This window comes from Helicoverpa zea, chromosome 12 (genome assembly GCF_022581195.2).
Source record: "Helicoverpa zea isolate HzStark_Cry1AcR chromosome 12, ilHelZeax1.1, whole genome shotgun sequence".
Taxonomy (NCBI): domain Eukaryota; kingdom Metazoa; phylum Arthropoda; class Insecta; order Lepidoptera; family Noctuidae; genus Helicoverpa; species Helicoverpa zea.
The window spans coordinates 7,371,995-7,502,630 of record NC_061463.1 but is presented as its reverse complement, the minus strand read 5'-3'; the positions used below and the strand labels follow the sequence as shown (position 1 = coordinate 7,502,630).

General features: G+C 37.6%; 9 protein-coding genes across 17 annotated transcripts; 4 read left to right on the top strand and 5 right to left on the bottom strand.

Moving 5' to 3' along the window:
- Positions 1 to 33,120: 33,120 nt before the first annotated feature.
- On the top strand, positions 33,121 to 64,367 carry LOC124635216. 3 transcript variants are annotated; one of them, XM_047171044.1, is made up of 5 exons: positions 33,121 to 33,199; positions 62,621 to 62,727; positions 62,849 to 62,965; positions 63,230 to 63,368; positions 63,591 to 64,367. In XM_047171044.1, coding segments are annotated over exons 1-5 (510 nt in total). In that variant the 5' UTR covers positions 33,121 to 33,197; the 3' UTR covers positions 63,736 to 64,367. The 3 variants fall into 3 exon arrangements, with proteins under 3 accessions (XP_047027000.1, XP_047027001.1, XP_047027002.1); XM_047171045.1 differs by having other exon boundaries at positions 33,133 to 33,307; XM_047171046.1 differs by lacking the exon at positions 33,121 to 33,199 and adding an exon at positions 61,173 to 62,218.
- LOC124635215 (U3 small nucleolar RNA-associated protein 4 homolog) lies at positions 64,136 to 69,472 on the bottom strand. Its single transcript, XM_047171043.1, has 11 exons — positions 69,268 to 69,472; positions 68,807 to 69,186; positions 68,449 to 68,630; positions 68,039 to 68,229; positions 67,709 to 67,864; positions 67,157 to 67,481; positions 66,725 to 66,914; positions 66,351 to 66,574; positions 65,709 to 65,882; positions 65,083 to 65,160; positions 64,136 to 64,280 (listed from the first exon to the last, which is right to left on the bottom strand). The coding sequence occupies exons 1-11, from the start codon at positions 69,366 to 69,368 to the stop codon at positions 64,161 to 64,163; spliced, it is 2,121 nt and encodes a 706-aa protein (XP_047026999.1). The 5' UTR covers positions 69,369 to 69,472; the 3' UTR covers positions 64,136 to 64,160.
- A 535-nt stretch (positions 69,473 to 70,007) lies between these two features.
- Positions 70,008 to 74,622, top strand: LOC124635448 (type 1 phosphatidylinositol 4,5-bisphosphate 4-phosphatase). Its single transcript, XM_047171328.1, has 4 exons — positions 70,008 to 70,186; positions 70,407 to 70,576; positions 70,770 to 70,979; positions 72,221 to 74,622. The coding sequence occupies exons 1-4, from the start codon at positions 70,144 to 70,146 to the stop codon at positions 72,503 to 72,505; spliced, it is 708 nt and encodes a 235-aa protein (XP_047027284.1). The 5' UTR covers positions 70,008 to 70,143; the 3' UTR covers positions 72,506 to 74,622.
- A 59-nt stretch (positions 74,623 to 74,681) lies between these two features.
- LOC124635449 (tubulin polymerization-promoting protein homolog) lies at positions 74,682 to 86,346 on the bottom strand. Its single transcript, XM_047171329.1, has 4 exons — positions 86,200 to 86,346; positions 76,640 to 76,790; positions 76,134 to 76,415; positions 74,682 to 75,739 (listed from the first exon to the last, which is right to left on the bottom strand). Exons 2-4 carry the CDS (start codon positions 76,775 to 76,777, stop codon positions 75,548 to 75,550), a joined length of 612 nt encoding a protein of 203 aa, XP_047027285.1. The 5' UTR covers positions 76,778 to 76,790; positions 86,200 to 86,346; the 3' UTR covers positions 74,682 to 75,547.
- A 472-nt stretch (positions 86,347 to 86,818) lies between these two features.
- LOC124635446 (glycerol-3-phosphate phosphatase-like) lies at positions 86,819 to 90,246 on the bottom strand. Its single transcript, XM_047171327.1, has 5 exons — positions 89,991 to 90,246; positions 89,581 to 89,741; positions 89,144 to 89,281; positions 88,715 to 89,058; positions 86,819 to 88,338 (listed from the first exon to the last, which is right to left on the bottom strand). Exons 1-5 carry the CDS (start codon positions 90,205 to 90,207, stop codon positions 88,167 to 88,169), a joined length of 1,032 nt encoding a protein of 343 aa, XP_047027283.1. The 5' UTR covers positions 90,208 to 90,246; the 3' UTR covers positions 86,819 to 88,166.
- A 978-nt stretch (positions 90,247 to 91,224) lies between these two features.
- LOC124634987 (enoyl-CoA delta isomerase 2) lies at positions 91,225 to 93,131 on the top strand. Of its 6 annotated transcripts, XR_006984949.1 has the most exons (5): positions 91,236 to 91,664; positions 91,755 to 92,136; positions 92,215 to 92,304; positions 92,378 to 92,747; positions 92,939 to 93,131. XR_006984949.1 is itself a non-coding variant. In XM_047170703.1 (4 exons), the coding sequence occupies exons 2-4, from the start codon at positions 91,765 to 91,767 to the stop codon at positions 92,642 to 92,644; spliced, it is 729 nt and encodes a 242-aa protein (XP_047026659.1). In that variant the 5' UTR covers positions 91,225 to 91,664; positions 91,755 to 91,764; the 3' UTR covers positions 92,645 to 93,131. The 6 variants fall into 6 exon arrangements, 5 of the variants coding, with proteins under 5 accessions (XP_047026659.1, XP_047026663.1, XP_047026660.1 ...); XM_047170703.1 differs by having other exon boundaries at positions 91,225 to 91,664; positions 92,378 to 93,131; XM_047170707.1 differs by having other exon boundaries at positions 91,262 to 91,664; positions 91,752 to 92,136; positions 92,378 to 93,131.
- Positions 93,132 to 93,278: 147 nt separating this feature from the next.
- Positions 93,279 to 101,406, top strand: LOC124634984 (sodium/potassium-transporting ATPase subunit alpha-like). The gene is made up of 18 exons (XM_047170700.1): positions 93,279 to 93,644; positions 93,865 to 94,014; positions 94,440 to 94,612; positions 95,012 to 95,182; positions 95,290 to 95,419; positions 95,689 to 95,925; positions 96,033 to 96,248; positions 96,723 to 96,743; positions 96,896 to 97,086; positions 97,314 to 97,485; positions 98,247 to 98,395; positions 98,473 to 98,674; positions 98,752 to 98,906; positions 98,986 to 99,172; positions 99,350 to 99,589; positions 100,013 to 100,201; positions 100,308 to 100,425; positions 100,501 to 101,406. Exons 1-18 carry the CDS (start codon positions 93,497 to 93,499, stop codon positions 100,613 to 100,615), a joined length of 2,964 nt encoding a protein of 987 aa, XP_047026656.1. The 5' UTR covers positions 93,279 to 93,496; the 3' UTR covers positions 100,616 to 101,406.
- LOC124634986 lies at positions 100,811 to 110,036 on the bottom strand. 2 transcript variants are annotated; one of them, XM_047170702.1, is made up of 6 exons: positions 109,828 to 110,036; positions 108,779 to 109,212; positions 108,548 to 108,703; positions 108,377 to 108,470; positions 103,832 to 103,916; positions 103,203 to 103,384 (listed from the first exon to the last, which is right to left on the bottom strand). In XM_047170702.1, the coding sequence occupies exons 2-6, from the start codon at positions 109,136 to 109,138 to the stop codon at positions 103,348 to 103,350; spliced, it is 732 nt and encodes a 243-aa protein (XP_047026658.1). In that variant the 5' UTR covers positions 109,139 to 109,212; positions 109,828 to 110,036; the 3' UTR covers positions 103,203 to 103,347. The 2 variants fall into 2 exon arrangements, with proteins under 2 accessions (XP_047026657.1, XP_047026658.1); XM_047170701.1 differs by lacking the exon at positions 103,832 to 103,916 and having other exon boundaries at positions 100,811 to 103,384.
- A 1,197-nt stretch (positions 110,037 to 111,233) lies between these two features.
- Positions 111,234 to 130,135, bottom strand: LOC124635043 (dipeptidase 1-like). The gene is made up of 2 exons (XM_047170808.1): positions 129,469 to 130,135; positions 111,234 to 112,927 (listed from the first exon to the last, which is right to left on the bottom strand). The coding sequence occupies exons 1-2, from the start codon at positions 129,625 to 129,627 to the stop codon at positions 111,584 to 111,586; spliced, it is 1,503 nt and encodes a 500-aa protein (XP_047026764.1). The 5' UTR covers positions 129,628 to 130,135; the 3' UTR covers positions 111,234 to 111,583.
- Positions 130,136 to 130,636: the final 501 nt, after the last annotated feature.

Below are 130,636 nucleotides of genomic sequence, written 5' to 3'. Positions count from 1 at the left end.
AGGGCGGATCCAGCTTCGGCGCCAGGGGGGGGTCACACAGTCGTGGTCAAGTCACAAAAAGTATTATATTGTAGCGTATGTTTCTTTTAATATTAAAAGTAGTAGTATAAACACAATAAGCGCGATCGTAGCGAGTTCGAAATTTTTACGAATGTTAAGAAAAGTGTTTTCATGTAGAAAATGGCCTGAGCAGAGTGAGCGCAATTTCTCGTATTAATACCACACAGACGTGCAAAAAAAAAAAGCGCGAGCTACGCGACCGCGAAAATTTTTGTTCAGGTCGAGGACTAAGGTTAAAAAAGTGTTTTTATGTAGAAAATGGTCCGAGCTAAGCGAACGCGATTTCTTGGACATAATCACAGATGGGAAATTGAAAAAAGCGCGAGCGAAGCGAGCGCGAAAATTTTTATTCAGTTCGAGGACTAAAAGTAGATAAAAACACTTTCTTGCTGTATAACAAATATACAGCACAAATACAAGAAAGCGCGATCATAGCAAGCGCGATCATAGCAAGCGCGAGAATTTTTTCAGGTTGAAGACTAAACGTTTGAAAAGTATTGTGTAGGTACGCAGAAAATGTGCGTACGTTTTTTATTGCAGCAACAGTAAAACATTTTCTGTGAAAACTTCAATTGTCTTACTTACTGGTAAGGATTCATGAGATCAGGGCCGTCTCTAGCTCATGTAGCGCCTGGGTGCAATCATCACCCAAGCGCCACCTATGTATCTATTGAAACACGTTGAGTAGTACATACTGATCGAAGTACTTTACAAGGAATATAAATAAGAACTAAAAACAGGACAACGTTATTGTAAAAATTAGCGCGCAAATTTTTAAATTTTGGGACACAAAAAGTTCATAAGTTTTAAAAAGCGCTGTAAAGTAACAAGCAGTCGGAAGCGCAAACTGTTTTGTTTTTGAGGACTCCATTAATATATTTTTTTGCTATATTTGACTTATGAAGTTATCAAGGCAAGGTATATACAAGCTGTTGATTTGCATCCGTGCCATATTCAAGGATGTAATTATGCTAAGGATTCTCAACCCAAATCAAAAAAAAAATTGGTACGTTTTTTTTTATTTTTTTTTTCGGAATTCCGTCAATGTCATCTAGCCGTATTTAAACTTGGCGCGTGTGTTACTGGCCTTAAAACCGTGCTGCGCCCTCACACAAAGCATACGCAGCGATTATTCATAAAATTGGATTACTTCTGAAATATTACGACATTACAATGACAAAAAAAGCAGTGCATATTAGATATTTCCCGCCTACTGCAATTCCAATCGATTATATACGTATTTTATGTCCTCCTCCTGACGTATGGCACAAATGCAAATCAACACCTTGTATAATATTGCGCGAGCGAAGCGAGCGCGAAATTTTTTGAGCCTACGACACAAAAGCACGTGATCAAGTACATTGTAAAGCAACAAGTAGCCGCGAGCGCAGCGAGCGCGAACTTTTTAAAATTATTTGTTTGAAGACTCACAAATCAGACTGGGAATTACGTAAAAATAAAAAGGAACCATGATTACAGCGAGTGCAAATTGCGTTCGTTGATTCAGTGCGTCAATAAAAATAATAAACAATCCGAAATACAGCACAGACATAGTCATTTACTCGCGAGCGTAGCGATATAGAATTTTTTCACTTAGTTTGAGGATGTTAAAGTTAAAAATAATCAATCCAACAAAGCGAAGGCGACTTTTTTGTCAGTATCATGATACAATGTGGAACTTCCTTATCGAACGGGTGTAATTTCTTCATAATTTCCAGATATCGAGGCGCCCAGGTTATTCGCACACCCTGCACCATAGGTTAAGACGGCCCTGCATGAGATACAGCATGTAATGTAGACGACCCGGACAGCGCATTCTTAGTAACAGGGTCCCGTTTCCTCCTTTTGGGCACGGATAAATAGTAAATAAAGAATAGAGAGCGAGCTTTGCGAGCACGAATTCTTCAGCAAAACTAGTCAACCTGTAACTATGTAGGTATCTACCTATTCACTCGGAATAAAAATTATCTTATAAGTACTTATAACAAAAATATAAAACATCGTGTTTAACCATTTCAATTATTGGTCCTATTAGGTCTTGAACCTGGCCCAGGGGGGGGTCATGACCTTGTGACCTACCCCCTGGATCCGCCGTTGTATACAATAATGTTGTTGTTATTAGAGATGGCTCGTAAACACGTCGTTACAAGCATTCCTGAAAGCTCTAAAGTTCACACATGCGTGACTGCAAGATATGCCGTCTTATCGCTCGGGGCTAAGCGGAACACGGTCGGCGGTACTGACGCTATTATCAGAAATTGAGTACTTAGAAACACAATAACAGGAGAAAATGTTATATTAGTCGATAATTTGTATTGTTATACAGAATAGTTTTTTTGCTAATGTAATTATGATTAATTACGCTGATAAATTAAGACTTACTATCACGAATTTATTTTTGTAACAAATACCTAAGACTACATTTGCTAGGCAAATTATCGAATCTTTCTCGTATAGAGCTTCCACTGCAGAAGCCTGAAGCTGTAGGGCCTAACTATATTGAAACACCGAATAGAGTATCTCCGTAATGTTTAAACTCAAATTGAAGTACACAGGTACTTTTGTGTGCTTAATCCTTTATTTGCAAGCTCGGCAGGGTGCAGACGGGCAAAAAGGTTGAAGTGAGCGTAGAATGAGATTAGTCTCGGGCCCTGGGGCCGGCTTTGCGAGTTGCAAGCTGCGCCGCCGCCCGGCACCCCGGTCCGAGCAACATAATAAATAAGAGGCGTCGATACAATGTTGCGGTGTTCTATGCCGACTATGTCTATGTGGTGGATAGCTATAAATAGACGGGCGTGTGGTGTGACCACCTGCCGGGGGCTGCCGCGCTGCAGACGGGACGTAACCGTCAATGTTCCATACTTACTGGATCATATTATGATTAATCAGTAATGAAACTCTTATTGGTAGTTTGGTCGTATTTCAGGATAATCATGGCTACATAAGTACCTACTTATACTAATAATCCAATTTTAATTAGCATACCTACCAGTTCCATATTTGCAGGTAGTACATTACATATCCTTATTTCTATTTATGTAAATCTGTATCATCATGGAGTTAGTTTGATATAACAATAATGAAATCGTTCGAATCGACTTTGAGATGCACTTAGGAATATTATTATGGTGTGGTATTATAAGTCTAGTTTCCAATCAGTCATAATTGCAATTGCGAAGGTCAGTCTTGTCTTTTTGCTCTGTCATAGAAAAACTGCTGAGCCGATAAAGATCAATTTTGCTGTAGAGATTGATTGCATTTAATGTTGTTCAATATCAAACCTGTCAATGAACTTATATAAGGTGCTTTAATATTACCTGCCAGGACTTCAATGGGGGGTAGTATTGCGTTTATAGATTACAATAGTAAAGATAAATAATTGATTATTTGTCATATTTTTTTTATACAATAAAAATACGTATAAATTTGACTTAATTTATTAGTTTAAAACCATCCAATAGAGTTGCGCGTTGCCACTCTTGCAGAACAGATAGAAAGAGATAGCTAGTTGTTTTCATTGACAAAGCGACACTACGCGCGTAATTTGTGAACCAAGTTTATTTATTTTCTTAGGAACAACAAACAGATATACAATATATTTTATATATGTAGTAACAATATATATATATAAAAATAACAATAGTATAGAATTATATGAAGCATTGATAACAAGGTTTAACAATTGTATATCCAACTACGTTATTCACAGAATATGTATACTGTAATCCTTAAAACTACGTCATGCAATGCGATACAAACAAAACAAATCAGTTAAAATAAAATGAAAACAGGCAAGTGAATGGAACAGTTACTAAAAGAGGAAATTGTAGGAACAGTTAACAAAATAAAAAAAATAAATAAGTTTATACATATTAATTAGATATGTAAAGGCACAAAATATTTATAACTAGAGAGATTCTAAGACACCTATTGTTGCAATAACATTCTTTCTAAATCTTCCAACAGAATCAGCAAATAAATCAAGAGTCTTAAAGTAAACATTGAAATTATTTGTGAGTCGGCGTAAGGGCGCACGTACCCCTGCATTGGTCTTACATGATGTTACGGCAAATACAGGTCGTTCACGTACACCACGTCTTAATGTGTTTCTTGGAACTACATAAAACAATCTATCGGTAATATCTGGACAATCGTAGGAATTATTACAAATATCATATAGAAACATTGCATCAAGCTGCAAGCGCCGGCCCTTCAACTCCATGAGCTTGTATTTTTTAAGTAAGCTTTTATAAGACAAGGAAGAACGAAAACATCGGTAGTGCACTGCCTTTAGATATTTCTTTTGCACTTTCTCAATACTCTCAGAGTATTTGTCATAAAGAGGGCTCCACACCGAAACTGCGTACTCAGTGCGTAAGTTATGCAGAGTAGAGCCAATGTTAATTTAACTTGTTTAATGTCTCAAATTGAATTGACTGTTCCGGGGAACGAAATTTCTTCACTATTGCAATCTATAAACGCAATGCTACCCCCAATTCAAGTCCTAGCAGGTAATATTAAAGCACCTTATATATTTCGGTATAAAATTGAATAAATCAGTGTTCTAATCTGCTGTTAGCAGGCTCGTGTTAGTCACCGGACGCAGACATGTTTGGCGTACTCATGTCAATCACTCATATCGCGGCGCAGAGATAACGTGCTCTTTGCTCATATTCCTAAGAATAAGGAAAATGGACGTCTATCAGACATATTATATCTGGTTGTTCTCGTTTGGCTAATGGTGAATATTTGCACAGACATAACCAAGTGGCCAAGATTATCCACCAGCAGCTTGCTCTGCAATACAACCTTGTAGACCTTGAGGTACCGTACTACAAGTATGCGCCCGACCCAGTTCTCGAAAAGGACCATATCACGTTGTACTGGGATCGATCTATCATCACTGACAGGACTATTGTAGCCAATAAGCCTGATATTGTGGTGATAGATCGATCAGCGCGCCGCGCGATGATAGTCGATGTCGCCGTTCCGCATGACGAGAACCTTGTGAAAGCTGAGAAAGAGAAACAAATAAAGTATCTCGACTTAGCGCACGAGGTTGTCGCCATGTGGAGTGTCGACACGGCTGTTGTTGTGCCGATTGTCGTTACGGCCAATGGTTTAATAGCCAAGAGCCTCGACGAACACCTCAGGAGGCTCTCGTTGGGCGGCTGGATCAAGGGACTGATTCAGAAGGCAGTACTCCTTGATACGGCACGTATTGTGAGGAGGTTTCTGTCTCTGGGACCCTAACCACCGGTACCTTGGACCCTGTGCCCGATATCGGTGGCAACCTATTTTTTATATTTTTAAATGTTTTTTATTTTTATATTTAATATTTAAAAATGTAAATTATATGCTGGAAAATAAATAAATACCAAAACAGGAAAATGGAACAAAGTTTTAAATGCTAGACAAAGGTAGGAGGAAAAGAATTGGTTTCTGAGCATTTCTAATTGTTTCGACGAAAACTGCTATCTAGAAGATATAGCTCCCAAAAAAGACCAACATCACGCATCATCTGACTAACTTCTGGGAATTTTAAAATTAAATCCACGTCAGCGTAGACCTCGCCAGACTACGTGAAATACCTGATGATTCAGTGAAAATAGTCACAGACGACTATTAATTCTAAATTACGTCACGTAATCGTCGATTGTGTCGGGAGCCCCGTTTCGGTGTCTGAATAAATATGTGAAAGCGGTCGGTTAGCTCACGACCTCCTGGAACAGACGTCTAGACACATACTCACAGTCTAGATACGTGCTGCTAAACGGGCGGGCTTTCCCCTCGCAGCAAAAACGGTGATGATCGGCCGCGTGCGTCATTGCACTGCAACATGTCATGAAACAACCTAGTTGTAACCATATCCAATTGGACTGATTGCGTAATCATTTCCGTGGATACACCACAATCCCGTCTAGACGCAACGCAATAATGTCGGAAAATACCAAATGATGCATCGAACACTGTGAAAATAAAGTGTTTTTATCATTAATTTCCCACCAAAAGATAGTAAACATTATCTTTATAAGTCCTTACTATCAAAACGTCTTGTTTACATTAGCATATCCCTAATCAAATATTGCTTAACGCATTTCAATCACAGCTCGTGCCTGAAGTCCGGGTCGCACTCTTGAACCTGTTTACCACGTCTACCTGAGTTGAATGCTGACACCAGTGACACATAGATTATGTATTATATTTGTTGAGTTCCCGGTGACTCAAAAAATGGCGCAACATTCGGATTTCATTTGTTATTTCAACTCCAATCAACGTAGCAAGAATGCGAACAATTCCATGTTCATAATGTTTTATTTATGAATATTATAAATGTAACAAGTTGACCGCGACCCCGATATGTTTCAGCAACGTAACCCATTGTTTTGGATTAGAGCTAAGTGGCGGGCTAATGATTGTCCTCCAGACGTAACGTAATCACGACCTTGGCCTGACGCGCACTTGTGTCCCCTATTACTAATACTTGTACATTTATTTTTGTCCTTTTCTTTTGATTTTACAACACCGATACGTGTGAGGACACGGTCAATGCCATGATTTTATTTTTTTGTTAGGGTTCCGTAATCGCTATTTAATGGTACCATATTCTGTTCAGGTTGTACCTATTATTTTCAGATCCAAATAGACATAGATATTTTATACATAGAGTCTGTAAAATTATTGTACACAAAATTATCTATGAACCTTTATAGAAAAATTGATTTGAATATTAGATGAGTTATTCTTTCAGTCTATGAGTTTACAATATAAGTACATACCTACCTATCTAAAAAATAAAAAAATTAAGCTGTGAAGTATCAAGCTACGGAACTATACGCCGCAAAATAAATCTATACTGAAGTAACTCTTTTTAAGACCGATCGTGGTATAAATTATTCGAACTTGAAATGACTTACGAAAGGATAACTCGCAAAAAATATCAGTGGGTTTTCAAATTATGTTTGACATTTTCATTTGTTGTCGACTGTCAAGAAGGTTATGTTTTTCATTTGGCACTGTATGAGTATAATTTGAAGTTAGAATGCAAATGCGCACAACAATTGTGAGTGGTTAGGTGGGTACCGCTGCAATAGAGGCGACCGAGCCGTGCCCCGCTCGACTCGTGCCTGTATTAAAAATTCGTCTGCGGCCCGTCTAGACGCGCTCCGTTTACATTGTGACGTCACCACGTGCCACCACAAACATCTACTTAACTTATGCATCTAGCTCGTATATTAGGGATTGATTTCGGCGTCTGAGAATAATGTCGGTACCTATGTATTATGTATCTAAACGGGTTATTATAAAGTCTGCTTAATACATGCCGAGTGGCCGGTGTCTAGACTTCAGACGGCTGTTTTGTGTACTATTGTAATTTTCGCCCGGTGCATGGATGATGAAATACAGTTCGAAGAAATTTTGTCTGTTACCTATACGCTAATCGAATTGAACAACGATAATTTCGATAACGATGAATTTCGTGATGACTCCTTAAACTTTTTTCAAAATTATAGCTGCATATTTTCGGTTTTTGTAAAATCGGGTACCTAGTAAATACACACAAACGTAAATAAATACATAAACGTTATAAAACTTTTTTTGGGAATTCAAAATTAATTGTAGGTTTATAAATAAAATTGGAGAAGCATAACTTTCTTTTAGTGGTTTTAATTAGATACATCCCGCTGCAGTGAAAATCAAAATGCATTGATTACATACCACGCTTCCATACAATAAAACCAGTCAATCTGATATACAGTTAAGACTTTATAGCCTACTCTTAAGACCCATAAAGCCCTTTAACGAGCATTAATTGAAAATGTACTTATTGTGATTTCCTCACACTTGCTAGAGATACAGCAGCAACTGAATATGACTACAGGTTGAAACTGACGTACCTATCTAAAATTTAAATGGGCAACAGACTGTCTGAAAAGGTGCGTAATAAAGTAGTATTTTGATTTGAATTCACGAACAAAGCACTTTGCTTGCATGATGAACATAGTTCTCGTATAAAATACAGCAATGTCTAGTTTACAAGTCGTGGTGAGTCGTTTGATAATTTAAACTCTGTAGACGCTCTCGTGTACGAGTCGACGCTCTCTCCTCGTCGAGTTGACTCCTCGGTGCACCTCTGCACAGTGCACTGTTTGCGAATACCTAGCATCTCTTGCTAGTGTTGTGTCAATACACCGCATTCGCCGTGTAGTCTCTAGAGCACGTACGACTTTAGAACAAGAAAAAAATGGGAAAACGAATGATTAATCGTAATCTCTACAGACACATAGTCTATAAGCGGCTACAATCTATAGCAAAGCTCCGACTGAAAAAATATACAGAACACATTTTTTACAAAAGAAATAATATAGAGTCTTAATAACAAACCGTCTCGTCTCACGCCCAATTTAATTGCCGTATTCCGTAACTAAATTCGTCTGATTGTATAAATCGACAAACTCACAAACATAAAAACGTTGGTACACAATAAGGAGACTGTACCTGAGCACGGAATTCGAGATGTGCCTGAATGTGTTCATTTTAAATTCCATTATCGTCGAAACATTCAAATATCCTATATGTAATTATTATATACCTACTGCTAACATTTCTGTTTATGTTATGATGACGTACCTTCATATGTTCACCGACGTAGATGCATTGGATCGCCTATTAAAATCTAATTTGAAATCGTTATGGCTTGTGTCTGATATGAATCTCCAGACATGATTACATTCATTTTTATTCATAGCGTCGTGCAGAGACGACGATTGTAAAAAGCCAATGGCATTTGGTGCAAAATATATGGTGTGTCAATCATTATAATATTCAATGCACATTTTGCTGTTCGCTTTTTGTGCGGTAGACAAATAGCAAGAGCATATGCGCGGCTTAGTCGACGCGGATGGCTTGTCTAGACTCTAGACATACAATTCATATTAGTCTATCCCCAGACTGATCTTGATCGCAGTTCGTAAAAAATACCAGTATTATAGTCTCATATAGCAGAAAACAGACGCGTCAATTAACAGCTGTAAATCATTCGACACTTTGCGCTCGGTCACACACAGGACAATTTATTTATTATATTACGTTCTTTGCACTATTTATTATTATATCTTTTTTTTTGATAATTTAAAATATTTTGGTGATGAAGTCACGGAACTCTGCAGACTGCCTGGATTAGCAAAGCTGATAGTAAACAAAATCTCTACTAGTGTACAGTTTAAGTCATCTATTATATTGATTGAATGCTTTGTTTTCGGTTTAACTATAGTAGTTGTCCTTTCGTTTGTCAAGTACAAGCATTTTCCTTCCTGCAAGTGTGTGTAATGAAATCCAAAAGGTTAAGTCAATAACAAAACGAACTGCAATGTCTTGCACGTCTGATGCCGCCCGCACTTACCAGCTTCAAAATGACCTTTAAAAACATGCATCCTTTTCCTTAAGTTTCATGTCGTCGCTAACCAATGACGAATTTTAAAACCTGAATTTTAAAATGCCTTAAGTTGAATCGTGTCCAGTTTTCCAGTTGATCTCGAAAGTGGACGTACGTAGTGTTCAGGTTGGTTCATTATGTTATACTTGCTTAGTGTCTGGCAGGTGGTAGGTATGTAGGGTTGGTCGGTTGGTCGCAGCGGCCGCTGCACCTTGTGGTGGAACTGGTCGGTGGGGGTGGCGCGGGGAGGGGCAGCTCGGGGCTCATCGACCTCGGTGCGAGCGCTTCCACGGCGGCGCCCGCGACCCGCAAAAAAGCGCCTAACCCAAATTTCGGTAGCCGTCTGGCACGAATGCACGATCTCTCCCGAGACGTCTGTCGCGCTGGGCGGGTCGCGGGCGCAGCAATTTGGCTGTATGTAATCAGCACGCGTGCGCGCCACTGCAGCGGGTTTAATCGAACGGTTAGTCACGCTCGCAGCTCGTGTCATACTTTTCTTTATCAAATATTGTTTTGGTACCAATGTATGACAAAACAGACAGGTTATCTGCACAAAAATGATTAATTAACCTGTTACCGTTTGGTGTTTGTTATAAAGATCCTACCTATAACGGATATCTACACTTTTGTTACGGCAATTGATGCTGGGTAGCTGAGCAGTATTGCGTTATGAACTAAGCGGGAACATCCGATCTCGTAAATACGATTTCCGCACTGAACCCTGATAACACCGATAACACCAATATAGTCTTTCTATTCCCTAAAAAAGGACCCTTCCTATCGAAAAACCCTAGGAAGGAAACGAGTGACAAGAAAATGAATCACATGAATATGTTTTAGTTTTGCTATAGGTAAGTACTCAATAAAATATTTGATTTATATCCGGTTTAATTTGTAATTCGCAATCAAGTAGGTATGTCATTTGCGGATTCTTTTTGTCAAAAAGAATCCGCAACTGTTTCCTCTTCAGTCAAGTATATCTCAACGTAATAGGCGTAATAATAATAGACTATGCTTGCACAGCGCCAAAACTACCCTCATGTGGAGAAGTTTATTCTGTATGGCTCCCAAAATTTATAACAAAGTACCCGATAGATATAAGTTATTAAATATTAACCTATTTAAAAATAAACTAAAAAAACTTTTGTGTAAAAGAGCGTACTATAAGATAGGTGATTTCTTAAAAGATAATATTTAAAATACTAAGTTTTGTTTAAAGTAAGTACTTATTTTGTTTAAATATAGATTTTAGATTTTAAGTTTAATAAATGTTTTGTACGCCTGACATGGCAAAACATATTGAAACTGTAAATAATATTGTAACACCTTTATAACATGTTTTTTAACAAATTAATTTAATCAAATATCTAGAATTGCCTCGATTGGAATTGCGTAATTACTTATTGGTATGATAAATGTCTTTAAACATTTTGACTCAGGTTGAACATAATACTTAAAATATTAAACACATTTTAGCAGAATTTAACAAAAAATACTTTTACATTACCAAATATGGAATCGTAATACGCGAGGAGAAAGCTTTTTACCTATCCGTCATTATGGATGGGAATGGAATGCCGAAATCTCAAACATGGAAATAGTACCTTATATATGCCTGTATGCATCTATGTGCGATAGAGTGACGCAAGGCGCCTTTATTTTTTAATTTTTTACTGTTTCATGTACCTAAGTTAATAATTTGGAGTCATGTCACTAGTTATTTATTTATTTATTTATTTATGAGCATGGAAGACTTACAGCTAAGTACATATAATAGGTAATTGTGTGACTAACTGACAGCCAATTACAAGTCTTCACTTCTAAAACTAGTTATCATTTACATACGTTACATTGTCTTATGATACCTTATGATGTATGTCATCCTCATCATTATTTTCCTTGGGAATGACCAATCTTATAGACACAGTTCTTCATCGTAGATTTCCTGTACTTCTATGCGTATACGTAGTCAGGTGGATTGCGATAGATCGGTAATTATTAAATAAGTGTTGGTTGTCTTATCAATGGCACGAAGGCCCTTGGATTCCGACATTCCGTTGTAGCGTGACGCTCACACTTTTGGCAGGCACTTCCTATGTGATACCGAGACTGATCATCGAGTCTGAACAAATCGATCGAACTGTTCAAGGAAGTGATGCGTTATCACAATTGTTTAAATAGCACATCTAGATATTTGTTATCGATAAATTAACTTATGTAGGTACCTAATATTACATTAAATCTTTTAAATGGTGAGCTCAATTTTTTTTTGTCTGCTAATAGGTATTATGTTAATCAGCCGAATGAATTGAATAACCATTTAAGTCGATAAAATTACTTACCTATTATTAATTAGTATTTCAGTAACATTTGATGTTTTGTGTTTATAATACATTGATTGATATATTTTATTTTGAATGTTTCTGCAGAGATGTCCGTTTACTAGAATCTAGAATAAGTATAAGTTACCAAGGAAGATTTGTTCTACTTACTTCTGTTAATAAAGTTTTCTTTCAGATTTTCTTAGTGGGAAAGTTTCATTTTGCTGTAACCTTCTATGTGTTTTCTTAATCATAGTTTTTCTCTGTGTTTAGGAATGTTAATCTTGATTAAGGAGGTGAGAGGTGAATGAACTCCATAGTAGTACATTGATAAGATATACTATGTAGTTGATACATCACTGGAATATTCCAATATTCTGATAATGGCATGTAATACACACTTAATAAAACCATAGCAAGTTACGTAAGTGTACGATAGCAGATGATTATTTTAACGTAAACAAATTATGCCCACTAACGCCTGGAGGGCAATTTTTTGCTGTTTATTAGAAAGAACTAAACTTGAGTGTGTTTTAAAGAATTAAAATTGTGTTATACTTAAACTTCCACCAAAGGGGAGCGGAGCAGAGAAGTTTTGAAACATCCAACAGAATTTCGTAGTTCAGACATATGGCTTTACCTCAGCTCGGCATCTTCCACTGAGCGGTGAAAATCTATTGGTTGTATAAAAACTTCTTTGCTACGCTTTGGTGGAGTCCGGGGCCTAAGCTAGTGATCATGATGTACCGTCATGATAATAACAGTACCAAATAAGGAAATTATGAACATTGAACATGTCTCTAAACGCAGATAAAATACCTTTGTACATCTGATTAAAGTTTACGAGAAAACATGAGTTAGGGAGATAGCTTATAGTGACAGAAACCATTGATAAAAGATACAGACATCGATTTGGGCAGGTTATTTACGTAAAAATATCAATATTCGGATAAATCTAGTTACGACTGGTAGCAATCCAATTTTACTTAGTTACGACAAACTACTACTTGCCTATGTGCATTTTTTTTCGATTAAAAGTTGAATATAATCATTATTCGTCAAAAATACAACTAATAATATATAACAGAATAATCATGAATTGCAAGGTTATGTGAAAACCTTAGGTAGTAGGTAGGTACCGATTTAGGTAATTCTAAGTCAGGTTTATCATTTCTTTAATGATTATCTATACCTACCTATATGGGCTGATATGGATGCACCTAAACAGGAAGGACGAAGTGCAGTCACACTTCATAATGCGCCCGACGCTATGATAAATATAATAAATTGAAAAAACTACAAAACACAAAATAAGAAGGATTTCAAATGATAAGTTTTGAATTGATTTATTATTTTTTAACACATATCTGTAAATCCAACATGAGTTGAATTATGATGTAATTAGTTTTCAAGTACTTTTGTTGATTTACAGTTTATCGATGCCCATGTCAAATGGCTGGTGAAACTTATTCAGCTCAGCACACACTTAGGTACTCTAAGACAGTATTTGCTAATAAATTGCACTTTATTGTTTTTTTTTGTTTTAAGTTCCATACATGAAATAGGGTTTCGGACATTCTCAATAGATTAGATATTCTTTTTCACTGTTCGAAAGCTACACGATCCCCGAATGACATAAGTTATGGCGTTAGCAAGTAGAGAAGAAAACATCTGAAAAGGAAACAGCTTGTAGGCACCTACCCAATAAACAGCGCGGTAAAGCGATCAGTCGATTTAGCAGGTAGACAGAGTTATTACGACGCATATGCAATTACATATCGCTTCTCTATTGGCTTACCATCACCTGAATGGACTTTGGACATTCGTCTAGTTTGTTGATGACGTCTGATTGCTCAACATGTGGAACACACTAATCTGAACTACATCCTTACTAAAAAGTGAGTTTGTTTGTTTTACTTTTATGGGAAAACTGCTGAACTGGTTCAGATGTGTGAACTCAACAGAATGTTGCAAAAACTTTCCTGGGGACACGGGTAAAAAGTCACGCAAAAGCTAGTATTAGTACCTATACCAAATTATTTACGCGTGCCTGTAACTGAAAAGAGGCTCTACCGGGGTGAGTGAAATCACGCTCAAATACATTGGCCTCTATTATCAATTTGATGTGCTTTACTTGGCGTATTGATTACGATAAGGTTGTCTTTCAGAATGAAGTTTGGAGATAACACTATCTTAGCGTAAGTAGTTGACTTGTCATATCTTTGTGTAATCTGATGTGGTACCTACCATTGTTGTGAAATTAATAAAACAAAACCTACTCGCTGTTTAATTTTGTTATTAAAATTACTGCACTATGATGTCATAATGTATTTAAACTATTTGCCCGTCTAATTAAAGCATAAGAATGAGTAATTTGATAAAACTGTATTGTTTCAAATAATGAAAATACTTCAGTGTGTTTTATTTCGCTTGGGTTTAAAACTGAGTACTTAAAACAAAATTATATGCATCTTTATACAGTAATAATGAATAATGGCGGGACACCTTTTCACACACGGTCGGTTAGCCCCATGGTAAGTTATTAATTAACTTGTGTTATGGGTGCTAACACAACTGATAAACTGCATATAGCTACATATATACATATTTATAAATACATATTGTAACACCCAGACCACGGCCAACAAGCATGCTCATCACACAAATGTCGACCGAACCGGGGATCGAACCCGGGACCTCAGGTTCGGCAGTCCGGCTTGGTGACCTTTGCGCCACAGAGGTCGTCACAGTAGGTATTGGTCATTAATTAAATCACATTATTCTACAGTGGCTGGGTTAAGGCTCGACAAATCGGAATCTGAAGGGCTGTCGACTGAAGTACAATTTACTATATTGCATAGCTCGAACTCCCGAATTTTATTAAAATATTGTCCCATTACTAGCTGGAACGAGTGAGACTGTATAAAGATCATAAAAGAAAAACCAATAACAACAGATCATAAGAGTATTCTGAGTTCATCCTGTGAATTTTCCGACAAAATTTCCATGCTATTGCATTTGGCTAAGCATCCATAACTCTTATTTAGAGTTTTACCTGTACTCGGTACTTGTTCGAGACAAAATCGATAATCCGACAACCGAGTGCAACGTATTCACAGGACTATAGTAACCGCACAATGTGCTGTACATCATTATTGTTTGAAACGAAATGAATTGAACATATACGTTGGTTCGCTTGTAGCGCCAATATCAAGAGTGTCATTCAATATTTTGCACTGTACCACTAAGTTTACAAATACCTAATTAGTACACTTTATAATAACGTGCTTGTTTTATTTAATTCATTAAAAAAACTATTTTTTCATATTTTAGGTTTATGACTGATTAATGTGGGTAATATTTTTCAGTCATACCTTTGAATCTATGAGATACATTCAAATATTGACATAAAAACCTTACGTCGTATTGGGTAGGCGCAGTTACAGAACCCTTGAAGTGTAGTAGGTAAGTAGGTGTGCACCCGATAAACTCACAATATTAATCACTTACCTTTTTTTAATTGTGTACCAAGTTGATGATTTCATAATGCATTTTTATATAACTTCAAAAAAATAAATTATATATTTTTTATTTAAAAATACATAACATACTTTCGTAACAATGTATCATAATCTAAATTCCTTTTACGTCTATGTGACACTAATGAGTTAGTTATTTTAATGGACTCTTATAAATATTAAATTATGACATTTATTAAAGCAGAAAGAAATATAAAATTATTATATTAACATTTAACATCCAATTTAGCGCATTTTTTTATAAAACTCCCAGTAGACAATTCGCGTCCAAATTATAGGTTACCTACTGCACAGCTATAATTAAATCTATTAACACGATAATACCTGTGGGTTTGTCCGTGCATTTAGCACAATTTATCATAAGTTATCTTAATAACAAGCAAGCGAATCGGAATTTCCCGCAGCGCAGCCGGTGGCGGCTCCAAGCGGTGGCTCCCGGAGTCAGCTCAGAATTAGCTAGGTACAGTTGGGTACAGTTTCATAGACAGAGTTTAATTACATAGCAGACAATTATGCGCCAGACAGACGTGATAACTCTGTCTAGGTCATTTCGTTTGTACAATGAGAGCTAAAATAATTTGAGCGTTGTAGGTACATGTACTTACGTGAGAATTGTTTTTATTGCACATACGCATTTGTGCGTGACTGAAAACTTATTCAGAGAAAATAGCTGGTGTCAGTGAGCTCTCATCCGAGCGAACATAATTTATTAATTATTTATTTCTTATAATACGAGGTACTTACAAGATTTTCATCTTCCTATAATGTTGAGATCTTTATCTATTCATATAACATGGAGCATAGAATCTTTGTACAACAACAAAAACTATGTAACCTTTCTACGAAGGTACTGAAACTCAGACGTTAAACCTTAGGGTGCGTCCACATCTGGCGAATGCGCCGCGAATGCGCAGCACGCGAGCCGATCGCGAGCTGTTCGCGAGCTGCGCGCGTGCATTTTTGTTCGTGCGCCGCTTCTGCGCCGCCCGCGCGCAGCTCGCGCGCGACCTAAGCGCCGCACGCGAGCGGCGCGCAGGCGGCGCGCGACGTCTGCCATCTTCGATAGTACTGAGCCAATATACGGAACTGTAAGGGCGAGAACTGATTGCGCGCAGATCGCGCGCCGCTCGCGCGCCGCTCGCGCGCTCTATACGAGCCTTGCGTGAGTTGCGCTAAAGAGGCGCACCGAACTATTGCAGTGACTGCACGCGCGCAGCTCGCGGACAGCTCGCGATCGGCTCGCGTGCTGCGCATTCGCGGCGCATTCGCCAGATGTGGACGCACCCTTACGTTACGATACAAAGATGAGCATCTTCGAGTCCTCTTGAAGAGGGTATACTGAGGACATTTTATTAAAATCCGTTGAAGGCGCATCAAAAATGATGAAGGCTTTAACTGTGCTAGCTTTTCTAAGCTAAAGTTATTGATAGCTGATGTTGCATGAAGTCTATCAACATTTTCAATGGATATTGGACTCAAATAAGTGTACTTTTCTCCTTCGTGTGTAGGAATCAAAGCCTTTGAAGGTCTTTTTTTTTTTTTTTTTATCGACGTAAAATCATCAAATGACCCCTCCCGCTGTGGGTTAGCAGCGGTGAGGGAGTGTCAGACTCTTACTGACTAAAATCGTCGTGTTCCGTCATAGGCCTTTTATGTACCAGGGCCGCGGTATCTCTTTCGAACAACCCGCAGCCCCGGCAGGCCTTGGCCCTGCTGGGCCCCGCTGGGGTTGCTGACATCTCTTTGAGGAGCGCGTGGAACAACGCGCGCCGTCGACACGGGTCTGTCGTCTAGAAAGACAGAGGGACGATGAGCCACCCGAACTCACCGCCCACAGACCCACGCCTACGGTGGCCGGGAGTCATCTCGCGACACCCGGCGCCCATGGTGTCTACCTGGTCCAGCGCGGCGGCCGGGATGAGAGGTGCGAACTCTCTGGCGTTCCGCCTCCTCCTTCTCGAGCATGACCGCTTCGCAGAAGGAGGCGACGGCATCCCATTCCCTCTCGCCCCGGACCATGGCCTGAACCAGGGCCGGACGCGAGAGGTCGCCGCCGCCCAAAGCCTCGACGAGGACCCGGCGGTGCCCCTCCCATGCGGGGCACACCTGGACTGTGTGGTTCACCGTGTCCTCGGGGCTGTCCGCACAATGGTGACACCCGGGCGCCTCCTCACGACCGATGCGGTGCAGGTACCTCCCGAAACAACCGTGTCCGGTGAGGACCTGCGTCATGCGGTACGTGAGGGCGCCGTGACTCCTCCCGAGCCACTCCTCAAAGAGGGGACTTACCGCCACGATGGTGGCGTGCCCTGCACTGGGTTGCGACAGTCGCTCCCTCCAGGCCACCATGAGATCGCGCCGGAGCTCCGCCCGCTGCGCGACAACTTGCCGCGGCAACGGGGTTTCTCCCCGGCGCTGAGCCTCCTCGCGCCAGTCGTACAGGCGCAAGAAGACCCTCGCCTCCAGATCCCACGGTGGCAGTCCAGCAAGTAGGCCAGCTGCTTCGCGGGAAATCGTGCGGTACCCCCGGATTAGCCTAATGGCTATCACCCTTTGGGGCACGTTCAGGTAGTGAGCCTTTGAAGGTCTTAGGCAAACCGTGTAAAAATCATTATCATTCAGGAATTTCTCAACTCAATGTATGTAGATATGTAGATCTATTCAGGTGACACAAGTTTGTGTGTTATCTTCTATCTAGGTACGTCCGTAGGAAGTGATAAAGCAAAGAATTCAGTTGTGATAAAATCGGTTCCATTGTATTACACCTGTTTTTACAATACGATCTAAGTATTTAGGTAACAGACATAATTTAAACGTTAGTTTTCAGGGTTTCCATTTTGTATAAAAAATATAACTTAGGAGACACTTGTGTGCTCGTATATCCTATGTACATTTATTCGCTTATATTACCCAAAAACATCCATCATGCGAGACAACTATGTCACAATTGACAAACTTATACATAAGCTGTGCTAAATACGAGCAAGCGTAGTATTTTTCAGAAAATTACGATTTGATTTGATTCTATGTTACATTTTCTGCGTTTTTCTATAACGTTGCCAATCTGCATGGATTTATACCTAGTTATTTAATTGTATTACTTTAATGCAACAACTGTAATTAAAATTGACGCTCAGACGCAGACTGGTAATCCATGATAATGATTACCGTGCACGTTGTGCACATTATGTAATAAATAGATTATATATTATCATCCACTTTGCTATGCACGTGGCCTGGTTCATTGACCGAAATGGCAGTTAATAAGAGGAGTCACAAATTTGTTACCCACCGAGACGATAATTTACTACCTACGTCGCCCGCTTGTGTGATGAAAGTAAATTTATTAGGGCGTAGGCAATATTCCTAGTTTAACGGCTATTGTGGATTATAATAGGAAACAACCTGGGATCACAATTCCAAGTTGTTTCTGTACAGGCTAATGTACAATGTTTATTAATCCTTAGATCTTTCATTAATCATTGACCAAGTGCGTGTTGAGACAATGAAGTGCCTGGAATATAGGTGTATAGCTTGGAGTGTCGTCTTAGACATTGCTTTAAGAAAAGTTCCATGAGCTGATCTCTGAGCTGGAAAATTGTTTTCACGCGCTCATAATAATTTTAAATTACATACTTATCTTATGTTATACAGAGTGAAAACGGGGAAGAATATTATTTATGCTTCGACTTCAAAAAATATACAAACTCGGATGTGCAGATCCCTGATATACTTATTTGAATTTTTCGTTAAATTAAATATCGGTCACAGTCCGTAGGGAAAAGCCATGTTACAGTCGGGGGTGATTGCTTTTGACATTTCGTGTCGGATGCAGAGGACAGCGAGAGCCAGCCAACATTTTTTAACGGTGTCAAAAAAATACCCGATGTATGGTAGAGCAAAATCAAGCTTTCAATAAAATGTCTAAAAAATAATTCGACTTTTACGTTTATTGCTACTGAATAACAATCAGTTAGGATCAGCACTTTATACTTAGCGAAAGCATTTCACACACTTTTCACTCTGATCGTGTATTGTTTTGTAAAAGTCTAGAAAGTTGCCAGTATCGCAAGATAACTTGACTTTTTTTGATTATTTTTTCATGTTAGTTAGTCTGACTAAATTCTTTCCACAGTGTTTGGATTAACATTAATAAACACTATAATATGTCCTTCTTGAATCATTGGAAGGTTAAATTGAGAGGTGGCTTTGAGTGGTGTTTTTCCACGTTATTTCAGGTCATATACCAACATAATCCTATACAATGTAAGCTAAGCTCTCCCTACACAGATTTATGTGGGTTCATTCTATAGGTCATATTACAATGTACCTAAAATTAGCTAAGCATATAATATTTTCGCGTCAAGAAAAGGCCAGTTAAGCCATATTAATTTTAAGAACGCCACTTTTTTGGTGAAGAATGAAAATATAAAAATATGTTAAACCTTTAAAAACTGTTCAACATTTTGACAAAGTCTGAACTCAAAGCATACAGTCGCTTGGAGTTTATTCAATTACATCGGTTGTCTATATCTTAGACTTTGTAACGTGTCTAGACTTCAAACATAGCATCTTGCCAGTTGCCGTCATAAAGATCAAAGACCTTAATTTAGACACGTTGGTGACTCCATGTCGTTGATGTGAAGTCGAGTGACTTCACATCAACGACATGGAGTCACCAATCAAAATTAAAAGATATACAGATTTCCACATGGTGTAGATACTCGTAAAGCAAAGAACAATTACCTACGTAACTTTAAGGGTCAGGGAAAGCGTTACAAAAACTAGAAAATCTGTTATTCAGAAAGCCCACAAATAAACATACATAGGACCATGGGAGGCGAGTCTTTTATCGGTCATTTACCGAGTATAATTCCAAACTGCTAACGGCTACTAAGAATTATCTAAGTGGAAAACCCAACAAAGCTTTGCCTCTTAATTGAAACCGCTGCGCTCGGCTCACAGAGATGCAAACATTGGTGAAATTCTTCTTGCTTTTATACTTATATTGATTTATAGCCCTAACATCAGACTACAATATGCTTATTAATGCCCTACGGATATTTTAGTTCCTACGGACACACCTTCATCAAAACATATGAAACTGTCTGGCTATATTGATTTTAATCTTCAATAATCACCTGCTTCCTCTTTATCTCACCGTGAATCAATTATAACTTTAAGGCGAGCGGTTATTTTTTGTACGTTTGAGTTGGATTCTAATCATTTGACTTGTTAATTGCTATGTTATATGTTATTTATACTATGTCCTGTAACACATGATACAGCGTCTGCTACTGTTTATAATAAAAACTCCGTCTGGTTTCTTTGCCTCTTTTTTATGATGAATCTACATATACATGCTTATATTACCACCTACGAGGATTTAATAAGAGATTCTTGCTGAATGCCATAGGTTATAAACTTTAATTCATATTACATTTTATTACAAGGAACTAAGATGCAAAACACCAAGACCATTATCGAAGGTTGCATACAGGGCACGCAGTCCTCTGATGGCAATTAGCGATGTCGATAAGGATAAACTGTCAAGGGAATTACCTTAAATTGTCTATACTTTATGCTACTTTGCGGTATGGTCTATTTCGTTAATCTGCTGCACATCAGATCAGCTCTTACTTGAAATGTCAAATGAAATCGAAACCGATTGTAATTGTAATGACATGATTTTGGCTGCTCAATCAACTTTGAAATATCATGTTTATAAATAGTTACCAATTATATGTATGTACTTCTTGGCCATAATTTATAGTTCACTAATTTTATCACTAGATGCGAAGTATTGCTTCCTTTATATTATGGGAAGACATGGATATGCGTCGTACCTATTTACAACCTGAGTGACGTATGTTGGCAACATTAAATGGGAATCATTACTGTAGGTGTCAGTAAGGCGACTGTCCATTGTTGTCGCTAATAGAACTTGCTTGAGTGACAGTAAACACTAAGTAAATATATTTAGGTTTCACACTTGACCTTTCATTGCATATACCTATTACCTTTCTATGTGTTGCTTGATGGTCCCGCCCGTGGCATTACTATCGCCACGCCACAACAGTGAGCGAGCCGCGGTGCAGGGGTGTCATGTGTCGCCTATGGTCACCGTCGATCGTTATCGTCGAGTGCATCGGTATAGTGCAGCATTACCGCTTGAAAAGATAAGCTGGTGATCGAAACAGTCAGTGCATAGCTGTCGGGTGGCAGACGCGGGGCGTGGAGGGCGGCGGTGCGGGGCGGGGGGCACGGGGCAGGCGCCCGTCTAGACGCTACGTCACGCGGCCTCGCGATACCGCGCCGGTAAACAACAATGTGCACTGACCGAATATGGCACCCGGCACGCCGGAGCGGTCACCGGTCACCCTGCTCGGCCCACTGCCGACGCCGCTGCACATCCCGTGCTGCCCAATGCACCGCATCGCCAGTAGAATGCACGTGCTTAGTGACACACCCCGCGGCACACATGTTCCCTCGTCTCACTCCAAAGCACGTGAAAGCATATGGTGGGTACCTGTAGTAAACAGCTGCTGTTCGAGAGCGCATACCAAAGTAAAAACCAAAACTATCAGTCATAAACATCTGCTACACCTGTATACCTAGGTACCTATCTATAGGTAGGTACTTTGAAAGTTCTACTCATTAACGTATGTCAAAATTGATAATGTATAAGGTTGATGTTTACCACGTTTTCTTTATACTTTGTAATGAGTCCTCGGTTACGTCTTTCAGCCAAACAAACAACAATTGGTGAACACACTTTGATGAATGAACCCGTGTGTACTGAAAGTCATTGTCATGTCAATAGACGAATTGCTAATGAGTAGTGTTTAACCGACTCGATTCATGTTGGAGCTCGTCGAATTGACCACCTGTATTTCAGGTGACCCGTGTAACATTACCGAATTCTTTTCTGTTCATTTATTATTTAAGTGGAAAATTCCGCAAATTCAGCATCATGTATAATTAATACATGGTGGCAATAATTTCCTGATGACACGTCTATTCGTTTCCCCAAATAGTATTGGCATCAAAGCGAGCAAAGATTACTGAGGTAGGAATTTTAATTTATGTGTGTGAAAGACTACGCATGATACACTTTATTGAGCATAAAACATGTAACACGGATGCATCATATTAGTACGCAATTCCTTTCATAGAATGCTCAATGAATTCGAATTTACATTGAGCAGGTAACGGGATGTAAATCCACTGAGCCGTTCATGTTCAAACGTTTTGTAAACATCTAAAGACTCTGCTTTATAGTTTGGCTGCAGTGGTATCGCTTTCAGTCCATATTGTTTTGGGTACGTGTATCTGCTACAACTATTTGAACAAAACAATGATAGGGTCGAGAAAACGTCTGCTGATACCTTTTATCTCTGACACACAAACCAACAAGCACATAGTCGCACGTACGCACGAGAAAAACAATGCGTATGAAATGGTGTCAAAATGCTAATTTTGTATTACAAAACACGAGGAAGTTTAGGATCGACGACAAGTTTCCAAATTAATTGCAATACATTATCCTTATGGATGTTAACATATAGGGCTTTACATTTAATTTTAGTACATATGTTATGGACCATGTGATTAATTCGGGCATTATTTATAATGCCCGAGCATTATGAATAATGTCTAGCTTTATCGGGCCAAGTGATTAATAACTATCTTAACTTCATTATTTATCACATTGTTCGGGCATTATTATATTGCTACATGATAGTTGGGCAATTTGATAATAAAGCTATATTTTATGCGGTGCGAGGGTGGCAGTTGTTCTAATAAATAAATCCTGTTACTTGCTACATATTTTATGATTATTATTTTAAATTATATGTTCTATTTTAATGGGAAATTATAAGTCTAGCCATAAAATTATTAATTGGACAATTGTCATCTAATTTACTAACTCGGCCTCGTTTTTCTTGATTCAATTTAATTTGGATTCAAAACATTGTATTAAAAACTGAACTTAGTGACGAAAACGAATCGCTGCAAAACCGACTCCACGTAGTCTTGTCTACCCTACCCCTAGAGTGCAATTCAAAACCGTGTAGGCACGGAGGGGCGAGGCGGCCTGCGAGCTGAGGCGCAGGTAGTTGAAGCGCTCGCCGCCGCGGCTGAGGCTGGCCGGCAGGGCCGGCCAGCAAGCCGAAGCTGCGGTGGTGAGCGTGAAAACCATCTGCGACGATAAGCTCGCATGGGACCGCCGGAGCCCCGTAGCGCCGGAGCCGTGACAGAAGCCATGCTTGCTGCATGTTGCATGCTTAGGTACTTCTATGCTCTGTCAATTGATATGGGATGTGTTATATTTAGTTTATTTTAAGTTAAATGTCAATAACAATAAAAAAAATGAAATTAAATATGTTTGTATTACTTTGCCCAAAAGGTCACGGGCAATATGTATAGTGCCCGGTCAATTTGATTGTTTGAATAATTATTATCAAATTGCACCCTCATATTGGGCATTATTCATAATGACCGGGCATTATGTATACTGCCCAATTTATCACTTGGTCCATAACACATACATGGAGAAACCCGTAATCATGGTATTTGTAGGCGGCGACACGACGCTTATGCACAGCCATTGCGTATGCGTATTATAAATTGTGCTGTTTACGTCCATGCGCACCTACATGGACTGATAATAACATTAATGGTGTCATCGTAACTCGTCCCCCATTGCGTAACCGTGATAAACATTTACATTACAACCAACATATGTATTTCGTAAAACATTTCTGAAAGCTGAAAAACTATCAGCACGTTCATTAATATTGTCAGCCTGATGATGTAACAACGTACAATTGTTAGCAAAACCAGCATACTTCCGAATGTAGGCCGCACTGATATAACATGCCTTCTGTGTGACAATGGAGTCATTTTGCTCTCCGGCTAAGGCACAACTCGTAAATTACTTTACAAATGAGGGCGACATAAGACGTGTACCAGATCTGGTTTAGAATAGTCCCCTTAGTTGTTCATTTATGGAATACTCCCCTAGTCTCCATAAACAAAGATTTGTCCTAAACCATAGATAGAGTTACATTTCTGAGATGAGCTTAAACCGACGTGTTTGTTTGGAAGATGTCTTGGCAGTATAAAAATGTCGTCACTGCTGTAAATAATTAAACCCCCTTTTTGTTTTCTAAGGTGCGTGTTTTCTAAGCGACCCTTTAACTAAGGCCTTATCTTGATGCACGTTCTGAAAATGTATGACTACTTGCATAGATATTGTACATACATATTTTATATTCAGAAATAAATACAATTCAAGTCCATTGTAATATTGTAATGCATATGCAATAAACTAACAAAGAGCTGCAAGTGACATCTGCATAAATGCAGATGTCACTTGCAGCTCTTTGTTAGTTAAGGTGAAGGCATTAAAGTGATCCTTACGGATCTATCAACTTTCACATTGTCTGGCAAACTGTTTTTCTAGTCGGTAACAACTGTCTGGCTCGCGTCTAGCCGTTAGCAGGAAGTACATCGCAATATTCAGCATGATGGTGCAAAATTACATTCCGACTCTTTGAGCAATCCTGCCTATTTCTGTGACTACAATATTTGTATCTGTCTTCGGTGAAGAGTTCTTTTTTGGTGTAAACCTTATTTGATTCAATTATTTTTCAGAAAATTCAGTATGTTTAATGTGAGTAGAACGTATTCGAAAAAGTCTTTGGGTAGATTCTACAGTAACTGAAATGATTACCCTTAATTTCTAAATTTACTTTCCAATTTATATAATTCGCAGGACAATTATGTCTGATACAAAAGCAAGACGCAGACCAAGCAGTAAACAACAGTTTGTTTTATTTAATAAAAATAAAAAAAGATCAAAAGACCCCTCCTTACGGTTGCTTGCAAGTAAAAATAGAGCACGCGCTCATAAATTGGGACAATGTTAATTAAGTAGGGTGGCTCCCTCCACTACAACCGGTTTGGCAGACGACTGCGGAAAAAATAAACGTAATTGAGGTGTCTGTAGGTAAGCCCTGCAGACGTTGCCCCTGGAAATAACAGGGCCCAGGTTAGGATTATTACCAAGGATATCTATTTTTAAGAAATCCTTTGTCCTGAGTAACTGATCTTTCCGTCCTGCGTGCTGACAGGTGGATGAACGAAATGAAACCACTTTGTATTGAAAATAAACGTCCATTCTCAAACAGGTAATTAGCAAATCCATACTTTCAATAACAAAACAAAGTCACATGTTTTTGTCAACAACAACATTATTGCAACAATCGCAGACACGTCAAATTATGCGAGCTGTTAATTTTAACCTACATTGAACTATAGACAACGATAGGACGTCTGTGTGCGTCTGTTAGTCACATAAACACTAAAGGTTATAATTTTCCACTGTTCAGTAAACATGCGAGTTATAAGCTAAATTGAGGAGCCGTTACTTCGTAAATATTATGGCAAATGTTCCTATTTATAGAGCACTTACAATCATGATAATATCCTGTTATGTCTTTCAACCTTTACGACTACGATCACGTGTATGTATTAGTCATTATACTACACGAATTAACTATCTACAATCAAACAGGAAATAAGACGTAAACGATAACATTATCATTGATGAAGATTAAAAAAATATATGGAACTTGATTAATATTACGTCAGTTTTTATATAGGCATATACTTATAGGTTTTTATATGCATCTTCAATGGCATCACATTATAAAAGAGTGTTGGTATTCGTTTTAGCATATCTGTACTCATATATTAGTCCTCAAATTATGTTTTCTGTTTTGTTTGAAGTTTCCTCTTTATTCTATAAATTAAAATAAATCTTTTTTGTACCCTAATGGCTCCGAAATTGCTCAACTAATTTGAAAAAATATTTCATTATTGGAAAGTGCACCCTTCCTGAATAACATAAGATATACTTTATTCCGGAACGGGTAGTAGTTCCAACAAGACGTGAGACGTAAAACCGCAGGAAAACAGCTAGTACTTACATTAATAGAAATGTTATGTATGTAAAAACATAGTATTCATGATATTGATACGAACAGTCTACATTGACGCAAGTCTGGCGAAGTTATTTGCTTATCATTCCAACTTATCCATGTTATGGCTAGCTACAGCAATTTGAAAACAGTCCATCAAACCGCGAAGTATTTTATCAGTCAGGTAAAACTGTTTTGCAAATGCTGCAAATATGAACATTTCATCATTTTGAATTTATGAAAATGAATATTCCATGACGCAAGTACATAATGTTTGCAATAGTTAAGTAATTTTTCCGTTATGATTTGTCACACATAATGGTTGTTCCATTTATTATCTTGTTTCAGCGTTTAGAAGTCAAAGATGTCAGGTAGGTACGCTATATTTGACAATTCCTCAATAAATTAGTGCGTAGCATAGTTTCAATATAATGATATATGTATCAATTTGATTCTTCGTATGGGTAAGACCCTTTTATATAGGTTAATGATTTAAGTACATTCTAAAATGATAATATTAATTATTGATCGTGATTCTAACAATAAGTAGGGCCCCAAAAGTCCTGTAGGCCATCGTGCATCAATGCAAAGTCCGGAACTGAGTTTCACCAAGGCCGCTTTGTAACTGTAGTATGTAGGTCGTCATCACAGTCACCTAATTATATTAAAGTCGTATAATTAGAATGATAGTCATATCATGCAATTAATTTTATGACTTAACCAAATGGTTTATCTACATACAACGATAACCAGTAACAACTATGCCAATGTAACATTACAAAACGCCTCGTAATGAAAACGATAGTAGAATTTCAAGAATATTGCATCAGAAAACATATAAAAAATCGACACATTCATGTGAGATCGTGTACATTACCCGTCGTTACGCTAACTTACTTTCATGTACTTACCATAACACATTTGTAGGCAGTTAGAATAAATGATTGCACAATTAGAGGCAAACGAGGCGCTCTTCACATTAATAATGCGTTGCGGTCAATTTAACATTCACATTACCTTGCGATACGACGGTGTCCAAAGAAACGAGCACACCTGTCTAGACGCGCACACTTCCACACATAGCTAATGATACGAGCTGATACAAGGCCCACTGTTACAATGCATCTTCAAACCCCACTGCACGTAAACACTGTCCAGATAACCAGCCGACTATGATATATTTTAGGAGTCTGCCATAAAAATATCATCTCGTTAGTCATGTTGATTTACATAATATTATGTATATGTGCTGTAATCTAGTTAATCGTGTGTCTATCTTAATTAATGTGACAGTTAAACTATGAAAATCAAACTATATTAATTCCTCCCAGTAGAATGAATGTCATAATATTAACTTGTCAAAAGTTTGAAACTGTTAAACGTAGTGTAATTACCAACACGCTTCCATGTTCTTACATAAAGTTAGAGCGTGAAGTCGTAACAATATTTTAGATGTCACATGTAATAAAACTTAGTCCGGAGTCTTGACAATCATTCGCCTGTGCTACCGACTTTAAGCCGACAATTATAACTTTAATCTTAATTTTGATAACCGACTTATGTGCTTATTCTTTGTTTATAAAATGATCTCTGAACACTAAAATTAGCAAGTTAATTATCGCCTGACATATTTTAGTGTCTGTATAAATTCTTAAATTAACTTAAGGACGTAAGGCTTAAATTAACTTAAGATACAAATATTCATAAAGCAAAAATAACAATGGCTAAACGCGTTTTGTTGTTAGGAACATTGTTTTAAAAATAGAACAGTGTATGCGCGAATGAATGCAAAGATTCACAAGAGTTAGTAACCGCCGCTGTTTCATAGTTTAGTGTCATGGTCACACTGTGACCAGGGCATACTTAAGGAAGCGGGAGCCGGCCCTGGCCGCGATACACTCGCATTCATTCATTCACATTCACTCACCAAAAAGAACAATCAATATAAAACGACGATACGTATCTCAGTGTGCTTCTGTTACCTGATAAAACGCATCCTTCATGCAATGACATACACGAACTACTTGACTTTTAAAAGATAAATAATTGATTTAACTGAAACGACTGCACTCTAATTAGAAACGGCGCTGAAATTTTCGTTTGTTCCTACTTAGGTATTTGGTTAAAAGTTTTCCAAGGAAATATTTTGCTTAAATAATAATGTTTTAAAAAAGCCAGCATAGTATAGTAAATTATGCAAAACATTTTCTCGTGAAAACTAAATAGGAACTGTTATCTTGAAGAGAAACTTCATGGCGATCATTGACATTTTGCTCACCGTAAACATTACTACACTTACTTTTATATCCATGCGAACTTACGGTTCGTTTAATGGAAAGTCGCAAATCTGCGCTGTCTACCGGGTATTGGTAGTGGAGTGCAATAAAACTGTAGTCTAGTCCCACCTTTGTCTAAATAATGTACTTCCTGTAGACTATCCGCTGCGTCCGCTTTCGCCCTCAGTGTATGGAATCTAGCCAGACCAGACGCCACGCTCCGCTGCCTGAGAAAAATGTGTCTACCAGCATAATAGTTTCAATAGAAATAGTTCTAGAAATCACATTCAGTTAATAGCTTAATGGCGAAATGAATTTGATAAATAATCACTTTTGATTGATGTCCATCCATTTGTCATTATGCAAAACTCGTGCGTAACATGTAATAAATTTTCTTTCATGCAAGTACCTATGTTATTTAATGATTTCGAATTCGAAACCTACGGTATTGTTGTAGTAGTTTATTTTTAGACATTCATACAGTTATTAGTTTTCTACTCATTTTCAGTTGTATTTGATATATCAGCTATCAAAACTAGGTAAGCAAGCGATATGATATCTACACAGGTAGAGTACCTACTTACTCAAATGAATTGCATCTGATACTATAGTAGCCCAGTCTTTCTTGTCTGTGCCAAGTGTGCCACCCTAAAACACATATGTATACATAGTTATCTCAAGATGATTATGTATGAGCCAATGTGTGAAGCACAAATTATAACAAAGATTGATTGAATGGGTACTGTAAGATGAAGACGAAGTTGTAATTATTTTCCAACTTCTTATGTAATAGATTCGTCTGATTGAGTGCAAATTAATTGCTCACTTAGTAGAAAACAGTTCAAAGATAATGATGTAATATATCACTCACTACTGTTCTCAGAATCTGTCTTAAAAAGAGAAGTAATTTAAAATGTGCTAGCAATTGGTTTAGTTTGTCACCAACTTTAAATGACTCTGTCCAGATGAAGCTAAACATAGTGTATGTAACCTGCTTCTGCTCTGTATATTAGTAATTCTAATTCCCCAAACGAACCCCGTCTCGTTCGGCATTGAATGCTGGCACAACATGTCTCGATCCGATTGTTTGTATTCGATTCGTTCGACATCAAGAGTGACGTGACAATTAAGTCACGTGAGCTGGGCTTGCGACACATGGTAGGCGCCAGACGTCTAGACGGCCCGTCGCGTCACCTGAAGGCTCTTCAGGAAGGCCGCCAAAATTCCTCTCCCCAGCGCCGCCCTCCCCCCGCGCCCCGCAGACGGCAGGCGGCCTCTACTTACCTATATACGGTACAGCTACAGTCCGCACACAAATGAACTAGGTACGCATTCTACAACATTACTGTAATCCGTGGCTTTAATGGTTTTTTGTTGATTGCTCAGACTACTTTTAATCCAGAAAGTAATTCGTGATGGTGTATTTAGGTTAAAACCTTGTAGGTTAGTAACCTACTACTGTAGTAATATAAAGCATTGTTTTCATTTAGAATAGTTTTTGTTACCTGTTATCTGACGAGTCTGTTTACGTATGAAAATGGAAAAACCAAAGCGCATGTAAAATAAAAATACGGAAGAATGTCGGTATGTTATCTGTAATCTGTAACCTATCTATGTTTCGATGAAAGTCATGTTACGTATTTAATTCCTTTGATAGGTATTACGAAGTACCTACGTACTAATTAAATCATAGACATGTCAAAATAAAGCAGCAAAGGTCGTGCATAACTGTGAAACAATAATTTAAATTACGTATTTAATTATGAGACCTTAAGAGCGAAGGTCCCTCCAAGGGTAAATGAAGGGCCTTTTTAATTCAGACTGAAAATTCGAGCATAAAAATGCTACGTTCTCTAAATTGTTAATAAAAGTTAATGCGTATGATGTAAGATTGGCGAACATTTAATGTGAATCGTAATAATTGAGTGTAATGTAATATATTGTCCAGAAATAAAACGACGCGGTCTGATTAAAATTGACCGCTGAGCTGACATTTTACAATGTTGCGTCATTAAACCTGTGAGAGTTGTCTCCTTCTGCTTTATTATATAAAACAAGGGCTTTTTAAGCATTCTATTTAATTCATCTTATAGGTAGCTACATGAGGCACAATTTTAGTGTCTTTATCAAAGAGAATGAGGCCACCTAACTCATGCATATTGGTCAATAAAATGTTTGATTGATATCAAACATGCTGAATTTTGGATCTATCATTATTTTAGTTACACCCAAAATATTCAAACTGACTCTCTAATTACTTTGACTTACAGACTCATAAGACAATAACAGGTATAATTGTTAGCGTTGCTCTCATTGCTGAAATATATCTTTCTAAATTGTGAACAGACTCTAGCATATTATTAATTTTGATTCGCAACTGACGTCAAGCACCCTTCACATTTAGAGAAATAATAAATTCTAATGAACCAATATTCCAGAAGAGGGACTTGAATCTATAATTTCGGTCGACTTTTCATCTCATTACTTTTAGTGACGAAAAAGCTGAAGTTTTATTTGATTTGGCAATGTTATATTTGTGGGTCTAGGTAGGTATACGTTATTGAAAATGCCGTTGTTTTAATAAGTTACGTCAATACAATACGTACGTAATATTTTTCTGTACATTACTTAAATATGTTTCGTGATATTCATATTTTAAGCATGAAATATTTTAAGCAGGAATTGCTCATTTATTAAACGTACATACAAATCTACTACTACTCGCTTTCTTTTGTTTACAGAAAATGTCAAAAACGATACTTTGAAGCACAATATCTGAATCACTAAGACCTAACTAATGGCATCATCAAGGAGGAAACAAGAGCTTCACAAAATGTTACAAGTGTATATTACTGCCACTTGATGACCCACCCACTTGATAAATAATCATCATAATGCTGAGTAGCCTTGACTAAACGAAAGCCACAACGATGACTAAACGTTTATCAGACAATTATGTAAACATCAAAGATACGTATTCCCCGTATGAATTTTTCCACTGGCAATTATAAGAGGTGATGTTGACCTCATTAGTGGGTAGACAGAGCGTAACGTGGCTAAACAAACATTAGCGCAGACAGATAGAGTGCAAACGTTGCGTATCTGTGGTATCAAGTGCTATCGACGCTGATAACAACCGGCCCGAAGATAATCGTCGGCCGACAAGTGTGACACTACATACACGCCCTATAAAGCATGTTATGTCTGCCCTGATTGCCTTTAAAGGAGTTTGCTCTTTGTGTTTGAAATTTGAAAGTCGAATTTCCCTTAAAATCTACTTTTCCGTGGAGGTCCATAAAAGTAAAGCTTTACATAATTATGGTAATAATGCCGTCGTTATTGAGAAAGGCACAACTAACATTTTACAAATGTTGAGAAAATCGAGTTTAAAATATTTTTTGAATTTTGTTAAAAAAAACATGTTTAAAATGTGTTTTTCGAAATTGTTAAAATGTAAAAAATTGTGTTTTTTTTGGTATGTACACAACGATAGCAATATTATATTTTAATTTAAATGGATATATTTAATAATTAGCATAATTCTTTTTAACTTAACATAAAAAATATCAAGAAAGGAGCAATATTATGTTGAAAAGGCACATGTAACCAAATATGCCTTTTCAATGTTAAATTTTTAGTAAAAATTACGATGAAAAGGCATATTTTCTTAATTGTGTCTTTTCATTGTAATTTTTTAAAATGAATATATAGGTGCAGAAAATATTACAATGAATTCATAACGCCGATGTGCCTTTTTATATAACATTTATTAGCGTAGGGGTAAATAGAAAGGGCATAACTGCCAGTTGTGACTTTTCTTTCTACATTAATTGCCAAAATGTTCGTTCCATTAAATATATCGATAGTAAAAAGGTAAAATAAAAGTCACATCATACAATATGCCTTTTTATTGTAATAAAACTTAAAAAGTGATGTAGTTGTGCCCTTTAAGCTTATGCTATCTCTGTTTATTTTGCAGCTAAAAATCCACAAAAAATCAGGCAGATAGGCCTTTTTTTCCTGATTCCGAATATGTATATAACTCATTTTGACAAAAAATGTTAGTTGTGCCCTTTTTCGGTAGCAGGGCAGAATAAAACTCATGAACTCACTATGTCTACAAACCAGCATTCGTGAAGACAGGTCAACTTGTAGACAACAAAATTAAAAATTATTTTGGATAAGATTATTAAACTAATTTGAATAACATTTGATTCATGTCCCATTAGATGCGCTCTACTTTTCCCTTATTCGATGGATGTCCTGCAGTTTTTTTTATCATTTTCTTAATGAAAAAACAATAGGTAAATAAGTTTGCCAATCGTTGGCTAAAGTTCATTTAAAGATACTACTCGTTTCGTGTTTTATGATATTCCGATGTCTCACACATTTATTTAAAGAAGATAAAATTTACTCAGAATGTTATTTTTAGACTGATAATAACCAGACGTAGGTAATTATATTTGCAGCAATAATCTGCGCTTGAAACGTTTTATTAGGCAAACACGACAGGTTGACGCGACGCGGATAGCTCGGAATATAACGCGAAACGAATTTTTACGCTCTTCAAATGTTAAATGTAAGTTTTTGCGGAACAGTAAATGTCAGCTTAGGCAAATAATTAGTATTAATATTATGTGAAGTATTTATTGAAAGTTTTAAAACGTCTAGCCAGATGATGATATACGTAAGTAACTTCTTTTATATCGAGTCTATTCATTCAGGCTTGCTTCAACCAAGTGCACTTGTAAGCGACCGTGTCCATTACATGCTTCATATACACCATAATACGATATTAAAGAACGCTGAAGAAGGTGACATTACCAAATGAATACCTACATAAAAAAATATTTCAGAATAAAACCTTGCAGCAAAATTGCAACAGTAAATATGCAGCACATTATGTATATGTCGTCACGCCCCAGACAACCTTACAGTGCTATCTGGAAATCGCGCCATAGTTCTGCCTCCTTTCCTATCCAATCTCGGCGGAGTCAGAACAGTGACAGACCTATTACTGTCACGAGCCTCGCTGATAAACATCCAGACGAACTACTTGATAGTCTTAACGAATTTTCGGATATCATTTACAATTCATGAAGACTAGTGAAGCATTAGAGGAGATCAATTGATAACAATAAACAGTCGACGGAGATACTAGACGCCTCTCTAAGATAGTTTGCTTTAGTAGTTGACGTTTTAGGGAGACGTGATGATATGAAAATTTTGGATTATGTCCTAAATACCTCAAACTGTTCTAAAGCAGCTTCGAGGAGATTCTAAGGGGTTTGTAGCAATATTACTGATGATTGTTACTTTACCAAAGCAACAATTAATTAAGTACCTACATTAGGTGATTGACTTCTAACAGCCTAACAGACTCAGTTGCGATTGTGCAAACTAAGTAACGAGGCGACCAGACAAAATCACCAGTGATAATAAATATGAGCAATCTGGAGCAAATAACTCGATGAACCATAAAAATAAGATATCACGAATTGTAGGAATACTTAATTCATCAAACAAGTATGAAACTTGTGAAATGGGTCGGTCCGAGTCCATCATTTTTATATTAAGATTCTAAACCTTGGAAAGGGAGGCATGTGCTTACTGCCTGTTGACTACTTATGTGTGTATTAGCAATTTAGACTACATATTTCAGACGTTATTTTATCAACGGTCTTTATGAAAGTTGTATTATCTACATTTGTGAATTAAGTAAGGCACTTCATTTAAGAGACAATCAATACTTTATCTAGTCACGGTTTATAAGATAATTTTGATCAAGGCTTATTCATTTAATCATCCCAGCTCTGTTAGTTTTGAATAAATATAAGTTGCCTGCAAAAGTCATTGAGACAGGTTCGCGTGATGCAAGGCTTGCTTCACAAGGCAACGAGATAAAAAATCACCCGTTTTGAGATGTTATCGACTGCAAACTGAAATTACCCACATGTAAATAAGACACTTTAGCCTCTTAAGATCTAATCTGTAACGCCAGAAGACAAAGTTTTGTTAACGATGAACAGTAGTACAATTATCCTGAAAATTGCAAGCTACGGCGTATACCTACACAATGGCTCTATCATTAAAACGTGTGTTCGCAGCCGATGTATTTAAAGTGTGACCGACATTAATTCCTCGCTTCATGCACACTGCGTTTTAATTATGTATGTTGGGTGGCGCTGTGGTGTGTAGTTGCAGTCAGGTGATTACGAGGTGTCATAGGCCACGTAAACTTGGCGGTGGTCAGCTGAGGCTGCGGCAGACGGTGGCGGCGCGGGCACGACGAGGCTGACTCACGCGCCCGCTGTCTGCCCGTTGTTTGGCGCTGCCGGCGGCGGCCGCGGCGCGAACTAGGCGCGCGCCCTCGCGCCGACCTTGCCTCGACACGGATTTATTGATGCGTCACTACGAGACACGACGCATGCCGCTTGACGGCTCGCCTCCACTTACGTGCCGGGTTACGTGCAGGTTTGTTCAGCGGAACCAATCCAACTAGCGGACCACCAATTTGTTCCACACAGGATTCCTAAATATTTTAGATTATTTAAATTGCACTAGGTATCTTGTTACAGACTAGACGTTTACCTCGCTGACAATAGACAACGCAATTTTAAGATAATTTATATAATGATGGATGATGATTATGTTGTAAAAATTGTTTTGACCCAAAATACTTGTGAGACGACGCTGGTACACCGAACAGTCGACGCGAGATTGTGTTGCTGAAATAAAACAAAAAATTCGCACGCTATTCATTCCAATAATCAGTACTGGGATTCTATAAAACTCGATCAACAACTCGCATTTCACTTCGATTCGTAATGTCATTTCATACTTTAGGGGAGGTAGGGGAGGGATGGGCACTTTTTCACAATTTATTGCATAAAAAATCAGATTTTACAGATCATTATCAACTTTTATTGCCATTTCTTATATTCGGCTAGATATAATGAAAGAGCTTTCCTAAAAATTACAATCAGTTTCAACATTACGAGATATTTAAACGGTTTTATTTAGCTCACCCCGTTTGTTTTATTATTTATTCTTGGATCAAATTTAGTAATTCAAATTTCACCCTCTTCCTGTCAACCGATTGGTCTGAAATTTTGTATACACCTTTAATTAAATCCAATATGGCCGCCGGCACAAAATGGCACAGCCCCCTCAATATGGGTATCAAATGAAAGGGCTACACAAGTAGAATACTGTCAGCAACCCCAGCGGGGCGCAACAGGGCCAAGGCCTGCCTGCACGTCGATTCTATAAAATTCGAACAACAACTCGCATTTCACTTCGCTATTCACTCTCACTTCGCATTCGATTCAGAACGACCTTGATTTTGCATTCTGTAAACATCACCTAATCACTTGCGAAGTGAAGTGAGCTCGACATCGACCAATGCTGTGCTAGTGACTTCCCCACTCGACAAAATGTCAACCGAGATTAATCAGTTTTTAATTTTATCAGTTTTGACATAGAATTTTAGCTAAATATGATGTTTTAGTTATAATTTGTTATTGTAAGGAATTTGAGGCAGCTTTTAAGTATAAAATAAACAGAAATCTCTAAATTCGTGCTGTGAATATAATCTATGCTTACCCTACGAAAAAAAATACTGACAGCGCCAATACCATTATTAATCTGTGGACAATATTTTCTTCTCTTCTGTCATAGAGGAAAGTAATATATCGGGTATCTTCTGTCTTCATATTGTGTTTAAGCTTGTTTGTTTTCGCCGGTTTTCGCCGTAATTGTGATAAAATCATGAAGTAATTTTATATTTCTTGTTATAAAATTAAAAATAATATTAATTAAAGAAGTGTTTATTTTATTAATCCAACAATAATTTCAGTCCAAATGACAGGTCGTCTCACCCTTCGTCGGCTCAGGTTGAAACTCTGGTTGAGTTTATGGAGCAAAACCCTGGCCTGGCGAAGGGTTTCGTGAGAACGCAAAATGCCAGAGAGCGAAGTCGAAGCCAGTGGGAGGAATTAGCCGTGCGCTTAAACAGTATAGGTGGCACCATCAAAACCCACAAACAGTGGACCAAGGTTAGCAGTATTTTTTTTTGCCTCGACGTTTTGTGGGCTTTATCAGGGGCAGTAAATCAGACTCCAGTTGGTCAATTAGCTCCTTTGACAATCTATATATGCTCACATAGTCATCATCGCGAGTTAATAAAGGTAAACTACGAATTCTAGCAGATTGTTGACGCTTTTCTAAATTATCTAAAGCATGAGCTTCTTCTAATAAAGATTTAAGCAAAAACATTCTAGCCATCGTTAAATGTAGGCACTTAATCACTTTAAAACACTTAGAACTTTATTTAAACACTATTTTAAATATAATAGTCTCTAGATCAAGTTGGCAACGGTACCTGAAACAAGATTCTATAAAGGATTTTTCGCGCAGATTTATAACCTCACAAATTTTCACTGACGAAGAAAAGCCTCCCTACCATAGAGAGCATTGGACACTTTTGACTTAGTTTATGAAAAAAAAATCGGTAAAAAAACTTTTAAGTTAAACGGTTTTATCTTATGTGCACTGAAAACTAGAAAATAAAAAATAGTTACTTACCTGTCAACCTACGTAGGTGGTCCCGGTCATATTAGACTAAAATAAAAACGTGGGGCCCATTAACTATTGCTGTAGTACTCTCTTCTAAAGGTATAATAGGTGTGGATTGCATCGACTTACTATAATTGTAACTGGAGATTTTGACAATCAATAATTAATAATAGAAAATACACATACCTTTCATTAGTTTTCTCTTTATAACGATCCGAAACCGCGACAAAATATTTAAGTACTTTTACGAGTGTTTGTTCTTGACAACTCACAGAAATGACAGATAGTCTATGGATGAACACCGTTACCAGTCGGTAACGTAAACTACCCAATTAAAAAAAAACAAAACTATGATCAGAAATCAGAATAAAAGGACCCCCCTTTTATTCTGATTTGATCATGTCTCCCAACTGCCCATCTCTCCCCTACCTCCCCTATAGATAGACAGATTTTGACAAATCTGTCAAAATCTCGACTTTGATTTAGTTCAACTTGTCAACACGCTCGATAGTGAAGCGCTAGTGTAGTTTGACAATGTCAATCACGAAACTTTAAGGTAGAATTCCGTGGGTCGCGATTGTCGCAGCCGCGCGCGACAAAAGTCAACCTATGAAAATGTATGGCACCGCTGCCGAGGGCTGCGACAGTCGCGCGCGGACGACGAATTTCGTGAGCCGCTCGCGGCCGTACGCTTCTCAACATGGTCTAGCGCTTAATAACATCTATAGAATTTTAGTAAAACCAGAATTAAATTTTTGACAATGCCGCGAGCAGCTTACGAAATTCGTCGGCCGCGCGCGACTGTCACGGGCCTCGACAACGGTGCCATACATTTTCAAAGGTTGACTATTGTCGCGTCCACGGAATTCTACCTTTAGATCGAAGTCGAAGTGAGAGTGATGTCGAAGTGAGTTGTGATATTTTATAGAATCGACATGCAGATAGGTATTATATTTGATTTGCATTTATAGATCAATAAAAACAACTCGTAATTAGATACATTTGCAACCAAAAACTGCAAATATCACATTGACATTTTAAAACCGGCCAAGTAAGACCTGAGACTCTTGCGCAGAATGCAGAAGGTTCCACATACTTAAACTAAGTATTGCTGTAGTTTTTGCAAACACTTTTGTGATTGCAATATTTTCAACCTTATTTTATTAGGTTGCCTGCTGTCAGGGGTCTTTCAGATAGTTGCTAATATTATTTAGTTTAAAGCACGGATTACTTAACAAATTACTCAAGTAACACTGAAACATGGATTTAAATATATATATATCAACTCCAATTACATTTTTTTTTATTACAGATCCTTCAGAAATTCCTTTATTAACTTACAAAAAAAATATATTATTGAATACAGAACTCGAAACCCTTTATGGAAAATAATAGTTGTACAGAATCGTCGGAACCCGTCCGTCAGTTGTGTGAGCGGGTGTGGAGTGACGTGATGATTGCAACAGCGCGCGCCCCACGTCGCCGTCGCGTCGCCATCCGTCGCGAGGATCCCGGTAGCCTGCAGGCTTTCACGGACATCGCTGTCTCTGAAAAACTGCGATACACTCGGCCATTCGGATTAAGCAAAAATAATAGCCTTAAATATAGTACTACTACTACTATTTATGGCACATTTTATTATAATAAACAAAAACAATAACGGTTGCTTACTATTATGTACTTTGAAGCTGGATCCGCTCCTGATTTCTCATCAGCCAAAACTGGGATCGATTTAATATCAAATCAGAGAATATTAGTCTAATAATCTGAAAACAAAGTGGCTGAAAACCTAGTTCTAGCTGATGAGAACTAGGATACAAATATACCCTGGCTTCGGATGCGTGGCTACACCTAGTTCTAGCCGATATAATGAAGACTACCTCTTACTCTATCTAATCGAAAATATGAGGATACAACCAACTTTAGGCATATGTGCCCGGCTATACCCTGCTTCAGCCGGCTAGAATTAGGTGTAACCGCACTTTCGGCTTGAAAGTCTTGATAAATACATGACGAAGAGTCTTTAGCAGTGTTACATACGATACACTGCAGTCTACGATACGCACTCACTGCTACTCGCAGATTTAATGGCCCATAACCACAGTGTCGGAACTCTAGTAGCCCGATGATATAATGGCTGAAAGCAGGAATAGGTACTTTATTTCCTATCTAAAGTTACATTACTTGTAGGGAGGAACGTTTTACGTTTGTAGATGATCGCCGGAAATACTTTTTATTGTTTTCCTATTGAAAGGCTATTTTACTCTATTTTACAATGCCTTTGGACTTTTGGACTATGAGTTAGGTGCATAGAATATAGACGGATTTTTTGTTTCTATTTGTTTTTGTTCAGTACTTAACTTCTCATTCAGGATGCGTTTGGATCCTGTAGGTATGAACTTGAGTAGTTTACTTAAAATCTAAAACCCTTTGACACCTTTATGCTGTCAACTAGTGCTAGTGAGCCCGAGTGAACCTGAAGTTTCAGTTACGTTATGGTGATCTTTACAATCTTAAGTAAGTAGGTGTGAGTAAGGTTAGTTACGTCAATTGAAACATTTTTTAATGAACTACTCATCAAATCATTTGAACTGGTCAGACCCTTCTGACTTGTCTGTCATTTGTATATTTAGGAATGTATCTAGTTATGTCTCGTCATTTCGTTTTAGAGCTCGTAAAATGTTTAAATGGGATGGTCAACGTTGGCTGCTCCGCGTGCATATTGCGACTGAGTGCACATTGCACGTCAATTTACAAACTTTGAGATTACGAGTGCGACGTCAATGCACGGATTATTCGAGAAGAGTGAATTGATGTACTTAAGTGTGGGGTGAGGGGTGCGGCGCGGGGCGGTGCACGTTGCATTCGATGCACCACGGTGTACAATGCACCCGGGGCGTCGCCCGGCGCCCCCGCTGGCCATTGCCACCGATTTCACCAGCACTTACGAACTCTTTACATTACGTTATCCGTTGGACATGTGAAGAGAAATCTGCAAACGAAGTCGTTTTAAATGTCTGCAATGCACCTTTTTTAAAGAAATACATACTTAATGCACACTTAAGAATAAATAAAAATCAGCACTCAATTTAAGGGCTTGCTGTTTTTCTAAAGGTATTGTCAGATTTCAAAGCAAATTAAGCATTCATATTCTACCTGTAACTCACAATCAATGTATAACAAATGATATATTAAGATTCAATAATTAAGAATGATTTGCATAATAAGTACTTAGGTGATAAAAACATTGATCAATGGCTAACCATACATATAGTTACATAGGAAACATAATTATTATTATCTGCAGCATTGTTGACAAATTTTATCTGTATAATTGGGAATAATGCATAGGTAGGTACCTATCATAAGTACGTACTACAGCTTATTAGATTTTTGCCAATAATATACAGAGCTCATTTACATAAATGAAAATAAGCAACATAGGATATATAGGAGGTTTATCTTTAACATCTCGTTGACTGACAAAACAACGACATTAATATTTTACGATCAACATTGAATGCAAAATGCATCACGTTTATAAGTTGTCTGTGCTACTTTGTAATAAAATGAGGGAAAGTCGTTAATTCGGTTCATTAAAACTTGCATATCGACATAAAAAGAACGTTAAAATTATTCCGAGGTCTGCTACTTTGTACAGGTTACAACACTTAGGTGCTACAGTAATATATCTGAAAGAAACGATCCTACTGGAGAACAATTTGCTAGACTAGGAGAGAAACCGAATAAAACTAGCTAACACACAAGTACCTGTAACGTTGCTGTCCGGTTGATTTATAGAGCACTTCTACTTGCAGGCCCTAATGCTGCTCTCCGCCAGTGGAGGCTTTAATTATCTATTGCGGTAATAGAATAACGTATATACGAACGTAGACTGTTATGTCCTTTGTCATGAAAATATTAATATCAGAGGCTTCTAGAATATCATATTACAAATAGTAAAATATTTCAGCTCGGTACCGTTTCTCGGTTACCGTATAGTCATTATTTTGTCATGTAGATAATATTATATGACAAGCTTATTATGTCTTCATTTCATGTCGGCGAATGGTATGGACATTTGTGAAACTCGAAGTCAACGACCCCGCGGCCAGGGCTCAGAAATTGGTTAAAGAGTCTTTTAAGGCATTTTTGTGCATATTTGACAAAGCTTACGAGTTGCCATGCTCGAATGTGTGCAATAAAAAGGCTCGATTTATCGTGCTCTGTCGTTATAGCCGACATATAAAATATTTGACGGTAAATAAATTACGTGTTTGCTGTCTCAGGCACACATAACATTTTATACTAAATTTATTGGCGAATGAATTAAGCAATCTTACAATGTATGGGACAGTATAATCCGCTTTACTGGCACATATATTTTTATATAAAAACAGGGCTTGGAAATAAAGTTTGAAACGATGTTGAAAATAAAACATTACTGCTGTACCAATATTATTTAACAGTTTATGGAATTATCACGGAGGAGAAAATTATACTCAAAAGTCCCAAAAGTTTTTAGACATTAGTTTCATATTGATTAGAATATGTGTAGAAGTAATTACCCATCTGAAATCATAAACTCTTTTAACGTATGGTATACCTACCTCATTAGCACTTTGGCTCATGTAAATATGTAAATTTAAAAAAGAACTAAGTAATTGTTTTAAACGAGCAGTAAGTACATTAGGACGGAAATGTGTCGTCGGAGCGTTAAGATGGAAGTCCTGTTCGGGCAGCGCCGCGTGAAAAGCCACGCGCTGCACCGGACGCGCGCTAAAACACCAAGCTTGTTGCACCTCCCTCCCCTCACCGGAGCACCACATCCCTCTTCACTCATCGAATTTGCACTTTACAATAAGTGATATTTTGAACAAAATTACTGCTTTCAAAAATTCAAGGTTTCAATAACTTATACGTTTTCGGATTGGTAAGGTCAGGAATATATTGTGTAGTACTTATTAATTACCAATCTCATAATCATACGGAAACAAGAAATACTCATTGGTTGTCTGATTTCACAGTTGCAATTGTTTATTTCCAATAGCACACGGATATATGGGTTACGATGACGCCATTTCATACCGAAAAACTTTCATGCCTAGGACTGCTATTTTAAGGATTCTGAATCGGTTTTTGATGGGCGTTACGAATAGCTGTAGCAGAGGTACCTAAAAATTGAGATAATCTGCGGTAATTAAGGACCCCCGAAGAGACTGGAAGCCAACTTCAAAGTATTTAGTTGGGAGAAGGCTTTATAATAAACATTTGATATTTTTTCTGCTAAATCATATTATCCGCTTTGAACAATGATGATGTGATATGCTTAGAAAGATGATGACATTTTACGCAATTTTAACGTAAACTTATCATTAATTACACACATACGACAAAGTTAGGTATTGATCAAATAATGATGTAAGTAAATCGCAGTTACCGTCAAGCACACCTAACTGATAAAAGATCATTTCCTCCTAATTTACATCAGATTTCTTGACTTGTAAGTATTTCATTAATTGCAGCACTTTTCAAATTATATAATTGTTAATGGACGCTAGGGCCGACTGCACCTCTCCAGGCCTCTCCTCTCATAAAGATGGAATGAACGTAATCACTGCGCGTTACAAGGTTGATTGAAGATTTCAGACAGTCCAGGGTTTCTCAACTTCTTTTTGTACTTACTTTACTAGAAGTTAAGTCATTGGTGTCCAAAATACGCTTGTAAATTAGGTACGTACATATAACTTATTATTAATTACTTTTTAAGAATCGGAATTAACTTATTTGTAAGTTTTTAATTACAATTTACCTTAAAACCATTGGTTTTTCTAACATTTTGAAGAGTAACGTTAAGAACTGGACGTTAAGTTAAATTCGTGACAAGTACTTTTTATTTATTCGATAACTTCCCGGCAAGGTTATCTAAGGGTTATCTTTACGGTCCAAACGACGGAATTTAATTACCTTAATTTATAATTAACTATGTTTATGCCCTGCGTTAGTACATTCTTAGTGCAAGACGAAAATTTCGCAGCTGAACGATTAAAAGTTTTGTCTACAACTACCATTTTTAGACTAGAAAATATAGACTTAATTTCTTCTTTTTGAAGTTGGTTAAAAAGTAAACTGATCGTCAACAAACCAGTGACATCGCAACGTCCTTCTCGCAGTATTGGTTAATTAGAGCGCCATCACATACACTAGGTCGCGTTTGCCCAGCGTTGGCGTAAGCTTCGAGGCAGTGCAAGACTAAAAATGCATACAGGTGCGCAATTCTAGCCCCAGTCGACCTTACCTATTTCTTCTATGTATAAGAGAAGAGAAGAGTAGAAGTATGAGGTTGCTCCTGCTGTTGATGGTCCTTCTACAGCAACTGATCTATTGATGCCCGCACAATTTCAGAAAAACTGATCGGAAAATCCACGAGTGACACGACATTGTACACGCGTCCTAGCAACATGTCATTGTACATGAAAGCCAAATATTACAATACTCTTTTGTGTGACGCTAACGTCTGCCGTAAATTGTATTTAAATGGATACCTACGTAAGATAATGATATTTTTATAGATCTGGTATCAACATATTAACTTTATTACCCATATTAAATAAGATATACGATAGCATTTTATTGTTTTAAGGCATTATTATTATGGGATTTTCAGATGCTCTAAATATTTAAGGAAGGCATAAGGGCCCAGCAAATCCATGAAGTGTTAATAAATGTAATATGAAACGCCTCTTTTGTAGTATCTGATGATCGACGAAACAGATGCTTCAGGCGACTGTCTTATCAAGCCCAAAACTATTCACGACGCCACCACTGCACAGAGCTGCGGGTTGGGTCGATAAACATAATTAAAAATTGAACGTCGGCTGCAGTCTGGCTGCAAAAAGTGGTCAATGATATTGAGTGCAGAGAGGTCGTGGTCACAATATGATGACGCGGCGCCAAGCCGAGACGACGACCGTTGTCCTTGCAATGACACCACCGCGCACTTGTCTCAAAACGATTAACAAGAAGACAATCGCTATCAGGTTTAGCCTTTTGATCATGGATAGCCTGTTTACCCGACTGCGTCTCGCAAAGGAAGGTAATATGTTTATCAGCTTACGAGGGCTAGTCTATACTTTTGTGGCAAGTTTAGACCAAACACGTGACTTGATAAACGGTACCTTGGATTGACTTGGAAAGCATAAAAACATGAAAAAATCAAAATAGCCACATAACATACAAGAAATTGACAGTTAAGCTTGCTATTGAAAGAAAATTTATATTAAAATCCTACCCATATATATACCTAACAATGTGACTTAGGTATACATAATTTCTTGTGCTAGGTATGCACCCCTTTTAACACTACATCTCGAATCAGCGAAGAGGTTAGGGGACTATACTCCCCGGGAAATTTATAGAGGCTCTATGGTTGGACTTTTTTTTTCTTCTTAAAAAAATGTCTTCTTAATTTTAAATTGTATTTCGAACATTTGTTTTATTCAGATTTTTTTATGTATCTGTGGACATAAAGGCATGGTTGTCAGCAAGAGCATCGGATTGCAGCGAGCAGGGGCGCGGAGGTCGCGCGGGTCGTTGCGGGCGAGGGCGCATCGCTTGCAGCGCCCTCTGTGCCCTTGCGGACGCACGGTGCATGCACCCTGGCTGCTACCAGTCAGGCAGTAAAAGAAAAACCATTCTGTGCTGCTGTGGAATTTGGGCGCTGATTGCGAGAATTTTGTAGATCGTGTGGACTTGTAGAATAGAAAATACTGCAAAGAACTGATTTGTTTTATGAACATAGTGCCGAAATCCTACCTTATAAGTTACTTGGAAAAGAAATTTTTATTAACTATTTTTAACACGGACACACATTATTTATACCATATTTTTATTTTTCAGGAACGTGAAATCAATAACTGATTCACCTATTGTAGTCTTCCTTCAGGTTATTTTCAGTTCACACTCAGGTACAACAGCGCTGAGTTAATCCTTCTGTTTGGCGAAAAAAGTAAATTTCCCGTCACGTTCCAGCAAAATTTCCTCTGTTCAGTGTAGTTTAACTTCTACGCATGCGACAATGATAATCTACTTAGCTTTCCTTTTGTTTCGCGTTTAAAGGCCATTTACCTTCACGTTGCAGATAAGAATGTTTAATAAAGAAATGTAGTTGTCTTACTAGTTTTCCTTGTCTGTGGGCCTGCATCGCCCCACCCCGCTGACGTACGCCCCTCCCCGGCCCCGGTACGCTCACATCGTCGTGATGCTGCATTTTAATAACGTTTTTGACTTACATGTCCAGCCAGGACGGGAAAACTGTTGTTTTTCTTATTTCATATCATTCTCTTTACATGAAGCTGCCCATTATAATATTGGGCGTGGCTTATGCTTTTGCACCGGATTATTCTTGCAGTATTTTTGTATTCAATTCTATGTGATATGCTTAGTTTATTATGTAGATACCAACTGCTGCAATGCACAAACAAACGTTGGAGGGAAGACTCGGATAACTTCCTCGCGAACTGGACACAAAAACCACGTAGCGATAGATGAAAAGCTATGGGGGAGGCCTTTGCCAAACAGTGGGACATCATAGGCTAAATAAAGATTTTTTTGAATTATTGTTTCACTGACCTAGTCAGGTAATACAATTGATATGCAGGTGATTCTAAATGGACTTCAAGTTTCAAGACACCTGCTACGAACTCTGTTAAAGAAATGTTACCAGACAGCCTGCCAGATGTTTGATAAATAAGTAACTACTTACTTAATAAGGAAAACTGTCTGTGTACTGCTCTAATCTGAGGTCTGTAACGATAGACGAAAGATATTGAATAAACTATTTTACTACTATAAGTTCTGTACCTACTACGCCAAAAAATAATGATTATACAAAAGTCATGGAGAGGTCTAATGCCTCTCCATAGAGTTTTTCATAGAGGCTTAGACCTGGAAGGGTATAAGTTTTCGCAAAAAAAACTTGGCACGCGTTATGGGGCTACACTCTGTTGTAAGGTTATCATAAGTACGTAACACGCTCTATAAATTGATGTCAACGCCTCTCTGTATGGCCGCTTAACAAATTTAATTCACAATAAGCACAAGACTTTTGTGCGTCCGCGCACAATACCTATTCAGATTTATTGAGGAGCTGAATCGGTAATCGACTATCTACCCGGTCGGTAACCCTTCATTATCAATGCAGCAAAAGGATGGTATTATGAAATCAACAAAAAACTCTTTGTTCTCTGCCTTTGTTACGTACTTAGGTATGTAAAAGATGTTTTGCATACTTTGACGCTTTTATGAATATTAGCAATGGAAGGTAAATTATAATTTACAGTTTGTAAAAAAAATATCCGTAGATGGTAGATACTTCAACAATTTATTAACCATTGGATCAACCGCGATACGGTTACCCAGTACTCTTAGGGCTTGTTGTTCCATTCCAATATCACCCAGAATTTAATTTTCAATGGTTTTATTTTTTTAAACATGCATCTATAATGCCAGGGCTATCGAAGCCTGAGATTCGAAGATTATCCAGATCGATAAATGTCTTAGTAATGTAACACTTTATCACACCTGCAATTTCTTCTATTTTAAGCATGGTTACTTGTCAGGTACTTATATCTACTTAGGCATTATGATAGGTCTTGAGTATTTTTTTAATAGCTTCTGTTACATAGTTGATGTTTACGAGTGTTGAGGTACTTGACGTTGTATGGTAGATATGTATAGTAGCTACTGAAGAGTGCCACTGGTAAACTCCTGTCCCTAAGCCATATTTAATAAAGTAAAAGCAAAGATCTCATGTTATTACATTTTAGCAATGTGTCAAATCAAATCTTGATCCACGGCACTCTTTTGAAATATTAGACCTGCCTATATGTAAAAGTATACACTATAATTTTGAAAACAATAGTCTAATGTCATAGACAATGACCCCTGAAAAAGGTTTGTTAATGAAACGCGAATGCATCGGCGGGCCGCGGTCAACGCGTCATTATGCCGAATAGTTCGGCGACGGTGTCAGGTGCAGCCGACCTCGCATGGTCGCCATGCCGTCTGCTGTCTAGAGGACACGCGGTCAGGTCGACCATCAATTCACATTAGACGTCACTGAATTCGACACTGAAAACTACAAGTCTCATAGCTGAGCCTCTACTTCAACAAATTGTTTGCAATCTAATAAGCTCTGACAGTTATATTTTTCTTTTTCAACAAGAGTTTACTTGCATTCATTCTGTTTATAAGTTTGTAAATTGACATCATTAATTTATATGACGAATATTATTTACTAGCTGTCCTCCGCGGTTTCACCAGCAAGAGTACCAGATAAAAAAAGCCTAAGTTACTCCTGATTACATCAGCTGTCTGTCAGTGAAAGTCCCAGAATCCCAAAGTTTCAAGATTTTCCGGAACAAACAGACAGTAAGACAATAATTTAAAACAATGTGGTAAATTTTGTCGTATGTCCCGTGTTTGCCACAAAGTCTTTCTTACTAGACTCTTCATCTTCCCAATCTGTTCCCAGTTTTTGGGGTCGGCCCAATATATGTGTTCCACTTCTATTCTTCTCTGCCACTCATATTAAGTCATATCAGACAAACATTACAAATTGCTTAGAAGAAATACTCATAATCATACTTTATTGCTGAAGATATAATGAGTATTACAGCGATAATGTTGGAAGCTATCCACCCGCAGTAACAAAGAGTCATTCTGTACAAACGAAGCAACAAATGTTACATTGAGATTGAAACATCTCATTGAGTGATTCTGTTTCAATGAACGGCTGGGAACGGCGGCTTGTAGACTAAATAAACATGAAAGCACGTAAATATTTCCTCGTCTGGTCTGTCTTAAGAAATCGAGACGCAGACAGTAAACACTACATTATTAAGTACTTACATAATACGAATGCTTTTGCAGCGCATCTTTTAGGCAATCTAAGAACGTTTTTCGTAATTGCTGATCAATTTGACTCTTCAGAAATTGAGTGTATTGTTACAAGCGACGTGATTTATGGGGAAGAAATTAATTTCATTTTTAAACAACATTACAGGTGCATTTTCCTGCATTTCGTGTGATTAACTTATCAGACGTAACGTGAATAATGTTTTGTCTTTGTTAAAAAAAAAAACCTCTGACAAAATGGTAGGTATTACAATCAATTTGTCATGAAAAGTGCAAAATTAAACTGAAGATCTTAAGAGAGTTATATCATAGAGTCTACGTGTGAATAACATAACTATCTAATTCAACATGAAACCAAATCACAAAGCAAATTGAAAATTGGAATAAAATAATTCAAGTTGTCTAATCAATACAGTATGACTAGACGTTATTGCGTGTATTTAACACGACTTTCAGCTTCATTTATCGAGTGTCGAGACGAGAAAGGAAGGGGTCGCGAGGGTGGCGGGTTGCGATGACGCCGCCTGGGGTCAGACGGCGGCGTTCAAGGTTAAGGCCGCCCCCCCCCCTCGCACGCACGCCCTAATGATACTTATACACAACCCACTGACGCACCTGCACCCTGCACCCAACCCTTTCAATAAGCTCCGTTTAAGTCTAAACTTGATATAATGTTTTTGCTGTTTCATCTTCAATTATGGTCATCTATATACTGTGCTGTTATTGTTTAATTAACCTGTTAGTATTTTACCGTTTGTTTTTAAATAAAATTAATCTTTTATTATGTTTGGCTAAATTAATTGTAATAAATAGAAACTAATTTTAAACATTAACCTGTCTATGTGAATTTTTGTAACCTGTATGTGTTAACGAATCATTGTCAATTAATTATTATTGTTGGTGTAGATGACGAGCAGTTTATTTCATACATTATGTCTTTCATGATAAATACTACTACATTGTAGTGACCTTAATGTAAACAATAATTTAGAATTAACTACTGTCTGTGACATCAGAATTGCTAAATGTCGTTGACGGCTGAGCGCTTACAATAGCATGGAAACTGTAATTTTCCCGACAAACAAAGTAACCACGTTGAAAAATATGCAAAACGTAAAACGCGTGCAACAATACGACATTAGTTTTCCTATTATCAATCATAGCAATCAAAACTTTTACCGACGTCGACTGCAACTGCTGTTCGCTCTCTCTCACCTGCATTGGCATCTATGAGTATGAAAAGGCACCATTATCGACTTTGTTTCTGCATATAGGAAGCGGTGTCGTGCCTACTGAGCGTGCATAACTTTGGTCTGGCAGACTGTCCGACGTCGCAGACGAAATGCTATTAAGTGACGTCACGGGCTACCTTGTATAAGGGGACGCGTAATCGCGCACTGCCGCCGCCGCTGTCATGCAACCGAGCTAATTGTGTAAACAGCACGCATTCAATAACAAATTCATTTTATCGTTAATGTCTGTATTGTGTCTATCTTCAATTACGTCTGCAGTTTTTACTGAAGACTATACAGGTTCCTGAAAATTTTCCGATGTAATTTTGAAACAACGGCGTTATCAAATACTTCGTACTTATTACCTTTTCCATGATTAAATGTCAAATACTAGCATAGTATGTTTACTGTAATAATGAGTCAGATTTTTTATTTCTATTCAATTATTCTAAACACTCAATACAAAAAAAATGATATAGATGTTATTATTTTTGTCTAATAGCCAAGTAGACTGAATCCTACAAACTATTATCATGTCATTACTTTTTCATGCAGCACTGAAATTCATAAAACTAGCAATTTTATTGTTACCTAATAAGTCTTCGAATTTCAGTAAATAATTAATAACATAGTTCCATTATAGGTTCATTATAAAGAAACTTTTGGTAACAGGTGTGTCAGAGTTGGAACACCAAAAAGAGGTTAGATAATAGAGTTTCTACGCACGCGCACAAAGCAACTTCACAATCTTTTGATAAACTAGTTTTCCACTAATCACTAAATTCTCTTTGTAATACCAAACATAATGAGTCAAACAGAAGTTGCCTTATAACAAAGAACTTTGTTATAAAATTTTATTTAACGAGGCACGTGTATGTTTAATATGATGATGATAAAAAATAAGGGATCGTTAAGATGGTGACATTTTTTAAATAACAATGACGAATCTATAATTAAATATTTCATCGTAATTGGATAGTTAATTACTATGTATTTATTTAGATAGATTAAACAAAAAACATCTCTCAAGCAATGGTGTAAGATTCATGTCAGAGTATTTGAGGAAATCCTAGTTAGTTGCTGTTGATAAATTAAAACCTGCTGTGTGCTTTCTGTTTAATCGGTAGTCCGCAAGAGTTTCGAAAAATGTGATGCGGTTTGTATGTCTATCATGAGTACTGGTATCAAAAACTTGTAGGCACACACTAATATACACGTTAGGTACGTGTGCATTAGTGTTTCCTTTTAATTATTAACATTAACATTCGTACTTCATAAATATATCCTATACTTGGAATCGATTAAATGTTTTTCAAAAGAAGATTTGCAACTCATAGATCCGCCATTAACGTAAACGTAGGTACATACGTTTACGGTAAAGAGGAACTGTTACATGATTTTAGAGTGATGAGTCAGTTGTGAACCGGTGGCCGACGGATATGAGTCCTTCCTCCGCGCTATCGGCCGGCACTTTTGTTAAATTAAAATGGATGAGGTTTAAAGTGGAGCGGTCGTAACTAACGGTTGGCGCGGCGACGTCTGTACGCGATTGCGACAATCTGCCACGCGGTAGGAAATAGGACGCGTCGCCGCCGCGCCGCCGCCGCGCGCCCGCCGCCGACCACGACGCGTGGGGTCGCGCTCCCTCGCCTCGTCACTCAACCTGACTCCAGACCAATAACGACTATCTGTAACGAAATCTCTTGTGGTCCACTTCGCCGCCAAAGCGCTCCTCTTGACGTTTCACACAAAGGTACACACAAACTACCCGCACTGCAAAGAAAGCGGATTCACAAAAGCTTTAAAGTTATTCCTGCGAACCCAAAAAGCTTTTAATTTTAATGTATGTGATCTAATTCTTTACTTCAATAAATTATGTGGGACGTATAAACAAGTCAATTTAAGTGAGATTGATACATTTTTTATTTTCACTGGTAGAGTTAGAGAGACTATAAACTCAGGAATACACGTACACCTGTGGCTACACGTTGTGCGTGCACGGTACTCTTGTCTCCATAGAGATTTACTGATTTGACCCAAATCCAACCTGAAAACGTAGTATGAAATAGATATAGCTAGCTACTATGGATAAAAATTCAAACGCTTTCTTGTCTTACCATTTAATTTATTTCGGTTTAGGTTTGTTAACATATTCATTAGAAGTCGTTAAAAATAAATTTTCGTTTTATAAGTTGCATGGATAGGCAGGTGCCTGTCTGAAAAATAAAAAGTTAATCGTGAATTCGATCTATAAGTGCACTAGTCAGAGGCACCTGGGCATAGAAACAATCGTTAAACAACAAACACCAAATAGAAATAAGTGGCAATAACAATCGTATTAGTGGAAAACACGTTCACGAAAACAATTGAGTGTTTTTAAAATGCCACGCACTTAGCTAGACACGGCAAAACATTTAGTAGTGGAGTTATCAATTACACCGTCTGGGTCGGCAGTCAGATTAGCAGGTCTAATTTTGCGGTTGTTTTCGCCGGATCCAAATTGTGTATCACGATGAATGAAATTAGTTAACAGTAAAAGTAAATGCCGTACCTACTATCAACATTAATTTATAGCCATAATAAAGATTAGATCGGAAAGCAATAAAACTCTCAATCTGTTAATTAGAAATTCAGGAACTGTCATCACTATTACATAGATAAGTATACTTATATATCAGGTAAGAGACATCGCGAAAACAAGATTTATGTTTTACGATGCCTTTTATATGTGAACCTCTGAGCAATGTCGATGAAAGTCAGGCGATTTGAGTCGATCTTATTTTGTGCGTCCTTATAATCATTAGCCAACTTCAAGCATTGGCTAGCCCACTTGTCTTTCCACTTGGAGTTCAGTGAGTTTCAGCTATCAGGCCCAAGTCGCCACCCCAAAATACAACATTTATTATTTTATTTACTAACCTTTTTCAGTGTCTAAAGTTACTTTTTTAAATGAAAAGAAATCGCATAGATACTAAGTTAAGCTGCAAAAGATGTAATAAGCAATTCATATGCTCAAATATGTGTATCGAAGCAATTGTACAGTAAAAGCATATAATGTTAAAGTCTTGAGAATAGGCGTCTAGATAGGTATATAAATTTCCATAATGCAATTCGTCTAGACTAGACGAAGTGCGCTCGCCACGCGCGTGCCGCAAGGAGACCGTCTGGAGGTGAAGCGAGTCGCAATGCACTGCTGTGCACTTAGTGAGAGAACGCATGCTGCCTCCACACCCACTTGACTCTTTGTACACGCACCAAAGTCAAAGTCATGCTCTTTTTGTGGTTATTACACCTAAAATAAAAGAGGGATTTCACAGAGCTTAAAATGATCTACTGATTATTATTAGATTGCAAGCACTTGAAGCTTGTGTCATTAGCTTTTCATTCATTAGCATAATAAGTTAGGAACTTAGGAGTTTAAACTAAACACAAATTATATAACTTGGATATCAATCGATAAGCTAGTTAAAAACTTTAATTTAAATGAAGAATACATACAAAGTGAATATTTCGTATATTTGTATTGTATTGTGAATAACTAAGTTTATCCTAATTGTAGGTACCTACCTACCTATATTAAAGGTATATTGATGGTGAGATTGGTTATCATCACACTAGTGTAAACTAGTTAACATTTACATACAAGATAAGGCACTGCATTGCAGATAACAGATAAAAGCTATAATTGGTTATCTCTAGGTAATAGTAGGCAAAGTTTAATATCCGTAAATGTGTTTGTATTTTTAGGTTTAGATTAGATGACGTCAAGTCAGTGTCGATAGGTGTTTGTCTAGTCTAGACGGTGGTGAGGACAACAGTCGAAGCGTGCCGACCGAGCGTCTGGAGGTGAGGCGAAGGCCTCTCATTGCCTTTTACGACTAAATGCATTCTGGACCGTCTAGCCGCCTAGATCCTAGACGAATGACAATTCAACTATCTTATATTTGCCATTCGTACTTATCGACATCTAGTTTATCTTTATACGATGTAGGATTTTATGAAGTCTGGATTTTTTCGTTTATTTTTAAGTCTTATTTACAGACTATGAGGCGTTTTTAGATGGGTAATAATATTTACAGTTTATTATTAAGGGATTTTATTTAAACTCATATTTATATGTTTGGTTGGACTAAGAATAGTAGGTAAAATCCATCCCGTAATTAATAGGACTACAGAAACTTTTACTCAGTTCCTACAATACAACCAATTAGAAAACTCCTCTCAGTTACCAGTTGGCTGTCTAACAACTTAGAGCGAAGCGTCATTTAAGTTAATCGAAGGCTTAAGGGCAATTAGCGAGCTGAGTACACACTCGTGCAACAGACGGACGGTAATATTAATTAGTGTCGTGTGCAGAGGGCGCGGGCGGCGCGGCCAGCGAGCGTCTAGACAGCCTACGCCCGCCTCCCGTGCCTAACTGCCTACGTGCACCGCAAACGCACCCCTTTGTCACAGACTTCAGTTAGCGCACCTACCTGATGCTACGAGCCTTAATTCAAATATACTCGTTAGGCTTGATAACCACGGTGACGCAAATACATATGGTTCTATGTCACCTTTATCTTTGCAATCGTCATTATTAGTCATGCGCCTTTATACCAATGTGTATTAGTCACAGACATACCAAGGTTGCAAACATCGTATCTTGAAACAAAAGTAATAAATAAGTTTACATAAAAGTATGCTCTACTCCCTAAATGTTTCTTGCCCGTTAAATAAATAGTCATGATAAAACCTTATTTATTTTTCCACATAAATAAATACAAATCTTCCGACAAAAGACTCTAACATCTCTGTGTTTACAGTTTTTTCCCGAGGTATTCATATTACCTACTAAGGTACACTTACCTACCATACTGCCATGTAAAGTGTCGAACAAAACTGTAGGCTTGCTACTTTAATGCAAAATATAAATATAGTTTTATATATCTAACTAATAGAATGCACCTTTACATAAAGTTGCATAGTACCTATATTCGCCAGACAACATAACTGTATCACCGACAGCGCCAAAAAAGTGGTTGCATTTAGCCAAACCACATCACAAAAACTGAATGCAAGCATTTATACCTAAGCATTAGACTGATATGTTTATCTATGACTCATGATATTATTAGGAAAATACGCTAGAAATAAAAATATTTTTCCTTTCTGCAAATACTGCACTGAAGGAAAAATATTAAGGAATTGTTTCGAATTCAAGTAATTAATATGATAAATCAATATCATGAATTATAAATAATAGCAATACATTAGTATTCAGAGTGATCAGTAAATTGCGTGCAGTTGATCCGAGCGATGTACGGCAGATGCCGTACAGAAGTCCGGTCCGCAGCGGGCACTACCACCAGCTTCAATGTAGGTGTTGGCTTACATCAGGGGTCGGCCCTCAGCCCGTATCTCTTCCTGCTTGTAATGGACGCGCTTACGGCAGATATACGGGAGGAGGCACCCTGGTGTATGCTTTTCGCCGATGACATTGTTCTGGTGGGGGAGAGTGGGCCAGAGGTCCAGAGTAGACTGGAGGCATGGCGGCTGAGACTGGAGACAGTGGGTTTAAAGGTGAGCAGGAGTAAAACCGAATACCTTCATTGTGATTTTGGCGGTATTTCGGGACCCATGACCATAACCCTAGCCGGCATGCCCCTACCAGTTTGCTCCGACTTCCGGTACCTTGGTTCACTCGTCCAAAGTGACGGTGAGGTGAACAGGGACGTTACGCATCGGATCAATACTGGATGGATGAAGTGGCGACAGGTAACTAGCGCTATTTGTGACCCGCGGATGCCCCTCAAACTGAAGGGCAAAATTTACAAATCCGTCATTAGACCTGTCGTCCTGTATGGATCGGAGTGTTGGGCATTGAAAAAGACGGACGAGAAGAGAGTGCATGTAACAGAAATGAGAATGCTGAGATGGATGTGTGGTGTTACAAGAATGGATAAAGTGAGGAATGATTACATTAGAGGAAGTCTGAAAGTAGCGCCAGTTACAGAAAAGATGAGAAGTAGAAGATTGTCGTGGTATGGACATGTAATGAGGAGGGATGATACGCATGCAACAAAGTGTGTGCTAAGTATGAATGTAGATGGATGGAGAGGAAGAGGAAGACCTAAGAAAAGATGGATGGATTGCCTGAAAGATGATATGAATAGGAAGGGAGTGAGTGTCAGTATGACGAGTGACAGGGGAAAATGGAAGAAAATGACATATTGCGCCGACCCCAAGTAATATTTGGGAACAGGGCAGGAGAAAGAAAAAGAAGAGTAAATTGCGTGCAGTTACTGTACTATACCTATGTTTGTGTTCTTATATTGAACTGGCGTCTAGACGCGGGGGCGGACGTGCCCAAAGGTTAGATAGGTACGACTCGGGCCCTTTCCTTTCACGACCCTTCAGTGCGGCTGTATGCGGAATTAGGTCACACACACAAACCCACATTTTTACTACAGAAACAAGCGTAAGACATCGTGGAAATACAAAGCCGTTCACAAAGACGAACGAAATATTCGTTTAGATTTATTGTACCAACCATTCTAATTTTAATCTATGACTGAATGGAAGCAATTAAAATAAATAATAAAAGTATAATGTTAATGTATGCGAATTGATGAATAAATAACAATAAATCCGGTGGCTGAAGATAAGTAGTACAATGAACAGACATCGTCTGACGCGTCTGGAGTCTGACCCGACAGCGCCGCAGACGGTTGTTTCCGCTTACGATTTTATTGACTTTAACTTTAACATACAACCTGGACAACTCGCTCGGGTCAAACACTCAGACCCATTGACTTATTTTATCAGTATAATAAAAGTGTCATAATACGAGAGCTTTTTACAGCCTAGTTATTTGCAAGATTCGAAGTTATGCTCTCTATACATCCTAGCAATTTTCTATTAACGTCTGAAAATCAATTATCTTTAGCGATACTTGCTGTTATAATACATCGGAATAAATTGCCCTAAAAGCTCTTACAAAAAAATCTTCCACTGTTCAGGCCCGCCGCTAGCTGTTTGTTCGCCCGCGTGCAAAACCGATTATGCCGCCCTACGACTACATATTATACTGGGTTTTGTCAAAAAATATATAAGGGGTGGGGTCCAGGGGGACCGGACCCCCCCCGCCCATTCATATCCATTTTACTTGTCCAACAGAAAAAAATATGTACATGCACCGCTCTGATTGCAAAAAACGCACTTCCTTTTGGATACATAAATATTGCAATAGGTACATAACATATTACACATAACTTTTTATTTACTTGAAATGCTCTAAGTCTTAGAGTAACCTAAGAAGTCCTGGGTTAGCCCATAAGCAGACTAAGCAATTGCTTAGGGCATCAATACAGTGCAATAATTACCCAAGTGGCCCCTATGTATTGAAAGATTGTGATTAATGGGTAGGTACCAACATAATGTATATCAAAGTGCTTAGAACAGATTATGGGTAACTTAAACTAACGAAATTAAATATCTATAGCAATGTTTAATTTCAGTAAAATATGTTATTAATGGTTTTTGGTGGGTTTCCCGTTGAAAAAGTCGACGCATGAGACACATTTCATATGTAAGGAAGCGCGAGCGAAGCGAGCGCGAAATTTTTTTAGTCTAAGGACACAAAACAAATAAAAACCACTGTAAATTAACAAAGCAAAGTCAAAAAGTAAGATATGCACAGAAATGAAGTGCTAATGTACATGAAGCCGCGAGCGAAGCGAGCGCGATTTTTTCCTTAGAGTTTTCATGAAGTAAACATATCATAAAAAGCCAAAGTGAACAAAAAGCTATAACGGACGTGCGCGAAAAATGATTTTTCGGAATAGAATGCCTCAACAATTAAACAAAGATAAATTGCGATCAGTGCCGGTTTTAACTCTACCAGCGCCCTGGGCGAGATTTCTACGGCGCCCTTCAACTGCAATTCAAACCCATACGAAAAACAGAGGTGTGTGTAGTTACCGATTGCGCGAGCGAAGCGAGCGCGAATAATTTTTTTTTATAGTTAACAAGTCGAAGCAAAAATTACGTAAAATGTAGCCCAGTCGTACATAAGTTATTGCTGGTTGGTGAATGCAAAAACACCGGAACATGTCTTCTGATTGCGCGAGCGAAGCGAGCGCGAATTTTTTTGTTATATTTTAGAACTCAAAACAAAAATTACTTAAAATTTTGCCCAAACGTACATAACTCTTTGTTGGTGTTGGCGCCTATGTATTATATTTTTGGGACTAAAAGTCCTAAACATATATAATAAAAAACGACTGTGAAGTGAAGAAGCCGCGAGCGAAGGGAGCGTGATTTTTTTTGAGTATTGGGACATTAAAAGTAGCTATATGTGATAAAAAATTGAACCGTAAAGTAAGGAAACCGCGAGCGGAGCGAGCGCGAAAATTTTTGAGTTTTGGGACATAAAAGTAGTGTTTGTTCGAGAATTTCTCAAATTTAACGCGGAATTAAACACAAATTCGCTTCGGCGCCCCTGAGCCCGCGGCGCCCGGGTTATTATTTTTTTTTTTTATTTTTTTTTTTTAATACTTCTTGCACATAGTACAATGGCGGACATAACGCCTAAGGCGTTCTCTACCAGTCTACCTTTGGGTGGCGGAGAGATAGTGTTGGTAGGTGCAAACAAAACCGAAAAACTAGTATGAGACATAAACCTACATATATTAAAATACACAAATAAGTTAATAATAATATATATGTGTATATATAACTATATAAATATGTACACTACATACAATACTAATAACATATCAAGAAAATTAATTTGAAACTGACTGTTTATGTTATTCGGTTATTCGCATACGCTGCACCATAAGTTAAGATGGCCCTGATGCTATCCATTCATTTGGATACAGTTCTTGTAAGTTGCAATCTTTGATGAAATTTAAAACAAAAATAGGAGTAACATTCTGATCAAGGATTGGTGGGGGCGCCTGCGGTGCCCCTTATATCCGGCGCCCTGGGCTGTCGCCCAACCGCGCCCTACCGCTACTAAGTGCGATATCTGACATGGAGGCGCGAGCGCAGCGAGCGCGAATTTTTTTGGGGATGCAAAGGGTGAACCCGTCAAAATTGATAGGGGACGACCAAAGCGAGGGCGGCTATTGCTGTGTTCGGAAATATTGAAATCAAATAATTGGTAAAAAGATATTGTATTTTTTTAATATTACGTGAAAAGTCACTCGATTTGCCGCCCCCTAGGACGTGCCGCCCGCGTGCGGTGCACGCCTTGCACGCCCGCTTACGGCGGGCCTGCCACTGTTGGGCAAGGCAGCTATACAATCTCCTTATATGGACTATATTTTAACCGGTTACGAAAAGTAGTTTCCAGTGGGCGCAGATGAAACCGCTTACAGAAGCTAGCATGAAAACAGATTGAGGTGAATACACGATAAGGCGTATTTAATTCAAATCGGTTCCGTTCATGCAGTGATTAATAAAGAACTAAATATTTTGTCTAGATAAAAATATTAACTTCTGTTTGTATGTACTTGCACTGCGAAACGTTAACTGAAAAATATGTGCAGACTGCGTCTATCACGTATCTGAAGTGTGTATAGGTCTAATATGTGTTACTAATAGCGTCTAGACTTCGTTTAACACGAGCTTGATTCTGTGGATATTAACACAGTACCTATGTATACGTACCACACACAGAGTGCTAACTTTGCTGTAAGGTCACTCAGGTCAGGCCGTCAAATCTGTTTTCGTACATTTTCTCCGATAAAAGTTTCGTCTTGTTATTGCAATTGATCTATTATTTTAAAATTTTGGTTTTCACTGTCTCTACGTGATTTTAATTTTATTGATCGCAACGTTATTATCCAATGGGGTCCTCCCTAGTATATTATGCAGTCGAACCCTTGAAGTTCAAAATGACGAAATTGAGATTTCGTGGTTAACCAGCTTCTGGATTTGTTTACATGCCTGATATCAAATATACTTAGGTAACCCTGTTAAACGCACCCACACAGAAGGTACCGTCTGGAGAAAATCCTTGTGTGCACTAGGTACATAATATTTGTACGACCTACAGACAGTTCCAGGTCAGGTTATGCGTCATATAGTAAGTTTGTAAACGCATCGTCAGACGCGATACCCGAGAAATATTATTAAAACCATTCTTCCAGCACAACCTAACAATGCATTGTTTGAATAACATCCATGACTTGGCTGATCTTATCAGTTCGTAGGCCAATGACTCAGTCTAGCACTTCATTAACAAGGAGTTTGTATGAACTACATAACATTCGAGCCAAACTTACGTAGATAAATGGCTCCTGCATACCTTCTCATCATTGTCATACTTGGATTGAAAACCATTCTGAATCAGCAGCAATCTGACTGAAGCGGTCACTGAAGCCTACATAAAAATAAAACAAATAGGTAGGTACTCATTGTCATTATCTTATCTAGATATCATTCTCTAGTTTGTTCATAAGACTTCCTTAACTACTGCATTGCACATAGGTATTTGATTATTGATACTTATGTATTTTTAAGAGTTTTTGACAAACAAATGTACGACACTACCTCTCTCCGCTTACAAACGCGACATTTAATTGGACTAGAAAATATATAGAAATATATTCTGAGATGCAGGTGTTCAATAGACTAATTAAACGTTAAGAAGTAATTACATATTTGTGCGTGATAATAACGTAAAATCGTTGAGAGCCGACGATAACATTATCATTGTGCGAGGCGTCTAGACTTTTGAAGTGCCTACTACGCAACAAGTCTACGACATTTACAACATAACTGACATAACATAGCTCAATATATAACTCTCTACATTTTGTAGTATAACCAAAAGCTTTTCATCTTTGGTATTCAACTATTAGATAGTTGTGTTCAAGTTACCTACATAAATTGTCACTTTTCAGTGACAATTTATGTAGGTAACTTGAAATCCAAATCTAAGCCCACCTACATTAATTTTCACTGTGTGGATTTTTTTATGTGTTATGAGTTAGGTACCAAACTTAAGTTTATTCTAGGTCCAACTTAGTTTTTCACAGCGAGCGACTCTATTTATTTATAAAGTTGAAAAAGTTAAATGATTATAAGAGGCGTATCTTGCGGTGTATCTTACAATATTGTTTATTTATTTTAAAAGGAAAGCGTTGAGAATAAAGTAAGTCGTTCGCATTGCAAACTGTCTGCCCTTCCGTCGCCCTTTGTCTGTCTGTCTAGGCTATCACGATATTCTAGGTATACGCACACTTGCACGCCGTTACACGGACCTTTTGAGTCCACAAACACACTGAACTAAATGTTTAACAAAGTAAATTGCGAATCCATAACATTAATATAAAATTAGGTTTAGTCTGCCACCTAAGTACCAATATTGTACCTACGCACATAAACTGTTAAATAAAATAAAAACCTGTATCAGATGATAAACTTCGTAACACCTATTGATAAACACTGAAATACTTCTCATGATCATGGAAAATTGGAACACGCCGTAAAATATAACGTTTCACTTTGACAAGTAAGTTTACAGGTTTTTTTCCAATTCGCCTAGCCTAGAGCATACTTTCAATCAATCAAGCATTGTTTGTAAACACAGGAGCATTATCAAACAAAAATCATGGTGGTGAAGATAACCATAATTTTTGTTTCAAGAGGTCAAAAAGGTTCAAATATTCTTATTATAAACTTATTGACTCAAACACATGCTTAATACAACACACGTGACAGGTCCTTAATTTTAGTAGATAAAATTAATTTGGGACAGGACGTTAAATTAAAGTCGACCAAGCATAACAATCAGGTTACTAAGCGTTAGTTTAGGGCACCGTAGGTCACATCTTTTGACCTTTTCAGAGCAGGCTTTTCCATTCGCGTAAATGCCGTAGGTAAATAAAAGTAATATGCTTGAGAAAGTTTATAGGCTGTCTGGTCTAGACGTCCCGCCTAACATCGTCTCGCTTGACACTACACAGAACACGTCGGTAGCAAAACTTTGAATTTTGTAATTGACGTCGCTCGCTCTAAAATAAAGCGCTGGAGACGTTCCATTACTTACAGTTTGATAACTATGAAATTTAGGTTCAGCATTTACATAAGACATTTTGAATTTCGTGTCCCTACGAAATATGGAGACGAAATAGGTAGTTAGGAACTTTTATATACCTAAATTCCTGCTGGAACTACTTTAAAAGTTTTGTTAGAACTGTAAGTTATCGGAAAACATCATAAGGAAACCTGGATTATTGGATTAGAGATGGTGATTTTATTCACATTTAAAAGTTTATGGGAGCATTGATAAGCTTGTGAAAACATGGTAAACACTATCATATTTTTTATCTATGATATATTTTGAAACAATGCCACCGAAGTATTGTTATATATATTTTGAACATTTCAACAAAAAATAAATGCGATGCTCCCCCTTTCCTGCTTGTAGGCACGAACACCAATGGCTGCATAGCGTTGTAGAGGTACCTACTGTGTACAAGTTGTTAGGCAAGAAGTTACCAACTGCCGGCTAACAATATCACAAACGTCAGAGCTTCTAAAACAGTTACCTAACTTACGTTTCCGATTGCATGACATCAAAGGATTGAATAAACTTCCTTCACCGTGACTTTTGATTATAAAATTGTTATTAATAATTCCTTTTTATTGCTTGATCGATTCCATTCATCACCAGAGCAACATTCTGCATAAGGAACTCGAAGGGTCGGAGTTTATCTAGTAGTTTCGAACTCTTGCAAGAATACAGTTGACAAAACGTCCCAAAACGTAGAATTATAAAGAGTTTAATTAAATATGGAGGCCCCAGCTCCCGCTCCGGCCAATATAGGTGGTCGCCGCGAGCCTTCTACTGATCCTGTTAAGGCTCAGGGAATATTGTAAGTTTTATCTAAAAACTTTCTTTGTGTTAGTCGGTAATCTGTCTGTGTGTAGATACTTAAAATGAATAGTAAGCCTATTCATTTTAAGTATCTACCTAAGACTGTATCTGTAATCTACCTGTAATTTCTGAAATCCCTGGGGACTTCGAAATGGACGCCTACGTGTAGGTACCTAATTCAAGTAACCAAGTTAACTATTGAGATGAGCTCCTGCTTGATATGAGTCTAAGGAGTTTCAGTTATATATTTTTAACTTGAGTTAATTTTGAACTAACACTTTCGATGCAACGAGATTCTTCATGCAGCTAAGTTCGTTAAAAGGTTGAGAAGACGAAATATCTAAAAATCAACGTTAACTTTTCGGTACATTTTAATAACGTTTTGTTTTGAATGTTTCAGGAATTCAGTTATGCGCAAATCGAAATCCGCTGCGAAGCTCTGGCCACAGAGGTGGTATTTTTATAGCAAAATAAGAGAAATACAAGAAGAAGAAGCTGAGAAAGTCGGTAAGTAGGGAAGCCTGTGATTTAAGGACTTAACTTTCTCCTTTGTTCATTCCTCGAGATATACCTGAACTAAATTAAACTTCTGATACATTATATAAGGTTTTTGTTTAAACTCTGACAGGCATGACTGTGGGAGAATATCGTGCGGCTCTGCAGTCACACAGCAGTCAACTTGAGCCCCAGCAGTACCCGGTGACAGTAGACCCATCGCCATCTCCTTTACCGCCCACCTCGGCAGGTAATTACTATCTTCAGAAAACATAGTTTTGCTTTTTCATCGAACAACATTACGATAACATCGCGCAGACATCATAAAATATAACTTAGGTAAAAGTTTACAAGTCCTTGGGCGCCACCAAAGGTGACCGAAACATTGTTACGCCAACGCAAAAAGTTAAAAAGACCACGAAATAGAAAGTCTGGAAATTATTTTAAAAAGAAGTGTTCAAATTGAAATATTTTTCTAAGGCCGTTCATGCAGTAGTTTGAAAACTTTTTCCAGCTATGATCGGGCGTCGCGCGCAGTGTCCTCTGGAGCGATTCGGACGTCTGGTGAAAACCGACCGAGATTATCCGCTACGCCCACCATTACGACCCGGACAAATTTACGATCCTTACAAGCAGACTGTTGTATTCTTAGGGTGCGTACCCATACAAATAGAGTTTTATTTTAACGGCTTTATGGCTAAACCATGGTACTCGTAAATAACACGTGCTATATGTAGGTACCACAGAGTTCTCTCATGCTTCTTGATTTGTCACTGTTGTAGTTTTTTTCTTTTTTATTATCTTCGTGTAGAATAAAAGTTTGTCGCTCGCTATTCTGCCTTAGATTACTCATTCATCGAATTGTTATCTCTCAGGAGCGTGGATGGTGACCCGATATCGTACAAGTTGCCGCCGTCCCGGTGCGAGATGACAGACGAGATGTGGGCGCGCCCGCAGCAGCTGACTGTGTCGCCGCTCGGGTGGGACAACTTGGAGCGAATCATGAATGAGACTGAATAACTTCCTTATCTTAATCACGAACACTTATTACACACTACGCTATTTTTATGAAAAAGTTTTTATACTAACGGTAACTTTTTACAAGCTTTTTTATAATGAATAACTTCCCACAAACATTTTTGTCTAAAATTATCGACCCCAAAATTAGTGCACATTTAAACCTTTAAGACACAACTTTGTATACGATAATTATGATATCTATAGTTCATAATCTTCTTAACCTATTTTCTTATGTAAACTTTTTCAAGAACTCTGCCCATTCACCATACCCTTTGATTATCATCGAATATTATTCATGACAGATATCGATAAAATATTACTTCTTTTCTACTTATAAACTAATGTACGCAGATCATAATTTAGTTATAAGCGATTAACAAATAAACGGAAACAAATTAAATATGATAAATGACATTTATTTCACATCATATGTGTCCATGTCGTTTAGTGGCGGCGATCGGCGGCAACTGTGAGACTATGTTCTCTGGTAACACTTCCAGCGTCACGGCTTCATCTGTGTCCAGCCAGTGGAAGTCAGCCAAATACTAGAACAAAAAGTCTTACATTAAGATTGTGTGAAAAAAGCAGGACTTCAGAAAATACTTTGAAATAAAAATATTAATCGCCTAATAGATTCGAGTCTTTTTTTTTCTTTTGCACTAATTATGATCTTATTTATTTAATCATTTATGTACACAGTAAACACATGAAAGATCTTATATCATAAAGGAAATATTTTAGTTCAGGTAGGTCCCCAGTGGGTTCCACTAGGACCAAAGCCTGCCGGGGCTGCGGGATTGTTCAACAGAGTTACCGCGGCCCTAGTATATAAAGGTACTTAGAAGGAACATGGTGAATTTTAGTCATGAAGTCTGACACACCCTCACGCTGCACCTACAGAGGGACGGGAGGGGTCATAAGTTAAGTCAAGATTCCACAAATATCGTCATGAACAAGTATTTCAATATAACTCTGGCTATACCTATAAATACATTTCACAAAACCTTTTACAAAACCTGGGATTAATATTTACATAATAGTAACTTGGCTTTGTTTACAGTATGAAAATTTCGTAATACTCCATAATGTGCATATCAATGCAATGTTATTATAGCGTGATGTAATGTACTTTTGCGTTCATTGACTCATTTCATGGAATCCATTAGCCTACATTATCATTATTCTATAACTTTCAAGAAATAGTTAATGGTAACGTATTATGTTAATTCATAAGGTGGGACCATTAATTGAGACTAATGATTCAAGTCTTCATGCCATAGTGACTAAAAGTAAAGACTGAGGTAGCCAAAATGATGACGCCACAAGTTGATTTATATTTTTGCTCACCTTAATGGGTACGATTCTTAGAGCAACGTTCTTACTGCCGGGTTTCGATTTTCTCTTAGCAACGGGTTCTGAAGCTTCCTGGAAATAAATAAATAGGTTAAATACTTTCATCACAATAAATAACTAACTTGGGACGAATTTGTGATTATGCTAATAAAACTTTAGATGTCACAAGTGATGGTCAGTTTAAAAATCATTCATGACAAAATATGAAAGTTTCCGACGAATTGAGAACCTCTTCCTATTTTGAAGTCAGTTAAAAAAGTATGTAGCCTTCATCGAGATCCAGTATTAAAGACTACGTGAGAACCTCTACTTCTTCCGCAAGGAGATGATCACCCTGAGAGTTTTGGATTTCTTCCAGTCACGTAAACTACCTACTTTGGCCGAATAAAAAATATCGGGCATAACAATGCAGTGGATGCGCAATGGATATCATCATATCGCATAGGCCCTAAGTTTCGTATTACCAATCACTTATTTTTACGAATGCTAGGTAACTAGTAATTGGCAACTATAAGTCCAAATCATATACATAAGCTAAATTGTACACAGCAGCTGCTGGTAAACCTTTTAAGTAAAGAAATAAACAAGTATAAATAAAAGAAGGTGTGTTATCAACTGACCTGTGCAGTTTTCTCCATGATCCACAGTGAGGTTTCGTCCTGGAAGACGACGGCGTCGCGCGAGGGATGCGCGGCGACGCACGACACGGCCGACTTGCGCGACAGCCACGCAGGCGGCAGCGCGGCGCCCGGCCAGCTTGAGAACCGCTTCTCTTGTAACTCGTATTCCACTATCTGCGAAATAACATTTTTGATTATGTATTTGATACAATATTTTTTAATCGACCTCAAAAACAGAGGTTATGGTTATACAGTCAAAATCTGTTATAACGACATTTATATATTTAGGATTGCCAACAGGATGAACATGAGTTAAATCATTTCAGATCTAGTGTGCACTCCCAGTTATAGGCGACCACATCCTTTACAGTCGTTACATTGAAGGGACTACTCATATTCAGTCGTCGAAACAGATAGTTGTAATAACCAGTGACAGGTTTGGCATATAGCATTCTGCCCGGATCTTTGATATTCGTCAATTTAACCAGTATGTTGTTCTAAACGATGTTGTCATAAATGGTTTTTACTGTATATGAGGACTTTGACAAAATCAAAATCTTTAATTTCGTTCTGTAGTTTACTATCTAGGTTCATGATCTTTTTTTTAGTACAATGAATGATCATAAAAATTTTATAACTTACCTTCTGATCAACATACGTCACGATGAGGTTTTCTTTTTGACTGTCCACAGTCAAAGCTGATGGCACACATTGATATTTCGGTAAACTGACGTAGAATTCAAACTTCTTAGCGTTTTGCGTCCAAACGGCTATGGAACCCTGAGTGTCCGCTACAACTAAATATACGACACCATTTGGACTTCGTTTAGAAATGAAGAGATGCAATAGTGTCTTTGCTTTCAGATCTGAAACGAAAACGTAAAAGATTAGAACATTATTATTTTAATCATATTCAGGGGATCATGTTGTGGCTGACTTGAGCATGAATGTGGATGTATATAAAGAAAGGGTTCTTCCAAAGAAGCACTGAATGGATTGTATAAACAATAGCTCACATTTATCTAAAGTAATAGTCTGCACAGGCGTAGCTCCAGCCTCCGTATCAACTTGCAAGACATGGAGGACGCCAGCGGAGTGCACAAGCAACATGTTGGAGTCTTCAGTGAAAGCCACACGTTCACATCCACCGGCCGGCAAGCCATTGATCAGAACTTTAGATAAAGATACGTTAGACTGCTCATCATCCTGTAAATATGGTATAATTTTTTGAGCTTTTAAAGGCAAATAAAAGAAGTTATGTATTCAGGTATTTTTGAAACACCTTTATATTTTATGACAGGGCATTTACTCATCATAAATGCAACTATATATTATCGTTAGAAGAGTCTATGTTTACTTGTTGAAAATTTGCTGCACCAATCTCAAATAACATTGGGATAAGGGCAGAAGGACAGTTGATGACTATTGACGATGGCTAGATTACTCACAGTTTCCAATTTAAACAGTCGGATATCAGTGGCTGTAGAATAAACAACTAGTTCCCCAGTAGGTGACAGCTGACAACAGCGTATCTGCTTCTTTCCTTTAGTTTGTACAGACAGAAGTTTCACAGGCTTGTCTGTTAGTCTCAAACTCTGTTTTTGTGTATTTTCCGCTTTTGCTTTGTTGATTATGTCAATTGTTGAGTCTTGTTCCAGGTCATTGTTTTCTGTTTGGCTGTCTAGTTGAGTGTTAATGTTCGTGACCAACACATTACCACTGTTGTTGGTTGCATAAGAACCAAGTTTCCATACTTCCAGATGATTGCTGTACCTGGAAAATTTTGAAAGTATATATTTCTCACCATTATTCTAAATCAATTTTTACTACTTTATTATAAAACATGGTTGTTCAGCAGTAGCTTTATTAACTTTGTTTGGGGTGGTGGTTTAAGGCTTTAGCTAAAGCTGGTACTTTGTTAAGACCATGTTTTAAAATAAGGTGGTTACAATCTAAATAAAATCAAACTCATTCAACAGGTCTTTGAAAATAAAAATTACCTTAAGAGGAGCAGTTTCTTTCGACTGCAAATTGAAGACCTTGGAGCTGGTATCATAGGTGGCAACCTCATTACCCATTTCGGAGGATAGCTTGAGAATGTGAGGTAGCCATCAACACCAATTGAGATTAATTTCTCACCATGAATGACAAGTCCTCTGTAATTATTATTATTAAGTTAGACATGATGTGACCACATTTCTGAATAGAGCAGTGTATAACATATTTTGCTTGCAATAGAAATGCATGCATTAAGAAACCTAGATTGAAAGCGAGGTGACTTCTTGACTAATTAATCTACATTTCATAATCATTCTACATTTCAAGTTTACCTGACATCATGTTCATGAATATTTCTCTGCACATTCTTGACCCACTGAGCCTCTGACTGTTTCCCAGAGTTCTTGTTAACTTTAATAAAGTTCATGATGACAGGGTCCACTCCACTGCAGAACAGACTCTTCTCATCGTCAGATACAGCTACTGATAGTATGTCTGCTTTGTGTGTTGAGTAGGATTCAATCTGGAATGTGGTAGGTGATGATGGTTACTGTGTATTATGCTAAGAAAATAATTTAATTTCATAAATAAACTTTAAATTTTCATCAAATTCTTAATCCTATTATGAGCTTTATTGCAGTGCAGTTCATACCACATAAATAGGTGAAAAACCATTTCAGTTTTTAGATGCCATTTTTTATTTACAACTATCTCATTCAACTTTAAAAAGTAAAGGTTTTACCTGATCTCCAAGAGTACCATCCCAAAAGATCAGTCTACCCAGACTGTCGCCAGACACAATGGTATTGTCTGAGAGTATGCCCAGACACCACACTATAACTTCTCTGCCTCTGCGAGTCACTGACATGCGGCTTATGGCATGCCCAGTTGCCACATTCCACACCCTTATTGTATTTATTGATCCTGAAATACATCAGTGGTCAGGAGATATGATATAGGGTGTAAAGTGTTGTATAAAAAGGAATATGAAAATATTTCTATTACACTTTCAAGGCGATATGCCAAACTGATTAGAAACCAATGATCCATGAGTTGGGTAAGGTTCAATTTAAGTGAGACCATTGACATTGTATTCTTACCTGTTACAAGCACATTTCCTGTGTTGTTGAATTTGCAACACAAGATCCTGCCTTCTTGTTTATCAAATAATTTGTTGTAAGTAATCTCGTCATTCTCTACACTGTACAGGTTCACATACCCTTGCTCAGTTCCCACGGCTACCAATGTATTATCTGGATTCACGTCTAGACACCAAGCTGCATAGCCAGTCAGTAACACTGTAGTCTTCAGGCATAGCTTATCTAGGTCCCACTCAATCAATGCTCCCCCGAGACCAGTCGATAACAATCTGTCATTTACCCAGCCAAGTGCTTCTACAGAACCATTCTCCACACCAGGAATGAACTTGATGAGATACGGCGCGTAACTCAAGTCCCATATCTCGAGAGAAGCATCTCCTCTAAAATAACAATATTAATCAATATATTAATTCAATATTTCGCATGGTAAACATTGTTTAATTTTGTTTACAAGAAGTTACCTTGCCACAGCGATGTGTTTACTTGTTTTATTGAATGATACACAATTTATAGGTTGCGGTTTTGCATTGTAGTAACGAACTCTATGTACTTTACTTGCCATCACGAGTTTTTTGTACTCAAAAAGTAGATAAAAGCTATTTTAAATCACATGTATTATAAGTACAACATAACCTCTGTGAAAATAACACATTGAGATGACAGAATTGACAGATGACAGTCAATGACAAGGTCAAAAAAATACTTGCCAATAAAAAAAGTGTATTACATGCTGTCTATAGTCTGTTTTTTAATCTCGTAGACTAAATTGACACTTGCAAAATGTCAAACTTTCTAATAATTTTGCTAGCTCTGTGGTGCAGTGTTGTACTTACGATACCGGTTCGTTGAATCGTAACTTTGCGCGTATCCGTATCTCTAGACATTGTTTATATTTATTAAAATAATGTTAATCAATAAACATCTATGATATAACGATGTATGCTACCAGAAACAGTAATTCAATAATATTTGCTCTGTTTTGTTTGTCAGGCATAGATCAAAAATATGAACCAAAATATTTACTATTGTTGTGACGCAAACCGTTGAGATTTCATTTTCACAGTAATTAAGTAAATAACAGCAAACATTGTCATAGTTAATTATTTTAAGCACAGTATATATTTATTTAGGTACACATTGTATTCTATGAAATAAAAAAAACATTTAGTGGACTAGTGCTGCAAATGCGGGTATCCAAAACTAACAAAGACCTCTTTATAAAAAAGTAAAAAATCAAGTTTCGAGGATTGCAGTACCGAGTACATATTTTCGTCTAAATCGTGATTTAATTATTGGGTATTTGCATATTACACTTTCCAAAGCTTATTTTTTATAAAATGGGGGACGATCAGAGTGAAACTAAATCCTTGCTAAGGGATGGTGAGTTTAAAATTGGTTTTATTGTTTTGACAGCTGATGATTCAACCAATACTTTTGTGATTTTTGTTGCTAAACAATGGAGCTAAAATGGTTCGTAGCAGCCGCTACGCAGTCAATCAAAATGCTGGTGTTGTGCAACCGATTTTCCAGTTATTACATGATTGGTTACGTATTTCTAAGTAGATATCTAACACGCCAATGTAATATTTTTGTGTGACAGAGGAGGTAAATGTCAGCACAATATCTCCTATCGGACCTGACGAGCTGCCTCCGCCTTACCAGCAAGCGGGAATGCCGATGGTAACATGTCGCGTGTGCCAGGCTATGATCGACATATCAGGCAAGAGGGAGCAGCATGTGGTCAAATGTTCAGAATGCAATGAAGCAACGGTAAGAACATCAAACCCATCTTGTTCATTTGAACTAGAAACCCTATTCCTACTTTATATTTTTGGGTTATTGATGACTAATGAAACTGATAAAATAAATGATAATATCTTAATTGTTTTCTTTGTTTATCAAAGTTTATTGCTTGTTCTTGTTATTGAAAGTTCACTGACTTGCCCTAATTTTTTAATTTCAGCCAATTAGGAATGCTCCTCCTGGCAAGAAATATGTGCGTTGCCCTTGCAACTGCCTGCTGATTTGCAAGTCATCATCACAGCGCATTGCCTGCCCCCGAGCAGACTGTAAGAGGATCATCAACTTGGCACCCTCGCCAGTCACTCCACCTGTGCCAACCTTGCCTGGCATGTGCAGGGTCATCTGTGCTCACTGTCAGGACACATTTCTGGTATGTAAACTTCACCTTTATGAATAAAAACTTGCTTAATATTTAGGTGGTAATGTTTATTCTACTTCTGTAAATAACATTTAGTTATAAAGTCAAATCAATACTTTCACCAATATCAGAGACTGATTAATGAAAGGCTCTTATATCTATGTGTGATAAACGGTAACACAACAGACAAATACTGTTAATATAAAGAGGTGACATCATCAAAGTTAATTTTATAAACTAAGGAAGGTGAATAGCAGCATTTATTGATTATAATCATAATAACTGATAAATGCGTTAATGGTAATCTCAACACAGACCTTGCATGTTAATATTTTCAACATCTGAATCTACTGAAATCTGTGTATTTGTGGACTATAAAGTTTAGAAATTTGAATGGAATATTATTCTGTTAAAACTGATGACTAATGAGTATGACTATTTTGGTTTCTGCTTATTTATTTTATCATACTAATATTAAATACACATTAATATTTTATTGTTGTTGTAAATAAACTTAGACCATTTTTACAACTGCCTACAGGTTAGTAGTTTGTTGTTTATATTATGTATGATAAGCATATTCAAAACAGTTGTTTGTATTGAATTTTATCATTGTTGAAAGGTAAATATTATGGTTTGATGTTCTTTGTCTCTGTCATTCCCTCAGTGCTGCATGTAAGGACTTCATTTTAACTTATTTACTGTTTAGTAAAAAAAGTAAAATCTTTAATAATCAACTAACAGTAATAATTTTCTTTCAGATAAATAAGAGAGACTGTGCAGGATGTGTATTTTGTATAATTTTACTGTTTTAATTTAAAACCTAAATTATTATGTGCAATTGTGCATCATATAAATGTGTATTGAAGTTGCACTAATTAATCTACTTTTTGGCTATTTATTTTAACAACAGATGTGCTACTTAATATCCTTAGCATTTCTATGGCATCATACAATTGGTTTAGAAATATAAAACCAACACCCTGTCTTGGTATACAAGATGAAACAGCATTCTACATTATTTTGTGTATGTAACTGTTTCTTGTTTTCTATTTATGTGTGTTTTAATTTGTATGAATATGTGTGCTGTTCCTTGTTAGATAATGGCAATATGTATCTATTATCACTGAAAGTACTACGTGTTTAGTATTATATTGGTTTTTATCTCCTTTATAGAGATGTACACAATTGCTGAGGCCAGTGACCTTAGATAACATCGATAGTGTAGTGATGTATTTGGCTGCATGTTTCAGTACCAGCTGCTGAAGAACGCGCCGGTGCGCTGCCCGCACTGCCGCAAGGTGTCGTCGGTGGGCGCGCGCATGGCGCGGCTGCGCGGCGCCACGTTCGCGGTGCTGGCGCTGGTGTTCCTGGCCATCGCGCTGGGCGTCACGCTGGGCACGCTGTCGGCCGCCAAGACGCACGGCGGCGGCATCTACGTCGCCTACGTCGGAGGCTTCCTCCTCGCCTTCATCCTGGGCAGTCGAGCAGTCTACTACTTCGCTATGAAAGTGAGCACGATTGAGGGCCCCATGTAATAGTCTTCGAGTCAAACGACTTTGTGATAAAATTTGTATGACTAGAAAATATATTATTATATAGAAAATTCTCAATTCCATATAGCATTGTTATAAGAGCTTGGTATGCCAAGTATATTTAAACCATCTCAATATAGAGCTCAGTATGTTCTAATTGATGATTAGTTTGCGTCGATATTGCGTAAAATATACCTAAAATAACCTTGGGAAGACAATTGTATAATTAAATCGAATAAAGTGTCGGTAAGTTTTGCCCTATGGTTAATGCAGTGGACGATTTATTGTATTTATATGTTTAATCAATCTTGTCAGATAAATAAATGACTAATCGAAAAGACAGATGGTATCTGGGATTCTAGTTCAGCTTTATCAGTTATCTCTTGTATAGTTTATTGTTATGAATATGCATGCTACAATAATTAAGAAGGAATCTCAAATCCTTATCAGCAGTTAATTGATCCGGAACTTGACTGTGAACACAACAATTAACTAATTACTCATTGTCTCAGCATTGTATGGCAATCATTTATACACAGCATACTGCTATGAGATTAATATATTTTTATTTAATGTTCAAAATTTAGCAGAGGGTATTATGTTAACAGGGTGAAAATAATATTTGCCTAAACTCTAGGTTATACATTTGCAGAAATTTTACTATTGGAGTTATTATGTTTTTCAGCTCACAATTATGTCTATAAATATGTACCTACATGTAGCAAATTGTAAATATTATATTTTCCAAAACAATTGACGTAATGAATTTAAATATGATATCATTATTAATGGGAGTCTTAATTGGTCACAAGAAGTAAAATTAACTTTGAACATAATAATTGAAACATAACCTTAATCATAGCGTGTGTGAAGTCATGTGGTATACAAACTCGTTTTTAATACTTCTATATTCATTGAAACGAGTTAAGTTAAAAAAGATTTAAATGACTTCCCAAGGCCATATTAGCCTATCAAGTACCGAAACGTTTAAAAAGTATGTCATATAAAATTAATGCAAATATATTGGCTAACCTTTAGATTTGTAGACTGACTTCAATGATGTTATATTAATTCAGAATAGCTATCGATTAAAATTCATCGTCACTCATTTATTGCCGATTTCATGTCACTATTACTTCGTAGCATGAGCGTACAAGTCAAATTGAAGTGAGGTCGGTACTAACAATATAACTCCTACTAATATAACAATAACTTGTCAATAAATTCACACATATAAATTAATAAGTAGTTATAAATACAATCCACATAATTCAATAAGTAGATACAAATAATTTGGTGCTGAATTTTATAAAGTATGTATGAGTGACGATGACGGTAAAGCCTTACATTTGCTACAGCATTCCTCGTCTTGTACATGGCGTGTGTTTTTAAATAAAAATGAGAGATATAAACGAAAGATTTGTGCTAACCCGACTTTACTGTGTCTATCGGTTAAGTTGCATTATCGTCATCACAAAAATAAAGGTAAATTTATGAATGAATTTGTGTAGTAAACCACCAACGAGACCAACTTAACATGCAATGAACGGCGTCAGATAATACTCAAAGAAATTTAGATGGAAATCCTTTACACAAGGTTTCCATACATTATATTTAAACGCATTTTCTACTCAAAAAAAAACCCCATATTTACGCCTATTCATGTGTCTGGTCTGTGTGCCCTATGTGTGCTAACTATAATGCAATAACTTTGTTACTTTCGCTGTCGTAGTTCTAAATGTAAATACTGAACACGATTGACAAGAGAGTCGGGAAATCGGCTGTATTATGATGTGCACAACAATCTGTACCTATTATTTAATCTTTTGCATTATATTCTTTGTTTAGTTATTTTTATTTAAACAATATATTATTATATCGGAAGGTAGTAAGGGCTAGCAGTCAATGTTTGTGTTATTATAATTATATTGTATAGTTTACTTATAATAATCGAACAATACGTGAGTTAAGTCTTAGATTTTTATTTGCTTTCAGTAAAGAAAATTAATAGTACCACCATATAATAATACCATGTATAATTCATTATTAATTATTTCATGAAATGTTAGTGCTTTACACATGTATTTGTAGTTATAAGTCAAATAAATTGTACCAATCGACATCTCACTTGATTTTCAATTTATACCTCAACTAACGTAAATAAATTAAAGGAACCAGATATAATTATGTATGTATTTTATTAATAATAATAACAAAATAAATTTAAGGTAAATACATTACAATAGATAAAATTAATGTCGGTGTATTTACCAGTTTTAATGAGAACCTATATATAATCTAAAAACTTATAAATAACCGTGCACTTAGTTTATATGACACATTTATATTTTTAAAAAGATGTAATTTAAAATTCTTAAAATAGGTACATTACGTAGGCTGCTACGTAGTTTGTACATTTTAATAGTATTAAGATGTGTTGTACTATTCATTACACAGTTTTAGTACTAATGTACAGATAAAATACAAGAGATACATTACAAAAAATACCATCATTTTATGACCATTTCATTGTTAAAATACATTGAATTTTAAATAGTTTGTAAAGAATCTAACTCTACACACGACTAGACGTACAGATTAGATAAAACATTACCCTTCTATTTAGCAGTCGGGTATAAACTTGCCAGTGACCCTTATCGGGGAAAACGTTCCAACTTACTATATTAATTTACTTTCTAAGGAAGGAATGTCTTTCGCACAACACACAAAGCATCAGATTGTTAAATGCATAAATACAGTAGTTATCATAATCAGTATCGTAGTTATTGCAAAAATTGATAATGGTAGAGAGGCTTCGGAGTGGTCTTTGGACAATCCCCTGATATAGAGTTGTACCTGGCCTAAAGGATCCTATTATATTGAAATATTCCGATTCCACAGAGAGAAAAAGACGGTGCTATTATGCATCATCCCTTTTGTAAGGAAATCGGTGTATATTGTCGTTACATAATAATTGTGGTCCGAAAGGCGGATCCGGGGGTAAATATAATGTTTAAAATGTAAGCCGTGTGAACATATTGATGGTTAATGGGTCTTGTTGTAAGAGTCCTTGTGCTGGTAGCCGGAGACGTAGCCAGAGGCGTCGACGAGGTCCTTTCTGCCAGCGATGCCCTTTCCTTTGCCTGTCTCATCGAAGCGCTGCCGATGGGAGCCCGTATATTTGCTGGTGTCCGTTAGACGGTCCACGGCCGCTGCAGCCGCTGGTGACTTTGTTACCTGCAATTGGTTATTCAAGATTTGAATAACGCTCGACTTAAATAGGTACCAGGTTTTCACTTCTAACAATGATAGATAAGTGATCATCCTAAAACCCCTACGGCAGTTAGCAGCATATAGCCATTGAAAAATATCCAACACTAAATATGCCACACTTGAGGCACAAAAATTATTCATCATTGTCATACGAGCTACCTATTATAGAATAAATAATTAATAAATAATATTTAAGTAGGACTAAATGGAATTTGTGACGTAAAGGAAAATAATTTATTTTGTACATTAAATATCTACAATAGTAAATACCTACCGTCCGTACGACGTGACCATTTGTTGATAAAACTCAAGGTAATTATGAAGAAGACAATGCATCAATTTGATGACTAAAACTCACGTGTGATGAGACGCCGGGCTGTCCACAGCTTGTAAGCTTCTTCTTTATTTCTTCCACTTCTATCTTCTTACTTTTAGCGAGATCCTCGAGGAATTTCTGATAATCATCAATGCCAAGTTTGAGGGTTTTCAGCTTCTTAAAGTGAATGGCTGTGTCGGTTGTAGTGATCTTCTTTCCATCGATTACCTTCGCCTGTTTCATCCATTTATCACTCTGTGACAGCGTTATCGTTTTGCCATCTGACTTTGGGTCTCCGAATTTAGAAAACGCTTTGAACGCATCCTGGGAAACGTGACATCGATTAGAACAAGGAATTTTAATAGGTACTCGAACTGAGTACACACATAAGGGTTCGTATTGGTAACCAGTGACCCTTATTTTGCCAACATCCCGCATCATCAGGTACCTTCCTACTTTAGCTATTAGTATAGCTATTTGGTACGCCCTTTTTTAGTTAAGAATCTTCAGCGTTAAAAGAGGTTTACCTATTTCTTGATATCGTTTACCTTTAGCGGGATAGTTCCTTCGCTTTTGTTGGCCGTTCCGTTGAGTGCTCCCGGAGCAGTTCCATTCTCCAGCTTGACGTCCTTGACCTCCTGTGTCACCTGCTCCACGGCAGCGTCTGCTTGTGCGCCCTCAGACATCTTGCTCTGATTACTGGAATTAACAAACAAATCTATCAGGAACTAGAAGTGATTGAGTCAAAACGTTATCATAACATTTTGAAAATATCTAAATGGTTAGTCTAGAACAGTGGCGTAGCGTGGGTATCTGCCGCCCGGGGCAGTTGTCGATTTTGCCGCCCCTTCCCGTGTATTTTTTTTAACAAGTGTTACTGGCCGTTTGTTATTTTTTACCGACTTCAAAAAAAGGGATTTTTTTTTGTATCGACGTTAAAAATCATGAAATGACCATTCCCGCTGTGGGTTAGCAGCGGTGAGGGAGTGTCAGACTCTTACTGACTAAAAACCGTCGTGTTCCGTCGAAGGCCTTTTATGTTCCAGAGCCGCGGTAATCTTTCGAACATCCCGCAGCCCCGGCAGAAGGGCAAGTAGACTATTTTATATCTTTGTTACTTGATTTCTTGAAGGTTTTAAAATTCTTTTAGGTACGCAGGCTAGCGAAGTAGGTACCTATAAGTATATATGAAATTGAAATAATTTAAAAGCGGGGCTACTTTAAACTGTTTAACTAATTAATTTAATTTACGGACTTAAACTAGTTTCCATGGAACTATACCTAAGCGTGAAATTTGGCCTGTATCTAGGTAGGTATTGCTTACCTATAGCATTCAAGTTTATCTAAACCAGTGGTTCTTAACCTTTTAGTCATGAGGGACCACCTCATTGGTTTACCTAAATTAGCACTCTGCTAAACGCATGTCGGCAGTTGTGTAGGTAAGCAAATGCAATAAAGAAAAACTTGCCTATGTAGTTTCCAAATGCGCGAGCGAAGCGAGCGCGAAATTTTTATCGGACTTAAACCAAATATTACGTAAAATGTAGCCCAAACGTACTTAACTTTTTGTTTGTTGACAGATGCAAAAATAAGGGCATATCGTTTTTAAATAGGCGAGCGAAGCGAGCGCGAAATTTTAATCGGACTTAAAACAAAAATTACGTAAAATTTAGCCCAAACGTACTTAACTTTTTGTTTGTTGACAAATGCAAACATAAGTGCATATCGTTTTTGAATACGCGAGCGAAGCGAGCGCGAAATTTTTATCGGACTTAAAACAAAAATTACGTAAAATTTAGCCCAAACGTACTTAACTTTTTGTTTGTTGACAGATGCAAAAATAAGCGTACACTGTTTCTGAATACGCGAGCGAAGCGAGCGCGAAATTTTAATTATTTTTTATTTAAGGCTCAAAACCAAAATTACGTAAAATGTAGTGTCACGTTTGTTTTAAGTACCAAATTTTAACAATAATTAATTTTAAGTTTAAAAAGTTTCAACTTTCTTGTTTAATGTTTTGTTATTGTTAGACAGTTTTATGTAGCGGCGCAGATACTAGTTGCGAACAATTTTTTTTTAATTGGTTAAATTTTGCCGCCCCCTAAAAGCTGCCGCCCGGGGAATTTGCCCCCCCTGCCCCCCCCACGCTACGCCACTGGTCTAGAATATATATAGTCTAGAATTTTTCAGTTTGAGATACATAGCACTTGCAGATTTATTCAAAAAACAATAATAAATCTAGATGGTCAAGTCTCTGATGACGAGCCAGTGCCTTGTTTTTCTATTCGTTAGGATTTTTATGGCTGCCTGTCTGAGCTTTTAAATATCATAGTAAGATGACACCTAAGCAGCTGGAGAAATGTGGATCAGAGGGAATTTCGTCCTTTATACCGAACCACTTCAGCACCTATATAGCCCCTGCAACAGATAGAGGGTAGCTGCCAGTACCAAGGAGAATAAGAGCGTGATGAATATCTGTAGGTATGCAAACATGAATAATATTGCCATTACTTGTGCTATGTTTTTGCCGCCATGAGTGCCTAGTGGTTTACTGGAAATATAACCATGCTATGCTGTAATTACCTAGCTACATATAGCTTAATACCTAGGTAAGTACTTACTTAATTATTACGATAAGCTGTGCTAATTGTATTTTTTATACTTTCTGCATATATTTCAATGGTACTTAGGTACAGATCTGACTATTAATATAGTAAATGTAAATATCGTTAAGCACCTTCAAACGTAGCCACACTACCGCAACAATTAATTTTACGGAATAAAACATTAATTCAATCTTCGAATCAATTATCTTCATTGTGGTTTTGACATTTAATGTACAGGGGTGATGTCATATACAAACATCCGAATCTTCTTTCTCCTGCCCTGTTCCCAAATATTACTTGGGGTCGGCGCAATATGTCATTTTCTTCCATTTTCCCCTGTCACTCGTCATACTGACACTCACTCCCTTCCTATTCATATCATCTTTCAGGCAATCCATCCATCTTTTCTTAGGTCTTCCTCTTCCTCTCCATCCATCTACATTCATACTTAGCACACACTTTGTTGCATGCGTATCATCCCTCCTCATTACATGTCCATACCACGACAATCTTCTACTTCTCATCTTTTCTGTAACTGGCGCTACTTTCAGACTTCCTCTAATGTAATCATTCCTCACTTTATCCATTCTTGTAACACCACACATCCATCTCAGCATTCTCATTTCTGTTACATGCACTCTCTTCTCGTCCGTCTTTTTCAATGCCCAACACTCCGATCCATACAGGACGACAGGTCTAATGACGGATTTGTAAATTTTGCCCTTCAGTTTGAGGGGCATCCGCGGGTCACAAATAGCGCTAGTTACCTGTCGCCACTTCATCCATCCAGTATTGATCCGATGCGTAACGTCCCTGTTCACCTCACCGTCACTTTGGACGAGTGAACCAAGGTACCGGAAGTCGGAGCAAACTGGTAGGGGCATGCCGGCTAGGGTTATGGTCATGGGTCCCGAAATACCGCCAAAATCACAATGAAGGTATTCGGTTTTACTCCTGCTCACCTTTAAACCCACTGTCTCCAGTCTCAGCCGCCATGCCTCCAGTCTACTCTGGACCTCTGGCCCACTCTCCCCCACCAGAACAATGTCATCGGCGAAAAGCATACACCAGGGTGCCTCCTCCCGTATATCTGCCGTAAGCGCGTCCATTACAAGCAGGAAGAGATACGGGCTGAGGGCCGACCCCTGATGTAAGCCAACACCTACACTGAAGCTGGTGGTAGTGCCCGCTGCGGACCGGACTTCTGTACGGCATCTGCCGTACATCGCTCGGATCAACTGCACATACTTCCCTGGTATACCTTTCTCCTCAAGGGCCCACCACAAAACCTCACGAGGCACCCGGTCATATGCCTTCTCGAGGTCAACGAACACCATATGCAAGTTTTTGTGTGCACCCCTGTACTTTTCGCACAATTGGCGAATACAGAATATAGCGTCCGTTGTACTCCGACCAGGCATAAAACCGAATTGATTTCGTGCGATATCACTCTCTTCTCTCAGCCTCCTTTCAATAACTTTCTCCCACACTTTCATACTATGTGACATTAGCTTTATTCCTCTATAGTTGTTGCAATTCAACACATCACCCTTGTTCTTAAAAATGGGCACCAGGAAACTATTGCACCACTCGTCTGGTATAGTTTCCTCTTGCAACAACTTATTGAAGAATAAAGCCAGCCATTTCCATCCATCCATCTTTAATAATTTTTTTAATATACAAACATCCGAATATTCATTTGTTACTATCGCGGAATATCGTAGGATAACGCGACTCGTAGTGGCTCACGTTCCAGTGCTAAAACTGGCAATTACATCACTGACCTTGCGCACGAAACGATTTGACGGCAACTTGCTGTAAACACCAGCTGAGATTCCAAACTTGCATTAGGTAAAGTGCTTAAATAAACTACTTGCCGCCTACATTTTCTTAGTGTCTGTCGCTTAAATAAAAGTTTAGGTAATACCTAGTCGTTTGTTCTATTAAGGAAATGACATGCCTGATTTGGCAGTTTGACCTTGGCAACTAGTCTAATCCTGGAAGACAATGCGGACTACAAATGATGTAAACACAAATTCATTAATCAAATAGCTTGACACGTTTGTGGGGGCTCAAGAGGAACAATATGCTATTACACCTCCGCTGATTTGTCACTGTGGGTGCCCTCGTACATTATTCCTATCTAGACTAAATGATCTGACCTACCGAGCTCAGAGTTAGAGATCAAGGCTGACCGTACAATAATTATGATTTGATTTAGAACAGGACTCGTTGAATCACTTCCCTAATATTGCTGTAGATCTTAACAAGTGCCACCTAAGACAGCTTTTACCTACCTATAGTTAGGCACAAGTTTCCTACCTATTCTGTCTTGAATAGTCTATAAAGGTACCTACATAAGCAAGGTATACCGTTTTGGGGTTGGAAGTTGGTAAGTCGACAAAGCAACGCCCTTGACTAATATTAGTTGTGACGCCTTTGTTGATTTTTATTGAAATGTTAAAAAGTCGCAATGCGTATTTTAATAGGGGCACTATATTCGCAAGGACATAATATGTCTATTCCTGTAAATAATGTGTAATTTAAAATGCCCAGCTAATGTTGTGTGGCTGGCAAAGTAACAAAGTAAGTACCTAACCTATTTGAATTACAATAGCCGTTTTGTCTCAAAGTAATTTCGTAGTTTTGAAATACATAGGTTGTTCAGATACCCGCAATAGCTTCATAGAGCGTCATTTATGGCGTAAGTACAATGGACCTGGATTGGACGGCATGGTGGCACCTCTCCGACCTACTTCTCGCTTTAACCCATATTTATACAATTCCGGTCATAGCTCTCTGCATGTGCGCGGTCTGTTTACACTGAGCTCATAGCACCGCCCTATTCATACACAACTGAATAGTGCCTTTTGAAACTGCAACTGCATACACATGTTTATCGATACAAACTGTAATCGCAATGTGATAAAATTAACAACATGTGTGGTGTAGATATCTAATCTTATCTAAGTAAAAAGAAAGGACATCAGAATAATGAGTTAAACAAAATATTTGGCTGTGTTCCTCTACCCATTGAATAAAAGACCCCTAAACTGCTACCATTGCACATCTTTCTTGGTACTGTTACAACCTAAAGACCAATGCTCATTAATATTTAAATGCAAAAGAAAGTCTGTATTTAGGCATATCTGTTCGTCGCACTTTCTCGCCTGCAAACTGCCTGCAACCTAACTGAGTAACAGAGTTAAACAGGTAAGCTACACAGATAGTCAGCCTGAGGCCTGAGAAAGGACATAGGAACACATTTGCTACTTTTTACCTGAAGTAGGTGCCGCGAGGAACAGCTAGCTACTTCATTAATGTGTGTTCCCATACAATTATAATGTGTCCTAGTGACCGAGGCTGACGTCATCCCCCCATCAACATTCGCATAGATGTCCTCGAGCAATGAGTCATTCTTATAAAAAAATACAAATAACGCTTACGCCCTTATATTAGCTCATATAACTCAACTTTCCCCTCAACAGACATAGGCATAGATATAAGCACGTTTCTATGGACTTCCTTCGCGTGACTAAAACAAATCAGAATACACGTTGGAAAATGGTGGAAACAGGTTTTAGAAACTTGGCTTAACCTTAGCGATAAGCCCTAGGTTTGAGACCCCAAGCTTTAAGTATGGTGATTTTTATGTTTCTAATAGGATAGTTAGGTACTTCGATCGTTCAATGACACGCTCCTTATATTTAATGTACATACTTCGGTCGTAAACGGCACAATAGGGAGGCAGAGAGGCAAATCATTGAGCTACGTTCAACTTGGAACGTGATTTGTCTGTCTAATGAGTTACACTCACACCTATAACATAATGAAGCTATATTTACTTGAGAATGATGTCATCTTTAAGATGACCGACAGTCTAGAGCTCTTGCTTGTTGTGTAAGCCGCCGACTAGCCGTGCTAATTGAAAGTAGATAAGTTATGTAGGTAGGGACGGTTAGGGACCTATACTAGTAACTATTATAGTAATCTGTGCCTATACTGTGAAAGCCTACAATTCTTACAATGTCGAGCCATGGTTTAAGCATGGAGTTATAATGTTTATATAATATCATGTCAATATCCTACTCCCACAACATCCCAGTCAAAATGCCCAAGGCTATGAATTAGCGGGTAGCGCCAAAAAGACAAGGTCTCGCCTTGCCCCATTAACATTGGCTGTTTGATCATCTAATGGTGTAACACAAACACTTTTACAGAAGAAGACACGTTGAAGAGTTTCAAGTAAAGAAAAGTTTTTCAGGAACTTCCAATAATTGGAAGTTCCTGAAAAACTTTTATATATTATATTACTTTTATATACTATATTGCTTAGGGAATTCAGAAGTACCTAGTACTGAGTTTCCTATTGACAACGTTTAATAATACTTGTGAATACAGAATAAAAACAAAAAAGAGCGTCATTTAGCGTGACTGGAAGTGACCTTTCTAAATTCCGAAGGGAGCGCGCCAAATCAGATATGACCCTCCTTCCCTGTTAATAAGTAGGAACGCTCGAGTAGCTGTCAGTCCGGAAACAGAAGCCACTCATAATAAGAGAAAAATTGCTCCATAAAAAGAATTTACAGGTAACTCGGTACTCCTACAAAGGGGAAGAAGGGAGAACTTTTAGGGAAAAATAACATGCTACTTAATAAAATATACATAAGGCCGCTATAACTTAACTAACGCTACAAAGTCTGATTACTGAATTCTCCGCTTCTAGCAAGGACCTCAAATAATTGCACCTCAAAAATTGCAAACGTTTTATTTTTGGGATCTGGCACAATTATTGACAAAAACTAATTCAGCTTTTCATAAGAACTTTGTCAATGTACATAGTTTCACAACTTTATAGTGAACTGTCTTCACATTAACTACAAATGGAGGGAAATCGGGAAAGTGAGGTAGCGTGCGAAAAACAAGACAGAATGTGAACGGCCTTGCAAGTTTCTATATTAGAGTTGATAGCTAAATGTTCTGCATAAACTTTCCCTGCTGGTGGTGCCGACGACACTGAGCCTCAAGCCGCACCATAGCCATTTATTTAGGTATATAGGTACCTACAGTTCTATATTTATTCTCAATTAGGTACCTAAGTTTAATACCTATGTTATTGTTTTGTCGTTAACTCTACCGCTCCTTATTCAGTGTTTACCGAAACGAAGCACAGCATTAATAAAGCTGAAGAATTTGATCGTTTCTTTGGCTGAACGAATCTACCTATAGATATCAAATAGACTGTATTATGCAATGCACTGTATTTGGTGAGGCCTGTATCTACCCACACCCACATAGAGTGGTGCATTAGCTACCCAATCCTTATGTGGCAAGGCATGTGCAAATGTGCAATGACTTGTAAAACAAAGGTAAAGCCGGGAAAATAACTATGCTTATGTAGCTTTGTTAGATATCCTGCTTGACTGAAGATAAGAAAAGATAAATTTAATTGCTGGGCCGCAGTAGGTACGTTCTCGGTAGGTTCTCGGGGGTATTCCTGAAAATGAGTACCCCTCTCTGCTGCAAAAATCAAAAGTTAGTGGGTGCTTGAAGGTTGAGACCTACGTAGGTATTTTACCGCATTACGTAGATGCGAATTATGGCAGTCGTCAGGTTAATTGATTGAAACAATGGAATATATAATTGCGTGAGACTACGTGAATTGGTGTTAACTTAGTAGGTAAACGAGGAGCAGATAGGTACCAGTTCTCTCTCTGTTTAGTCCTCTTGTTAGAAACTCGCGTTTAACACAATGGACGTTCAACGTATAGGTAGGTAACCTACTCAGGTACCTACTTACTTTGTTATTCTCACTAGCGGTGAATGAAACTGAAAACAAGCTAGACACGACGTTTCGAAGTTCCAGTAGCCTTTTATTTACTAAACCAACTTATTTATAAATAGGCACCTTGATGCTTACACTTCAGTATCGAGGTAGATACCCAAGTTATTAACCTACTCTTTGTATGTACTTTGGTACTTATATCTAAGACCTAGGTCATTTGTTACAACAATAAATATTTCAAGGTAAAAATGACATCATTCGCTCTATCACAAAATAAAGTTGTTTCAAGACATATGGTAGTTTTAACAGAATTATAATTTAAATGTTTGAATAAGCAATAATTATAATTACAATTAGTTAAGCAACTGACTGTTACGTTTATGAAAACGAAACATGGTATTTTTTTCTTCCTTCTCGGGAAATAGTAAATACCAAAGGTTCATTCAGCTAGCAAAAAAAAGCTAATATATGCGCATTTCCTACAGCATACGTATTGGTAGGTGATATCATCTCCTAACATAAACTTTAAACAGGCTTTCAGTAACGGCTTGGCCGTGTTGTAAACTGACCAATATTGCAATGCAGTTAACTATATACTTATCGTGTATGTACCTATATAAGCACAAGCCTAGGTACCTACTATCTCTATAATATATACTTAGTTGAAAACAAAATACAGTATTTCGTACCTGCGTAAATAATAATGAAGCTAATTGTGTGTTGATGTCATTCAAGGTAAGGTAATTAACAAATTGCAGAATCGTATTTATCTAGATATATTATACTTTTTATCACCATTGTAAATATATCAATTTATTACTTTTACAAACCGATCGCAAAATAATGCAATCAATTTTGGTATCCAGAAACAAGTGAAAAAATGTAGCTAATGTTAATCCAGAACAGAGACAATAATGGTTTTCGTTATCGCAGATCGCACACCTATGACAATGTTTATTACGGAAGCACGCATGTTATTTAATGATAATCAAAGTGTTTGGAGTTGACGAAGGTTGTAACAGCTACCGTGACTGTTAGCTGTTATCACCATAATTGCACGATGAATTTTGAGTGCGTCGATACTCCAGATAAAGTGTTTATCGCCAGGAAACTTTTTAGCGTTAAATCACTTATTACGTTTATCGCGCCTGTTGTAAATACGTCCAAATAGTTATGATTATGATGCAAGAGCTATGGAAATATTTTAGTTCGGATTGATGGATTGCTGAATACATTTCTTAGATTGTGAATCTAAAAATACCTAGTGGTACCGACGAAGGCACTGAGATAGTAGCTGGATAAAGAGATGCTACAAAAATACTTTTTATATTTCCTACAGTTTCTGGGATGGGAAGCTATATGCGTGAGAGGGAAAATTAGCACCCCTCAGTGTACCCGAAATATGTCAACCCCTAACGCTTTCTTTGTTTTCCTAACACAATCGGGACGAGATGGACTTCCCTCCTCACAATTTCAATAATCATACCTACGGTGTAAGTAGAACCATGTAAGGGTGGAATACTTATAAAAATTGTAGCAATTATTGTTTTGATTTTGCAAGTTCCTAAACATCTAACGGATACCAAAAATCTCTAAATTTAATTAACAAGGATATTGGGCCTTCCGAATATCTGAGAAGAAGTGCAGTTACAGTCTTGTAAATGGTTTCGTGCAATTATACATTGTAATTTCATAATAAAAATAAATTTAGACTCACATCAATGTTTCAGGATATGAGTGTAGTAAATGAGATCACATGAACTAGCGAGTGCGGAGCGAACGCTATTTGTGGCGGCGCGCGTCTATCGCGGTTGCACCAATACTGGCGCGAAACAGAGGGGACCTAAATGTTGACAAGCCCAGAGATGCGCAGCGAATTGCGATACTGTACTACGCATGCGCCGCAAAGAGTTCCGTGTCTGCCGTACGCCGTCTCGATGGCTTTGGCCCAATATACGCCCCATGAAGCTAACGAACCCAATCTTATAATCCGCAATAGAGAACAGATATCGCATCATGCCCTAATTTCATTAGCAAGCGGATGGTTCTTTCTATTTAGGACTTATGTTATGTCCGCATAGGTACTGTTTTTTTTACATGAAGTTTAAATAAATAAATAACGCCTTTTTTGACTAAACACAATAATCCCATAGTATAAATCTTATTGGACTCTACAATCAGACTCTGTTAGGTAACAAATTGCGCTGTAGACCGTACCAATGTTTAATATGTAGGTAGCGTGAAATAGTCATTTAGGTAGGTACCTGTTGTGTGTCAACTACACAGTTCAATCAGGGTGCTCGACTTTATGACTTAGATAGATGGAAAAAAAATCGAACGATGTAAATCTTTTATTAAAAGCAACACTGTACATTATATACTTCACAACTGTAATAAAATATGAATTTACTTCTGTACACGAATGAACACATACAGTGATAGAGTCAACAAAGCAATGTTAAATGATAAATAATATACCTATGTAATAAATTAAATAACAGTAGTCCGATGACCTAAAATAGTCTGATTTATTGCCATATTTTTTTTCAAATTTTACAGTTAGGCCCTTATTCATTTTAATATACATATCTTTATACATGAATATACATATTATATAGGAAGGTATTTCATTTTAGGATTTTGACACTATCCTTTGTTTTTGGAACAAAAACAAATTAAATTAGCATTCTTCGGAAACGTTTAAAAAGTGCGTATTAAAAAAAACCTACATAATGGGTGGTTACAAAATATCTTATGGATAAATAATGTTACATTTCTGCAGGTTAATTAATGCATCACAGTATCAAGATAAATCAATAAAGCATCGTCGACGTGGCGGGTTCGATTGAAGTGTAGAAACTTAAAAAGCTTTATAGGTATCTATCACAACTACAAAGAAGTGAACGGCGATATGAAAGATAGAGTTATGGCAAATAGAGTTCCTTCTGAGCTGCATAGATAACACATACTGTTGGACTTGTAAGAATATTATATATCACAAATGAAAGCCTTTTCACAGTCCAAGGTTAAAGCTGGAACTTCTTTTTTTGACCCTTTTTGTTGCTGCATGTGTACGTTATTTTTTATACTAATTGACCGATTGGGATCCTTTTTTTTTTCTAACCAGTACACAAAAATATAAATAATACAAGTATAGAATGAACCAAAAATACTATAAGTTACATTTCAGTTGTGATTACTACATGTGCATTAAAAATACGAGGGATACCTACTCATGTCGTAGATGGTTTGTGTATAATATAGTGTTTCATGGAGTTCAGGTGAGGTAGACATTGAAAATGATAGTTAAACACTGAACATTATATATAACATAAAAAAAATAAAATTCCAGGAAGGTGGGCGCCATATTACATAATATTGCTCTGCATACAAAATTTCCTATATCTATGTAAAAAAATCACAGTTTAATAAAACACAGTAAGCGCACTGGTAACAACATAAGTCAAGCTAGTTAATTAATAAAATACCACATGTCAGATTGTGCTGGCTAAACATTTTACTTATCTAAGTAATGCATTTTCTATTTTGAATAATATATTGTAACTTAATAATACATGTGTGAGTACACTGCTTATGAATAACTACCCTTGGTTTAGAATTGACCTATGCATTGAACATTCTACTTTGTCTACCATTTTGTCTAGTCTAGATATTGTACTTGTACTATGACAGTAGTAGAGGGAGTAGATCCCCTAACTTCGGCAAGACGACGTCAGGTAGCGGCGGAGTCTTTTCATTGCGCAGTTTTTCTAAATCCTTGTTCGAAGTGACTCCTGACAGCACCAAAAGTGTTTGGAAGCCGCAGCGCACACCTAGCTCGATGTCAGTATTGCATCTGAAAAATCAAGATTAAATGATTGAGTTGTTGTGAGTGAGAATTTTGAATGAAATTCTGAAGTCAAATTGATAGCAAAGTGAATATGATGCAGCCGACTGATTGAAATAGCAATTCAATTAAACTGGCTAGCAGCTTAATTGAATGGCCATTTCAATCAGTTTTCCTTTGACCAAAACTGATTAAACTGTCTATGTATCTTATTAGTGTTAACCAATACCTACTTCAAAATATGCATGGTAAAATGTTTCTATTAAAAAAGGTGACCAATCTCAAGGGTCTTATAGAATTTCTTCCACAACATGAATGACAAAGTTCAACATTAGTACCATATTTGTACTTGAAAAAGAGGGGTTGATAAATAAAAAGCCTTTACCTGTCCCCAATCATCAAAGTCCTTGCAGGGTTCAGTCCACAAGATTCAAGATACTTCCTAACATAACTATGAGGCTTTCCAAGAACCAGAGCTTTCCTTTCAGAACAAGTTTCAACAGCCCTGACCAATGTACCAGTTCCTGGCACAACAATAGATCCGCCCTTAGGAAACCTTTCGTCAGTATTTGTTGCAATGAATAAACATTCTTCAGATGCAAGGTAGGAAGCTGCTTTCATGAACTTTGGGTAACTGACATGTTCATCAAAGCCCACCACTACTGCGCCAACTTCAGGGTCTAATTCCGATGGCTGCATATTTTTAAAATCTGGTTTCACAGGATCAGGCTGAAATTAAATATTTCATCATTAATTCAAACCTTAAATGCAATTATTTAAGAACTAATTTTAAATACATTTTCACATAACTTACCCCAACACCAATATGTCTAATTCCAACAGCTTTTAATTCTTCTCCGATTCCATTGGAACCCAGTAAATATACCTTTTTAGTAAAGCCAATACCTTTCAGGTAATGAGCCACTAAGAATGCTGTTGAGAGGATTTCATCCTGCAAAAGATACAAACGTTTTTCAAGAATTATCAGCAGATTACTTAAAACTTGTTAAAAACATGATTGGGAGTTGATATAATTTTTTTTTTCAGAACTTTTGCAATTTCTAGCAATTGATTATATTGGCAGGTATAATTTATTTGAATTTTATATTTCATGTATTAAGTAATAGATAACTTGCAAGTTAGAAGAGCATGGAATAAGAAAACATGCTCTGCTGATAGTTCTGGATGATGTACTATTTGTTTCTAAACTTATGAACCTATTTATTATATTTTTCTATTTTCATAACTTACCTGATTAGCAATGAAACCCAACTGTGTAGCTTTAGCAGCAAACTCACTGCGGATTTTAGTAGAATTGTTTGTTACATAAAATATTTTCTTTCCCAATTTTCGGAAATGATTCATTGCATCTGCAGCACCAGGGATTGCATTATTGTCAATCCAGAGAACACCTGAGAAATGAAAATCATTGTAAGTATGCATTGTATGTATATGTTGAAAACTGTCTGAAGGTTTTATTCCATGACTATACAGGCCTGTAGGTGAACAGTTATCTTTATAATCAAGGTAACTTTATGATTTCTAATATTATTGGTTATAATAGTTCTTCTAAACAAATATTTCAGGAACTGAAATTAAAGTTAATAAGCACATTTCTAAGCCAGAAACGATACAGCAGGATATAATAAAATTTTCCTTACCGTCACAATCAGTTAATACCGTATCAAAAGAATTCAAGAACTCTTGAACTTGATCTTTTGAAGCATCTTGGAGACTGAATACCGCTGACTTAAACATGGTGCCGCTCGTACTCAAATGCCTGCTTTGGTGCGGTAATTTAACTATACCATATATTTTTATGGAAGAATGCAAGCTGACGCTGTTAATGTTTAAGATCTTATTCAGCAATTTAAACATTCCCGTTCGCACAAATCCAAGGGCTAGGCTAGGTCAAATCTGTCAATGTCAGCTGTTCGCTGTCAGGCCTTATCATAGACATAATATAGTAAACAGGACTGCGCACTTTTAACCAAAAAACGAGCCGAGTGAAACAGTTAGTAGGGAGGCCGTCTGTCCCTTTCTAATAGGGTGACTATGAGATTAAGCTATGTGAGACCAATCCGAGTTTGCTAAGATTATTAATCACAGATTGGTATTGAAGTTTTAACTTACGCAGTTTGTGACCTTAAAATACAAATATAGGCCTTTAATAATTAGCGGGAATTAGCAGTAATAAAAACGGGAAGATTCGACGAGCAGACAGATTTTTTTGTATTTTTGCTTCACATATAGACTGCTGAGCCATTTATATCGCCTTTCTACATTTTTTTGGGAAGCTATAACAATAGTACAACAGTTTTAAAATCCATCACCCATATTTTGACTCATTACAAGAATTCATGGGCACCCTAGTTGTTTGATTTACGAAAATGTTATTATTAGCTTACCTGTGGAACGATATATTGCAACCACCATAGGATTCACTTTCACAAGTATAAAAGCAACACTTTTTCACCATTTTAATAGTTTAAATTGATTTAATACAAAAAAAACATTAACACAATTTTAAATGCTGATTACGCGCCAAGAATGTTCAGGGTTACCGCTAGAAAATAAAAAACGCAAAATAAAAATGTATGTTGTTTATATTTAAAATAAGTGATTCAATTGTTTTTTTGGGCAAAAAAAACTGTTGACCACAACATTTTTTTATGCTGGCAAGGTGTTAGAAAGAGACAAACGGCCTCCGTTCTAACTATCCCTCTCGGCTCGGATTTGCCTCTGTGTATTATGCAACCAATTTAGTACTTTATTGCGTTAGAATAGAGTTCATTTTCGTAAATATATATTTTGAGAGTGCGCAATCTTGTTTATAGTTTATTACATCTATGGGCCTTATCATTTTGACGTTTGACAGCTGGCTGTTTGTCAAGCGTCAGCTTGCGGTGAGTCTGTCAATGCCATGTCAAATTGTCAATGCTATTATAATAAAAACAAACAGCAGGGAGGGCTATTTAACATTTTTAAGCGATTCTTGAATGCCAAATTTATGTTAATTCTTGCTCACACTCATTTGACCTATCAGTGAACTGGAAAGTCCAGTCGGCAAATCCATTCTAAAACTAGTTCGATAGAAACAATACTGTTGTTTATTTTGTTCGTCTGATAAGTTGATAAGGCTGCTGTTTCTGCCTTTAAATACTTACTGCGATCATATTTTTGGGCAAAACTAAACTGGCATCTACTTTTTAACTGATCTGAAAATATTCGAAACGTTAGTATCTAAGTGGCTGCTGAGCAAAAGCTACTTTTTCACTTAATTCTCTTGTATCAAGTGTTAATTATTAAAGTCCGTCAAGAATTTGCTTGTTTTGGTAAGTAAGTACAATTATTTTTGATGTACTTTGCACTTTGGACCTGAATTGAACATTGGACTTTAGACACTAACAGTTTGTTGTCAGTAGATTCTTCAAGATGGATATCAAGGAGACCATTATTGAAACTCAGCAAGGAGGTGTTAAAATAGTTCAATACAACAAGCCCAGTAAGAAAAATGCCATAGACCAGGTGATGTACAAGCGAGTAATAAGAATACTGAATGAAGCTGCAGTAGATGAAAACATTTCTGTGATGGTGCTGACTGGCACTGGAGACTTTTACAGCAGTGGCAATGATTTCTCTGCTCCACCAGATTCCAATACAGGCAACCACTTGAATGTGCTGAAGGAATATATCAATGCATTTATAATGTTTCCTAAGATACTGATAGCGGTTGTGAATGGACCCGCTATTGGTATTGCGGCCACAACGTTAGCACTTTGTGACATGGTGTTTGCTTCAGATAAAGTAAGTACATTGTACCTATTTTTTACCTTAGTAAGAAAGCTTAATCATGTAATTAATTTAAATGTTTCTCGGTTCCAGTCATATTTCTTAACTCCATTTACGAAACTGGGCATTGTTGCTGAAGGGTGTTCAACATTCACATTTCCACGACTACTTGGTGAAAGGAAGGTATGTATGGCATTTGACATAATTAAAATTACACTCCCTGAAAAAAAACTTATTTTTTATATTTGAATTTCAGGCAATTGAGATGTTGCTCTGTAACTACAGACTATCTGCAAAAGAAGCTCTTGAATATGGTTTTGTAAATTACATTTACAAGCCTGAGGAAGTTCAAAGTAAAGTTTGGGACAAAATAGTTGAGGTGTCAAAACTCCCCAAGCACTGTATTACAATCACTAAGAAGTTGGTAAGGGATGCTGTGAGAGAAGAACTTTTGAGAGCCAATGACAAAGAAATAGAGGAACTCAATGCCATATGGATAAAAGGACAGAGAAGTAAAATATAAGCAAAACTTGTTTAATATTTATGTGTAAAAAATACATTTAAATATTTTTATAAGTATGTATGTACATAAATGTATGTAGTTTTTGTTATATTAGATCAAGAGTATTTATTCTTTATACGCTGCGCTTGCTAGTCCGTGGTCTCCACTCCAGCACGAGGTGGACAGACGACCTTATAAAGGTCGCCGGAAGACGCTGGATGCAGGTCGCTTCCAACAGGTATCTGTGGAGATCAAAGGGGGAGGCCTATGTTCAGCAGTGGACGTCCTATGGCTGAGATGATGATGATGATGATGATTTATTCTTTAAGCATTTAAACACACAAAGTGATCCATATATTTTTAATTATCAGTAAGCATTTAAGATGTGCCACCTGTTAAGGAAAATGAGATCTAAAAGATACCAGGTGTTACAGTCACCAGTATTTTCGGTTTTCCCGATTGTATACATACTTAAAAATGATTAAAACAAAAAAAATATCTATATGTATATTTTTTTGTTTACATTCAAACTTCTGTCCCCTAAGATATAGTATGTATTTAATTTTTTATACAAGTGAGTTCTCAAAACCTATAGTTAGGTGACTTCTAACTCCTTAAAAGAGCCAATTATTTGGTTGAAATTATATTGTGTCAGAACCGATAGATGGCGCTAATGTCAATATTGTCTATTAGCGGAGCAAAGTACACATGGTTTCAGAGGCTTTCATCACGTTATCTAAATCTCTACCTACCTATGCATAGATGTAGCCAACAGCAACCAACTAGATTGTATAAGGAAAATATCTTCATTTATACCTATGCTATTTGGCGTATTAACATTAACAATATATTAGCTAATAAATAATATAAAAAATGTCTTCGGTCAGTTCAAGTACCGCTTCGATATCGGAGTTCTTTCGCCCGATACGGCCGAAAGGCCTGCGACCAAGAGATCTGAGTAACACGCGACTCAGTTTATTGAAGAGAGAAATACAGACTGATATGCACCTGATACCGTTAAGTAAGTAAACATTTTATCCGGGTGCGATAAGTCGTTCCCTTAAGACGCGGCTGAAACCACGGACAAATAATGTTTTAAGCTGAAAGTATTGAGACGAGGCCAAAATGCCCGTATAACGTAGGTACCTACCTCCTCGTGACCTATAGTTTGGCAGGTTGTGGTGGTAGACTGCTAAACAAGTTGGGTCATTCTGCTCTAAGTCAACTTTCGCATTTTGTAGAACAATTATATGAACAGCTGCAGACAGACCCAATAAATGGATTGACAAATGCTAGGGCTCGAGAACTGCTTGAATACTATGGGCCCAATACACTAACACCTGCCAGTGAATATGGGTGGCCAAAAGTATTAATAAAATCTCTATGTACAGGTAAGTTCACCACCTTTGAAGAAAACATACAGAAATTAATGCATTTCCAAATCACCTTACATACCTACACATTCAAATTCATTTAGGTATTTCAAGTAGGTAACAATAGGACTCATATTAATTATGTGCATAGTTTTACACACTGAGTACATTACAATTACAAATTAACAAAAAATAAACTTTCTCATATTACCTACCTATGTATTTATGGTCCCATCCTCTCGGGAGCAAAGGTCCATGTTATCTCAATAATGTGTTTGTTTAAGTGATAGTAGGTACGTAGTTAACGTAGTATTCTGTAATCTGTGGTGATAGTTAATTAAGAAAGCTGTGTCCTGAAAAATCACAAATTATAAATCGATATCATAGCAGGGTTTAGTCAGGTACTCGTGACTAAGAATCTGCTGTTTTTATTTGAATTTTAGGGTTTTCCATACTAATCTGGTTGGGCGCACTAATGTGTTTGGTGGCGTATCTAATAGAATCGTCATCGAAAGCGAACCCCACAACTGATAACCTTTATCTGGGCTGCGTGTTAATTGCCGTCGACCTCACATGTGGGCTCTTCAGTTTCTATCATAACTATAAAAGTTCCAAGGTTTGCAATTATTATCTATTATATTCCCTAATTTATTACTATAACGCAGTGATGGGTTTACTTAAGTAGGTAGTTCCGAAAGACTGGATGTGCACAATTTTGTTGCCTTAATTAGATGGACAAGAAGTGTCTTCTAATAAGAAAAACCTTTTTACCTTCATACCCAATCAATTAGGATGGAAGGGTCTTTTTTATTATTCACAACAATAGGAGTACCTACGTACCTGTTAGTAAGCAGGCACATACCACACACAGGATTCTAATAATAGCTTAAAATAAGTGCTAGGTAATAGGAAGGTAAGTGGAGAACACAATTGTACCCGCCTACGTTAAATCCTGATCTAAATAATTGACCGATTGTTTCATATCCTGGCTGAATGATCCTGCCGTCTATTTCAGATAATGAAAATATTTAACAGCATGATACCAGCAACCGCGAGCTGTATTCGAGCAGGGGTGTTAAGTACTGAGACACCTGTGCGTGATATCGTCAAGGGTGATATTGTGATCGTACAGGCTGGAGACATAGTGCCGGCAGACATACGTATTATCGACAGCAAGGGATTCAAAGTACGCATCATCATATTATCTGCAACTGACACGTGCACATACCGCGTGAGGATGCAAATGCACGTGCTTTGATCGAGCTTAGTAATGTAAAGGTTATCTATTCGCAGGTTGATAATTCCTCTTTGACTGGTGAATCAGTGGCAGTAACCAAGAGTAATACTGAAGGAGTTCCGAACATTCTTGAATCGGCAAATGTTGCTTTCTTCTCGACCCAATGTGTGGAAGGCTGGGCTTTGGGTATATTATTAAATTTCGTTCTAATCGAGGCCAAGAACTAAAATTATGGTGCCCAGTAAATCTATAAAACAAAGATAGTAGAAAGATGACAAACTAGCCCCTAAATGATGTTAAGTGGTCTCGTCAATTAGCTTTGCTAATCTGAAGTTATTCATTTAACGTCTCGCATATGCGCAGTAGTGGTTTCTTCATGCATTTTGACTAGCAAAGTTATTGAACAAGTTCTGTAGATTCCACTGGATAGACTTGTAGTCTGTTTATAAATGCAGGTGTTGTATTGTGTTGCGGTGATCTGACGGCAATGGGTCGCGTGGCCGGGCTGGCAGCGCGGCTGACCCCGGGACCATCCCCACTGACTCGAGAGTTACACCGCTTCATGAGATACATGTGTGTATGGGCTTTAGGACTCGGAGTGTTTATAGCATCTGCATGTTTAGCTCTCGGCTATCCTTTCATGCAGACTATCATATTCGTTATTGGAATGATTGTCGCCAATATTCCTGAAGGTGCATTTCAATATTTATTGTACTTTTTAAAGTAGTTAAACTCATGCACTTAGTTTTCAATATTATTGTAATGTGTGATAATGCCTACGTATTTTTTGATGATTAAGGGTTACAGCCAACAGTTACGGCTTCACTAACGATAACTGCCCAGCGAATGGTGAAAAAGAATTGCTTGGTAAGAAATTTAGACGCAATAGAGGCTCTGGGTGCCTGCTCAATAATATGCTCCGACAAAACTGGCACTCTCACAGAGAATAAGATGGTCGTACAACATATATGGACGTGGAACAAAGTTTTATTCGTCAAAGACTCTGAATTCAATAGTAAGGCGACACTGTTATTTGTTACTAGATTTATCAATAATTAGCTGTTCTCCGCGGTATCACCCACGTTCAGGGAACTACTTCCGGCAACTGGTTCAAAAGTAGCCTAAGTTCAGCTAAGTGCTGTCTATCAACCACCGGATAAAAATCATGCCATTTCAGAGAACAATCAGACACTTACACAAAAATTTAAAAAATAAAGCTGTTTTGGTATATGTACCCTACTTATACCTATGCAGTGGTATGCACTTAGTAAAAGGAGATTGGAGACCGCTATTAGGCAAACTTAGTGCAGGACTGCTGCACCGTTGACGACGATTTGAAGATGGCGGGCAATGGATGGATGCGAGCTGCCAAAGACCAGGATGATTGGCGCTCATTGGTTGAGGCCTACTTTCAGCAGTGGACAGCAATAGGCTGATATAATAAGAGAATTTCATGGACTGATAATTTATTTTAACTAATTATTTGCAGATGCGGTACAGAACAATCATGGTAAGTAAATACCAACGCACCTACCTAGACATTCTAAATTATTCGCTCGATTCCTTTTTCGTATATGAATATAGGTAATCAAGGTAATTACTTCATCCATTAGATATAGGTATCTACCTAATAAGTAGATATTCCTAATCTTCTGTTTCCAGCCTACGAATACTTGAAAAAATGTGGAGCTTTGTGCAGCAACGCAGACGTTAAGCGTGGCGGTGGAATACATGGCGATGCGTCTGAGACAGCTATTTTAAATTTCCTATTTCAATACAATGACCCAATTACTGTCAGGAAAAATAATCCTAAAGTTGCTGAAATACCCTTCAACTCGTTGAATAAGTATCAAGTAAATCTGTGTTTGTTTCTTAGATTTAGAAATTATCCATCAACAACCTCCAGCCCTTAGGTGTAGTAACCATTTAGTAATCTGTACCTTAGGTACGCACGCCCATAGGTAGCACTATGTGGTGTGATAAGCTGATATTGATCGTTAAAACATTAAGGTAATCTGGAAATAAATACTTAGCGACTGATATTCCGAATGACGCATTTTAATATTTATTCAAATACTAGGTCAGTGTGCATCTCGATACATCGTTGGGGCAATTTATAGTAATGATGAAAGGGGCGCCGGAGATCATCTTCGCTCGCTGTTCCACCGTTGCTACTGATACCAAAGATATAACTTTGACAAAAGATATGAAGCTAATGGCCGACTCAGTCACTGAAAATTTGGCCAGCTCTGGTCAGTATTCACGTCTAGTTTTATCTCCTTGTGTAATAAAGATGTCCATTTACATTTACCTAAATAAATGAGCCGCCTAACGAGATAAATTGATCCTGCTATTGAATATTTTTGTTGCTATTAATTTTCTACAAATTCAACGTAGTGTTACGGTTGATTTCATAAATATTCAGTCAGATTCAGTGAATGGTACGTATACCTACCATCCTGAATCTGAATGAAAAACAAACATTTTTAAAGACAACTAGAACTGTACTTTGAAATCATTATGTAATTAGGTACATATGTACCATGTAATTACACACTTACACACGTACACTTATTATTGATACATTAATGATTTTATACTTAGGTAGATATTATACTTACAAAATAGGTTTATTATTCTTGTTCAGAAAGTAGCTATAGGTAACTAAAAACTTAAACTACTGAAATAGGCACCTACTCGTAGTTATGCCTCTAGAGTAGAGACTCAATTCCTTTTTCACCTTCGAGCCTTTTTCCCAACTATGTTGGGGTCGGCTTCAAGTCTAACCGGATTCAGCTGAGTACCGGTGCTTTACAAGAAGCGACTGCCTATCTGACCTCCTCAACCCAGTTACCCGGGCAACCCAATACCCCTTGGTTAGACTGGTGTCAGACTGACTGGCTTCTGACTACCCGTAACGACGGTCAAAGATGTTCAGTTACAGCCGGGACCTACTACAGTTTAACGTGCCATCCAAAACACAGATTTGATACCGTCATATGCATATTTTAAGGTGAACGAATTATGGCCTTTGCTGACCTTCTTCTAAATGCAAAGCAGTTTCCTTTGGATTTTCTGTTTGATACGGATGATGTTAATTTCCCAGTCGAAAACTTACGCCTGCTAGGCGTAATGGGTATCATGGACCCACCTCGAGAGGAGGTCAGTAATGTTTGATTTTATAGTTACCTAACCTCCTAGTTTTACCTACTTAACAAAAGTGATTTTACGTATATTAGGTTCAGACAGCAATAGGGCGCGTGCGCGAGGCTGGTGTGAGAGTGATCATGGTGACTGGCGACCACCCAACCACCGCGCGCGCAGTAGCCACCAGAGTCGGAATTGCCACGAGCCCCAAATGTCATGTTGTCACTGGCAACGAACTGAGAAACATGACCCCCGATCTATTAAATTGGACTCTGGATAAACATTATGAAATAGGTAAGAATAAATACAAAATCATTATTAATTGATTATACCAGGCTTAATTCAATTTCACGTCAACTGCATCTTTTAAGTGTTTGCAAGAACTTCTCCCACGCAAAAGCTTCAGATAGTTGAGGCTTGTCAGCGTCAAGGTAGCGTGGTGGCTGTGACCGGGGATGGAGTTAACGATGCGCCGGCGCTGAGACGAGCAGACATAGGTATTTCTATGGGCATCACTGGATCACAGGTAGTCATTCACTATCATTTCTCTATAATTTTCGATGTTTTCCGCTGGGGTAATTTAAGACCACTAATCTTTCTACCAGGTGTCCAAACAAACAGCAGACCTCATCTTGATGGACGATAATTTTGCTACCATCGTGACCGGTATCGAAGAAGGAAGGAGGATATTTGACAACCTCAAGAAATCTGTCTGTTACATACTCATTTCTAACGTGCCAGAAATAGCACCAGTGTTAATGTTCATACTGTTTTCTATACCTTTACCATTAAGTAAGTAAAGTAGGTACCTACGTTGGCAATTTATAGTTTCGTGTTATTAAACAAAGAAAAACACCAATATATGTAAAATACATTTAAAAATGGATTTGATTCGCGCATATCGCATTAAAATTCATAATATCTACGGGAGCGAGGAATATAAATAACATCCGTGTTATTTTGTTGAAGGTGTTATGACCATATTATGCATAGACTTGGGCACAGACATGTGGCCGGCTGTGGCGCTGGCTTACGAGCATGCAGAATCTGACGTCATGACCCGAAGTGCTCGCGGCCGTGACCCTCTCGTGTCGTCCAAAATGTTAAGATTAGTGTACGGACATTTAGGTCTCATAGAATTTGCTGCTGGCATGTACGCTTACTTCATTGTAATGGCCGAACATGGCTTTTATCCTACCAGTTTATTTGGTAAGAAATAACTGCTTTTAAATTAAAATTTTCTTCATGTCTAGGTAGGTGCCATGTCGTGATATTTCCTATGGTTACGGATTTGACAAAAACTGGTTCTTAGTTGCTAGTATTAAGTAACTGAATAAGAAATGAAATCCTTACACGATAACTGACTATTCGTCCGACTGTCCTGTTTCAAAGGAAAGAATAGGTAGACACATACCTAGATCTATAACAATATCGTATTCGTCCTGGTGCTGGAATAATTTGCATCGAGAAGTAGGTTCTTGTTTATCTACATCATGCAATCCTAAAAACAATAATTTTGGCTTTCTTTATCCCCAGTTCCTGGTAGGTGTTGCATTGCTGATAAAATTGCATATTTACCCTTTGATCTCATACTTTTCCCAAATCTGTTAAAACAAAGCACCCTTGATCCAGGTATAAGACAAAGATGGGACAACGAGGCTGTCAGTGACCTAACAGACTCTCTGGGTCAGGAGTGGACCTACGAGGAACGTAAAGAGATTGAGCGAGCTTCACAAGCAGCTTACTTCGTAGCCGTGGTGCTCACGCAAATGATGAATGGCGTCATTTGCAAGACTAGATATAACTCTTTGTTTCACGTTGGTAAGAGGATGGAACTGCTATAATTAAAATGTTGGGCAGCTGCCAATGTTTTCATCTCCATCAATTCTTAAATAAGCCCAATAAAATGATTTTTGATGAATTCCAGGAATGAAAAATAAAATTTTGAATATGGGACTCGTATTTGAGCTAGTACTTTCATGCGCCATTTGCTACATTCCAGGACTCAATGATTTCTTCCACACGTATCCTCTTCGCCTAAGATGGTAATGGTTACGTACGTCTATTCATTATTTTAACGTTATGCGTGGATTAGTTTTGTGAGACCAGTTTTATCACAGGTGGTTCCTGGGATTGCCATTCTGTTGCATCATGTTCGTCTTCGATGAATTTAGAAAATACTGCATCAGAAGGAAACTGTTTGGGGGATGGTATAACTCTTTAACGCTTTATTAATGTTGCTGTATAGCCAATAACGCTCAGTAATTGTCCATTACGATAAAGTTTCCTGTTCTAAATTAAAGCAAAATAATACATTACTACGACGTATCCGCTGATAACTGTTATATTTAGTTAATGTATATCAATAGGTTATTTATAACAAGCTCGGTAGGACAAATGTGTAACGAATTAATAAATAAAACAATAGAATCCAGAAAATAGTAGGTAGTTTACTGAATTTTATTTTACATTTTGATCCCACACACTCAGATCTCTAAATAATACAAGTTAAACATTTAAGTACCTAATTTATCTAATGAGCAAAAATAATATGACATTTCAGTATCAGGTCACATTAACAAACATCACAATAGTTTAAGGCCGGTGCACAATTGCAGACCTTGGTTTCAGGAAATGAATGATCGCTACGCTACCTTACATTTTTAAATAACATACATAAATTAATATTAAGATCTCATCTAACAACTCGCGTTCTGATGGCTAGCGACACATTTTCACTCCCTATCATATAGGAATGTTGTTCTTAATTTCTCTGCAAGTGATTGATTTACACACGAATATTAGCGTGCACTAGTTGCATTTCAATCGCTTTCCGAGACTTAAAAACTTTGGTTAGGAACAGTCACATACTGCGTACACAAAGGTAATAATCATTACTTTTCATTGAATAATGATTCTTACCGCCCACATAAAATGCGCTAGACATAGGAATGATTTGACTTTTCATTAATATGCAAGTACCCATTTAGATAAGGCACAAGTAAATAAAACTTATTCATCTTTAACAGTCATGATTTAAATTAGCAAATATTTACCTAGTTTAATTTATGATTTCAATATATGTAAGCAGGTAATTAAATATATAGGTAGTTTTTTTACATTTTGTTCTTGCATGTCTATTTGAACACTGGGATTGGCAAATATTAGTGCTTTAATACATAAATACCAAGATATGTCAATATTACTTAAAGCTATTTTTTAGCTCTATAATTACTAGTTGAAAGAAGCAGATCTAAGAAATACAATATGATAAAACACACAATAACAAAAGGGCTAAAGACAATACTCCACGTCTTAATCTATCTCGAGCGATCTTCGAGATTTCGTTACGTATAAGTTTTCTTTGAAATGACTGCTAAAATATTTATGCATTAGCACTTTTCTTGAACCATATTTATAGAAACAGTTACATTGACAATTTGCTTAACCATATTGAATAAAATTTGATAAAATTCAACTTTGCTTTGGTAATACAGCCTACAATAAACTATCTCTGAAATAATAGAACATTTTCATTAATATATCAAAGCATATTTTTTGTACAAACTATACTAAAGAGAAATTGAAAGATCATATTATCGCTTAAACAACTCGTCAACGTTTTAATAAGTCAATAAATATTAATTTAAGTATTATGAAATTTATTACATTTATTAATATTCATCATCATTATTAACTTTCATAAGTAAATCAATTTTAGATAATTGTTTTGCTTTTTATCTTAATGTCAGGCAAGTTTGATATGACCCTTATGTGACTAAGTAGGTATCTAAGACACAAAAATAACTACATTAGTGTTTGAACTATTCACATAACATATCAAACGATAAGTACTCAGTCCACACTCACGCGCAAGTAGGATTTACAATAACATTTTACGCAGTACTTACGAACAAAAATGAATTACTTATCTAAGTTTAATTATCAAAATGATCAACTGCAAAGTAAGTCTCCTATAACTACTACTTTGTTTTTAATAATTTAATAAGGAATATTTTATCATTCATTCAGATTTTTGTATTGCAATAAGATTATTTTTGGCCTCTTTAAAATATAAGTTCATTACTCAGAGACATTCAGACATAAATTAACTGTCTACAAATAGCTTATTTATCACGATTTTAAATCACACATAGACATTTAGGTATATATTATTATTTTAAAAGGAATATACGAAACTGACTATTATGACTAAGGCATTTTTTTAGTATTTGTGCCTTACGGATAAGGTACAGATTGTGATTTAGTTTTGTGATTAAAATCAACACAATTACATTATATTTGTTCCATTTAATGGTATTAGTCTTTTATTTTTATGATATCTAAGTAAGTGTGCCTACCTACGAAAAAACACCCTTCACCAATTATTTGAGCTTAGAATTTTGAGCTAATATGAAAACTTATTGCACAGATTTTTTAATCAATTAAGCGTTTAACGAATCATTTATTATTATTATGTACACCAGAAATCAATAATATTTGGATGAGTCGTTGCCAGATTAGCTAACTTCATGAAATGATCGATAATTTCATGGAACGGTCGTATTTCAGGATATGACTTTAAAAATATTTATTGGAAATCTTAAAGTCCTTTTTAGAAGCGGGGCTACCAAAGTGGTGTTATCTTTTTTTACTGGTTAAAAAACAAAAACCTAATAATCTAAACCGACCGCATCCGTGTAATGTTGACCATGCGCGACCTCACCAAACCACATGATGATGTGGCCAACAGACACAAAAAAATGAAATGCGACCACTTCATGAACTTAACTAGCATTTCATGGAGAGAGCGAACCCATGGTCACGACATATGTTAGTTGTTACGCATGCGCGCGGCGAGGATAGCATTAAGATTAGGTTGAGTTCGCATATCAGCTATAGAATGTCTGGCTTTTATTACCGCCTCTTCACGACAAACTTCATCTTGAAGGATGCAACCAATTATTTTAGCTACAATTGTCGACGGTGGAACATGAGGATTCCCTGAAATTGTACAAACTGAGCTAGATATCTTTGACATTTGAATTAAAACTAGACATAGAATTTACCGTACCTCCATTAAGGACTGATACATTGAATCCGTGCGAAAGTAGCTACGTGGCTACTCAGGAGAAGTTCATAATTATGTAATTTCTTTTACATAGACACAACAAACTGACCGTCAAGTTTTGTCCTGCGTGTAGGCGGACAGGCTAGTGTTAGTTGATACATTACATTTAAAACTCCGGAGTGAAATACAAATAGACACGCAACTACCCACGCAGCAGGCTCAGCATTTTTTATGTACTTACACTATGTTAGTCACCAAGAGAATTAATTTATAAGTTGCAGAATGGAAATTGAAATTACTAAGCGAACCTTAAAGTAAGATGTCGTGTCTAAAGTACCAGCTAACACAGACAAGACAGCTACAATTATGTTAGTACTTACTGCACTGCAATCTCAGGAACTTGATATGACCTATGACAACTCGAAGAAACGGGTTTCATAAAACGGCAAACAGGCGTGCAGTGTTCTGTTAGTAATTGTATTAAAATTGTTAGTATTCCCCTTCACCAAAACAAACCAGCAAAATGATGACGAAACGGTTAATACCCTGATCTGAATTAAGTGAGCTATTCTTGGCAAATGATTATTTTAATACATCATTCAAAGGCCACAAATTTATTAGCAGTTGTTCGAATCTTTAGACTTTAGATTGACTGTGTTTTGATTTCTATACTGCTACCAGGCAGTTAGCAAGTCTATACATTTTCGACACACTCACTCACTTTTGAAAGTTCGTCAAATAGATAACACTGGTCAACAAATTAAATTTTTTTTTGGTGCAAAGGTGAAATATACAATTTCTTGTAGAATATTTGACACGTAATCAAAGTCCAGAACATAAAGTTGCACTAGCACGTAGGGATTTAGAGATATACCCCTCCTAAAGTACCAAAAACGTGTTTTTTTATGAAATTTGATGTCATTTTTTGGGGACAGAAGAATTATATAGGAATTTCTAACTAAAGCATCATATAGTACTACTTTCCCCGCATTAACCCTATTTTAATTTATATTTTTGCGAGTTTTATTTCCTAATATATACCATTTTATAACTAAAGTGGAGTTTTTTCATACTAACAGGCCAAATAAAATGTAAGGAAGATCGAACTATCGTAGCTGTATACATATTTCATGAAAATTTAAACTCTTAGCGTTCGAAATAAAAATGAATTTCAATCGGGAAGAGTAGTAGGTACTATATAATGCTATAGATAGAAACTAAAAAACAATTTTGCTGTCCTTCAAAAAAATCGTCAAATATCGTTAAAAATCGCGTTTTTGGTACTTTAGGAGGGGTATATCTCTAAATCCCTACGTGCTAGTGCAACTTTATGTTCTGGACTTCGATTACGTATCAAATAATCTATAAGAAATAATATATTTCACCTTTGCACCAAAAATGCTGTTGACCAGTGTAATTCATGCATTACAGAACCTAAACATGTTTAGAATTATGTATCTACCTTTCAAGACGGATCGTACTAAAAGAAAAAGTTGTAGGTATATGGATACGTTTGTCAGAGTAGTAGCAGTTCCCTCAGGAAGCGGGTAAAACCGCTGGCGAAAGCAAGGAAAGCTGATGTATTTTTTTTATTTCGTTTACCTTGGATTTTAAAGATCGCTATCGATAAAAATAACAGTAAGACGCCAACAAAAATGCAAAATCTTTAATAGTTATAGCTCACATAATTGAAATCCGAGTTATTGAATATACACACATCAAAAGTGTCTAGGGATCAACATATATTTTTGCAATAACTTTTCTCCTGATTGATATTAATTAAAATTTTCTTTAAGGATTCATCAAATAAAGTGTTTTCGTTTGTCACAGTAACGATAAACCAAGTCACCTTTGCACTAATAAAGAAATTTGCCATTTTCCTAATAAAGGGATTTTTGACATTTGAAACACTAACACAAAAGTTCGAAAAAAAAGACTGAAATAACAGTTTTCTTTAAAAGTTTATTGGGTAACTTAAACAATTAATAATCCGTGTTTCTACCGCGAACACTAACAACACAAGAACATCGGTTTGGCATACTCAAAATGAGTTCATCCAAATCACGATGTGGAATGGCCGCCCATGTTCGTTGCAACAACAAAAAAAGGTCTTCTTGCGACTGGATACCCTCCATATTCGGCAGAGCTCTTCTCTGTAGCATATCCCATGCATGCTCAATCGGGTTCAAGTCTGGCGACTGAGCAGGCCAGGGCAGGACATTGATGTTAGCTGCCGCGAGAGTCTGTCTTACAACTCTTGCGGTGTGCGGTCGTGCATTATCATGCATTAACTGAAATAAGGGACCGATTTGCACTTGTAGAGGAACGATGACGTCTGATACAATCGTCTCAGCATAAATTTGAGCGTTGAGGTTGCTTCTGATCCAAATCAACTCAGTTCTTCCGCCGATCCAAATACCCGCCCATACCATGATGGTTCCACCACTATAAGGATGGACTTCCTGGCAGGATTTTAATCGCTGTTGGCGTCCAGGGGTTCTCCAGTGTCGTATACGTCTTGTATCCGGTCTCATACCAAAACGAGACTCATCAGAAAAGCACACGAAACGCCATTGTTCTTCTGCCCAATTTCTGTGTTCAAGAGCCCATTGATATCGAATCCTACGATTGTGCATTGCTATAGGTGGTACCCGTAGCGGTCTTCGGGAATGAAGGTTCACTTCATGCAAGCGGTTTCTGACTGTTTGGTCGCTAATTAAGTTCCCTGAAGAGTGATGAAGCCTCACGGCTAACATCATGGCGGTTATTGTTGGAGCTCTTCGAGTTAAGATTTGAATGTATCGGTCTTGTCTCCGTGTGGTGCAGCGATACCGTCCTCCATGGCGCTCAGCTACGGTACCAGTGCTTCGGTAACGTGTCCAAAGTCGACTGATAACACTCTGACTTGTATTCAGAGCTAAAGCCACAGTACGTTGCCGGGAACCAGCTTCTATCATTCCCACGGCTCTGAGCATTTCTTCCCTGCTTAAATGACGTCGCCGCTCCATAATAACGTTGGTTTTAATCAGTAGTAGGGAAACAGTAGCACTAATAATGTCTTCAATGCGTTGTATGTGTTTATAGGGAAAATATTGACAGCTGATTTTCATCTTTTACTCGAATTTGATTCACAGTTCCTGATTCAAATTATGAAATGCACCAAAAAGGATCCATATAAATTTATAAAATCATAAATTTATTACAAAGCCACATCTCAATCTCAAGAAATCCGCATAAAAATGCTTGATCCCTAGACACTTTTGATGTGTGTATTAATCAATAAGTAAATACGCCAAATGTCGGCCCCCTTAGCGATTTTCTGCTTGCGGTTCGCTATAGCACCGTCAGTTTCCAACGAAAGATAGTTTTTGATGCGGTTTTGGATAGTTTGATTAATCTATGTCATGTTTATAGGCATAAGATTGATATTTCTACGAAAAGAAAAAAGTAATAAGGCTTAGATGCGTCGAGAACAGAAAAACCCTAAAGTCGGCCATTCACGGCCCAAGGTCGGTCGCGTTTTTTCCAAATGTCGGCCGGGTATAGGCTGTTTTAAATTAAGGCAGTGACAAATATTATTAACATGATTTATTTTAGCAGAATTATAATATAATACTAAGTATACATTTGTAATTGTATTTGTTTAATTTATAGTAAAATATTTTTTTGTTTCCCCTAAACAAAAAAAGTCGTATTCACGACCAACCATTTATATTTTTTAAGCTAATAAGAACGGTTTAATGGATAGCAAGTATCAAACTATAAAGCTACCATAAACATGCCTACAATACTGTCAACTCCTACATTTAAACTTAACTCCTATACGATATAATGAATTATAATAAATAAATTATTTCATTCTGAGAAAATGAAAAAATATAAAAGTATTTTTTCATCAGCCTGTATAGTGGCGCTTGAGTTCGAGGCTGGTCGACATTACGATTATTTACGATTCTAATGTCGGCCCCTATTTCTTGTACCTTATTTCTCGAGATTCAACTAATATCACCCCGGCCGTTATTTGGCTATTAAACGTAAAATAGATCTATTTGCCTATAAGCTTTGCAAATTCTCTTGTTAAGCCAACGGAATTAGTACAATAGGAATTTATAAAATAGACTGCATTTGCTTTAAGTCGGCCACGGCCGAGACTCCGGTTTTAAGTCAAAACTGTTGTCCTAATGGCGGCCTCCTATTTTTCCTTGAAAAATATACACAAAACGCTGAAAAAACTATCTTAAAATATAGTAAAAATAACCCATTAGTGATAATCAAGCTTAAAACAAAAATAAATAAATGTTTTATCGTTCTAATATCAATCCCCAAAATGTGAGTATTCACTTCGAGTAAGCTACTACTTTACGTACGAATTTGATGTTTCAACGGCGCAATCGCTACTGACGCTCAGTATGAGAAGAGTAAGTGACAGAATCGGATAGTAACGATTTGTACGTATAGAGTATAAACCAAGGTTGCAATTCGGGGAGCAAAACTAACACTTAATTACCTTTTGAATGAATGCAAGCTGAAAATGTACAGACGGCCGAAGTTTGGGGGGAGGCCGACATTTGGCGTATTTACCCTACCCTCAAAATATTAGTAATGTTATATGTATAAGTTTTTCCATACTGTTATTATCTATTGATACTGCATTATTTTATGAAGCTTTGGTTATATCATTAAAAACATGTGTTAGTCTCAGGCGTTCATACGAGAATTTTTACGGCTGTAATACCTACGTAAATGAAAGCAGTTTGATGGACACTTAATCAAGAACTTGGTTTACGAAAGTACATCTATAATAATAAAAATTACTATCGTGATAAAATTCGTAATTTTACCCCCTTATATTAGTTTTCCCAAGATAAACTCTGCAATCTGCAAATGCAACCAAAATACCTTTTAAGTTTTGAAATATCACATACCTGTCAGTCCTCTGTACCCGAATATACCACAATCGTGCATCCGCATTGAGTGTTGTTCCTTCTTGATAAAATCTTCTGTGCTGATGCCTTTCAGCTAAAATAATACAAGTCAAAATATGGAAAAGGTAATGAATATTTCACTTAATTAAATATTTCGATAACAATACTAACTTTAGATGGAGCTAAAAATCTATCAGGTATCCTTTGCAATTTCTGCTGCTTTTCACTTGGCCCAAAGCCTAGAGCTATTAGAACTGACTCTGCATCAACCTTTCGTGCTCCTAATACGTTTAACACTGAGCTGCCACTCGATCCACTATTATCAGACTGAAAACATTTTCATAATAAATAACAAATTTACAAGATGTGTATCACTTAACCCCTAGTAAACCAGTCCAGTACCTGGAGAGAATGATCCCTAAGTAATGGGTTCTTAAACTTAGGAGAATATCCTTCCGATTGTATTGAATGGTCCCGCTGCAATCTCTTGACATTGGTCCTCTGTGGAGTACTAGTGAGTAGAGCACTATCAAGGGACTTTCTTTTCCATGCTTCTTTTACAGGAACTTCCAAGTTTTGCTCCTCTTCCTCCTTTTCTTTGATAGGTTCAATGACTGTGTTCTCAGTTACTGATTCCTCTGCTTTACTATCATCAGACTTAGGCTCAGTGACTTTCACCTCATCGCCAGTGGTTTCAGCCTCAACAGGTGCATCAGCTGGCAAGGAATCAAGCCACTGTTGTACGGGGCTACTGCGCCTCATGTCGTCAATGACTCCACTTAACCAACCCCTAACTTTTCTCTCAATTATTGTTGACACCGATTCATTAAAAGTATCTATGAGAACAATTATTGAATTAGATGTAAATTAAATTACCTTGGCTATATTTTCTTTCACACTAATTGAAAATTAGGTTAAGCAAAAACATTAGGTAAATAAGTTTGTAAATATTTTACAATCTTAATAGTTGTATTAATCAAAAAAATGCTGTTCAAATTAAGCCCCTAACAATATCCAAATTAAATATTGTGCCCTAATTAAACATACTTATCTGTAAAATTAAGTAACTGATTTTTACTATAAATACATCAGGAACATTTATTTACTGAAACCCACCTATTTTTTAACACATTGTATAACTTAATTACACACCAAGTACACGACAATGGCCATTAAGCAATGATTAGCGTTACAATTGCATATATTGATTGGATAAGGACATACATGTTTGTTATGATCTCTAATACACTAAATTCGCTAACTTAATGTAGCTGGTGGGACCAACCTTGCTTAGGATCCATCTTCACTCAAGGTAACGCTGCATGCAATACGAGGAAGTTCATGAATTAACGTGCAAGATGCTTACGATGGTTACAAAATTACTCTTTAATTTCCTACCATTTTCCAGAAACAAAAATACTAAATACATTAAATACACAATCGTGACTTACCTTCTACGAAAATGTATGCATAGGAATGTTTTTTCTAAAACCACACAGTCTTTATATATTTTTTATCCAACACTCTAGAACAGAACACAGTTTCTCAGTTAATTTACGTCTAATTTAATCATTTGAACAATTTATTAAAAAAATACGTATTTGTTCTCCACAGAACTCAGAACTGCAGCACAGTCAGTGACATTTATTGACTGAGTTTATCGCTTTGACGTTTATTTGACAAATAGGTTTGAGAAGTGTCATCGAGCTTAGAAAGAAGTGTTGACGTATTTCAGTGACATTGACGTTGTCAATATAAGTTATTGACCAAGAACCTTTTATAACATGGAGTATGAAGGCTGATTTACATTGAGTCAGTAACTGACGTCAGTGTAGGCACCGAAAAGTGACGCGTGCTATTTACACGAACTATTACAGTCACTGTACTGACTTCAAATCAATTTACACGATGGCAGTGCCGGGTCAGCACTGACTTGTCAGTGGACTGACGTCAGTTACTGACTCAATGTAAATCAGCCATGACTGTTGAACTGTTCGTTCACTACACCTCTGTGGGTTATTTGTTACTGTCCTACACTTTTCGTGAAGCTTAGCTCCAAGTGTTAATAATTACAAAAGTTAAAAAAATATCTAGTTTAAAAATATATCGGTATTTATAATATATTGAGGCCAGTCAGTAGACAATTTCATTCTAAGAAATCAAGAGCTTTAAATAGTTTTAGTAGATGTCTAAATTCTTGCGTACATGCATAACTTCAGCATCTCGTCGGTAACTAAGTAGATATTCTGTAAAGCATCATTATACGTAACCGAAGATCGGTTCCATTGCGGAGCATGCTGTGCCTAGTGCCTACTACCTACATGAGTCCGAAGTTTCGCGACTGATTTTATATTCCGACGCGTTCGAATTTGAAACAGCATATATGCTAAATAGTCCTAAACTTACACCTCAGATATTTGCAAAGCTGCTGCTTTGCATTGCGGGCATGCCAACGAATTACCGCTGAACTTACACGCGAATGAAATTCTGCTGTTTTCGGCTGTTATACGTGCACTGTAACGCAAAGTAATTTCAATATAGGTACTTTCATTAAAACCCAGTTAGCAGTTTTACATGAAAGGGACATAGAGACAAACATCCACTCATCCAAATTTTCATGCAAATAAGAGTGATAATCCTCTGCTCTCCTCACAAGGCAACTCCTCCGTGCTCTCGGAAAAAGCATTAATCTAAAACGGATATAATTTTCCAAATCGGACTAGTGAGATTAGTGCGTTCAACGAAACGAACTCTTTAGCTTTATAGTAGGTAGGGTGTTAAGTAGGATTAGGACAGATTTACAGTTCTATATCTATCTACTTACTATTCGGAAATCGCATTTAATAAAAAACTTGTATATTATAAATAAAGAATATTTATTTTTCTATAAACACATTATCCTTTTATATCATCAATGGCTGACATCATTATAAATCGCGGATCGCATTGGGCTTTCGTCAACGAAGTCGAGTGCATGGATGGAGAAGTGTTCAGCGGCCGAACCGCGGCCGATGCGCGACGCCGAGACGAAGCGCCCAGCGCGCGCGGCTCCTTAGCTAAACAATTTGTGCATCGAGGTTCAGGTAGAGATTACTTTAATCGCTAAATCACATTTGGACACTAATATACATGTATAACTACGTTCAACAAGTGTCAATATTGAGCAGTACGAGGGGGGCCGCGGGAGCTCGCGGCTCGTAGCCTGCGTCACGCAGGCCCGTACACGCAGTCTCCGCGGCGCGCGCCCGCCGTCTCCTCGCCCGGGAGCACGGCGGCGCGCCGCCATTGGTCGCGAACTCGCTCCACGTGCTGTAGCACGCGCACCACATTCATGCCGGCCAGCTTGCGTACGTCCTCCTCGCTCCAGTCCGGGTCGCGCAGCAGCTCCGCGAGCAGGTGCGGGTAGCGCGACACGTCCTCCAGCCCCTCGGGCGGCGCGTCGATGCCGTCGTACCCCGCGCCCAGCCCCACGTGCTCCACGCCCGCCACTCGCCGCACGTGGTTTATGTGTGCCACCACGTCTTCCAAAGTGGCTCGCTCCCCGCACGTTACTAGTTTTGCATAGAAATTTATCATGACGACTCCACCGTTCGCAGCTATCATGCGAAGTAAGTCGTCGGGAACGTTTCTACTGGAGTTGCATAGGGCTGCAGCTCCTGAATGCGAAAATACTACAGGCGCCTGTGACATTTCTAACGCATCGCGGGCTGTTTCTTCTCCCGCATGCGACAGATCTACGATCATACCAAGTCGATTCATTTCCCGTACAACAGCTCTTCCGAATTCACTGAGACCTCCTGCGGTGCCCGCAGCTCTTGCCCATCTTGTATCACATGTATGTGTCACTGTAAGATATCGCGCACCGAGTTGGTAGAACGCCCGGAGTACTGCTAGGGAATCCCCAAGAGCATGGCCACCCTCTACGCCAATAAGGGAAGCGATGCGACCATCACGATGCGCATCTAGTAGTTCCCCCGCATCAGTCACTAGAGCTAAATGCGCAGCATTCAATTCTACAATACGTTTGATAACGTCCATCTGTTCGAGCGCCAGTTGAACTGCGTCACGATCTCTTGCTCCACATGGCACATAAGCTGACCAAAATTGAGCACCGACCTGACCGAGCCTCAAGCGCGGGATATCAGTGTGCGACCAGCGCGACCGCGCCCAAGGTTCAATTCCGTCGAGACCGGCACTCAAATTAAAGTCACCTATTTTATTATGTAAAAATTTCCGTACATTCCACGCTAAGTCATTGTGACCGTCGACTAGTGGCGAATCTCGGAGCATGCGACGAATGGTGGTGAGTCGTTGTTCTGGAGTAGCGCGGCCTCCGCCGCCGAGGGCGAGGGGAAGCGCCAGGGCGGCGCCGAGCGCGGCCAGCACGACCAGCGCCGCCAGGGCGATGCGCCAGCGCGGCCGGCGCGGGATCGTCTTCTCGTCCGAGCTGCCCGACGCCGACGCTGACAGCGAGTCCGGCGCCCAGCGCCCGCACCGCTCCGCGACGTCGGGCAGCGGACCCGGAAATGTCATACCTTCTGGCACTGCGGCCTACAAACAGAAAAATATATCACGTTACTTACAAAACAAAAGGTTTTGTTGAGAGTTAGGTAAGATATGTAAACTACATATGTAGGTATAATGAATGGCTTCTTTCTACGAGAAGGTACTTATGCCAATTCCCAACCGTTAATTTAAGTTCCTTTATTATACCTAGGAATTATATGAATCTATGTAGTTAGGCATGTAGGTAGTGGGCACACGGTAAAGTGGCTTTGACAAAGCTGTGCCAACATCGGCTATTATGTACTACATAAGCATATCATTTAACTTTGACCCACATCTACCTAATTGTTTGAGTAGTCAATACCAACAATTTTGCACTTTTTTGCGATTCTAACTGTTATCCTCATATTAAAACATGTTAGTAAGTAGACAACGATAATTAACAAGATTTACCTAGGAGAACAATAGAGCAATCCTTCCAAAGGATGCAATGTGAATAATTTCGAACTTTCTACTTCATTTAACGTCATATATGTACTATTGTTATGTTTAAGTCATAGCTATGTACCTACTTATACTTGTTTATACACCGTACTTCGAGTTATGTAGCTAGTTACTAGCAAAGAAAAAAACATTCGTTAAAACAAATCTAGGCAAATTCAACAAGTACGTAAATATGCGAGGTCTGCACGGTATTTCCTTCCATAGGTGACTTATTATTACAACTCCGCCCGCCTACTTTATCCCACATCATGTTTCCTGATTAAATATAATCTTGCAGACGCAAAGCGGTTATAATACCTACAATGGATTTAAATGACTGACACATTACGTTGCTACAGCATATGTCTTAACTAAGGTTTAAAACATGCATATCTACAATATGTATTCATGAGCGCAATAATTAATATATGAACTGAAAGCGAATTAGAAATCGCCTTTACGTTTATAACTCTTAACTTCAAAACAGAAAGGCCATGTTTGTATTTATCTTCGTCACCACAGAAAAAACGTACCATAAAACACGTAAGTGAAACAGGATTAAAAGGGAAGTCCATGCCCTGATTTTCTCACAAATTTTTCACCGTGATTTGAATGGAGAATATTGTAAGCGTTCATATCAGTCGATTCAGGCGTGACAATAATTTGCCGCGTGTTCAATTATGCAAGGGGCACACACAGTTAGGGGACGAGACTGTGGGGAAGGGGCGCACAGGGTGAGCCTGAATAGCTTCTGACCCATTTACAGACAGAACTGGCGCGAAGGCCCCAGTCGCCTGGATTTTAGTCTTAACTGAAGCCTCCTTTCTAATTACGATGCTCATATTGCATTCAATCTGATTGAACGGCGTGATATACTTTTTTTCTCTGTTTTAGTATTTACATAGATGTCTATCAAAATTGAGGTAAATGGGCAAGATAACTTAAAACATGCGTAAATGGAACTTTAATTATAGCATAATAGACCTAATTATTCTGTTTCGACATAGATATTGTTTATCTTATGTTGTTTTCCAAAAGTAAAATAATTAAAATATACATACTTAGTATTTCAATTTCTCACGACGTTTTACAACGTAGGTACGCCAAGTTTAAAAAACAGCCTCAAAACTACTGGTACTAACTACTACAAACTAATTGGTAGTCGTTGTAATTATTCACCATGTAAACCGATCCTTATATGTATATAATTTGTTGAGAAATGGCAAATAACTACATAGTACATGTAATTATTATAAAGCTTCAAACATTAATTACACAAAATAGTTTAAAAGGCACTCAAACCAATAAATCCATGAAACTAGTCTACGCATACCTATTTACAGTGATAATTTAGCAAATAAACAATTGTCCCCGTACTATTAGTGGGCACGGATAGTACCGGAGTTTATAATTGATTAGCTTTATTTGTAAACACAAAGTTATGCGGGTCAAATTCTAGCGGAATATTATAGCTCCCCAATAGCAGTGTTCCCGGCAGCTACGTATCATTGAAACTCAAAGTGAGACGTAACTTTTAGTTTCGCTTTCCTAAAAGGATTAAACGTTTGCACGAAATGGACTAACTTCCCGAATTCCTGTAGCCAGAGTTTCCATTATCGATCAAAACATCACCAACTGTCCAAAACTAAACTGACTTTACTTTGAGCCATTTTGGGATAAATGATGAAAAATTAGGTTATAGCACCGTTATGAAGTTACTTTATTAAAAGTAAAAAAAAAACTTTCAATCCCAGACAACAATGAGTAGACTCATCGTTGGTATTCAAAGTCATTGACCGGCTTGATGAGAACCGATGTAGACGAAGGCCCTTTATTAACACAGAAAAATATCTCCAAAACTTAAAAAAAAAAACACATTTGTTATAATTAACTGTCATGTAATTTATATATGATAAGAATAATATTTGCGAAGGCGATGAATATCATGAAAACAGACGGCGGGGCGAGGCAGGTGCGGGGGCGGAGCTGCATCGATTCGCTGCATGCCAGACAGCGAGATCGCGGGCCTCGAAGCTTGGCCCGGTCCGCGGCCACGGCTCACAGGCCACGGCCCACACCGCGGCTGCTGTGGCCCCCACTGGCCCCCGCAACGACATAATGTTGCGTGAAATTTGCGCCCCCATTGTAACCTTACCTACAACTAGCCGTCCGTCCGTAACGCCTTTATGGAGCACGGACCTGGATGCTATATGGACCGAGTGTGAATCACACACGTGACGGGCCATGGGTCAATACGTTTTATTGTATTTTTTATTGTTTCCTATTATCACACAGTTCAGTATGTTTTCATCCTGAATTATTTTGAAATAGGGGTAGGTATATAGGGACTTATTTTCATTTTGTGATTTATCTATAAATTATACAGCGTCAGCAAGGCTTGATGAATGTTGCAGTACCTATTGTTGGATCGTGAAGTGAGCATTAATAAATTGTGTATCTACCGGATCATTTAATATCGGAATAAAAGTTTAGGTAAGTAATGTAATGTAAGTAATTTTCATTGGATAAATAGTGCGATTAAGGTTGTATGAATGTGTTAATGTAAGTATATCAGCTATAATATGTGTAAAGAGTATTTAATTCATATACTTAAAACACATTCATTATCTTATTGCTACGCGGCGTTTTTTTTATTGTAAGCTAAAGGTAAAATGTATTTATATAAATTCGCCTATCCCGGGTTAGTCCGTCAAACATGGACTCCGCATTCTCGTTGCGGATGTTTGATTAGAAGTTTCGCTCACAGTATCTACATAGTCAATATCAATTAAGCCCATTAATTGTTTAATCGTTTCAAACTAAGTGCTTTGTGGCTTCGGTTTTGTTTATTAATGTAGGCTGCTTGATTTCTCACTCAGTTTACACTGGTTTGTTCTAAGGAGATATCAATGAATATATCCCATTGTTACTGGGTCTGATGCGCGTCTGATGTCTTTATAGCATTCCAACAAAACTCTTTATAAAATGCCTTGAATATTATTAGGTATAGAGTTTTGATTTATATTGTTTGGAAATTCCGATCTACTTTATAATAATAAAACATAGATAGATTGATTAATTGAGATTTCAATTGTCAATAGATTTTCATTTACCATAGTTGTTATTAGGTATACTGTACACTAGTGTAACGCTGTAACTGAATAGAATACGCCTTTTCATAGGGGATATAAATTAAAATCAAGTAATTTTAGTTTTGTTAAGCAAAGATTGGCTCTAGATGAAACTTCTCGTGTGTGGAAAAACGAGAAAAAATCCTTTGTATTTCCTTAACAGATACACAAATGTTGCCACAATATACAAGACGATTGGATCTACAGGAAGAAACAATCAAGATCGTTTCAACAAATCTACACCGATACAAATCACATTTCCGAAACAAATGTGGCGTCGGCGATGAAGCGACAGCGAAGCGTCTCACGACTGATACCTGCATTACTTATAATAATATCAATCTATTTCAACATTCAACCTTCTCATTGTTTGTTTTTTTTTTCAATTATGTCTAGTCTATAGTTCTCTATGCTTTTTATTTGCAACTAAAGATACTTCATCATCAGCATCGACTTGTCTTGCATTCCATCGGCAAATATAATAAAAAAGTATGTGAGTTGTAAGTCCTTTATTAGTAAATATCCTTATTGTTACTTTTCCATCTCAATAAATAATATCATCCGATATTTCATTCTTATTCATGGATATCAATTTAAATACCAATTCTACAAATGGTGACCATAAACTGGTAATAAATTATTATAATATTTGGTCAGCTCAAAACTTCATTGACATCAATATTGTGGTTAACACCAATTCGCACTCGCAGTCAACGTCTATTAAATCAACAGCCACCGTAAACACTGCAAATAATACGCGCGACACTAACTGTAAATTAATTAAAATATTTGCAGCATTTACCAGATGACCGTGTTTTTATTGTATTTTTCGTAGCAGTTTCGTAGGCGTGCTACGAAAGCGTAGCGCTTGGGTAATTTAGAATTATCTATTATGTTAGCCTATTTAGTTAATATTTTAGTTTGTAGACTTGATACGTAACAAGTGTCCAAGCAGTATGTCTAGTCTAGATGTATTAAAGAATTTAGAAATATTTTTATAAATACTATTCCGTTTGTAAATACTGTTCTCATCGGCGAGTTGTGGAGACTAAATAGCGCTTACAAGAATGAGCTGTGGTTATTCTCTGAGGCATTTACGTCTTCCGTAAACATAGATCTACGCGCGAAGATATAAATAAGGTGTATGTACTTGTACTGAGTACCAGGTCCCAATGCGATCGCGGGGATTAATAGGGAGTAATAATACTGCCAACTACTTAATTAACTTATATATTTTTTGAACACACATTTTATTATTTGTTTTGTAATGTCATCACTGTCATTTTTTCATTCACAGTCAACTGTCAAAAACAAAAAGGTTGTTTACAAAAACAGTTTAAATCCTTATAGGTTAGATACCAAATATAAATAGAACAAACACACAAATCATGGATAAACCAACGTACAATATTGTACATTCCGCCCACCAAGGACCTATTTCACATAGTCCTTACCATGTGCATTACACCGCCCACCATGAGCATATAACCAATATAAACGAAATTGAACTTGAAACGCACGTGGTGCTGAACTTAAATGAAGAATTAATTAAAAGGATTTAACATTACGACTACTGTGTCACAGGTAAAATGCATACCTTCGAAGTAGGTCTTTTTATTACTGAATTCTTCGTACGCAAAGTGACTACTCTCGTAATTTTGTCCATTCCGGGATGTTTTTCTACAACCTTGGCCAAGAGCCACTTGCAAGGGGGTAAGTCGTCCTCCCTCACAACAACGATATCCCCAATTTCAGGTTCAGGATGCGGAGAAGACCATTTGTATCTATGAAGAAACTTTTTAAGGTATTCTTGAGACCAACGATGCCAGAAATTTTGCATCATTTTTTGAGTTAGTTGCCACCTTCGCAAATTAGTTACTGAAGAGGCTTCAAAACTATAGTCTGGTACCGTCACTAATGGCTCCCCAATGAGAAAATGCCCTGGCGTCAAAACATCAATGGCGTCTGCATCGGAGTTTAATACAGAAAGAGGTCTGGAATTAAGACATGCCTCAATCTGCCCTAGCACTGTCGATAATTCCTCGTAGGTCAACGTGGAATCTCCTATCACACGTTTCAAATGAAACTTAACTGACTTTACGCCAGCCTCCCACAATCCTCCAAAGTGAGGGGCTCGGGGCGGAATAAAATGCCACTTCGTCTGGTTCGCGGCTAATACCTGGGAAATCTCCTCAAGATAAGTTGATCTTTCCCGATTGAACAAATTCTGGAGTTCTCTTGACGCGCCGACAAAGTTTGTACCATTATCGCTCCAAATATCCGTACATAAACCTCGACGAGCGACAAAACGTTTGAAAGCTGCCAGGAATCCTTGTGTAGTTAAATCGCTAACCACTTCAAGGTGCACAGCACGTGTCGCCATGCAGATAAATAAACAAATGTATCCCTTAGCCGCATGATGACCACGCCCCTTGCTTGTCCGAATATTAATTGGTCCTGCATAGTCTACCCCACTACATTTGAAGGGTCTCGACGGACTTGCTCGAGCCTCTGGCAGCTGACCCATCAATTGTTGTGACGATCTCGCGCAATGCTTTACACAGGTAACGCATTTTTTAACTTGTGCCTTAATTACGGCCTTTGCCCCAATGATGTAGTAACCCGTGCTTAAAAAGGTCAACATTAACTGCGGTCCACCGTGGAGAGTCTTTAAGTGTGCATCCTTTAAAAGAAGAGTGGTCAATGTGGATTTCTTGGGTATAAGAATTGGGTGTTTAGCGTTTTGGTTCAGGGTTGAGTTCTCTAATCTCCCTCCAACTCGCAATACATTTTGATTATCCAAGAACGGATTCAAGGATTTGAGAGGCCCTTTCAACTGTGCTAAACCTTTTTCTGATCTCAGAATCCTTAACTCGTCTTTAAAACCTTCCGATTGGCAATGTCTAATAGCACACTTCAAAGCTTCCTCTAATTCTTCAGTGGTCAGGTATGCACTGAATTTCATATTTTTCCGAAACCTTAAAAAACGTCTACAGTAAGCCACAACTCGAATTAATTTTGTAAGTGACGAATATCTATTCCATAACGAATTTTCAGCTACTGTAAAATGAACCTTTGTTTCTTCCAAATTGGTTTCTAATTGTTTTGGCTTGCTGTAGTTAATTTCTTCTTTATATAAAAAATCTGGACCATTGAACCAAGCTGAACACTTCAACAGTTGAGCCGGGGTAACACCTCGTGATCCAAGATCCGCAGGGTTCTGACTCGTGGGTACATGCGACCACTGATTTGAGTCTAAAGTGGTCAATATCTCAGAGACACGATTGGCGACAAACGTTTTCCACCTGCTCGGGTGACTGTTGAGCCATGCTAGGACTACAGTCGAATCGGTCCACGCTCTGACATTTTTAATCGGTATTTCCATTACAGTAGCTACTTCAACAAGCAGTTTGGTAAGCAGTACTGCACCACAGAGTTCCAGACGCGGAATAGACACCTGTTTAATAGGTGCAACCTTTGTTTTGGCTGTGACTAAACTTACATGAGTGTTACCCTCAGTATCCACCACACGAAGATATACGACGGCCGCATATGCCAGCTTAGATGCATCGGAGAAGCCATGCAGTTCGACAAGATTATTGTCGGTGTTTGTTTTATGCCATCGAGGTACTTCAACTTTTGCTAATTGTACCAGTTCAGTAAGGTAAGTATCCCATTCAGTTATAATTTGGTTGGATACCTCCTCATCCCAATTTAATCCTGCTAACCAGAGTTTTTGAATAATGATCTTTGCTGTTATTACACACGGAGCTACCCATCCAAGTGGATCATATAATTTAGCAATATGAGATATAATTTTTCTTTTAGTTACAGGTCCCGGTTCCTGAGCTACATTGACCGCGTAGCGGAAGTTATCAGTTCTCTGATTCCAGGTAAGTCCCAAAACCTTAACAACCTCATCTTCTTTCAACTGTAACCCTTCTCCTCCTTTGTCTTTATTACTTTCCTTCATTCCCTTTAGTAGATCAACATTATTAGTCATCCACTTTTGAATTTCAAAACCTGCTTTACTCAATAATTCGTTCATTTCTCTGTAAATAGTCAGACCTTCTTCTATATTGCTACATCCCGTTAATAGATCATCCATGTAAAAATCACTTATTACTCTTCTAGAAGCTGCTGGATAATCCTTTCCTTCATCGTGTGCCACTTGTTGGAGTGCCTTCACCGCTAAATATGGAGCCGACGCAGTACCGAAAGTCACTCTTAACATGCGATATGTTTCCGCGTTATTTTCTGGTTCTTCTTTCCACAGGATTCTCTGGTTGTCTTTATCAACATCTGCCACTCTGACCTGCCTATACATCTTGACGATATCCGCCGCCATACATATAGGATGTTTTCTCCAGCGCATTAATAAGTGACGAAGTTCTGGCTGTAGCTTTGGTCCAATCATTAGCTTATCATTTAGGGAATATCCCTTTTTGCATTTACAGGACGCGTCAAACACCACACGTACCTTCGTCGTGTCTTTATCTTCCCTCACAACTGCGTGATGAGGTAAGTAGATTGTATCCCTTTTTCCTTTTTCGGCTTCTGGAACCTTTTCCATATGTCCCAATTCTAAATATTCATTTATTACTTGTTTATATCTTTCTTTCAGGTCAGGATCTTTCTTCAGTTTTCCGTGTAATGAATTCAACCTTCTCTCTGCTATCTCTTCGAATTCACCAAAGGAGTAAGCAGAAGACTGCTCCCGGAACGGCAGCCGCACCACATATCTACCATTTTCATCTCGCTTAGTAGTTGCCGCAAATAATTCTTCACACTGCTTTTCTTCTTCTGACATTATTTTCTTTTGATTAGTGGGCTCCGCTTCTAACTCCCAAAACCTTTTCAGCGCTTCATTATCGTCTACCTGAGCATGCAATACAACTAAGTTCGAAGAGAAAGAGACCGATGTGTCTACTACCCCAGAAAGTATCCATCCAAGTTTGGAGCATGGAGCTATAACAGATCCTTCTGAATTTCGTTTTAAACCTTCTTCAATAATTTGTCGATAAACATCAGCACCTAATAACACATTGATTTTATTTGGAGTATGATATTGTGGATCTGCCAGCTGTTCATTCTGTAGATCAACCCATTTTATAGCATTTACCTTTGTAACTGGCAGAAGCGACGTTATGGACTTTAAAACATACGCCTTAACCTTAATATTAAAATTGGAATCCACCCTCGACTTTACATTCATTATAACCACGGATCTTGATGTTATTTCTTTATCTCCCCCGACTCCTTTTATTACATGAGTAGAAGGAATTTTCTTCAGCCCTAAATACTGCACTGTAGCTTCAGTGACCAAAGAAACCTGAGATCCTTGATCAATTAATGCCCTAACCACTTGGTAAATACCTGCTTTCGACTCAGCCCTGATAAGCGCTGTGGCTAATAACACCGTATGATTTGATGTTCCTGTCGAAAAACAAGTAACAAGCGGTTGCCCTGCTTCCTCAGCGTGAGAATCAGAGTGTTTGGTTACCATCTTGCATTCTTTAATGTCTTCCTTAACTGACGACGATTCGGTACTAGCCTGTGAGTTGTTATTCTCGGACCTCCCGCTAGAGTGAGAAGAAGAAGAATCACTCTGGGGATGCAGCAGTGAATGATGACGCCGCTTGCAGATTTTACATTTAACGATACTATTACATTCCTTTGCAGAATGATTTTTTCCCAAGCAATTGAAACAAATACCCTTCTGTTGGACAAAACTACGACGAGCGTCACAATCCATTTTGTAAAACTGTTTACAAAAACTCAACTTATGTGACTCTGAACAACAAGGGCACTGTATTCCAGAAACGTGTAAACTATTTACTTTATTTGTGTTACCGCTGTAATTACTCTGACCTTTGGAGCTGGATCCCGGTTTATTATCTAAAAATTCTAAAGCTCTGTATCGATTTGTTAAAAACTCAGTAAATTGAACAAAGGTGGGTAATTCTTCTGAAGAATTATTCGAAGTAATATTAAATTCCCACTGTTTGCGGGTTTCCGGATCCAACTTCAGAGTAATTATGTGAATCACAATAATATCCCATGTCTTGACATCAATGCCAAGATTTTCAAGTGCTTTTAAACAATCATTCGTGTTGTCAATTAATTCTTTGAGACCAAAAGCCGATTCCGACGTAAGATTTCTTTGACTTAGTAGCCTTTTTAAAATAAAATGTGATAAATACCGTTTGTTATTATAACGCGAGTTTAATTGTTGCCAGCAATGTTCATAATTAGCGTCTGAAATAGGTATTTGTCTGAGTAATTGTTCTGCTTCCCCAGACAAATATCCTTTCAAATACTGCATCCTTTGTACGTTATCTAAACTAGGATTTTTGTGTATGAGAGACACAAATAAATCCCTAAAAGTGACCCAGTCTGTATATTTGCCCGAAAACACCGGAATTACTATTTTAGGCAGCTTTACGTGACATTGTTTACTATTAAGCGCGATTTTACTTTCTTTTTTAATTTCCTCTTTACTCTCAAAAGACTCTAAAATAATTTCAAGTTCAATTTTGTATTGCATGTATGTTTCTTCTGTTATATTATACACATCTTTCTGTACATATTGACTCTGACGTAATTTATCTGGGTCATATCCTTCCAACAATTTATTATGACCATCTGTTAACTGTTCGTACATTTTTTCTAAATTTTCTAACCTTACTTTTACATATGGAGCAGTTATTCTGTCCTTAGGAGATTTTCTAAAGGTACTATATGCTTTACAGATTCTATTGTAAGTGTCTTCTTGTTTATACAATAACGACTCCATTTTTACAACTTATAAATACAACGGTTTTATCACAAATTAAACAAAATTTTTATTCCGAGATCATTCTTAAAAGACAAATACGCAATTGAATTAGTAACACTAAACTTATAAAACAATCATTAACAAGTGCTGAGCAAATGTGCACTCACTAATCAATTATTTATCTATACAAGTTTTCACAAGTTCACACCGAAACGCAAATAAACAAGTGTATTAAAATTTAAGAAACATCGGAAATAGTTACAAGTCCCAATAATATAAACATTAACTTTTGCCAAACAAACTAAAATAATTTACAAGTTTTTAAATAGACTTTGAAATTTGGGCATAGGTTCCCCGTAATAACACTTTTTGTAAATTATTCTAAGTCCTAGAATTATTTAAAACTAAAAGTCAATGTTCCAATAGCACTAAATTTCTTTTATGTTACTAACTCACTTTCACTTTTCTTTCAATTTCTAGCAACCGAATAAAAGAAATATGCAACTCACAGTTTATCCGGACACTTCACCGTTTACCTCCTGCACTTCACCGTTTACCTCCTGCACTTCACCAAGTTCCTCCAGGGGGTGTTCAACTCCTGGCTCCTCCACGGGCTTCCAACGCCCGGGCACCTCCAGGGAGATAATATCTCCCGGCTCCTGTTGTGACCGCGCCTCTCCTCCAGGGAACTCCAGCTCCCCGGTTCCTCACTGCTCCAACAATGCTGCTGGGCTGTAGGGATGCTCTGAACAGCGATCCACTGTCCAGTAGAGTGCAGCTCCGCACAGGCTGTTATACCAGCCCCGCCGATCACACCGGTGACACCACAATAACCGACGAACGGTTCACTTTCGACGCGAAGGACCACAATGTACTTGTACTGAGTACAGGGTCCCAATGCGATCGCGGGGATTAGTAGGGAGTAATAATACTGCCAACTACTTAATTAACTTATATATTTTTTGAACACACATTTTATTATTTGTTTTGTAATGTCATCACTGTCATTTTTTCATTCACAGTCAACTGTCAAAAACAAAAAGGTTGTTTACAAAAACAGTTTAAATCCTTATAGGTTAGATACCAAATATAAATAGAACAAACACACAAATCATGGATAAACCAACGTAAAATATTGTACAGTGTATGTATATGACGGCACATTCTTGTATAAATATCCGTTGATGGCGTCATTGTTTTAAGTAAATTCTCTTTTGGATGACCGCATTTTTCAACTAGGTCATCCCTTAAAATTAGATGGTGGACGCGGACCCTCATGAGCACACCGCTGCTCTAATGTTCCACAAAGATAGCTCAGATCGATATCTCAATATGGACCGTCTGTTTGGAACAGTGCAAATAGCGAGTTGACAAGGGGAAAGATAAAACTTGTAAGTAAACCACGAAGCACTTTGATGTCGGCTATACATAAACAGTGATGCGTGAACAAGGCGATATTTTCGACGTCAAGTTTCCCTTAATACCTAAGTACACCAAAAGGAACTCATAAAAAGGTTCCAGGAAAATATTTGTTAAAAACGGTGAGCGCGCGGTACGCCGTTTACGCGCCATGATTAAGGAAGAGATATCTGATGTTTTCCTTCCTTTGTGGACCTACCTCTTACCTGCACGACTACATAAACGATTCTCCCCCACTAACATAATTTATTAGAAATGGGCAAACTAAAGCTATTTGTTTAAACGAAAACGAAGTCTAGCTAGGAATGTATGTATAAAATCAATAAGTAGGTACACTATATAGGCAATATTTGCACTTTTTAATTTATATATTATAAAGGTTTTATTTATCACAAGCATTTAGTACCTAAATTAGTACCTTACGTACTGAGTAATGGAACAATAAAGAATGGCATAGTTTCTCATGCAATTAATTGCTTTATTCTATGTATTCTACAGTCATTTATAACTACCAACCGTTTTCCAGGTTTTCCCCACATTTCACACACATTTGCACAGTGACTTAGTGCATAAGTGAAGTGCTACTAACATAGTTTTAAGTTTTTATTTACTAACAATTTTGTATATCATATTATGTATGCTAGTTTTAAGGTATTTATCTATGGGCCTTTGATGCCTGAGAATAAAGATGATTTGATTTTGATTTGATTTCGAGGAAGAATTTTTGATAAGAAACAAACCTATCCAGGATACATGCCCTATTTCATCCTCGTTCTCCGTTTCAGTGCGAAAGTGTAACAAACAAATAAACAAAGTCACATTCGCTTTTACAATATCAGTCAGGATAGTTTCATCAAATAAACTTCTCACTATCTGTAATCGAATCAGTTAAATCCATTTGCGTACATGAGACGTGACGTTCTTGTACTGTTGATTCATGCGTGCATTCATTAAAAAGGTTGATAGGCTAATTTGCCGCGAGTACGTAAGTTGTAATCCAGTGTTTGAGAAACAAAGAGATAATTCTTCAATAACAAAGTAGGTAATTAGCATTCTTCATTAATGATGATTGAATGGTTTTCCATATTATGTTAATGATGAAACAGAAGACTCAGCAGAAGTTTCTGGGTAAGCTGCCCGCCATTTAGCCATGTCTCGAGCTTCAAGTGACGTGCATGGCCACTTGTGCTCAGGTGTGAAGAGGCCTTTAGTCACAAAGTCTAAGGGAACAAGCTCGTTACCTATTAGCTTGCATATTTAAACTTGTTGAAAATTGTTTATTTACTGCTCGTGCAAGACGCCCCCAGACTAATTAGAGGGTAATCATCCTTTATCGTTAGTAGTTAGGCAAACAATTTGCTGAGTGTGCACATATGTGTAGTTAGGATTAAATACTATGAAATATGTTGAAGATTTTATTACTGATTAATTACTGAAATTACTGAGTAACTGATTGCTTTTGTAGATTCTACTAATGACATTCATTCGATGATCTGATCAAACCATAAATTATTTTCTTTATTTATGTTATCATATTTTAACCACTTCGTGCACAACAATCCAGAACACGGTCTGTCTTTACGCCAAGTTCAATTCAATCAGTACCTACTTCTAGCGTAAAAAGGCTAACCAACTCGTCCTAGACATGTACACCGATAAAACCACTGCACCTATTTGAACGTATGACTGCGCACTAAGAAGACTTTTTTAGAAATTTGCGGGCAGGTAGACCAACTGTTTGAGGATCAATACATGTGAATAGTTTTTATTTCCCAATATCAATGTTCACGTTGTTTTAATTATACATAATAATTTCCGTTCATCACTGGAAATGAGACCGAGCTAAAGATAAAAATAAAGCTGTTGAGTTTAAACGGAAAATATTAAGCGTCTCAAGTGTTTAACTGTTTTGTCCACATTTGTTATGGGTGTGATATTTACAGGTCGATGATTTTAAGTTAATACGCTGATGAATGAAGCTAAAACTGTTTAAATATGTTAGTGAAACACAAACATTTTTTGAAATCACTAAATGTTGAAATAAAATATTTACATAAACTTAATAAATAAACACACAATACCAACATCAAGTGCTTGTTTTGCAAACACAACATAACACTCTCAAATCTATTCAATTTTATGCTTTGCTACGAGTCGCGTATATTTCGTGGAAATAAAATTGGCGAATATATATAGAAAAAATGGTGACGGTAAATCTTTTTAGTGCAATAAAATTGTATAGCGTCTGAATTGAGATGTAAAGAAGAGAAGAGTCCCGGCGGCAGGCTGAAATGAAGTCGCTCTAGCACATGTACAACTTTATGACCTTCCAACCTAATGCGCTAATAAAATGGACAAATACTTCATCGTTTTTATACCACTGTTGCTCACGATGTCTGTATTAATCGGTGTAGGATTGTGAAGTAAGAGGAGGATACCGCTTTTATTGCATTCTTTACAGAACGATTATTTCATATTTCAATAAGAAGAAATGTCTACTCTACATCTGAAAACCTAATCCATCTTTTGAGAATCATTTCAGTAGGAAAGTAAGTATCTATCATCCCCAAAGTAAGATACATAGGAAGATGTATTGTTTAGATAAATATAATTCATCAACATATTCAAATCAAGCGAGGTTAATGACTTGAGCGCTGACTGAAAACAAACGCGCCACCGACAAACAGATTGCGGTTAAGAATGTTGACGCGACTGTCGTGCCTCCCTATACGCATTGCTACGACCTGTTATTACCCCAGTAACTGTAAAGGCATTATTAATAAACACAGATTAACGTTAAACTAAGAATGACAAAGGAATAACCACACATTTTCATAAGTTTAAACTTGGAATAACTGAGAGATTAATATTTTACGCTAAAATGCAAATCTCACCTTACATCAAGGTATAATTAGATCGGCTATATGTGAACCACATGAACCTTTCGTGCGTTAAGCGTTGGTAAATATCACCCATAAAAAGACATAAAAATTGTGTTACTTTAATTTTCTATAAAGGGTTGTTTTTTTTTGATATTATGTAGATTAATTACCTAATATTTATTAAGTACATGTAAATGGTTATCTACATTTATTACACAATACCTACATGTTGTCTTAAATAGAGTGAATTAACATGTAATGTGATTAACTTCTAAAAATACGCTGCAAAAATAAATAAACAAGTGGTCTTTACAGGAAAACTTCACCCTCATCATCATCATCATCATCATCTCAGCCATAGGACGTCCACTGCTGAACATAGGCCTCCCCCTTTGATCTCCACAGATACCTGTTGGAAGCGACCTGCATCCAGCGTCACCCTGATACCACTAATTTATGTATTCACTGCGCGGAATCCAATTTAGTAATTTAAGCAAATTAGATAAATAGCAAGCCTTTTCCGTCTAAACCGGTTGCCTACACGGTCTTTGTTCGAGCCGGCCTGAGTAGGGCTGCGAGCAATATAAACTTTAATATAAACGTCAAGTGCACCGCTTGAAGCCCTATTAGAAAGTTATATAATTCTACGTTAACATCAAAGTGACCAAAATATGTATATTTTTCCTTTTTGGAGAATCGTGTATTGTATTATATAGACCTTTGCTATATATTTAAACCTGTTTGCTATAAGTATATATAACTTATACAAGATTTCTATATTGTTTAGTAAACGTACAATACATTTAACAGGTATATAAGGTAGCATGATAACAGTAAATGGTTTTTATAGGGTGAAACACGGAAAAACCGCTCGACAGACTAATGGAATTTCCAGCAACAGGAAGCTGTAGATCCGGTTAGCATGGTACTTATTGTATAACGGAAGAAAATACCAGCTCGAGGGGAAATTAAGAAACCATCCTATGTGAGCAATGCCTTGGTCGCGAACACAAGGACTCGTAGGTATTATAAGTATATAGTAGGAGTGTGTAACGGGACTGTTGTGACTCTACAACTAACTAAAACATGGCCTTTAGTTCTGATAGTCAATCTTAGAATTGCTGCAGAGGTATTTAACAAACTGATAATTGCATCTTAACTTCATACATTTGATACTTGAACATCTTTGCAGATTGAATTTTGAATAAAATACATAGAAGTATTACTATTTGATGATCAAGAATGATGATTCAGTGTAATGAATATTGTGAAGAAGGACGTATTTTAGTACTAATTAAACTATCAGTTGTTAAAGACAAACATGCAAACAGGCAGATGGGAAAAAGTTTGATCTACTTGACTAACGTTGGAATGTGAACGGAGTATGATCAACACAAACATGATAATGACCACAAACTAACATAATTACACACACAAAAGGTTTATTATTAATCCAAAATAAAAGCAAATTCAGGTTTAAGTTGAATATTATGCAGATATTTACGGATCTTCATATATGACCTTGCTCAACTAAACTGACGAAGATCATAACATTTTCCTTTTAATCGTAAGTTGTAATTCACATCCACTTATAATGAATGATGCTAATACGTGTGAGTAAGATTCAATGTCAAACAATCATAAAATCTTAATATGGAAATCAAAATAAAACGAGATGAATGCATAAATTGTATTAAAATAACATCACTTTAACAAACATCAATGTTACATAAATCACAGGTACAAACTGAACACTACGTTATGCAGTTGAAATGACATAATACGACCACTACAAACAAATCAGCGTGAAGACGGTCCCTAGCGGACCGCGGCAAGATCATGCGGGGGAGGGCCGGAGGATGCAAGCGGGCGCGGGCAAACAACGACACGTACGTGGGCGTGCGGCGAGGTGATCGCGCGGCACAGGCAGGCGTGCGCCGCCGGCGCCACCTGGTAGTCCATATAGTTCCCGTAGCCCATGTGGTCGCACGTGCAGGCACAGTTCTCGATGTGCCGACGCAACTCCAGCTCGAGCTCCCACGGCGGCTCCATGAGCGCGTCGAGGCGGGCGGGCGCGCGCCGCGGCGTGCCCGCGCCTCCGCGCGCTGCGAATGCGGCCCCGGGCCGGGCGCGGGCCGCACCTGCGCGACGCCACCTGCCTCCCCGCCCCCCGCCTGGCGCGCTCCACCATACACCGGCGGCTAGCGCGCGGAGGCGCCGGCGACGCGGCCCTCGCAGCGAGCTCGGGGCCCTACCCCCGGAGAGCGGCGAACCGCGGCTCGCGCGGCGTCCCGCGTGTCGGCGCGCATAGCGTGACGGTCGCCTGCCGGCTGGGGAATGCCGCGCCGCGAGCTCGGCCGGGCGCGAGACCCGGGCGGCCCGGCCGCGCCGGCGCCTCGAGCTCCACGTGACAGCCCGCGCTCCGCGCCCCCGCTGCCCGACTCGCGCCGAGCCTGCTGCGACTCTCACCGCCGGACACGTCTTTCAGATGCACAATCGTCAACCATCAATTAACTCAGCGACGTAGCTATATTTCACGGAAATTGAATTGCGCATCCAACAATGAATACCAAAACACAAACACGAACCAAGTAGATTTGCGGGGATTTTACAAATGGAAAATACTCTAACACCTCTTTAATTAATTTTTATATCATACTTATTACATAGGAACGCAAGGAAAAATTATTGCATACATAGATATACCTACATGGTATGAAATAACTTCACTGTATATAAATTCGCGATTTCGCACAAAAAAATATATACTTTCTTATTAGTGTTCTTGTCATTCTCATTCCTATTGTCTTTATTTTCCGACCCTTGTTTTTCCAGGAGTTCGAATCAATGTTATCCAGTTATCCTGGCAGTTTACGAATGAATGCGGATCAAGTTAAATGTGAATCTCGTGTTGCGGCTTCAAGCACTAAACGTTCTATATAATATAAATAGGTACATACATACACCGATAATTATGTACATTTCACAACTGAAATTGTCTCTGGGATCACTCGTCAGTGTTGTGCAGTCGCGATAATTTCAAGTCCAGGACTACTGACAT

Coding starts and splice junctions, on each gene's coding strand:
- LOC124635215 (XM_047171043.1), bottom strand. CDS start 69,368: ATGGCAAGTAAAGTACATAGAGTTCGTTACTACAATGCAAAACCGCAA. Junction 67,482..67,708: donor AAGAAACTGCTCCTCTTAAG/GTAATTTTTATT, acceptor AAAATTTTCCAG/GTACAGCAATCATCTGGAAG. Junction 65,883..66,350: donor TGACGTATGTTGATCAGAAG/GTAAGTTATAAA, acceptor GTTATTTCGCAG/ATAGTGGAATACGAGTTACA.
- LOC124635446 (XM_047171327.1), bottom strand. CDS start 90,207: ATGTTTAAATTGCTGAATAAGATCTTAAACATTAACAGCGTCAGCTTG. Junction 89,059..89,143: donor TTAGACATATTGGTGTTGGG/GTAAGTTATGTG, acceptor ATTTAATTTCAG/CCTGATCCTGTGAAACCAGA. Junction 88,339..88,714: donor ACTTTGATGATTGGGGACAG/GTAAAGGCTTTT, acceptor TTGATTTTTCAG/ATGCAATACTGACATCGAGC.
- LOC124635043 (XM_047170808.1), bottom strand. CDS start 129,627: ATGGAGCCGCCGTGGGAGCTCGAGCTGGAGTTGCGTCGGCACATCGAG. Junction 112,928..129,468: donor TCACCTCGCCGCACGCCCAC/GTACGTGTCGTT, acceptor TTCTGTTTGTAG/GCCGCAGTGCCAGAAGGTAT.
- LOC124634984 (XM_047170700.1), top strand. CDS start 93,497: ATGTCTTCGGTCAGTTCAAGTACCGCTTCGATATCGGAGTTCTTTCGC. Junction 98,396..98,472: donor TGGACCCACCTCGAGAGGAG/GTCAGTAATGTT, acceptor TACGTATATTAG/GTTCAGACAGCAATAGGGCG. Junction 99,173..99,349: donor TTCTATACCTTTACCATTAA/GTAAGTAAAGTA, acceptor ATTTTGTTGAAG/GTGTTATGACCATATTATGC.
- LOC124635216 (XM_047171046.1), top strand. CDS start 62,136: ATGGAGGCCCCAGCTCCCGCTCCGGCCAATATAGGTGGTCGCCGCGAG. Junction 62,728..62,848: donor AGAAGAAGCTGAGAAAGTCG/GTAAGTAGGGAA, acceptor AAACTCTGACAG/GCATGACTGTGGGAGAATAT. Junction 63,369..63,590: donor CAGACTGTTGTATTCTTAGG/GTGCGTACCCAT, acceptor GTTATCTCTCAG/GAGCGTGGATGGTGACCCGA.
- LOC124634987 (XM_047170703.1), top strand. CDS start 91,765: ATGGATATCAAGGAGACCATTATTGAAACTCAGCAAGGAGGTGTTAAA. Junction 92,137..92,214: donor TGGTGTTTGCTTCAGATAAA/GTAAGTACATTG, acceptor TCTCGGTTCCAG/TCATATTTCTTAACTCCATT. Junction 92,305..92,377: donor GACTACTTGGTGAAAGGAAG/GTATGTATGGCA, acceptor TTTGAATTTCAG/GCAATTGAGATGTTGCTCTG.
- LOC124634986 (XM_047170701.1), bottom strand. CDS start 109,138: ATGAGGCGCAGTAGCCCCGTACAACAGTGGCTTGATTCCTTGCCAGCT. Junction 108,704..108,778: donor TTAGGGATCATTCTCTCCAG/GTACTGGACTGG, acceptor AAATGTTTTCAG/TCTGATAATAGTGGATCGAG. Junction 103,385..108,376: donor CGGGTACAGAGGACTGACAG/GTATGTGATATT, acceptor GTACAATTTCAG/GGAATCCTCATGTTCCACCG.
- LOC124635449 (XM_047171329.1), bottom strand. CDS start 76,777: ATGTCTGAGGGCGCACAAGCAGACGCTGCCGTGGAGCAGGTGACACAG. Junction 76,416..76,639: donor AAGGAACTATCCCGCTAAAG/GTAAACGATATC, acceptor CACGTTTCCCAG/GATGCGTTCAAAGCGTTTTC. Junction 75,740..76,133: donor AGCCCGGCGTCTCATCACAC/GTGAGTTTTAGT, acceptor AACCAATTGCAG/GTAACAAAGTCACCAGCGGC.
- LOC124635448 (XM_047171328.1), top strand. CDS start 70,144: ATGGGGGACGATCAGAGTGAAACTAAATCCTTGCTAAGGGATG. Junction 70,187..70,406: donor TAAATCCTTGCTAAGGGATG/GTGAGTTTAAAA, acceptor TTTGTGTGACAG/AGGAGGTAAATGTCAGCACA. Junction 70,577..70,769: donor CAGAATGCAATGAAGCAACG/GTAAGAACATCA, acceptor TTTTAATTTCAG/CCAATTAGGAATGCTCCTCC.